Consider the following 109,482-nt stretch of genomic DNA (forward strand, 5'->3'; position numbering starts at 1 on the left):
TGGTGGTGGGGCGGGGGGAGGACTAAAAAGGCGAATCGAAGGATTAATCACTTCTCCCCATTACATCAGCAGCCCCCGCCCTTTCCTCCGAGCACCTCCTCTCCTAGAATCGTCGCTACGCACTAGCGCTCTCTTCGCCCCCCCCCCCCCCGCTCTATTATATGCCCTGATACCTCCCCATTATCACCCGCCCCACCACACTCCCCTTCCCTCCTTCCCCCTCCTAGGCGAGGCAGGGAGGAAACCCGAGAGAGGAAACAGGGCGTTGAAGGAAGGGACTTCGCCATAAGACCAGAGGCCCCATTGGCCCGAAGGTTGTATGGGCGCCCCCCATTGGCTGCTCTGCCGAAATCCCCACCCCTCGGCTTCCCCGCCCATTCACCCCTCCCCCCGCCGCCCCGCGGCCCTCCCCCGCGCCCCTGGCCAGCCCCGCGGCGGGGAGGGACCCACTGGGCGAGTGGAGGCTCCGGCGGTGTCAATGGCTCCTCCTGCCACGGAGCAGCAGCAGAAGCAGAGGCTACGGGGTTGAGGAGGAGGAGGAGGAGGAAAGGTTCCTTTAAGGAGGAGGAACGACGACGCCTCTTTTTCCCTCTATCTCCTCCCTTCACACTCATTTCCCCTTCGCCGAGGAGAGAAGGGGGGGAGGAGAGAGAAGAGGCCGAAGAAAGAGAGAAAAAATTCCTCACAGAAATCTCTTTCAGGGGGTGTGGGGGGAGGAAGAGGAAAAAAAAGAGCTGGGCGCCCCCTGCTCCCTCCCTCCCTTCTCTCCCTCTCTTCTCCTCCTTCTCCCTTCCTCGCCCGCCCGCCCACTCCCCCCGCCGCCTGAGACGCCGCTCGGGAGTCGGCGGGACCGGAGTCTGTCTCCTCACCCGCCGACGCCGCGCTTCGCCTCGGGATCCCCAGGCGGGCGGACGCCCTTTCTTTCTTTCTCTCTCTCGCTCTGCCCGTCTTTCTGTCTCCGTCCCTCGCGGCCGCCCCGCCCGGCGGCCTCGGCCTTCCCCGTGCGTCAGGCCCTCCCGCCCGGCCTCGCTCGGTCTCTGTCTGTCTCCGCCGGCCTTTCTCTTGAATCGGGGTCTCGTTCACCCCCTCCGCCCTTCCCATCTCCCCTTCCCCTCGCCCCCTTTCCTTCCTCCCCCTCCCCACCCCCTTCTCCTGCCCCGCAGCCCGTAGTGCGTGTGTGTGTGTGTCCCTCCGCCAACGCCGCCACCTCAGCCCGGCAAATGAACTCCGTCCGAGCCGCCAACCGGAGACCCAGGCGAGTGTCGCGGCCGCGCCCGGTGCAGCAACAGCAGCAGCAGCCCCCGCAGCAGCCGCCGCCGCAGCCGCCCCAGCAGCAGCCGCAGCAGCAGCCTCCGCCGCCGCCGCAGCAGCAGCAGCCTCCGCCGCCGCCACCGCCGCCTCCGCCGCTGCCCCAGGAGCGGAACAACGCCGGCGAGCGGGGTAAGGCCGCGCTCCTTCCCCGCCGCCCTCCGGCTCGGGCGCCGGCCGGCCGGGACCCGCGGGGAGGAAGGCCGGGGCGGGCGGGGGAGGCCTGTGCGCCCCCGGGGTGGGAGACGGAGGCTGAGCGGAGGCGGGTCCCCCGGTGCCGCAGTGTCAGCCCGGCCCGGGCCCCGGACGGCAGGAAAAACCGCGGCTTCCCCACTCGCCCGGGCTCTCGCTCAGGCCGCGCTTTGTTTGGTTGCGGGGGCTCGGCACCCTCTACCCCCACCCATCCTTTGGCTCCTTCGCTGGCTCACGGACCCCGCAGGAGTCTGTTGGTGGCTGGGGTGGGGGGAGGCAAAATGTGGGATTTCCCCCTTTTCTGCTGCCTTCCACGGTTTAGCCTCCCCCTTCCTAACAGAAGGTGGGGGGGGGACAACTGGGAGTGATCGGGCGGTGGGGCTGGCTGGGGAACTTGTTTTCCCCCTTTTCTGTGTTAGCCTCCCCCTTCCTGTGGAGGAGGGGGAAGGGGGGGAATCCGAGTGGTCTGTGGTGTTGGCCGGGGAACTTGTTTCCCCCACCCCCCTCCCTAGTCACGGGGTAGGGGGAGCAGCGACTACTCTCCCAACCCCATAATGTTTGCTGCGCAGTTTGGCTTTAGTTACAGAACCCCTGGGAAGGACCCGTTAAATCAAGACCTTTAAATAAATAAATATAGAATCCATCGGCCATTTCCAGTCCCCTCCCTCGCGTCAGTGCAGTTACCCTTCGGTTCTATCGACCACCCCTCTCGCCTGTCCTCCCCTAGCAAACCCCTACGCCTCCGTGCTACCCTCCGTCTCCTAGTGGGGTTTGAACGCCCCTTCCTTGGAACTGGCCCCTTGGGAGAGTGTGAGTGTGTGTGCTGTGTCCAAGGCCTAGTGAAATGTGTCATTTGGACCCAACTGTGCAGCTCTGTCTGGTAACCACCATTGTCTAAGGGCTGAAGCTCCCGGGGGTTGGATTCTTGCTTTAGCAAAAATAATGTTCAGTTCTACTTTGATGATGTGGTTATTTTGGGAGATATATGAGGTAGGATGTGGCACCTTGGTCTCCAAACGTAACTATTCTCTTTATTAATTAGCTGCTCTCAGTGGGAGTGGAGGTCAGTACCATATTTATGTGTACGGTTGTTGTTTTAAGGAGGAGGGGAATTGTTAGGAGACATTTTGCGTGTTTTCGTTGGCGGATTAAGGTTAATTTTACATGCGTTGGTTGTCACACCTCCTTTGATTAAGCGAATTGAGATTAAATGCCTTTTAAAAATTATACATTCCTTCCTTAAAAACTGTTTCAATGTTGTACTTAGCTAAAATACTTAAAAAGAGAGATGAGAATCTTTTGAAAAATAGTTCAAAGGGTTTTCACTAGTCTCTGTTACAGATGGTCCTTGAGAAAGCAGTTTGCTATATGTTGCTTGAAAGAATGTGATGTTTCAAGCCAGTTAGAGGTGTTGTGCAACAGTATTGGTAAATATGTTTTGATGATTCTCGGATACATTTACCATGTTTTTGTAAATTAAAAATATTTGTAGTTTCATCATTTCCTTTCACATTTGCATAGCAGGGTTTTCCTGTGTTCCATTCAAATAATAGTCAAGTCCCCTTCCACCATATACTGTAGAGTTCACAGTCCTTTTTGAGAAAACAATGATACTAGATTGAAATCCTAGCATAGTAAGGATTTAATTGCTGGAAGTGTTTTTAAGATGTATTGATTTGTTCATACCATTAGGGCTGAATCAAATCTGTTTGGCCAAACTTAATTTAGTCCCGTTGTGTATTTTAAAATATTTATTCTGAATCTCCTTTTCATGATGTGTGTAATTTCAAACTTAGTTGAGGTACTTTTATCTTGGGTACTTTTCTTAACGTTTGTTTGAATTATTAGCCACTAAAGTCTATTTCCTTTTGAAGTAAAATTACTTGGTTGTTGGCATTAGCATACTAGAGTGTCAGTTTCCTTTTCATTCATGTCCATAAGCTGACTAACAAAAAGATGTTCAAGAAATCAAAATTTCAGTATACACCTAACCAAATAGTAAATCAAATGCACTGTAGAATTGTTGCTTTGCTGCAGCTAGTAGAAACTGTTCTGGTAATTCCATGTTGACACAGAGGGGAAAAGAACTTGCTGATTAGCCTTCAGGGAAAATTCTGTGGGTCTTTTAGAGGGCAGATAAATGGCTTTAAAATGAATAAAACATTAAGATAACTTAAAAGAGTAAAATAGTAAAGATTTTGCCAGTTTTAAGTAAAATATGTCTTTCTACAAAAATTGGCGATTTGATTACTTTTTAAAAACGTACAGTTCACACGATGAGAAGTTAGTCAAAGGAATAACCTCTCTTTTAAAAGTTTTATGGAGCATGGGAAGTGTCACTATTTTTGGTCTGGATAGGAGAGGTTTTGTTGTTTAAGAATATAGTGGGTATCATAATTTTGACAAGGTAATTAAGGAACTACAGCCAACATGTATGTGTGTGTTGTACTTGTTACTAACTCTTAATGGGTATGTAGCTCTTGCATTAGAGTTTGGATAGAGTTACATAATAGTGGATCAGACAGCTTTCCAGGTCAGAAATTAAAGTCAGACTCACTGTTTTTAAGACAAGTTATTCATTCAGTATAAAAAATTACTTACTTATTTCACATAAAAGGATGGACTTTGGCTTTTTAGTGGTAATAGTATAGTTACAATGTAGTTTTTATTTTTTTTCAAGCAAAAATTTTGTCAGGGTTGGATTTTTGTTGCTCCTTTACCCACAAGATAATTGGTCTAAAAACTTCCTTGATACATCCTTACACACACACACACACACTTTCTCTTATATGCCATGGCCAGTGTTTGAAGAGGAAAAAAACAGTCTAATACAGTGAATTCTTATGAGGACTTTTCAAAACCTTCCATTGGGGACAATTACTTATACCCACATTGGGAAATATTTGGCCTGAGTGTTTCATGGAATGCTGTCTTCACTCATGTTATCTGTAATGGCTTACTGTCTTAACATGGAATACTAATCATTAGCTGGTTTTGGTCTTTTAGTTTAAGTTCCAGAGTTTAAGATTTCACATGATACTTTAAATTAGTAGAAAATAATTGGTGTTCCACATAGGGACACTTTGATGATATAGTCCAGATTCAGTGAATCTGGAAGTGTGGGGTAGATTTTTTTATATTTATTTTCTTTTGAAATCCTGAAAGGATTTAGCTTTTGCAGCTTGTTGTGATTTATGTTAATATCTTTTTGATAGTCTTTTTCTAAAAGTATGAGGTAAGGTTACAAGTCTGCAGAAGTGCTATGTATTCTGAGCATTTTTAGTTTGTAGTTAAAATTGGTTACTTAAAATAAGTAATAAATACAAATGATTTAAAATTCAGAAGTTTCTTGTCTACACCTGCCTTCAGCGACCAAATTCTCCTGCTTGGAATCAATCACTATTATTAGTTTCTCATTTATTGTGTTTTAATAAAAACATAAAAAATGAAACTTGACAACTGAAAGTCTTGATATCAAAGTTTTTGAAAATAGGTGTAATTTTTTCTGGTTGGAGAATTCATAAGATTCTTTTGAAGTGCTGAAATTTTAATTTATAATCATTGATAGTTCAAGAGATTTAATACAATATATTAATGGTATTGCTATTAATTTCTAGTCTGAAGTAATTGTAGAGAGTAAAAACATAGTCTTTTTAGTTTCATATTTGTGGGATAAAAATCTCACCAATGACCCTGGAATTAGAGTTTTGTTTTAACTAAACATGTTGAAATAATGCAGTACATACAGTATATGTGAAATATTCCTAATGGAGCTACATATTATATGCAGCAGCCAGGAAACTCCTTAGTGTTCTAGTCATGCATGCTAATCATACCTTCTGTGGGCTTGTTCTAGCTCATGATATTTTACCTTCAGGTTCTTCAGAATAAGGAACTTACAGAATGCAGGAATAAGGAACTTCTGCAACCTTTTTTGACAGAAGAGTTCTGGGCAAAGGACATGATTTTTCCAGTCTTAGGAATTAAGTACTGTGGGCCACTACTCTCCCATCTGGTGGCCAAACCTTCAAAATATTTACATCCATGAAAGGAGAAATGCCACCCGGTTTTTTGTGGGAGTAGGGTGGGGTGGAAAAGAGCCTGTTTTCTCAAAGCTTAACAAGTTATTTGAGGGATAGAAATGAGATAGTGGGGTGCCTGGGTGGCTCAGTCAGTTAAGGTATGACTCTCGATTTCTGTTCAGGTCATGATCTCACAGTTCATGAGATTGAGCCCTGCATCAGGCTCTGTGCTGACAGCATGGAGCCTGTTTAGGATTCTCCCTCTCCTTCTCTTTCTCCTCATCCTCCACTCTTGCTCTCTTGCTGTCTCTCTCAAAATAGATAAACATACATTTTCAGAGAAAACATGAGATAGTGTGACAATGCTGATGTGAAAGTTCTGCTGATTAGGCCTATGGGTTGTCCCTATACTGCTTTTCTCTTTCTTTACTGGAAATTCTGGCAAACCCAAGGACAGGCCAACCAGCTTGGAAACCTACCAGGTAAGGCAAGAACTACCTGTAGATCCTGACCTGTTTAGGACCCCTGGACTTAGATTTGGGAGAATTCAAGGCTAGTGAGTATTTCCAAGTTTGTTTGGTTTTTTTCCCTATGTGTTTTAATTTTGAAGCTAAACAATCTGTAATAAAGAGTTATTTCAACTTGAGGTTCCTTATAGTCCCCATATTTATTACAAACTAATAAGTTAACTCTTGTGTTTTTCTTGTCCCACTAGTCTCTGAAGAGTTATTGTTTTAGACCTTCCATTTTATTAATTTAATCAGCCCTTTGAATTAATTACATTCTCAACTTCCAGAGAATTCCAGTTGTATGTGAGGTTACTAGCAAAGTACCCCCAAATTGCAGTTGTTAACCCTCTGAAAATAAAATGATAAGCAAAATATGCCAGTTGAGACAGTTGGGCAGTATGATAGGGAGAGCTCAGGGGTGCCTGGGTGGCTCAGTTGGTTAAGTGTCCTACTTCGGCTCAGGTCATGATCTCACAGTTCTTGGGTTCAAGCCCCACGTCGGGCATTGTGCTGACAGCTCAGAGCCTGGACCCTGCTTTGAATTCTGTGTCTCCCTCTCGCTCTGCTCCTCCCCCACTCACACTCTGTCTCTTTCTTTCAAAAATAAATAAACATTTTAAAAAAATTTTTCTAAAAAAGAGCTCAGAGTTACAGCTAGCTAGTTCTAATCCTGGTTACACCATCAACAAGCTGTTTGACATGGCGAAAGCAATATAAACTCTTGGAGCCTTACATGATTATCTTTAAAATGAAGATGGTAATACTTGTCTTATGGAATAATTAATGATGAGAGATTTAAGTATCTAGGACTTGACAGATGCTCAATAAATGGCAGCTTTTTAAAATAGTAATAGGTGCACCTGGGTGGCTCAGTTGGTTAAGTGTCAGGATCTCATGGCTCCAGAGTTTGAGCCCGCACCAGGCTCTCTGCTGTTAGCACAGAGCCTGCTTCAGATCTTCTGTACCACCCCCATCTCTGCTCCTCCCCTGTGTGCGTTCTTCTCTCTCTCTCTCTCTCTCTCTCTCTCTCTCTCTCTCTCTCTCAAAAATAAACACTAAAAATAGGGGTGCATGGGTGGCTCATTCGGTTAAGCATCCGACTTTGGCTCAGGTCATGATCTCATGGTTTGTGAGTTCAAGCCCCACATTGGGCTCTGAGCTGACAGCTCAGAGCCTGGATCTGTTTCTGAGTCTGTGTCTCTCTCTCTCTGCCCCTCCCCTGCTCACGCTCTGTCTCTCTCTCTCTCTCAAAACTAAATAAAATTTAAAAATTTAAAAAAATAAAATATTAATAATAGTAAGCAATGGAATCAGTTATATATAAAACTAAACCCAAGAGATAAAATGTGCATGAGTCATTAGTTTCTGGCATACCCCAAAATGCAATCTAGGTGACTTGATAAAACCTTAGAGAGGGGCACCTGGATGGCTCAGTTGGTTAAGCCTCCAACTTAAGCTCAGATCATGATCTCACAGTTTAGGAGTTCAAGCCCCGTGTTGGGCTCTGTGCTGACAACTCAGAACCTGGAGCCTGCTTCAGGTTCTTTGTCTCCCTCTCTCTCTGCCCCTCCCCTGCTCACACTCTGTCTCTCTCTCAAAAAATAAAATTAAATAAACATAAAAACCCCAAAACCTTAGTCTGGTTTATAATTATAAATCATTTTATAGCCAGCAAATTGAAATATTCTTTGAAGAAAGAATAAGGAAACAGAAGAAATGAGTATTTGAAATACAATAATAAACATAGATCACTGTTTTTGCTTATGTACTAGAGTCTAATACACTCTCATTTAACCCTTTTAGCAATTCTGTAAGATGGACATTAGTCAGCAGTGAGTAGTCCTAGTAAATAGCAGAGATTTTCAAAATTGATTTATATCACTGAGTCTTCCCATAAACAAGAGGAGAGATAACAAAATACATTTGGCAGAATGTGTCCATCACATTCAGAGGAGGGAATAACCTAGCCCTTGAAGCACATCTGTCTCCTTTCATATCCCATTTATTTTATTGAAGACTGGTACAGTAGTCTGATGCTATATATTGTTAGACACCTGCTTTAACATTTTTTAAATAACCTTCTGATCATAACTTTACCTCTAATGTAGATTTGTCTCTGGAAGAGATTGCACTGATTGGCCAGCATGTTTTTCCAGCTTGTTGAGATCACTACTCATTGTGTAAAGAGGGGTAGATTTCTCTTGAATTACTCATAAGTTATGAATAAAAGGTGTTAAGTCATTTTAGCTCATGGTTATAGACTAGGCTATTTCAGGAAGGAAAAATGTGAGTTAAATTACACTTCAGTGGTAATTTTGACAGGTTTGTGGACTAAATATCCTTTTGTCACCATAGCTTGATGTCTTTGCATGTATAGCCTGGGGTTTTTATATGTTTGGTTAACACAGAAATATGCTTAAACTTAATCCTTAGAAAATAGAGAAATGAAACCAATTAACTTCCCTTGTATAATTTATTTTAGTTTAAGGAAATATCAAAAATATGTACTTTGAAAATGAATACATTGTGTATTTTTTGTTTTAAAACATCCAAATTAAGATAGTATATTAAAGCAAATGTAAGTTGCTTATTGTCCCCGATTTCTAAAGATCCAATTGTCAGTGTTTAGTCCTTCTAACAAATGAAAAATTGTGTGTGTTCAAAAGAGGAGAAAAAATTACTAAATGCTGTTCCCTCAACTGGTGAATAAACCTTAAAAAACATAATGGAATATTTCCACATCTCATGAAGGAAGAGGTACAAAGAGAGCCTACTTTTCTGTTTTCTCAAAGCTTTGAAATTGAGTGATAGAAATGGAATAATAACCTGTGCTTTAAAATTATTTTTCTGGTAACAGTGAAAATCTTTACTGATTTCTTCTAGTGTGCAGCATGCACTCATTTTCTAGATGTTCAGGTTGGGTTGTGTCAAAATCTTTGACTACTAAAAATTTTTCCTCAGAATGGAATTAACTGGCTCCTATAGGGGTTCAGTCTTTGACATTGATTTCTTTAGTACCATGTATTGATAACTGACTTGAATCAGTTTAGCCTCTGCTGGTTTGCTGCCTTTACTTGAGTTTAATGAGAATTCTTTTTTACACTGAAATATTGATTTTGTATCTTGCATCCATAGTCTATAACATAGTATGTATAAGACCGTGTGGCTTTATGAGAATCTGACACTTAAGAGGAAGCAGGTGGGGAAGAGAAAGAACATACAGCTCTTTTTTATTCACCTGTTATATTTTGAGTTGGACAGGGTTGGTATATATATGTCACTAGTAATTGTTTCTTCCCATATAATCATACATATTAAAAAAAAAACAGGCTTTAAGGGAAATTAGAAGTGAAATAGAATTTAACAAATGGAAAATAGAAATCATTCTGGGTTTGTATCATGGCAGAGAGAAAGGATCAAAGAAGACTTGTTTAAAAGAAATGGAGGTGGGTGAAGATCCTATATTTCGAAATTGAATTGTTGGCAAAGTGATTGTATGGTAAAAGAAATGGTGGAATCACTCATTTTTCTGTGTTAAAAGTAGCCACAGAACTAATTCACCGTTGTGTGTAAATGACTGATATCTTCATGATCCTTTGAAATGCATTTGCATTTTTAAGAAACTGATCCCTTAGTCAAATTTTGGTATTTTAGGCCCAGTAAAAGAGATAGAAATAAGTGATTTGGACAAAGGCTTTGGGTAGGAGTGCTTCCTCAGAGACAAAATAAGTATGTCAGGGGAAGGTGAGGGTGGAATAGTCTTGTAAGAATCACTTCCCTTACACATTTATTGTTTTTACTAATCTACTTCTGACCCTAAAATTTTCTTAAAAGTTTCACATTTTATTTTTTCAAAAGACTAATTTTGGGTTGAAGATTGGGATGGAGAGAAGAAAAAGAATTAGAGCAGGTAGGAGTGACAGTATGTGTGGGTCATTTTAAATTAGCAGTGGTCATTTAAATTAGAAAGTCTGTATGTAATTATACACACACACACACACATACACGCTATATATAACCATATATAATTATTTAAATTGTGAAAAATCTATTAGTTTTTTTTTAACTAAGCTTTTTTTAATGTTGATTTTTGAGAGAGAGCATGAGTGGGGGAGGGGCAGAGAGATAGAAGGAGACACAGTCTGAAACAGGCTTCAGGCTCTGAACTGTCAGCACGGAGCCCAACATGGGGCTTGAACTCAGGAACAGCAAGATCATGACCTAGGCTGAAGTCGGACGCTTAACCCACTGAGCCACCCAGGCACCCCCCCCTAAACTGACATTATAATAAAAATACGCAAGTGCACAAATCATTGGTGTATAGCTTGATGACTTTACACAACGTGAACACGTCTGTGTAGCCAGTAATACCTAGATCAAGAATTAAACGCTACCAGTATCCCAAAGGGGTGCCTGGGTGGCTTGGTCTGTTGAGCGTCCAACTTCGGCTCAGGTCATGATCTCACAGTTGGTGGGTTTGAGCCCCGTGTCGGGCTCTGTGCTGACAGCTCAGAGCCTGGAGCCTGCTTCAGATTCTGCCTCCATTTCTCTGCCTCTCCCCTGCTCATGCTCTGTCTCTCTGTCTCTTTCTCTCTCTCAAATATAAAATAAAAAACAAACAAAAAAACCACTACCAGTATCCCAGAAATCAGAATTCTGTGTGTTGTCCCAGCCCCTTGCCTTCCCAGTCACTATCCCCAACCCTATCTTTCTTACTGCTTGGATTGCTTAGATTAGTTTTGTCTGTTGTTTGTCTTAGGTACCAACTTTATATAACTGTAATCACTCAGTCTGTATTCCTATGTGTCTGGCTTCTTTCCCTCAGTATTTGTTTATTTCAACCATGTTGCTTATAGCAATAGTTTGTTTAGTCTTGTTGATCTGTAATACTACATTGTATGAGTATATGACAATTTATTCATTCTATGATTAAGAGACATAGAACTTTAATATTTAGCTGTAAGGAATAGTGCTGTGAGCATTTTATGTATATCTTTTGGTGAATACAGGTACCCATTCCTGGTAAGTCTTTTACCTCAACATTATACCATCAGTTTTCTTTTCTCAAAGACAGCTTCCATTTACTTGGGAGATAAAACAACTTTAAGACAGATGTGAATATGGGGCACCTTGGTGGCTCAGTCAGTTAAGCATCCAACTTCAGCTCAGGTCTTGATCTCACTGTTCCTGAGTTCAAGCCCCACATTGGGCTTTCTGCTGTTAGCACAGAGCCCACTTCAGATCCTCTGCCTCTTCTTTCTCTCTCTCTCAAAAATAAACGTTAAAAAAAAGACAGATGTGAATGTGTCCTCTCATAATTAACGCTGCCAAAACAATTGATTTTATTTCAAATATTAGTATTGTTCTTAAGTCTTTGGTATATATGCTCTAGCATCCTTTAACAGTGGTGTTAGGAAGTTTACCCGTCACCTTAATATACTTTAATTTTCCCCGTAGGTTGTAGGTTGGGTTATTTTGAGGAAGAGGGAAATCTTTTTTTATATTTAGGAATTTTCAAAATTACTGTGGAATTTAATGTGATTCTAAGCCTTCATTACAAAAATTATTTGTTTTTGCAACTGCCATAGTTTGTTTCTCCATTTCAGTGTGGAATCCTTTTTTTTTTTTTTTTTTTTTTTTTTACTACTTTTAAGCTTACCTTTTTAACGCCTGTGAAAATATTTTGCTTTTATTTGGTTAATTGTTTAATTTATTTTTTTCTGCATATCTTGATTATCCTTTATTAAATTATGCTTATTTTATTTTATTTTATTTTTTAATTTTTTTTTAAACATTTATTTTTGAGACAGAGAGAGACAGAGCATGAATGGGGGGAGGGCCAGAGAGAGAGGGAGACACAGAATCTGAAGCAGGCTCCAGGCTCTGAGCTGTCAGCACAGGGCCTGATGCGGGGCTCGAACTCACGGACCGTGAGATCGTGACCTGAGCGAAGTCCTACCGACTGAGCCACCCAGGCGCCCCATAAATTATGCTTATTTTAAAATTACAGAAGCTTCATAGAAAAATTGGGATGCATTTTGTTCTCAAGTTGTTTTTCTAGTCCTTGACCAGATCATCAGTTCCTGATGTATAAGAAGAAGGTGTAAAAGTACCTCTGCCAGTATCATTGATAAGTTTTTCCTCAGCTGAAAGCTTGTGCTGAAGTGTGCTAGTTAGTGTCTTATAAGCTTATGCTCCCCATGATATAAGTATCCCCTGAGAATGGCAGGCCATCAATGACTGAAATGGGGTTCTGTTGTTAAAGAACCACTTGCTTAAAACAGATAATATGGTAGCCTTAGATATCAAAAAGTAAGATCTTATTATTTCATGTCTGTTCTTTCAGCACTTACTAGTTCAGTGTTAGTGCTAACAGTTGTTCTTTCTTGTCCATGATAAGCAGTGTGGAGGAGACCGCTACCTTCCTGTCTTTTTTTTTTTTTTTTTTTTTTTTTTAAACACCTATCCAGGGGCGCCTGGGTGGCTCAGTCGGTTAAGCATCCGACTTCGGCTCAGGTCATGATCTCGCGGTCCGTGAGTTCGAGCCCCGCGTCGGGCTCTGGGCTGATGGCTCAGAGCCTGGAGCCTGCTTCCGATTCTGTGTCTCCCTCTCTCTCTGCCCCTCCCCCGTTCATGCTCTGTCTCTCTCTGTCTCAAAAATAAATAAATGTTAAACACCTATCCACATCAAGTAAATGTTAAATTTGGGGATAAGGAGCCTGAGCTTTTTCATCAAAGTGGCTTTTTTTTCCTTCCCTTCCTAGAATTAAATTTCTACATCAGGGGATTTTGAATAAGGTGACTTCTGAGTTGCTTTAAAACTCTTTCTGTATCATTTAAATTGCCAGTAGAAATCAGTGAGGTCTGAATTTGTTAGGTATTACTATACAGACATGGTTCTTGCCTTTATGGAACTTATAATTGAGTTAGAGACTAAATTTAAATAACATTTGAGACCAGAATGAATTGCAAATAAGGATGTTGATATTGTTTTCATTGTCTTCTGATACATATTTTTAAGGATACACACACATATACATGCATACATACATATACCACATTGGAGTTTCATTCATAACCTTATCTGTCCACTGTTTCCAAGTCCAGAGTCTGTTGGAGAGTTTTTTATGAAATGGTATGAAGATGAAGGTTTGTTTTGACTCCCCGTAGTCTGATATATATTCTGCCCTTTAATCATTTATTGAATTACCTCTGTGCCACACTTAGAAAGTTGTTGCAGCCCAAAGTTTAAGCTAAATTATAGCATGCTTGTGTGTAAGTTATTAAGAAAGAAAATGTGCCTAGTGAAAGAAATTACCTGCAGAGTTGGGGTCATTTATCTTGTTTTCCTGGTGTAGTCCTTCTTCATTGTATTCGTTATTTTGCTTATATATACAGAAACTGAAGGTAGACGGACAGGTTTAAATAAAATTATATGTTGCCAGAATCTAAGATCTTCAATTGCAGAGGTAAAACAACACTTCATAGCAGCTGTAATCCCACATATAAGTTAGTTGTAAAGGCATACTCTGAAGGTGCCTTAATGGATTTTTTCTGATGCTCTCTTAGTCTCTACTGCAACATCTCACAGGGAAACTTCCCTCTATTTCTGAGTCATTTGATTTGAGAACCTTTTAGCTGAAATCTTTAACTGAAAAACAGAGCTGAGACATCTGGGTGTAGTGAACTTGTCCAAGGTTTGTAAAGTTAAGTCTGGTTTTAGAGGGCTACAGAAATGTCACATACCAACATACATATGCATTGATAACACACACAACACTCTCTGAAACTGGGAATATGCACTCCTGATTTTGTGAAGTGTCTAAAAATTTTTGGTGAAATGTTAGCAGTAGTATCTTGGGATGGTGGAGGGAGGTGATTTTTGTTACTTCTTTTACATTTCTTTGTTTTTCAAATACCATATATGGAATCTGGAAGGAAGGAGGTTTGTATTTTTTTAAAAGATTTTAATGGTTGTGATTGATGATTGTGATTATTAGTAGTTGGTTTGATGACATGATCCTCAGATACGTCATTTTACATTTGAATACAAGCTTGAAACTTTACATTTCTCAGTTCTCTGTGTTTTGAGTGCTTATTAATTTATAGACATTTTTAGTTTTTGTATTCACAGCAACTTTAGGATAATAATTGCTTATATCATTTGCAGGAAATGAAGATGACTGATGATAAGAAAGTCAGAATTCGAATGAAAAACAAATTTGTTATTTGGGGTTTTTTTTGAGCCAGTGATACTGTCTTTCTAGGACAAGTTTGTGACTGTAGATTATTTACATGCAAATACATAGTTTTTTCATTATATACATGCCTGGTTGAATGATGGAAATTTAGCATACAAACTGGATATTTGAAAGAAAAGTGAAACTTCTTATTGGTCAGAACAAGTGGCTATTTCTTTTGTACTCTGGTGGTATGGACTCATGTCTATTTGATAATTTTATACAGAGGATTTTCTTCCCATAAAACTGGAGATAGCTCTGAAAAAAATAATGACTATTAAGTTGAAACAGATTGCTAAGAGATTGTTGTATCATTATCAGTAAAAAATCTTCCCATTCTAAGATACTGTATTCTTAGAAGTTTTGGATTATGGAACCTAATGTGTTTGAGAATAAATAAGAACCCACAGTGACTTTCAGAAGATACGGACCTTTGAAGCCTAAATTTATTAGATTTGGAATTAACTTATCTCACACTTGGCCAATCTTCTGATCATCTTATAGACTCCTTATAAACCTTAACCAAGAGAAAACATTTTCTTGTTGGAAAATACACTAAAAACCTTCATTGAAAGAGGTGAACTGTTTGTTTTGTTTTTAATGTAGGGGCTACTGTGTGGTTTAGGGAAAATCAGTCATTAAGTATAGATTCTAGATAGTAATTATCATAGTTTTATGAAGAGCTGATTACAGATGAATTTAAAGTATTTTCCTGAAACAGTGACTTTGGGTAGCTGAAGAAGGAACAAGAGTAACATAGGTGTATTTAAATACAGCTTTTATTCTTTTATGAAGTAGTCATATTGGTGTTGTGAGGTTGGGGGAAATTTTTTTAGGTTGAATTATATGGAAGCAACAACTAAAAAATAGCGCTAACCATTTACAAATAGACATTTACAAAAATTTAGTAAATGGTTGTTTCTGTTTCCCTTCTTTTTCCTTCTGTGGACTGAGGTTTGTTCATATTACTAATTTAGGTTACTATACATGTTAAGTTCATAGATTTAAAAAAGCAGGGGCAGGGGGATGCCTGGGTGGCTCAGTTAGTTAAGCGCCCAACTCTTGGTTTCAGCTCAGGTCATGATCTCATGGTTTGTGAGTTTGAGCCCTGCATCAGGCTCTATGCTGACTGCACAGAGCCTGCCTGGGATTCTCTCTCTCCATCTCTCTCTGCCCCTCCTCTGCTCTCTGTGTCTCTCAAAATAAATAAACTTAAAATTTTTTTTTCTCTCTTTTTTTAATATATGAAATTTATTGTCAAATTGGTTTCCATTACAACACCCAGTGCTCATCCCAACAGGTGCCCTCCTCAATACCCATCACCCACCCTCCCTTCCCTCCCACCCCCCATCAGCCCTCAGTTTGTTCTCAGTTTTTAAGAGTCTTCTGCTTTGGCTCTCTCCCACTCTAACCTCTAAAAATCTTTTTAAATAAAAAAATAAAAATAAATAATAAATGCGCTGAGGTTAAGTACCTCAAAAATCAAGAATAGAAGTTAAATTACTTTGAATGGTCTGTTAAACAAAAAAATGAACCTTCATCTTTATAGGAACAACAAAAAAATGAATAATCACTTAGAAATGTTGAGCCAGAACTAAGTATGGCAGAAAACAATATGGACTACAGGTGAATCAACCTAAAGTGTGTGTGTGTGTGTGTGTGTGTGTGTGTGTGTGTGTGTGTGTAAACACATGATAATGTATCAGAGTAATAAGACTTGTAAAATGTTGCAATGGTTGAGAAAATATGTCTATTAAAAAAATCAAGTGTTATTCTAAAGAGGGATAAGCTGACAGGTAACTAAACCTTTCACGTGATTGGAAGTATATGCTCAGAAGATAGCTAGGGAAAATGAATTTAAATTATTTGATGTTTAGAGTGATATAAAGAACATCTGGTAAACATCTTCAACAGGTCGATAAAGAAGATTATATACTTTGCTCTTTTGGTGTCAGCTATTATGATTAGATATTATAATTATCGTAGGGATGGTAAATTAGTTAGAAATTATAGAATGTTGGATGTAGAACCATAGTCCCAATTCTTGAGGTTTTTTACTTGTTCAAGGTGGTGGTTGGAATGAACCCAGATCTCCTGACTCCCAGACAGTGATGATGGTGTTATCTGTTCTTGCTTCAGAATTTTATTAACATTCTGTTCATTTTTTCAGTTCAGTGATTAGTTGAACCTATTGATCAGATAAAGTTTTCTGTAATTTTTTTTAGCTGAAATAAAAATTAATTTTGTTAGAATAATTATTAAGTTATTATTAAGTTATAGTTATTAAGTTATTGTGTTCAATAACTTAAAATATGCAAGTAAATTTTAATAGCTTTTTTTTATTAATTGACTTAATTTTTTGTTTTGTTTCAACCAGTTGTGACTGGTTGAAAAAAGGCAGTTATGTTATTCCAGCAGTTATATTATTTACTGTTCAATAAATGATACTGAGGCTATTGATTATTCATTTGGAAAAAGCATTCAGTTAATTTCCTACTTTGTACAATACCAAAAACTACATTTCGAACGATTAAAGAGCTTGACATTTTTTTCAATTGAAAAATGTTTTATTATACTAAAAACATTTAACATGAGATCTATCCTTTTAACAAAGTTCTAGGTGTATAATACAGTATTATTAATTGTAGGCAAGGTGTACATCAGATCCGAAGAACTTACTCATCTTGCATTACTGAAACTTTATACCCGCTGAATAGCAACTCCTTATTTCCCCTCTCCCCCCAGACCCTGGGAACCACCATTATATACTCTACCTTCATAAGTTTGACTATTTTAGACACTTCACGTAAGTGGAATCATGTAGTATTTGTCCTGCTGTAAGGGGCTTATTTCACTTAGCATAATGTCCTCCAAGTAAGAGCTCAGTATTTTTAGAAAATCATAGAAAACTTAGAAGAAAGTACTTTTTCCTCAGCAACACCAAAAAAAAAAATGAAAATCATTAAAGAAACATCAAGAAATTGACTATGTAATAAGTGGAAAGTTCTGCGCAATGAAGGTTGCTAATAAACAAAGTTAAAGCAAATGATAGACTGAAAGAAAATTTGCACCTCTCTAACATACGAATGATCAATATCATATGTGAGTTTTTATGAAAAAAATTATACATGAAATTAGCTAAATCTTTTTTTTTTTAATTTTTTTTTCAACGTTTTTTATTTATTTTTGGGACAGAGAGAGACAGAGCATGAACGGGGTAGGGGCAGAGAGAGAGGGAGACACAGAATCGGAAACAGGCTTCAGGCTCTGAGCCATCAGTCCAGAGCCCGACGCGGGGCTCGAACTCACGGACCGCGAGATCGTGACCTGGCTGAAGTCGGACGCTTAACCGACTGTGCCACCCAGGCGCCCCAGCTAAATCCTTTTTAAAAAGAACCTTTCATCCCATTCCCTTCCTCACTTTTACCCTCTCAAGAAGCAACAACTGTCATAAATTTGATATAAATCTCTTCATTCCATTTTTAAGTACTTTAACATATTTGTGTGAATCTGTAAACATTTAGTTGTATGGTGTTATGGTTGTTACTGTGGGAAAGTAAAAGCTTACCTTCAAGGTGTTTCAGTGCAGTAAGCAAGAACATAAAATATTCTTTCAAAAAACGTTTAATATGTAAGTGCCAAAGAAATAGATAAGTCATAAGCCTGGCACTCTAGAAATTTTTGAGTGATTGTTAAGTGAATTAATGAATATAGAAGGATATCACGTTTAAAGAAAAAGTCCTCTCTTCCCCTGACCTACCACTCCTTAGAGGTAACTCTTAACTGTGTGTGTTTACTATAGAATTTTTTAAATATATGTGTATGTAAACACATACTCTTTTTATTTAAAAAGAAACCATACTATATTAATTTGTAAATTAAGTGTTGTTTTTTACTTAAATATATCCTGGGCATTTTTCTGTATCAGTATAAGTATAAATAGCTCTTTTTTTTTTTTTTAACAGTTGCAGAATAGTTCATTATATGAATGGATTATGATTTATGTTAAATGTACCTCTATTAATATTCAGGTTCTTATTTTTTGCAATTATAGTAAACATCTTTGTACAAGTATCTTCACATGTTTATGTCACAGTTTCAGTTTCATAAAAGTTATTGAGTCAGAGATATTTGCATTTTAAAGTTTGATAAATGTCAAATTTGTTTTTTAAAACAATAATCCCACCGTTAATATATGAGATTAAATGTTATTGATTGAATGTATACATGAAATACTTAAGAGTGGAGGGGAAACTAGTCTGAGGCTGAAATGGTTTGAAAAGACTTGCCAGAGAAAGTGAATGCTTAAACTAGATCTTGAAGAATGAGTATGTCACAGATAGAAAAAAGGGAAAAAAAGGATATTCTTAGTAAGAGGAAATGGGCCAGAGAACATGGAAGAATTACCAGGACAGATTTTTAACTCTGTCATCATATTCTGTTCATCTTACAGTTCACTTTGTCTTGGTGTTTCTTTTCCAAAAAAGAAGTTAAAGTTGAGTTAGGCACTCTCCACTTCAGGTCTTCCCATGTGTAGAATAATCTAAATTCTTTAACCCAGATTCAAAATGCTCTATACTTTGCCCTTTTTTCTTTATTATGATTCTGTTTTGTCATTGACAGACTTACCTGTAAATTGTTTTTGAATGAACCCTGTATGTTGCTACTGTCATTTTTTTTTTTACACTGTCAGAAATTTTTGAACTCAGTGGTTGCTTGACTTCAGTGTTTAATCACTTGCTTTTCTGTCTCCATGCTTTTTTGGTAGCTACCCATATCTCAGCCTCAAGTGCTTGCTGTCATTTACATTTATGTAGTAAATAAATATATGTAAGCATAAAGGTCATTTATGTTTAATGTTTGGAGGATTATCAGTAAATATTTGATAATATTTTCTATAGTAAGCTCATCTTGTTCGATGTCCTGAATGTTTTTATTTATAATACTATTTGGCAATGAAGTTTCTGAAAACTTACCAGAAGCTATGGGAATTCCCTATTAATAGATATCTGATATGAGTGTAGGGACTTTCAATACACAGTGGAAATGATGTATTATATATTGCATATATAATATCAGTGTATATATTAAGCATAATAAGAAAATACTTTTGAAAGCACTTAAGTAGTAATTAGCTATTTTTATATCCATGACAAAACACAAGGAATTTTGGTAATTCCTGCCCAGTAGTTGTGATATTAATAGACATCATTTATTGATCACTCTATTGTTGGTAGACAGTAATTGCATGTTTTATTTTTGTAACAGCCCCCATCATGTAGGTAATATACCCCTTTTATATATGAGGACTTTGAATTGAAGTAAAACTTAAGTTTCCATATTAAAATTGTACATTACTGAACGGTTGTGTAGCGGGTTAAAAGCAAAAAACGTCTGCTTTTAAATCCTTGGTAGTGGGGCGCCTGGGTGGCTCAGTTGGTTAAGCGTCCGACTTTGGCTCAGGTCATGATCTCATGATCCGTGAGTTCAAGCCCCGCATCGGGCTCTGTGCTGACAGCTCAGAGCCTGGAGCCTGATTCGGATTCTGTGTCTCCCTCTCTATCTGACCCTCCCCTGTTCATGCTCTGTCTCTCTCTGTCTCAAAAATAAATAAACGTTAAAAAAAAAATTAAAAAAAAAAAATGCTTGGTAGTGAAATTATAGAACATAATAAGTTCTTTCTTCTTTCTTTCTTTCTTTCTTTCCTTCCTTCCTTCCTTCCTTCCTTCCTTCCTTCCTTCCTTCCTTCCTTCCTTCTTAGAGAAAGAGCACATGCACGTGAGCTGGGGAGAGGGGCAGAGGGAGAGAGAGAATCTTAAAGCCAGTCTCAGATCAATGCACAGCTCGATCCCACAGTGCTGGGATCGTGACCTGAGCCAAAGTCAAGAGTTGGCTGCTCAACTGACTGAGCCACCTACGTACCCCAAGAGTTCTTTAAGATAGTGAAAAAAAGAGTGCCTACCCCAAAATATGAGCTATAATGACAGTATATTTACCAGGACAATAATTTCCAGAAGATAGTGGAATACTCTTTCCTTAAAATATAGAGGTAATATAACTTTAGTTTGAATTCTATACCCATTTAAACTATCAATTATCAGCAAAAATGAGGCCCAAAGTCAGGCTATACACAAAATTAAGAGTTCATCACCTATACAAACTTGATGCAAGGGGCGACTGGGTATTTACTTTTTTATGTGAATTTTTTTAATGTGTATTTATTTTGAGAGCATGTGTGCAAGAGAGTGCACGGGAAGGGCAGAGGGAGACAGAGAATCCCAAACTGGCTCTGAGCTGTCAGTGTAGAGCCTTACAGGGGGCTTGATCCCACCACCATGAGATCACAACCTGAGCCGAAATCAAGAGTCGGTTGCTTAATCCACTGAGCCACCCGTGCACCCCAAAGTAAAAAAAGGGCGCCTGGGTGGCTCAATTAAGTGTCCCAACTCTTGATTCCAGCTCAGGTCATGATCTCACAGTTCGTAGTTTGAGCTCCGCATTGGGCTCTTTGCTGTCAGCACAGAGCCCACTTAAGATCTTCTGTCCCCCTCTCTCTCTGCCCCTCCCCCACTTGTTCGTTTTCCCTCTCTCTATGTCTCAAATAAAAACTAAAAAAGAGGGGCGCCTGGGTGGCTCAGTCGGTTAGGCGTCCGACTTCGGCTCAGGTCACGATCTCGCGGTCCGTGGGTTCGAGCCCCGCGTCGGGCTCTGGGCTGATGGCTCAGAGCCTGGAGCCTGCTTCAGATTCTGTGTCTCCCTCTCTCTGCCCCTCCCCCATTCATGCTCTGTGTCTCTCTGTCTCAAAAAAATAAATAAATAAATAAACGTTAAAAAAAACTAAAAAAGAAAAAAGAATACATCATGAGTGAAGAATTAGTAAAATATGTTAATAAATTGAGTAGACTTGATTGTAAATATGTATAATATTTTTAAAGGTAGAGCCAAAATACTAGGCAATAACAAGAAAATTGGAAGAAAGGGGATTATAGCATGTCAAGAGTGCTACGGGGTGCCTGGCTGGCTCAGTTGGTAGAGCATGCGACGCTTGATCTCAGGGTTGTGAGTTTGAACCCCATGTTAGATGTAGAGATTACTTTAAAAATAAAATCTTTGAGAAAGAAAAAGAGTGCTATAATTCTTTTTTCACTGAGAACTCTAGGTCATCTTGTAAAAATAGCTATTTCTGTGGCTCTGCAGCCAGACTCTCTGGACGAAATCCTAGCTTATGCCTTACTAGCTGTGTGACATTAAGGTTACTATACCTTCCTGTGCCTAAAATTTCTTATCTACAAATAGGAAGGCAATAACCCTCAAAGTGTTATAGGGAGGATTAAGTACAATACATGTAAAGCCATTAGAACACTACTCAGTACATGTAAACACTCAATACATGTTTGCTGCTGCTGCTTTCATTTCTCTTTTACCTTAAGGGTAACCCTGAAAAGAACAGAAATAAAATCTATGGCTTATGAACCAGTAAAACTAAAATAAGAGAATGAAGAAAGCTTAACCCTTAGTGTACTGTCAAGAGCAGTTGCACTAATTTTAGTTTTTTATTTTCTGAGCACTTCTAACACTTAAAAAGCTTTGGTATTTTATTACTTTTATTCTTCTTACAGATCTTCCAAAAAGCAGAAAAATTTTTACTTAAAAAAATCAATCTATGTTGCAGTTATATGAATCCATCAGATGCTTTTTGTAAACCTAAGGTACATTATGGAATCTTAGCGATCTGTATTTTGAAATATTTTGCAATTTCTAGGAATTTTATCATTGCCACCAATTATTTCCTGCTGTGTTAAAAAAAAAAAAAGATTTGATAAAGCAAGAATGGTGGAATCCACTGGAAAGAAGGTATAGTGAAATAGTCATTTTTTAGGTTTTTTAAATTAATTTTATGTTTTTATTTATTTTGAGAGCACACTGGAGAGGGGCAGAGAGAGGAGAGAGAGAATCCCAAGCTGGCTCCACCCTGTCAGCACAGAGCCCCATGTGGAGCTCAGACTCACAAACCATGAGATCATGACCTGAGCTGAAATCAAGAGTTGGACGCTTAACCTGCTGAGCCACCCAGGCACCCCTTTTTTCAGTTTTGTTTTGGTTTTTAAAAATGTTTAATTTAATTTTTTTTTTTACTAGCTGTATTGCATCCTTCAAAAAAGGTGTAAAAGAGGATGAGAGACATACAGATAAGATAAATACAAGGAGAGAACTAGTATTCTAGACCTGGGCTGTCTAGTATGGTAGCCACTTGCCACATACAACTACTTATATTTAAATTAATTAAAATCCATAGAATTTAAAATTCACTTCCTTGGTCACATTAACCATGAAGTAGTTATATAGAGGGAATATAGCTCTCTATTAGCTTCATTTCACTATGGCTACCATATTGAAATGCAACTATAGAACATTTTTATCATTGCAGAAAATTCTGTTGGATATCACTGCTGTAGATGCTAAGTATGATAGTGAAATTGATCATATAAGTGATAGTAATATGGATCATATCCATGAAATTTCAGATTTTGAGACTTGAGATGTTCTGTACCTTCCAGGGATGGTATTAAAGAGTGCAATTTGGGAAAACTAACTTGTCTAAAACCATAGACTTAACCAGTACTGACACTGAAACTTCCTATGTCCCAACTTTCTTACTCTGAAGAGCTTTTTAAAATGTGGGTTATAGCTGTTTACTATATCATAAAGCATATTCTCTTACAATAATAATATACTCTCATAAGTAATAGCTTTTTAAAAACAAAAATAATGGAGTAGCATTGTTTTACATTTTTGCAAATCTGGTGTCTACCTTAAGAAAAAAATCAGCTGGATTTTAATATCTACCTCAGCATTTGGTCAGTTGTGATACCTATATGTAGCTTCTGAAAAACACTGTATACTTGTGAGAAAATGAGAGTGAAAAGGCATATGATGTCTTACTATTAATAATGAAAATAGTTTGGACCTTAGTACCCATTGAAAGTCATCCTTTGATGACTCCCAAGGGTTCCCATACCACACTTTGAGAATACCTTCTCTACCCTAAAGCCTGCCAGTCATAGCCCCATACAGAATTTAGAAACCACATTTAATACCTTACTCTAGTATATAAATGGACAGCTGATGATTATCAGACACTTGAGAAAAACCTATGAAGTGAAAGATGGAAGCCAAAGCAGAAAGGTAGAAACAAGTGATTGAGAAGAAGTATAAATGGTACTGGGGAGAAGAAAACTTGTAAGAAAGTAATAACCTCAGAACACTAAGAGGTTATTATATGTGTGAAACCAGAATCAGATGTTAAAAATAAGGACCGTCATAGAGCAAAAGGAGCTCCAAATTAAAAAATCAGAGCAGAGGGGCGCTTGGGTAGATTAGTTGGTTGATTTTGGCTTAGGTCATGATCCATGGAGCCCCACATCAGGCTCTGCACTGGGCGTGAAGCCTGCTTAAGATTCTCTCCCTCTGCTCTTCCTCATGTGCGCACATGCGCATTCTCACAAAATCAGAGTAGATATGAAGTATGAAAAGTATAATTAAAAATTATAATAGAAATGTTGACAGTTTATGTTTGTAATGTAAGGGTAGTGAAGGACTTTGTATACAAAACTTCAAAAGCACATGGCATGAGTCAAAAAATGAAATGAATTTGTTTACATCAGAGTTAAGGCATTCTGTGGATTGAAGGGACATCATGGTAGAATGGGAGAAGATATTTGTAAAATATAAAAACTAACAAGGGATTTAACATCAAGAAAATGGAAGAAACTCCTAAAAATGCAAAGGGAAAAGACAGCCATACCAAAATAAAAATACATAGAAAATATGTAGAGATTCTAAAGAGGCATTTATAGAAGGAGAAACCCCAAAGCTAATAAGTCTGTGTAGATACACTCAAAATCGTTAGTTAACAGAAAATTTTAAATTAAAACAATAAGATATCACATTTACCCATTAGTTTGGATAAAACAATGTATTAGTTATCTATTTCGTCATAACAGATTACTCCCCAAATTTAGCATCTTAAAACGTGTATTATGTCACATCTGTGAAGGACAGAGAATCTGGTATCAGCTTAGCTGGATGGTTTTAGCTCAAGGTCTCTCATGAGGTTGTAGTCCCACTGTGAGCCAGGGCTGTAGTCATTTGAAGGTTTGAGTGGGACTGGAATATCTGCTTCCAGGATAGCTCACTCAAAGCTGTTGGCAGGAGGACTCAGTTCTTTGCTGGTTGTTGGCAGAAGATCTTAGTTCTCCACTGCATGAGCCTCACCACAGGGCTGCCTGAGTGGATTCTGAAGGCTGCTTCTAATAACATGGTGTTACAGATTGAATGTCATGTTTCCTTTCTCCCCCAAAGTTTGTTTAAAGTTTCTATGTTGAAATATAACCCCCAGTGTGATTGTATGTGGAGGTAGGGCCTTTGGAAGCTGACTAGGTCACAAGAATGGAGCTCTCATGAATGGTATTAGTGCCCTTATAAGAAGAGGCCGGAGAGTTAGCTCACTTTCCCCCACCATGTTAGAATACTAGAAGAAGTCAACTGTCTGTAGCTTGGAAAAGGGCCTTCACTGGAACCTAACCATGCTGACATTATGATCTGGACTTCTGGCCTGTAGAAGTGGGCAAAATAAATTTCGGATGTTGATAAGTCACTCAGTTTATAGTATTTTATTATAGCAGCCTGAGTGAAGACACATGGCATCTGGCTTCCCCCAGAGCAAGTGATCCAAGAGTAACCAAACAGGAAGCCATTGGTGCCTTTTATGACCTCTTCTTTGAGTGAAATTTCTATTCATTAGAGGCGAGTCACTAAGTCTAGCCAGTACTTAAGGGGAGGAGAATTAAGGCCTCACTCATGAAGGGAGAAGTAACAAAGGATTTGTGGACTTTCTAAAACTACACTGTATAATGCCAAATGTTAACAGAAGTATGGACTCTGCAGCCTTTCCAGAGCTCAACCTAGCAGTACTTAAGAATATGAACACCCTGTGGCCCAGTAATTTCCTTTCTGGATATGTATCTCAAGAGTTTCATAGGGGTTATGTATATGGGTGTTCACTGCAGTAGTATTTGTAGCATCAGAAGTTAGAGTCAACCAGGATGTCTCATATACTGGTTGGAGTGTAGATGGGTAAAATTTGTGAATGCACATTGTATTAGTTTCCTAGAGCTGCCATAACCAAGTATCACAAACTGTGTGGCTTAAACAACAGAAATTTATTCTCTTACAGTTGTGGAGGCTAGAAATCCAAAACCATTGTGTGAGCAGGGCCATGTTCCCTCCGAGACTTTGGATAGAATCATTCCTTGCCTATTCCTAGATCATGGTGGTGGCTATTAATCCTTGGATTGCAGCTATATCACTTCAATCTTTGGCGCAGTTGTCACATGGCATTCTCCCTGTGTCTCTTCTCATAGCGTTTTCTTCTTATAAGGGCATCAGTCATATTGGATTAAAGCCCACCCTAATGATCTCCTCTTAACTCGATTACATCTACAAAGATTATTTCCAAATAAGGTCACACAGGTAACAGTGGTTAGGACTTCAGCATATCCTTAAGGGATATAATTCAATCCATATACATGTGGACTATTACTCAGAAATTAGGAGCAACTAATTAGATGTACACCTGCACATAGTATATAGCAGGAAATACAAGAAATAGAATGACAGAGTAGTAAAAATAACATTTTTGTTTTATTTTAAGTTTATTTATTTTGAGAGAGCAAGCACATGTGCAAGCAGTGGAGGGGCAGAGGGAGAGAGAGAATCCCAAGCAGACTCTCTTCTACCACCACAGAGCCCGATGTGGGGCTGGATCCTATGACCATGAGATCATGACCTGAGCTAAAAGTGAGAGTTGGATGTTTAACAGACTGAGCCACCCGGGCACCCCAATAATAACATTCATATAAATGAAAAATCAATGTGTAGGAGAGTTCTCCAGAGAAACAAAACCAATAGGATGGAGATAATCTATCTGTATTTATATCTGTATATAATTAGGTTGAGAGATACTGAGAAAAAGGAACTGTCTCACATGATCATAGAGGCTGGGAAGTAAAAATCTGCAGTGTGGGCTGATAGGGTGTAGAGACCCAGGAAAGCTGATGGTGCAGATGAAGTCCAAAGACTGTGCTAGTGAATTTCTTCTTGCTTGGGGAAGCTTGCTTTCTTCTAATTAAACCTTCACCTGATTGAATGAGGCCCACCCGCGTTATGGAGGGCATTCTGCTTACTCAGGAGTTTACCAGTTTAATGTTAATCTTGTCCAAAACACCCTCCAAGTTGACACATAAAATCAAATATCACAAGTCCACTCCATGTCAAACTGACACCCATAGACCTCTTCCTTAAACCATATTTAGAATACAAATAAAGACAATAACAAGGTCATACTTCTACCTAACATACAAATATCCTGTGTATAGCCAAAAACACCCTAAGCCTTTTCCCAGAGGAGGATGCAAAATCCTGATGTTTAACTCTTCTCTTTGATATCCCGTAACTTAAATATTATGTTGTTTTTATGTGTGTTTTGTATATTATGATATAAATTCAGTATACCTTAAATGATGAGATAAGAAAGGGAAGAAAAACAAAAATATTTGTATATACAAACACACAGGCACACAAACATATTCATAATAAAATAAATACATGACAGTTACAGTCCTCTTTTCTGTAACATCACATGGTCATAGGTGGTATTCATAACTACTTTTGCCTACTACCTATTTTATATTACTTTTTCCTTCAGCAGTTAACTCAGCTGGTCATAGTTCTTTACTTGGTACAGTGACCCAAATCTTCCTTCCTGAAAGGTCTGAGCCGTTAGTAGTCTTGCCTGAATTGGGTTATAGTTTTCCATTGATTTTAATAACAGCATGATAACACGGAGAGATGTCCTTGGGGATTTCCTATATGCCAGATATACTCTCTTACCTCCATTGCAGAGTAGCAGTCCCATTTCCCCTTAGTCTCAACCATTCAAACAGCACAGTGACTTCCTGCTTTGACTGTTTATTCAGGGGCATGAGGTATCTAGAATGTCCAGGTGGCAGTTTTAACTTCCAGTTCAGTGAGATCATTGTTATGTCTCCTGATGGAAGCATTCCTTTCTTTGGAATTAAGACCTATACACCACTAGGAGAGCATAAGGTCATGGAGAGAAGAAACCAAAATTTTGCAGGTGGATCACTAGGAATAAATAGTGGTGCCACTTCTATTTCTACCCCTTGATTCCTGGATCTATGAATCCTGACTATGGGGGAAACATCACCATATATTGAATACTGATACACAGCCTCCTGGAGAGTCTTTCCCCATTCCTGCAAGGTGTTGCCAAAATGACAAAAAATCATTTCATTATTCTATCAAGCCAGTTGCTTCAGAATGCTAGGGCACATGATAAGAACATTGGATTCTGTGAGCATGGGTCCACTGCTGTAACTTGCATGAAGTTACTTCCCTTGATCAAAAGTGGCATCATATGCAATACCATGAACACGAGTAAGGCATTTGGTCAGTCTACAGTAGTTTTGGCAGAAGGTTTGCATTCAGGGAAGGCAAATCCATATCCAGGATAAGTTTCTATTACAGTAAGAACAAATGCTGCCCCTTTCATGATGAAAGCAGGTCCAATGTAATCAACCTGCTATCAGGCTGATCACACCAGGGAATGGTGCCCTTTAGGAGATTCCGTGTTGGTCTCTGCTGCTGGCAGATGGGCCACTTAGCAATGGCTGTAGCCAAGCTTGCCTTGGTGAGTTGAAGTCCATGTTGCTGAACCCATGCATAACCTTCCTCCTCCACCCCAGCCACTTTGTTCATGAGCCCATTGGAGGGAACAGAGATGGCTGAGAAGAGAGGCTGACTGGTATCCACAGAACAGGTCATCCTATCCACTTGATTATTCAGGTCCTCCTTGGTTGAGGTCACTCCTCCAGGGGCCTTGACATGAGACACATGATGTTTTCACCCATGCGGAAAGGTCTGTCCACATACTTCTTTCCCAGACTTCCCTGTCACCAGTTTTCCAGTTGTGTTCCTTCCAAGTCATCCCGTCTAGCCAAACCATCGACCACAGCCTGTGAATTGATATTTAATCACACGTCTGGCCATTTTTCCTTCCAAGCAAAAGGAACAACCTGGTGAACCGCTCAAAGGTCTGCCCACAAGGAGGATTCCCCTTACCTCCGTCTTTCAGGGATGCTCAGAAAGGAGCTGTAGTGCCGCAGCTGTCTGCTTTCAGGTGGTGCCTGCACGTCATGCTGAACCATCTGAGCTAAGCTTGAGTTCTTTCTCCGTCGTCTGATTGGAGGGAGCTCCCCGTGAAGCTGTAGGTGCCGGCTGGGAGAGAGCCGATACTGTTGCAGGGGTAGCGACTGTGGGCATTTGAGCTGCCTCTTCATGGAACTTACTTGCGCCTTCAGGATGTGTTCGGGTCCCGTGTCATAATACCACCTCCATTTGATGATGGAATGCTGCAGTGTATGCCCATCTTTATGGCGTGGTGGGTCAGGTAACACCCAGGTCATGACCAGGAGCTCAGATCACATGGGAACTTGATTTCACCCATGGTTAAGTGTTAAGTCTCAGCGAGGGCCCAGTAGCAGGCCAAAAGCTGTTTCTTAAAAGGAGAGTAGTTATCTGCAGAGGATGACAGGGCTTCGCTCCAGATGCCTAAAGGCCTGTGCTGCGCTTGTCCTAAAGGAGCTTGCCAAAGTTTCCAAACGGCATCCTCGTCTGCCCTCGACACTTTGTGCACCATTAGATCTTTTGGATCACAAAGCCCGTGTCAGAGCAGCTTACACAGCAGCTTGGACCTATTGCAGAGCCCTCTTCTGTTCTGAGCCCCACTCAAAATTAGCACCTTTTCGGATCACTGAGTAAATAGGCCAGAGTCACAGACCCAAATGATGAATAATGCAACAACTTATCATTCACCTTAGGAAGGATATCTCAACATGCCTCATACCACTGGACCCTTAGAAATTTCAAAGAAGTTAAAGGTTCCTGAATTTTTGTCAGATTTATTTCACATCTCCTGCCGTGTAAACTGCACTAGTAGGTCCAATCAAGGTGGTGATACCACTGTGGTATCTTGTGAAAGGGAAAGGTGATCATGATCCCTCATCACACCATGTATATAAACTAACAGTTTATATACTGTTATAATAAAGATTAACATTAGATATTTTAGAATAGTTGTTTTTGTATAAACAAGAGAATGAAAATGGAAAATGAAAGAACAAATTCAACAAGAATTTAAAATATGCAAATGGAATTGTTAAGTCTCCCAGAAAACTAGGATCAGAAGACCAAAAATACGGCATATGGGTAAGAAAAAGAGAAATAGTAGAAAAGAAAAGTAGAATGTTAGTCTGGGAGACCCAACTCTGAAATCGGAGGGGTTCCAGAAAAAGAAAATAGAGAGGAAGTAATTCAAACACATATTTCACGAAATTTTCTTCAAAATAAAAGGACATGAATTTTTAAATTAGAAGGGCCCATAACACATTCATGAGAATGAATGACAAAAGGCCCTCATTGTGGTAGTACATGATGAAATTTCAGGACATCAGGGGATAAAGAGAAAAGCCTCAAAGCTTCTGGGAGAAAGAGGAGTCACATACCAGTGATCTGGAGTCAGAATATCCATGAACTTCTCAAAAACAAACCTGAAAGACACTTTAGCAATGTTTTCACATTCGTGAGGAAAAACTTAGTTCTGCCTTTAGAATTCATTACTTTTAAGCACACTGTCAATCAGGTGTATAGAAGAAGGTATAATAGTCTTAAAATCTGAGGAAATTATAAAGCCAAAAGTACAGACAAATGGACAAGTCTGACTACATAGTCACATTTCACACACTTAATAAAGATACAGAAAATTAGCCAATACAGTTGACAAGCTTGATTTTAAAAGATGTAGAACCCTGTATGCACACAAGCATATACATAAGTAGAACATATACACAATTTTCAAGTATACAAAATTTAAGTTAACAAAAGTTAATTTGTGTTGTCACAGGGGAAATTTTATCAGTTTTCAATCAGTGCCATTTAGAACATATTCTTGGACCTCAACTTAAATGAGAAATCAAGAATAATGAGTTTAAAAAAAACAACGAGTTTAAAAATTATATCTAAACAACTTTGGAGAACTAAGTATAGTACTTGAGATAAGAGAAAATATAGTAGACATTACAAAATACTAGAACTCTGACATAGACACTACATGTCAGAAGTTGGAGGTTGCAACTAATGTGAACAGACATTTGTGGTTTAAAAATACTGGTTTTTGGGGCGCCTGGGTGGCACAGTTGGTTAAGCGTCCAACTTCAGCCAGGTCACGATCTCGCGGTCCGTGAGTTTGAGCCCCGCATCAGGCTCTGGGCTGATGGCTCGGAGCCTGGAGCCTGTTTCCGATTCTGTGTCTCCCTCTCTCTCTGCCCCTCCCCCGTTCATGCTCTGTCTCTCTCTGTCCCAAAAATAAATAAAAACATTGAAAAAAAAAATTAAAAAAAAAAAAATACTGGTTTTTAAAAAGATTGAATATAAAGTAATTAAGTCTTCAACTCTTGGAATAGAAAGATAACAGAAGAATAAAACCAGAGACAAAAGGATAAAAATAAGTATAAAGGAGAAATTAATGAAATAAAAGACAAATAATTGGATCAATGTAAAGGCCAGTAGACAAACTACTATTAGGAGAAAAGATACAAATAAGTAATGCTAAGACAGAAAGAAATATAACCACAGATAGAACAAGAATTTTAAGAATCTTAAGGTAACTCCATGAATTCTTTGTCAATAACTTTGAATCATAGATGATACAAACAATTTTTTGGAAAAATGTAATTTGCCAAAATTAACCTTAGAAATAGATAACACTGATAAGTTAATCACCAGTAAATACTCAGAAAATAAAAGACAAATTTACACATACCAGCTTCCCAAAGGTACATCAAACCTCAAAATTTTATAGTTACAGAGAAGAGAAAAAGAAGAGTTCTCCATTGTACCAGACTAATCATTCAACAAGTATTTCTAGAGTGTTTAAACTATGTGCATTAGTGAAATAATACAAAAATATTTGATACCTAAAGTAGGCAAACAGTGCAAGAAGATATAATGTAATCTTATGAACAGGTATACAGAAATCTTAAAATATTAGCAAATTAAACCCAGCTTATATTAATGAAGGAAAACATCACAATCAAGTGGGGTTAATCCCAGAAATGCAAAGTTGTTTTAATACTAGAAAACCTCTTAATGTAATCTGTCACTTCCAACAAGTTAAAGGAGAAAAAAGTAGTCCCTGTACTCATTGAGCAGATATTTAGTATCCATCATAAACCAGGAGGTAGGCATTAATAGTTTAGCAGTGTACAAACCAGAGTCCTGTTTGCATGGAGCTTACAGTCTAGTGTAAGAAAAATTATAATGTTAGGTAATCTGATAAGTGCTATGAAGAAACATAAATCAAGTAAAGGGAACAGAGTGATAAGTATTATTAATAAACATTTACATATTAAATATAAACCCTCAGTCTCCTGTTTTTTCCATCTCTGTTCTTTGTCAGCTTGCCATTTATGTTTCCCTGAACACTGTAAAATAATAAGATAATTAAATACTCCTATCCAGAAAATAAGATGACAACCACTAAAATTGGCCAGCAAGGTCTGTCTTGAAATAACTCGGTCATTATCAGTTGAAGTTTAAAAATTTGAGTCTAGGGGTAATAATACATATGTATGAAATATAAACATTTATAATATATAGCATACTTATATAATCTGTGTATGTATATAATTATATAATTGATAATAAAATGTATGGAATAAATATATATGGAAGTTGTGTTTCTTAGTAAAAACTTGAAATTCAGAGACTGCTCATATATAATTTTTTTTCTACATAGAATTTTTGATTTTCATAGAAGGAATAAAGGAAAAAACTGTTTTCCTAAGGTTATTAAGTATGGTAGCACAGTATCTTTAGCATAACACTAGAGATATGAAGAGCTGGGAGTTAAGTTTAATTTGAACACTGTGCTAAATGAAGCAAAAGTCATATAAATTGGGGCTCCTGGGTGTGTTAGTCGGTTGAGCGTCCGACTTCTACTCAGGTCATGATCTTGTGGTTTGTGAGTTCAATCCCCACATCAGGCTCGCTGCTGTCAGGGAAGAGCGCACTTCAGATCCTCTGTCTTCCTCTCTCTGCCCCTCCCCAACTTGTGCTATCTCTCTGTCTTTCTCTCTCACTCAAAAATAAATATTAAAAAAAGGCATATAAATTAATTTCACATAGAAAGACCTGTTCCTAATCCTAGATAAACAGTCTCACAAATGCATCCCCATCAGTCATTATTAGGATGCACTGTGGAATATCTGTGGCTTTACAAAAAATGTTTATGTACTCCCAAAACAACCCAAAGTCATGGCTGTTTGTGTTCTATAGTAAGCACTGTATATGAAGGACAGTATTTATTTCAGAAAAATCTGAACTCTTTAATTGGATTTGGAAGATCTTCTTTGGATATAAGTTTGTTGGTTCTCTTTGTTTAATTCTTGCCAAAGAACTAAACTCTCAGGCCTTCACTTCATTAAAATAATACATTAGGAGCTTCTGCTAAAAGATGCTTATAGTAATTTTTATATTTGTGTATTTTAAGTAAGTTCAAAAGCAGAATTGTATAAGGTATTTTAGGTCTCTTGTCAGACTCTTAGTTTACTTCAAGATCCTTCCCTCTAGTAAAATAAGGGTTTATTTTTTCTAAGTTGCCTCTGAGACAACAGTCAGGAATTGGGCAGCTTCACAAAAGATGTGTGCACAAAAGGTCTTTGACTTTGCCTAGCCCAGAGGTTTCACATTTGCAGCCAGCAAACTGATCTGGCCAACAGAATGTTTTATTTGTTCTGCATAGTGCTCCTAAAAAATCAGTTGGTTTCCAACATTTTTAAATGTGAAATTTCACATAATCTCAATTCCTGAGTTCGTTTAACATTTCAGATCATCTGATACCACTGGCTTGAATTTCCACATGGCTACAGTTGACCAGGGTTTAGCACTGGGTGAGGATTGCATGAACCATAAACTGTCCATTTCTCTGTATTCCTACCATTTCTTAATGTTTCACTTCACTCATTTTCTTCACCTGTGACTTACATAGGTATTTAAGTATGTGACCCTTGCTAACTTACTGGTTCATGTGGACAGCCTTTTTAAAATTTTTGTTATGGGTTGGGGGGGGGCGCTGATGGCTCAGTTGGTTGGGCATCTGACTTTGGCTCAGGTCATGATCTCACAGTTCACGAGTTCGAGCCCTGTGTCAGGCTCTGTGCAGACACCTCAGAGCCTGGAGCCTGCTTCAGATTCTTTGTCTCCCTCTCTCTCTGCCCCTTCCCTGCTCATGCTTTCTCTCTCTCTCTCTGTCTCTCTCTCAGAAATAAACTTTAAAAGAAATTTTTTTTTGTTATGGGGCACCTGGGTGACTCAGTCAGTTATAAGCAACTGATTCTTCGACTCCTGTCATTATCTCAGGGATTGTGAGTTCAAGCCCATGTCAGTCTCTGTGCTAACGGCACAGACCCTGCTTGGGATTCTCTCTCTCCCTCTCTCTCTACCTCTCCCCCCTAATGTGTGCATTCTCTCTCAAATTAACTAAATAAACAAAAGAAAAATTGTTGCTTTTATTTATTATGGCATGGGAAACTAACACTGACTAGGATAAATTAAACGTTTTTAAAAGCCTGAATTTGGGCTAGCATTGCCATCTTTCTTTCCCTAAGTTGTAGTATGTCTTTAGGAGAATATACGGATATGCTTATCAATTCTTTATTCACTTACTCAAAGCATTTGATATGGATTCTCCTGGAGTCTGGTAGTTTCTGTAAGAAGAATGTTGTGACTTCATTGAGGTTTGTTAAGATCCTAATTTTGTTAAGTGATGATATGACTATTAGAAGTAATAATTTTTCAAATCTGTATCACTAAAAAACATTTATTTAACCTCTTTCTGTGTCATTAGGCTAGGCATTTAGTGTAGTTATTTATACTGCTTACTAAATATTTTTGGCTCTCCTCCATCTGGCATTTTCTGACCCCTCTGTCATTGGGCTATGTCAACAGTTCTGGCCAAAGAGTTGTGAATGGAAATGAGTGTGTAATTTCCAGGCCAGTCATTTAATTGCCAGTATGAGCTCTCTTTCCTTCTGCTGCTGCCACTAGCAGTGTTTCAGAGAGTGGCTGCTCCATAGTCTGAGTTCCAGAAGAGGATAATACGGAGCAGAGCTCTTCACCAACCAGTGATAGGTATAAAGTATGCAAGAAATAATTCTGTTATTTTAAGCTAGAAATTTTTGGAGTTGTTCATTACTGCAGTTTAACTTAGCATATCTGATGCTATATTGTAGCAGTGAAGAAAGAATTAACTTATTAATTAAAGCACTTAATTAAAGGTAGCTGTGCTAACCAAAATCTATAACCTGTAAGCTATTAGAAAATTGTTTTTAGTCTTTAGGGTAACTCTTTATTTATAAGTTGTGTCACCAAAGGCCTTAAGTCTTAGAAATTTCAACTTTGTTTGAGAGTACACATACAAGATACTAGTGATCGCTGTACATTTTGCAGAGTCAGCACTGTGTTATGTACGTAAAGTCTGAAGGTGATTAAGGCCTATCATGTTTAATCCTACTTGTTATCAAGGAGGTGTGTGTGTGTGTGTTTATTTTTTTTCTCAAGAATAGCATGGAGCTGAAAGTTTTTAAGCAAACTTTCAGGATAGATTATAGACTTTGTGAGCTGACATAATTTTGTGATGGAATTTTAGAGCTGGAAAAACGCTTAGGTATCATGTAATACAACATTCTTATTTTATAGATGTTGAATGCTATAAAAGACTAAATGAAGAACATGTTCCAGTTACTTACTTTTACATTATTTTTAGGTCTTAAAATACCTTTTGAGAAATTCCAGCTAATCCCTTTGCCAGCTAATATTTTTCTTAGCACTCTTTGTTGACATTTGTATTCTTTTTGCTTCCTCATTTTCCCTTCATTATATTTGATCCTCATAGTAATTCTAAGAGGTAGATAGTTTTCTGCCATTTACAGTTCTGGAGACTGAGACTTAATTGAAGTGAAGTAATCTGCCCAAGATCATATGGCTAAGTAGCAGAGCTGGGATTTGAACAGGTTCTGTTGATTCTAATAATCCATGTTGTTTCCACTAATGTCTTAAATGTATTTAAGATTCTTATACAAATGTAGAGAATATTTTACTTTGTGTGACTATTAAAATTAGATTTGTCAGAGTGACAGGAAACCCAAGACAACAGTTGTCTAAAAAGATAGAAGTTTATTCCCCTCTCTTGTGATTAAAGTCTGGAGGTAAGCATGTAAGGTTAGTATGAAGGCTCTCCACCATGACTTTATGGATCAATACTTACTTCCGTTTTGTTTACTCCACTATCCTTAAACACATGACTTCTGTTTTATGCTTCAAAATACCAGCTCGTGTTCCAGCATTCTATCTAGCAGGAAGCAGAAAGTGTAAAGAAGCACCCTTTTCCTTCCCTTTAGTACCTATTCCGGAAATTATATAGGACACTTCTGCTAATATTCCATTGGCCAATACCAAGTCATATGGCCAACTCGTTTGTAAGGGAGGCTGAGAAATGTGGGCTGTGTTCTAGATGGTCATCTGCTCAGCTAAAAATCTAGGGTTTGTGACAGACATAGTTGACTAGATTTGAAGTAATAGCAGTTTCCCTCACAATGATGTAATCCGGTTTTGTTTCAAATTGTTTATTCATAGGTATTTATTGAGTACTTATGTACCAAACACTGTCATAAATATATATGATGGTAAACTGCATTAGTTCTTATGTTTATTTTTACAGGTTAGGAAAATTTTTCTCTAAATAGGTTAAAATAGTACCCAGATGTTTTCTTTGCACATATATAAGGAAAAAAAAACATATCCAGCTTTAGCTTTATATTTATGATCCAATAAAACGTGCTATATGTTTTCAAAGTGAGCCAGTACTTTTGAAAATTTTGTGCCACAACCCCAAAATACTGTATCTAATGAACACTGTGAAACTTTTGAAATAAAATTATAACTTTCACTTAGGTACTTTATAAATTAAGATCTGTTTATAGACCCTTTATTTTGAACACTTTTCAAAAGTGAGACTCTTATGATCTGAATGTAGGTTTCACTTTTCTGTAACTAGATTGTTTCAGAGCCATGTGAATGAGCTATTTAAGAATACTTATGGAAATTAGAGTATATTCTCATTTAATTCTGTTCCCTATTAGCCTTACAGCAGAACACCTATAAAATCAGCTAGTGATTATTCTTGACAAAAACATATAAATAGAATTATCATTTAATAATTAGTTCATTAGCTTTTTTTTGTACCAACACATCTGCGGCATTTTAAACTTGAAACAGTATCATATTGAGCTAGTTTAATGAGAGTGTTTTGGTTTTATTTTCTATATTGAAGTAGATTTGAAGTCAAGGGGAACATTGCATTTGAAGCTAATTTAAGTCTTTGTACTAATTGTTTTAGATTTATTTTAGTTATTAAACAGTATTGGTATGCCTAGTGCTATGATAATCACTGTTGAAGGAGGATCCAAAGAAAGAATTGTGCATGTGTGCATGTTTTGAATTTGCAGTCACATTTTTATGGTTAAGAGTTTGCTCCCATAGATTAGGTTTGGATTCTTACTCTTCCCTTTTCTTCCCAGTTCTTGACATCACTCTGCTTTAATTGCTTCTGAATTTCTGATTATTACTTCTGTAGTCCTGTGGCTTTCAGCCCTGGTTGTATGTAATGAACAGTAGAGCTTTTTCAGAATTCAAAATGCTTTTGAATGTAGCTTAAATCTCACTCAAACTGGCTTAAACTGTAAGAAAATTTACCTCATATAGTAAGTTTTGTCTTAAGTTTTCCTCAAGGACCTAGGCTGGCTGCCTATCATAAAAAAATGCAACATCTATCCTTGTTTGTATCTACTAGGAAAAGAGAGAAGGACCTCTCCTATCCAGAAGCCAAAAAAGCAAACTACTTCTTGTGCCCCACTGGGCCAAATTGGCTTAGTCCTGTTCATCCTTGAAAAGTATGGAATTACCATAAATAGCCAGACTATGTATATGCAGTGGAATGGATATTATGAAGTAAAGCACAATGCCCATTTCATAGTAAGTGAATTGTGGATATATGTGTTTTTACAGGAGCTACAGCTGATTCAGTGTACCACTAATTTTTTTTTTTTAATTTTTTTTTTCAACGTTTTTTATTTATTTTTGGGACAGAGAGAGACAGAGCATGAACGGGGGAGGGGCAGAGAGAGAGGGAGACACAGAATCGGAAACAGGCTCCAGGCTCTGAGCCATCAGCCCAGAGCCTGACACGGGGCTCGAACTCACGGACCGCGAGATCGTGACCTGGCTGAAGTCGGACACTTAACCGACTGCGCCACCCAGGCGCCCCTGTGTACCACTGATTTTGAGCACTACTACACTTCCCAGTTCAAAAAAAAAAAAAAATAGGGAAGAAGAAAACGTAATTATTTTTCCTTTTTCCAATGGAACAAAGGATGGTTTTGGTTTAACTTATTTGATTTCTGATGAAGAGGCTAAGTTTGGGTAGCGTTGGTTAAGGCTTCAGGATAAAGTAATTGTTAATTAAGGATTGGATTGGAAGATCTATATTCATAATTGTCATTTACATTTATTAACCATGTGGAAATACAGCCAATTTCTAACGTGGTGGCTGTTGTTAGAGGTCCTTTGGCTGTGTACTATCTGGCAAATGAGTTTACCACTCAGAGTACAATGATAAAAAGTATTTTAACTATTTGGAATAAAGCTGCCCAGCAATCTCATTTACCTTAATGCTGAGGCTAAAGCAATAAAGACTTTGAGCAGCATGACATAGTTCTAATACTCATGGTCCTTTATTCTCAGAAAAGTTTCCTAAGCTCCTTTGTAGTGCCTGTTTACCCTAACTATTAATTAAGATATGTCCAGCAAGCTATTATTTTAGATTATCCAAGAAAAGAGAAGTTTATAGTTAGTCTAATGGACAGCTTGGAAGAAGCGACAGCTGACAGCATGACAGCAAGAAAGGGAGAAAAAAAAATCTGTAAACTGCAGGAGTAACACAAGAAACCCAGCAGTGTAGGACAATTTATTCTAGAATATAGCTTTATACTCATAAGTGGGTTCTCGGGGCGGGGGGGGGGGGGGGAGGGGAGGGCGGCGCCTGGATGGCTCAGTCAGTTAAGCGTTGACTTCAGCTCAGGTCATGATCTCAAAATTTGTGAGTTCGAGCCCTGTGTCGGGCTCTGTGCTGACAGCTCAGAGCCTGGTGCCTGCTTCGGATTCTGTGTCTCCTTCTCTCTCTGCCCCTCCCCCACTTGTGCTCTGTCTCTCAAAAAATAAATAAATAATAAAAATAATAAAACAGCATGAATCTCCCCTCTACAATTCTATAATCAAGTGTTGCATTATTTTAAGGGTATTCTTCTAAAAACAAAATAAGGTAGGGGCACCTGGGTGGCTAGGTTGGTTAAGAGTCCAGCTCTTGAGGGGTGCCTGAGTGGGTCAGTCGGTTGAGCGTCTGACTTCAGTGCAGGTCATGATCTCACAGTTCGTGGGTTCAAGCCCCGTGTTGGGCTCTGTGCTGACAGCTTGGAACCTGGAGCCTGCTTTGGATTCTGTGTCTCTCTTTCTCTCTCTGCCCCTCCCCTGCTTGCACTCTGTCTCTCTCTCAAAAATAAATAAAACATTAAAAAAAAAGAGTCCGGCTCTTGATTTCAGCTCAGATCATGATCTTGTGGTGTATGAGTTCGAGCACCGGATCGGGCTCTGCACTGGCACTGTGGAGCCTGCATGAGATTCTGTCTCTCTCCTCCTCTCTCTGCCCCTTGTGCACTCTCCCCCTCTCTAAATAAATAAATAAACTTAAAAAAAAAAAAAGATTAAGGTAATTTACTTGAGAAACACTTTCAATCAAGATTGATTAAAATTCTATTCTGAGGTGCCTAGATGGCTTAGTTGGTTAAGCATCTAACTTTGGCTCTGGTCATGATCTTACTGTTCACTAGTTCATTCGATCCCTGCATCGGGCTCTGTGCTGAACGCTTGGAGCCTGGAGCCTGCTTGAGATTCTGTGTCTCTCTCTCTGCCCCTCCCCTGCTCATGCTCTGTCTCTTTCTCTCTCTCAAAAATAAATAAAAACATTTTTTAAAAATTAAAAAAATATTTCCTGGTGTTTGAAGGGTGTAAAACCCTCAGGTATCCTGAAAAAGTAACTATGAAAACATTTTCTTTGAGGGCTACAGATAAGAAAGACATAGTAAAGCTTTAGCTATTTGTATACAAGAAATTGGACCAAAATCTTTCTTGAGATCTCATCCATTTGTGAATTTATGAAAATGTGCTGTTTTTCCTCTGTGTAAATCATCCAGAGGCTATTACTTTTGAATCTTGCCAAGCTTCCCCCCCCTTCCCCTAACCCCAATCAGTGCAAATTAGTTTAATCCTAAACTAACCCAGACATCATCAGAATGAATCATTGATGTTGACACGAGTTGTTCCCCAAATCTCCAATTATTTTTATATTTTAATCTTTGAGCTCTGGATGATTTTGAGATGAGTGGATATATTTTGTTGTAGTATTCCTCCTTATACATCTTAGAATCAAGAAGGGGGGGGCGCCTGGGTGGCTCAGTCGGTTGAGCGTCCAACTTCGGCTCAGGTCATGATCTCACGGTCCATGGGTTCGAGCCCTGCGTTGGGCTCTGTGCTGACAGCTCGGAGCCTGGAGCCTGTTTCACATTCTGTGTCTCCCTCTCTCTGACCCTTCCCCGTTCATGCTCTGTCTCAAAAATAAATAAATGTTAAAAAATAAATAAGGGAAATACATTTCTGTAAAGGGTACCTTTAAATAACCCATATTGCTAATAAATTCTGTTAGTGCCATTAATTGTTTACTCTGTAACTCCTTTGTAAGAAGTAAAACTTAGTAAAACCCAAAGTACTTCCAATTCAGGTTTTTGCATTAAGCAGTCTTGTGTTTTTCAAGAAGTATTCATGCTCTAGAACGTTGTTATTGACATCAGTCTGTGGGATACCACATGAAAATCTGGATAATTTATAAATTTTAAAAAATATTTTTCAGTTCTAATATGAAAAGTTTTTTTCCTTTTATTTAATGATTTACATGACTCAAAGCATTAGTGAAAAAAAATATTTTGGCGCCACCTGCTGTTTAATAGGATATTTCATCTACTCTGGTAAAACTTGAAGGTAGATTTGAGTATGTATATATTTTCTATTTATTCCTGTAAAGCAGAAAAATAATGGAGTTATTTTTTAATCTGCTTGCGCTGCCTTGTGATTCCTATATTTCTGATGCTCAGACTGTTTCCTTGGTAATTTTGGAAATAAGCTTACTGAAAAATATTTCTGTACTCTTACCTCTGCCACTTTTGTATATTCATTCAGTGCCTCTGGGTTCCTGAAGACTTTTTCCTCTACCTTCCTTTGTCTTCCCATGAAAGCTTTGAGTAAGACAGACTCACTGGGCTTCTTACTTAACTTTTGCTTTCTTATGTCCTTTTCTGAAGACCTAGTTTTTCATCCTTCGTAGTCTTCCTGCATCTTATCCTCAAGCCGCACCTCTGTCTATTCTGTGAAATCGTCCCCTGTGATTCTGAGCTACATTTATTTTTACTGCTTTTCTATAGTTTCTTTTATATAAATACAGAAGTAGCATCTTATTTTATATTCATAGTCTCTAATTGTCAGACATGACCTAGTACTCTGGTATATTAAGAGGGAGAGAGTGAGTTTGTTCATTAGTTGTCATGTATGTCTCTTCTCTCCAAACAAGAGTCCTGTTCTCTGTTGACTGGGGCAATTTATATACTGATTTTGTAGTCTTTAGATAACAAATGTTTATGCACTTTTGGGTATAAAAACTTGAAAATCTGATGCCTTGATTTAAAAAACTGTGCCAGGGGTACTTGGGTGGTTCAGTTGGGTAAGCATCCGACTTCAGCTCAGGTCATGATCTCGCTGTCCCTGAGTTTGAGCCCTGCATTTGGCTCTGCTGACAAGTCAGAGCCTGGAGCCTACTTCAGATCCTGTCTCCCTCTCTCTCTGCCCCCTCCACTGCTCACACTCTGTCTCTCTCCTCTCTCAAAAATAAATAAAACATTTAAAAAATTAATAAATAAAAAACTGTGTACATAGACTAAAGATAAATGAGTCCTAAGCAGTGAACTTTGAGTAAAGTTGATGAGTTTCTGTGCATAAGTAGCATGATATCTGTTTTGGCTGATCAAATCTTATTCTGTTTCTCCATCAAATTTAAACATTGTTGATTTCTGCTGTGTTGATTTACTTACAGCATTCCTACCACTCACCTCAACCCAATAAAACTTTGAAACATGTATTTAAAGCTTAATTTTACATTTCCTCAACTAAGAATAATATCTCTAGACTTCCTCTTTTGTAAGATGAGGATGGATACTCATAGTTCTTGCCTTTCACCACAAAGGTGGTTACAGCTGTACATTCTCATTATCAAGGTTAATAAATGTTTGCCATGTTGTTAGTGAAGTGTTTTTCAGTGATTTGTACGTAAAATGACTTGAGGTTGAAAAATGAGTGTTTACTATGAATATGGAGATATTTTTCTCTGTAGCGCCAAGTATGTGCTAGTTTCTCTTTCTCTACTCCCTAATAGGCCACTCAAAAGAGATCATTCCTAACTATTCTGATGGATTCTTTTTTTTACATTTCACCTGTTGCCTTTATCATGTTTTCAAGTTATTCCAAGCTTCTTACTATCTAACCTGTTAATTTCCCTATGAAATTTCTAGGAAATTTTCATTCCTGCAGCTCTTTGGAGTCCTCTTCTGATCTGTAGTTCCTTTGGGCCTGCTTCACAACCTTTATCTTGGAATTTCTTCCCTTTGTTGCTTTTCTGTGATAACTTGATTAATTTCTGGATCCCAGATCATCTTCTTTCTATATTTACTGCCTAGTTTTGTTGAACTATGTCATCAAGTAACTTCCTAAGGAAAGTTATATAGGAGACCAACTTTCTAAGTCTCAGCCTGTCTGGAAATTTCTTTATTCTCCCTTTATTCTTGTGTGGTGGTTTGATCAGACTTGACTTCCTTTTGTTGATCAACAGTGAATGTCATTCCTTTCAGATTCACATACCATGATTGTCCTTTACTGTAATTGCATTTTTCAGAGTTCAAAGCTCATCTGAGGTTTTGAAAGGATTTGACAGCTCCCTCTTCAGTTGTAGCCTCTAACATGCTTTAGTAGGCAGTAGCTTCTTCTGCTTTGCTTCTGCAGTCAACACTCATTTATTTTTGTGTCTTCTAGAAATCCATTGAAATCTTTTGTGTACTGATGGCTTTATCCTGTTCTCTCTTTTGTAGCGGTTTGTATCTTTTTATTTCCTTACTAATAATGTAAGGAGCCTTGGGGATAAAATGAGTCTATCAATCCTGCCATTTTCCCCCAGGTTTTTTTATTTTTAAAAGTTTAGGGGCACCTGGGTGGCTCAGTTGGTTGGTTGAGTGTCTGACTTCGGTTCAGGTCATGATCTTGCGGTTTGTGAGTTCGAGCCCCGCATCGGGCTCTGTGCTGACAGCTCAGAGCCTGGAGCCTGCTTTGGATTCTGTGTCTCCTCCTCTCTCTGCCCCTCCCCTGCTCATGCTCTGTCTCTCTGTCTCTCAGTAATAAACATTAAAAAAAAAAAAAAAAAAAGGTTAAAGTTGACCGGTACTAAGAAAGTAACTTGAACATTAGATCCCTATTGATATTATAGTGATTTTACTGTGGCAGAAAATTATTCCTGATTTCATGCTGTGTTTTCTAAATAATAGTAGTATGTATACATACAGCTTTCCATTGGATAATTGCAAAAACTTTATCAGAGAAGAGTGACTGAATCACAATTTGGGTTTGTTTTTTCCTCTTTTTTACTACCATCACCTTAATCCAGGGTTTTCTGGTTTATTTCCATTATTGAAGGAGTCTTTTTATTGTACCCTAGTTTCTTATATGCACATTGCTGCCTAAGCCACCTCTTAACAAAAGGTTTATTAAATGTTACAACTCTAATTGAAAATTTTCCTTTTTTTTTCTTACCACACCATTTACCTTGGCTTTCAAAGACTTTTTTTGTGTGTGGCCCCATTGATTCTCAAAAATGTGACTCCTGACCCAGCAGAGGCAGCATCCCTTGGAACTTGTTGGCAGTATAAATCCTTACTCCCATTCTTCCCTTTCTGATTCAGAAACACCGAGGGTGGAGCTCAGCATTGTGTTTTAACAAGATCTCCACATGATTCTCATCTGTACTGAAGTTTGAAGACTGCTGATCTAAGTCCATCCCTTTCAGTTTGCAGGCAAAGAATTGAGGTATAGAGAGGTTAATTGGTTTGCCCAAAGTGATACAACTAGGTAGTTTTCTTTCTAATACTCTACATTTGATTTGACTTTTTATAAATTGCAATTAGAAAGCAATACAAGAGGCACCTGGGTGGCTCCATTGGTTAAACATCTGACTTCAGCTCAGGTCTCAGTATCACTGTTCATGAGTTCGAGCCCCGCATCGGGCTCTGTGCTGACAGTTCAGCGCCTGGAGACTGCTTCGGATTCTGTGTCTTCCTCTCTCTCCGGCCCTCCCCGATCCTACTCTGTCTCTCTCTTCCTCAAAAGTAAATAAACATTAAAAAAAAAAAAATTAGAAAGCAATCCAAAAATGGAAAAGTTGGGAAAGGCTTTATAGATAGAGAACATGGGACTTGACAGAACACGAAACTATATAACCTTATGTAAGTAGAGAGAAAAGAGACGGATATTGTAAGCAGAAAGAACACAGTGAATAAAGGCACATAGATGTAAGTACATATGTAAACATATCCTAGGAACAGAATAGTCTAAGTTGCACTAATACTAGCTCTGCTTCACAGGAGATGGAGATAATATATGTAAAATAATGATCACACTACCTGGCACATTGATAAAATGTTAACTGCACGTTATTAGTGCTGGTGGCTGGGTAGTGTCAATTATGTTGTTGATGTTGTTGTTTGGGAGGTGGTATGGAACAGAAGACTGTGTCTGAACCAAATCCCAGCCTTGCTGCTTACTAGCTGTTTGACTGGAAAGTTAATCTCTCTAAACCAACTATTTTTCAGCTTATATCTGTTATTATTAATAAGTTATCTTATTTGACACTGAATGACATAAAGCTAATGTCAAAAATCCTATCTTTCCTGAAAGGGCGAATTTTTGTCTTGAATTGAAAAAACTAACAAAAATGGCCAAGGAAAAATGGAAACTTTAATAAGAGCAGAGTAGTTAAATAAATTTAACAAGAGACTGTTGGAATAAATCATGGAACATTTATATTCTGTAGCCATTGATAGCCATGTTTCAGAAAAAATTTCATGACCTATAAACATTCTTCATGTTCATGGTACAGTGAAAATTAAAAAGCAAGATATACAAAGCAGTATGTACAGTATTTCAATTATATCATTTGATAGGGAAAAAAACTGGAATATTCTAAAGCATTAATGGGAATAAAATTCTGAGTGATGGGATTTTTCAGTAACTTTTTTCCCTTTTGTGTTTTTCTTTACATTTCCTAAGTGAACATATTTTTATAATAAAAAAAAATGAGTGTAACAAATACTTCAATTGTGGCAGGATTGTTGGAATAATTTTATAGCCTCCCAGAATGATATTTTAAAGGGGATAATACTCATTTTTTTCTGTGGTCAGCCCATGGCATTTGTGGATTTCACATTATATTGTGCTATTTAAGAACTACTCTGAACACCCATCATAGGTAGTTTATACTAGTAATTATTATTTCTACTTCAGCTTTTTTTTTTTTGAAGACTGAATTGGATAATATTAAAAAGGCTTCTAACTGGAATATTTTGAGTGGACCTGGCTAATTTTCAGCATCCCATCTCATTTATGGATGTCTCTGCCAGGTACTGTGTTAAGTATTAATGTTTACAACATTTTATGAGGTAGGCACCATTATTTCCATTTTATGGATGCACTGAAAATCAGACAGAGTAAGGAATTTGTCCATGATTGTAGAGCTGGCGACTAAGCCAAGATTCTAAGCCAAATAAGTACCGTTTTCCCAGTCTGTATTTTTAATCACTGTACTATACTGTATCCAAGTATTATTGATATTTATAATACAGAAAGATCTAAAGAGGTGCCCATTATGAAAATAAACGGTCTGACGTATATGTTTTGGTGTTTTTGTATAAAATGTTAACTTACTAACACTTAATAAAGACCTGAAATAGTATGATTTTTTTAAATCCTGTAAACAGGGGCGCCTGGGTGGCGCAGTCGGTTGAGCGTCCGACTTCAGCCAGGTCACGATCTCGCGGTCCGTGAGTTCGAGCCCCGCGTCAGGCTCTGGGCTGATGGCTCAGAGCCTGGAGCCTGTTTCCGATTCTGTGTCTCCCTCTCTCTCTGCCCCTCCCCCGTTCATGCTCTGTCTCTCTCTGTCCCAAAAATAAATAAACGTTGAAAAAAAAAATTTTTTTTTTAAATAAATAAATAAATAAATAAATCCTGTAAACATTTCCAAAAGAATGTTTTATTTCATGATACTCTTCTGTATGATAAATACTCCTAGTAATAAGTATATCCAGTAATATTTATCAAGATTAACTTGTATGTATATATGTATTTTTACTTTTTTTAATGTTTTTATTTTCTTTTAGGAGAGAGAGAGAGACAGAGTGTGAGCAGGGGAGGGGCAGAGAGAGGGAGACACAGAATCTGACGCCAGCTCCTGGCTCTGAACTGTCAGCACAGAGCCTGATGCAGGGCTCGAACTCACAAACCGTGAGATCATGACCTGAGCCGAAGTCGGAATCTTGACCGAGTGAGCCACCCAGGTGCCCCAAGACTAATTTGTATTTAGATAGTACAGTGGTTAAGAGTATGGGGCTCTGGAGCTAGTCTGAGTTCAGATTCTGCCTCTGCTACTTAATATTGCATAACCTTGGGCAAAATGCTTAACCTTTCCTTGACTGGTTTCCTTCTCTGTAAACTAGGAATAAAATAATATGTTCCTCATAAGGGAGCCTAGGTGGCTCAGATGTTTAAGCGTCCAACTCTTGATTTCAGCTCAGGTCATGATCTCATGGTTCTGGGATCAAGCCTCCTGTCACGCTCTATGCTAAGAGCATGCGATCCCTGCTTGGGATTCACCTTCTTCTCTTTCTCTGCCCCTCCTCCCCCATCTTGCTCGTGTGTGTGTGTGTGTGTGTGTGTGTGTGTGTGCGCGCGCGCGCGCGCACTCTCTTTCTCTCTCAAAATAAACATTTAAAAAAGTAATATATGGGGTGTGTGAGTGGTTCAATTGATTGAACGTTTGACCCTTGATCTTGGTCAGGTCATGATCTCCTGGTTCGTGGGGTTGAGCCCCATGTTGGGGCTACTTGGGATAGCACAAGAGCCTCCTTGGGATTCTCTCTTTCCTTCTCTCTCTGCCTCTCCCCCATATGTACTCTCTATCTCTCTCTCAAAGTAAATAAATAAACTTAAATAATAATATGTTCCTCATAGAGTTGATACAGTGATTTAGTGACTTAGAACAGGGATACTGTGTTGTTGTTTTTTTTTTTTTTAATTTTTTTAACGTTTCATTTATTTTTGAGACAGGGAGAGACAGAGCGTGAACAGGGGAGGGTCAGAGAGAGGGAGACACAGAATCTGAAACAGGCTCCAGGCTCTGAGCTGTCAGCACAGAGCCTGACGCAGGGCTCGAACTCACGGACTGCGAGATCATGACCTGAGCCGAAGTTGGCCCCCCAACCCACTGAGCCACCCAGGTGCCCCAGGGATACTGTGTTTTACTGCACATCACTTTATATTACAGATACTGCATTTTTTACAAATTGAAGGTTTGTGGCAACCCTGCATCAAGCAAGTCTATCAGTGCTATTTTTCTAACAGCATTTCGCTCTTTTTGTGTGTATGTGTCATGTTCTGATAATTCTTGCAGTATTTTGAACTTATTCATTATTTTGTGGTGGTCTGTGATCAGTGATTATGACTTCCTGAAAGCTCAGTTAATGGTTAGCTTTTTTTAGCAATAAAACATTTTTTAACTTAAGTATGTATGTTGTTTTTTTAGACATAATGCTATTGCACAACTAACAGACTACAGTATAGTATAAACATAGCTGTTATATGCACTGTGAAACTAGAAATTTATTTGACTTGCTTTATTGTGGTAGTCACTTTATTGCAGTGGTCTGGAACCAAACCTGCAAATCTCTTGAGATATGCCTATATATGTATAAAATATCTGAAACAGTAGTGTTTGCCACATGTAAGTATTCAGTATTAGGTACACTAATAGTGGTAGTACTAGTAGCAGTAGTGGTACTGCTGTTACTACTATTAGTCCAATTACTATCATTATTCATATTATAAAATAAACTTTTGAGACATTCAAATTACATATATACATACATGCATACATATGCACATACATACATACATACATACATAAGATTGTACTTAGAGTCCATTGAGCTGAAACTTACTTTGCTTCCACTTACTAACTTTCTAACCTTCAGCATTTCCCTGAACTTTAATGTCAGTAAAACAGGCTGATAATATTCTTTCCTGTCAGGTAATCTCTTGATCTGTAAAACATTACTAGAAATCATATAGTTCTAGAAATTATGGTCTAACTTTAAAACTATGAAAGAAAGAGAACTGATGATGCTCTGCCTCCCCTCCCTTCCATGAGGTCCATTTTCTTTCTTTCAGAAAAATGGTTTCTCAAGTGAGTTGACAACAAAGGTTAAGCATTTAATGCTTGTTAGATTATAATAGTCTTACTCTTATTTCGATTTTCATACTTAACTCTCCTGGTCTTGGTATTCCTTCTCTATAAAACTAAAGTAATAAAAGGTATTTCTAAAAATTTCTAAATTTAATGTGAAAATAAAATTAGGGACAAGCTAAATTGTTTTCTTTTAAGCTGTGTGTATATGGTGATTAACGTACTCTACCTCATATTTTCCTAACACCTTGTGTATGCCTTTAATATGGTGGTTATTATAGTGATTCAGTTGTTTGTATGTCTAGCTTCCTACTGAATAAAGCGGATCTTTATATTCATTGTGACTAACAAATAGTTGGAAATTAACAGGTTTTTAAAATTTGCTGACTTACATGAATCCTAGATTAGCCCATAATTAATGAGGTTTGTCTTAATTGCTGACTTGGTGCCATTGTCATTCTGATCTTAAATTAATGATTCACTTGATTCCCTGGTCATATCAGCTTCTACTTTAGATGTAATGTTGCTTTTGAATAATATCATTGTCTAAATCCACTTAAAGCTACTTAAAATTTATGAAAGTTGCTAACTTTAAAAAGATTCTTTTATTTTTCATCAAGCTAGCTAGAATTATGAACTCTTGTCAATTCTGGGACCCACAGATATTTTTTATATGTGGTATTGATAATTTTGACCTCAATATATAACAATCCATTGTACATTATATAGCTTTTTCTCAAGGATTGGATAGCACATTAGTATCAAGTATCTATATTATATCATAGTATGTAAATAAGGATAGCTAAATCTATGCTTTGTAACTCTCTGCTCCTACTATAGTATATTTGCAAAGTGATAAAATTCTCTCTTCAAATCACTCATTGAAACTTGTTTTGTTGAGAATCTCCACTTGTATGTCCCACAGTACCTCAAAACTCAAAACCCAAACCTGAACTCATCTTTTCCTCCCCATTCCATCCCTAGCTTGCCCACAAAGATCCCTGCCCTAGTACATGGCACCATCCATTGGATTGCCCAAATCAGTATTACTCCTGGCTGCATCCTCTTTTTTTTTTTTTTTTTTTTTTAATTTTTTTTAACGTTTATTTACTTTTGAGACAGAGAGAGAGCATGAATGGGGGGAGGGTCAGAGAGAGAGGGAGACACAGAATCAGAAGCAGGCTCCAGGCTCCAAGCTGTCAGCACAGAGCCCAATGCGGGGCTCGAACTCGTGAACCACGAGATCATGACCTGAGCCGAAGTCGGACACTTAACCGACTGAGCCACCCAGGTGCCCCTGCATCCTCTTCTCTACCCGCCCCTCATATCCATTCACTCATTAAGTTTTATGAATTTACCTTGTGCATGTATCTCAAATCTATTCACTTCTTCCTTTTTTATTAACCATAGTTCAAGCCATGTTTATCTCTTCTCATTTGTATTTCTGCCATAGCATCCTAAACTGGTCTCCCACCACCATTACCATCCATTTCCAGTTGTTTTTACACTGTTTAAGTAATCTTCCTAAAATACAAATCAGAGCATGTTGCTTGCTGCTCTATTTAAAACCATTCAGTGGTGGGGCTCCTGGATGGCTCAGTGGGTTAAGCATCTGACTGGCTCAGGTCATGATCTCATGGTTCATGAGTTTGAGCCTTGCCATCAAGCTTTGTGTTGACAGTGTGGAGCCTGCTTAGGTCGGTCTGTCTCTCTCTCAAAATAAATAAATAAACTTAAAAAAATATTCAGTAACAATCCTTGACCTTCAAGATAACATCTAAATTCTTTAAAGTGTTTATAGCACCCTTCATAATCCAGCCCCTACTACATGATACAGCCATATGGAGCAACTTGTAGTTCCTGGAGACCTGTGCTGGAGGTGAGCACCTTCAGGTCTTGACAAACACTATTCTTCCTGCTTGACTAATTCCCAATTGTCATCAGTCTCATTTTGGAATTTTTTCAAGAAACCTTCACTGATACCCCAGTATCCTACTCCAACATCATCTAATATTGGATTAGATATTCTTGTATATTTCCATAGAACTTTCTGCTTATCCCTGTTAACAGCATGTGACATACTGTATTGTCATCGCCTATTTAGTTGTCTGCGTCTCTCCTGAATTCCTGGAGGGCAGGTACAATATTGTTTTGGTTGCTGTGTTTCATTTCATTCTTTCTTTTTTTTTTTTCCTTTTATGGTTTGCCAACAATGTTGGAGCTACTTTCTTCAGATGTATCTCTCTCTCTCTCTCTCTCTCTCTCTCTCTCAATTAAAATTTCATTTATTTATAATTTGACTTATTTAGCCTGGAGACAAAAAGTTTATTTCTCCCACCATCCACCCTCTACCTCTAGCAACTGTCATTCTGTTGTCTGTATTTATGAACTTGGTGTTCAGGGCAGGGGGTTGGTTTTGTGTTTGGAGTTTTTTATTTTCTTTTAGATTCCACATGTAAGAGAGATCATATGGTAGTTGTCTTTTCTTCATCTGACTTACATCACTTAGCGTAATGCCTTTGGGATCCATCTGTGTTTCCACAAATGGCAAGATTTCATCCTTTTTTATGACTGAATAATATTCTATTGTGTATATATACAATTTTTTCATCGATTCATCAATCAGTGGACACAGGTTGTTTCTGTATATTGGCCGTTGTAAATAATGCTGCAGTGAATATGGGGTGGGAGGTGTATACATCTTTTCAAGTTAGTGTTTTTGTTTTCTTCAGGTAAATACCCAGAAGTGGATACCAAATGGATCATATGGTAGTTCTACTTTTAACTTTTTAAGGAAACGCTATACTTTTTTCTATAGTGGTTGTACCAGTTTACATTCCCACCAGAAGTGCACAAGAGATCCTTCTGGGTTTTTTTTTTTTAAGTTTATTTATTTATTTTGAGAGAGTAAGCAAGTGTGAATGGGTGGGGAAGAGGCAGAGAGAGAATCCCAAGCAGGTTCTGCGCTGACAGTGGTGCTTGAAGTCATGAACCCTTGACCTCATGACCTGAGCTGAAGTCAAGAGTCAGACGCTTAACCTCACTTGCTTAACCGACTGACACACCCAGGCACCCCAGAGATCCTTTTCTCTACATCGCCAACACTTGTTATTCTAGTCTTTTTGATAATAGCCATTCTAACACGTGTGAGGTGATATCCCTTTTGATTTGCATCCCCAATGATTATAAATGTTGACATCTTTTCATGTATCTGTTGGCCTTCTGTAGGTCTTTGGGAGAATGTCTATTCTAATTTACTGCCCATTTTTTAAATTATATTGTTAGGGTTTCATTTTTGTTTTGCTGTTGTAGGAATTCTCTATATATTTTGTATATTAGTTTATCAGATACATGATTTACAGATATTTTATTCCATTCAATAGGTTGTCTTTTCATTTTGTTCCCTTTGCTGTGCAGAAGCTTTTTAGTTTTGAAGTAGTCCCATTTGTTTATTTTTGCTTTTGTTGGTTTGCCTTGGGTGTCAAATTCAAAAAATCATTGCCAGGACCTGTGTCAAGGAGTTTATTGCCTATGTTATCTTCTAGGAATTTTACGGTTTGAAGTTTTTAATCCACTTTGAGTTTATTTTTGTGTGTAGTGTAAGCTAGTAGTTCAGTTTCATTCTTTTGTATTTGGCTGTCCAGTGTTTCCAACATTGTTTATTGTGTCCTATCTGCATTGTGTATTCTTGGCTCCTTTGTTGTAAATTAATTGACCTTATATGTGTGGGTGTATTTCTGGGCCCTCTATTCTGTTCCATTGATCTATGTGTCTTTTTATGCCAATGTAATACTGTTTTAATTACTATGTCTTTGTAAGATATTTTGAAATCTGGGAGTGTGATGCCTCCAGCTTAGTTCTCCTCTTTCAAGATTGCTCTGGCTATTCAGGGTCTTTTATGGTTCCATACAAATTTTAGAATTGTTTGTTCTGTTTCTATGAAAAATACCATTGGGATTATGAAAGGGATTGTGTTGAATTGTATATTGCTTTGAGTTAGTATGGGCATTTTAACAGTACTAATTTTTCCAATGCATGAGTACAGAATATCTTTCCATTTATTTGTTTCTTCAATTTCTTTCATTAATGTCTTCTAGTTTTTAGTATATAGGTCTTTTACCTCCTTAATTAAATTTATTCCTGGGTATTTTTTTGTTTTTGTGCATTTGTAAATGGGTTTTCTTTTTAATTTTTAATAGTTAATTCTTCATGTATGCAACAAATTTTTGTGTATTGACTTTGTATCCTGCAACTTTATTGAATTTATTCTAACAATTTCTTGATGTTTTTAGGGTCTTGTATATATACTATGTCACCTGTAAATAGTGACAGTTTTACTTCCTCCTTTCCAATTTGGATGCCTTTATTTGTCTTACCTGATTACTCTGGCTAGGATTTCCAATACTGTGTTGAATAAAGTGGCAAGAGTGAGCATATTGGTCTTGTTGTTCCTGGTTTTTAGAGGAAAAGCATTTAGCTTTTCACCATTGAGTATGTTAGCTGTGGGTTTATCTTATATGGCGTTTACTGAGGTATGTTCCCTATACCCACTTGGCTGAGAGTTTTTATCGTAAATGGTTGTTGAATTTTGTCAGATGCCCTTTCTGCATCTATTGAGATGATCATATGATTTTTTTCTTTTATTTTGTTAACGTGGTGTATCACATTAACTGATGTGTAGCTGTTAGGCCTTCTTGCATCCCTGGAATAAATCCCACTTGATCATGGTGTCTGCTTCTTTTAATGTATTGTCGAATTCAGTTTGCTGATATTTCATTGAGGATTTTTATATTTATGTTCATCAGGGATATTGGCCAATAATTTTCTTGTGGCATCCTTATCTGGTTTTGCTATCAAGATAATGTCTGCCTTGACTTTGGAAGAGTTTTGTCCTCTTCTATTTTTGAAAGAGGTTAGAAAAGTTGATGTTAAATCTTTGAATGCTTGGTAGAACATAACAAGAACCCATCATAAAAGGAAGAAGACCCATCATATGCTGCCTTACAAGAGACTCATTTTCCAGAATAGATTATATGTTAGGCCACAAAAAAGTCTTAATAAATTTAAGAGAATTGAAATCATATCAGGCATCTTTTCCAACCATAATGGTATGAAACTAGAAAATTAATTATATAAAGAAAACCAGAGAATTCACAAATTTGTGGAGATTAAATAGTATGCTACCGAACAACCAGTGGGTCAAAGAAGAAATCAAAAGAGAAATCAAAAAATACCTTGAGACAAAAAAAATGGAACTGTGACAGACAGATACGTGGCATGCAGCAAGAGCAGTTCAGAAGGAAAGTTTGTGGCAATAAATGTCTATCTCAAGAAACAAGAAAGTCTGAGACAACTTTATATTTCAAGGAACTAGGAAGAGACAAAAAGCCCAAATTTAATACAAGGAAGAGAATAACAAAGATTAGAACAGAAATTAATAAAATAGAGAGTCAAAAGACAATAGAGAAGATTAAGGAAACTAAGAATTGGTTCTTTGAAAAGATAACAAAATTGACAAACCTTTAGCTACACTCACCAAGACAAAAGGAAATAGGACACAAAATAAAAAATGAAAGAGGAAATATTACAACTGAGAGCACAGAAATACAAAAGATTGGGAGAGGTTTTTTTTGTTTGTTTTAGCATTGGAAGATTAGAATGAAGTTGTATGCCAACAAATTGGACAACCTAGAAGAAATGGATAAATTCCTAGAAATATACAACCTACCAAGACTGAATCATGATGAAGTAGGAAATTTGAACAGATGAATTACTAGTAGGGAGATTGACTCAGTAATCAAAAACCTCCCAGCAAACAAAAGCCCAGGACCAGACTGCTCCACTGGTAAATTCTACCAGACATTGAAAGAATTAATGGTTGCTCTGTCTCACCAGTAACTCATACGGTGCATGGCACATTCGTTCGTTCATTCTACATTTATTCAGCAAATATTTGTTGAACACACTTTATGTTCGGCAGTTTAGAATGAGTTGGTCTAAATTTTTTCTGTTGAAATGAAGCCTTGTTTGAGTTTTCAGTAAGTGTTGATAATATCAAAGAAGTGGCTTCTAAAGATTATTATTCAGTGGTCAAAGTGTAAATATTTTTTCTTTTACCAGTCTTAGATAATCCCTATAGTTCATGTTGTTTTGGAAATTCAGAAGTGTGTGTATATGTGTGTAATTAATAACTGAATATGTGAATGGAATATGTAATAATATATTGAATAATTACATATTATGACTTTATTTCTGGACTCTACCTTAAAATATTTAAGAAAAATTTTTAAGTAAAATGCTTAAGTTTTAAGTAAAATATTTAAAAACATTTTAAATGAATTTTATCTTGATTTCAGTTTATTCAGTGGATTTTTTTAGTAGTTGGAAAAAGCTGTGGTAGTTCGCAACTGTGTTAGAAACAGTTGTCAAGTGTGGTTCTTTACAATGTGAGACTGGGAGCTGTTTCTAAACACACAGTTACTAGCACAGATTTGCTTAAGTTTCCAATCCGATCTGTGGCTATGGGTAAGTAACGTGGAATATGTATAATATTTGTGGGGGGTTGGAAACCACTGTAAATTAATTTCCATAAACTCTAACTTTAGGTTGGTGTATAACCTAGTGTATAGATTTTGAACCCCATCCAAGCAGTAATACAGTTTTTTTGTAAACCTTTAAGATAGTTAAGTATGTAAAAATTAAGGTATTCTTCTAGTTTCAGAATGTATGGACTTAAGTCTCTTCTTTTGTTGGAATAAATCCTAATATAAATTTTCAATGTATTTAATATCAAAGATTTCAAAGATTATTTTTTAGCTAAAGAAAGAAATGTGCTTATTTTCCAGAAGGCTTTGCTTAAACCTTGGTTCCTATTCATAGTGAAGACTCTGGTTTATTAATGTAGGGTTTACAGTAAAATCTAAAAATTATAAAATTAAATCTGTGTGTGTGTGTAAGCATCCCTTTAAATTGCACACTATTATCTTTTTGAGCACTGATAAGGTCTTAATAAAATGTGTGGGTGTGTACACTATCCAATTTGGGTAGTCACTAGTCACATGTGACCGTTGAGCACTTGATATAAGGCATGTCTGAAAATAAATGTGGTAAAAATAAGTACTGATTTTCAAAGATTTGGTATGAAAAAAGAATGTAAAATATCTCAATTTTGTATTGGTTAAATGTTGAAATACATTTTAGATATCTGGTTAAATTATATTAGAATTAACTTCAATTTTTTTTCAAATACAGCTACTAGAATATGAAAAATTACATGTGTGGGGGTGCTTGGTTGGCTCAGTCAGAAGAGCACGTGACTCTTGATCTCAGGGTTATGAGTTTGAGCCCCATGTTGGGTAAAGAGATTACTAAAAAAATAAACTTTAAAAAAATTTACATATATGAATCACATTCTGTTTCTATTAGACCTCTCTGGTTGAGAACATTTCCTAACTGAAAATTATGTTTTCTGTAAATTATGGTTGAAATTGAGCATTTTTTGTATTGAGATTTTTTTTTTAGTTTTAGATTACAGCTTGGCATTTAAATATGGACATTCTAATACTAGGTGTAAAAGTGAAACTATAAAGTTAAAATTTTTTCAACAAAATATTATTTTGAGGGCTTGCTTTTAGACTTCGTTGTTGGAACAAAGCCATAAATAATATTTTATGATTTCTTGATTCTTGGATTGGAGCTAGTATGGCAGTTACCATTGATCGTTCACTTTATTCATTGTTTCATTTATTTATTTAACAAAATTTTTGTTTATTTGCTTCATATGTGCCAAATCTATCTTGGGAATACTTCATAATTTTAGGAGGGAACAAAAAATCATACATGTGCATGTATATAAGTTCATTGGAGTTGAAGGTAGAAAGACCTGAAGCAGTTCCTGTCCAGATTTTTATTTTCTGTAAAGTAGTATCTAAGGTCATCATAGTTCACCACTAGGGATGGTTTTTGGGGAAAACTCCTTGAATTGAAGAGGTTCTCCATAGATGTGAATCAACATTTTTTTGAGTACCTACTGGACAACAAAGTAGATACTGAGAAAGAATATAAATGAGAGACCTGGCCATCAAAGCTTATATTTTTGTCAAGAAAATATGGAATATACCAAAAAAGTAAATAATAACATAAAGTAGCTATGATATTGCAAAGAATATATGGTACTTACACACTACTGCAGATAATTATACAGTACTACAGGAATTCAAAAAATGAATAGAATACTAATGACTAGAGTTGTTTTGTTTTTTAATCTTTCTCCTTTGCTTCATATTGCAATAGTGGCCAAGTGATCTTTTCAGAATGACCCCTTTTTAAATACCTTTTAGAACAGTCAGTGGTAATTTATTATGAGAACTATATAGAAATTTAGCACAGATTCTTTACCTCAGCACAAATAAGAATCAATAACAGTTCTTTTAGAACTGAGCTTTGAGTGCTTTAGAACAAGACAGTGTTTACAGATAGGAAGTTGAGGTTACTATGGCATTACACAATTCAAATTATGTAGCTTTGTGTATCTGTTTGGTGTGAACTTCTGGGTGCAGCTGAGTTAACCAACACCTTTTCTTTCTGTTAGTACCTCTGAATTCCTTACTTTTTAGTCTTTAATATTTGCTGTGTTGATGGTGAGAAGGAAAGGATTCCAGGGCAGGATGGGTGAGTGAGTTAGGTATCTGTAATAATAAGATCTATAGATTTGAGGGGTTTTGTTTGTTTTTAGAGAGAAGGCACGAGTGGGAAAGAGGGGCAGAGGCGGGGAGAGAGGGAACCTCAAGCAGGCTCCACGCTTAGCCTGGAGCCCAATTCAGGGCTCAGTTCCCATGATCTTGGGATCATGACCTGAGCTGAAATCAGGAGTTGGACACTCAACCATCTGAACCACCCAGGTGCCCCAAGATCTATCGATTTTAAACAGGAATAGGAGTGGGGTGAGAGAGAAGAAGGTTGTATAGGATGAAAAGTTTTGAGAATGTACTTTTTTGAGTGTTGTAGAAACTGATTGCTAGCAGCATTATAACCAGGGTGATAGAGATATTATCCCCACATGCATACCTACCACAAACATACAGAAATGTAACACAAAACAAGGACAGAAATGTAAATGCGTAGTTAAGCTCTAAAGAAGGAAAGAAGAAGCCAGAAATGAGAGAAGTCAAATCAAAGCAGTAAGTAGGAGTAGGTGCTATTGTATAAAATAGCACAGGGACTTTTTGGTTCTGGACTATATGTCCTAAGGGATCTGGGTTGGAGTTTTAGTGCATATATGGGTATGGGAGATATGTGGTTTTAGGCATTTTCAAAATAGAGCTAGCACTAAAACCTAGGCATATGGCTTAGAACCTGAAACAACTTCCGTAATTGTACAAAAATCTAATTTTTTTTAATGTTTGTTTATCTTAGCTTGAGCGGGGGAGGAGTAGAGAGACAGGGAAACAGAGGATCTGAAGCAGGCTTCACACTGTCAGCAGTGAGCCCAGTGTGGGGCTCAAACCCATGAACCGTGAGATCATGATCTGAACCGAAGTCGGACACTCAACTGACTGAGCCACCCAGGAGCCCTGTCCTTGCTTTGTATTTTGTAGTGACCGCATAATAGTCTATTGTATAGCTGTACCAAAGTTTATTTAACAGTTATTGATGAACATTTTGATTGTTATCCCGCAGTATTATAAACAACTGCAGTGAATATCTTGGTACATACTACTTTGCCCTTATGTGTGAATATAGTTGCAGAATCAATTCGCAGAAATGGAATTCCTTATTAATAATAGCAATTGCCAAACTGCTCTCCTTAAAGCAATTAGGAATCTTTTTTCCCTCATGCTATCCTTTAATGATACTAGTATTTGATCACACTTTTTGATATTTGATAACTTGCCACGTAAAAAATCTCATTGTCAGGGCACCTGGGTGGCTCAATGGGTTAAGCATCCAGCTCTTGATTTCAGCTCATGTCATGATTTCATGGTTTGTGAGATGGAGCCCCATGATTCTTGGGATTCTCTCTCTCCCCCTCTCTCTGGCCATCCCCCTTGTGCGCTTGCACACGCTCTCTCTCTCTCTCTCTCTCTCTCTCTCTCTCTCTCGTGCATGCTCTCTCTTTCAAAATATATAAACTTTTTTTTTAATCTCATTGTCATTTTTATTAGCATTTAAACTTAATTCTGTCTTGTCTATTCATGTCCTTGGCCTGATTTTCTATTGAATTGTTTCTTTTCCATATTGATTTGTAGGCATGCAGATAAAATAAGGAAATTACCCTTCTGTGACATGTATTGTAAAAATTTTTTTCCTAATAGGTTGCTTCTTGATTATGTTTGTGGTGTTAATTTTTCAAGCAGAATTTTAAAACTTTTTATATATTACTCAAATTGATTAGCTTTAAAAAAAATCAATATGTTTATTTGGGGGGAGGTGGGGAGAGAGAGAGAAAGAAAGAACAAGAACAAGTTGGGGAGGGGCAGAAAGAGAGAAGGAGACATAGAATCTGAAGCAGGCTCCAGGCTCTGAACTGGCAAGCAGTGAGCCTAATACAGAGCTTGAACTCATGAAGGGTGAGGTCATGACCTGAGCTAAAGTTGGACGTTCAACTGATTGAGCCACTCAGGTGCCTCTATTAGCCTCTTTTTTTTTTTTTAAACAATTTGTACTTAAAAGTATAATACAAGGAAGGTTTTTTCCTTCTGAACCCCCATAAAAGTAAGTTGCCAGCCTGTTATCCTGCTACCTCCTAATACGTTAGGGTGTATGTTTCCTACAAACAAGGATATTCTCCTAAATCACTGTACTACAGCTATTAAAATCTGAAAGTTAACATTGACCCACTACTACCTTCTAATCTTTTAACTCCCATTCAAGTTTCACTAATTGTCATAATGGCAAATTTTTAGCAAAAGGATCCAGTTCAGAACCATGTTAGTTGCCATATCTCTTCCATATTCTTCAACCTGGAACAGTTCCTTAGACTTTGCTTGACTTTCATGACTTTTACAATTTTGAAGATTATTCAAAACAAATTAGAACAAATTGAGCTTGTTTGAGGTTTCCTCAAATTAAATTTAGGATATATATCTTTATCATAGCAGTTGTGATCCTGTTGTATGCTATCAGGTGGCACACAGTTTCAGTTTGTCCTACTGATGATAGTCATGTTGATCACTTGATTAAGGCAGTGTCTGATGGGCATCTCTGCTATCGAGTTACTATTTTTCCCTTTCTACTTAATAAGTATTTGAGGGGAGGTACTCAAACGTGCCATTCCATATCAAACTTTAAAGTTAATTATTTATCTCTAGCAATATGAATTTATGGGTTGCTTTCTATTCATTGGATTATAATACTTTCACTGTCATTATGAATTTTGATGTTCCAACATAATTTTGCTAGTGAGTGATCATTTAAGCTGACCTCTGTGTCTTTTTGACACATCTTCATCATTCTTTGAGCATTTTCTTTTCTCTGCCACAAGATATTCCAGGCTTGTTTTATAATTTCCAACGACCTAAAATCAGCCATTTCTCCAAGGAGCCCTTATCCTTTTTATAAAAAATGTTATCAGAAGCCAAGATCCAAATGTTAGTCATACTCATTGGTACTGGAGTGTCAACTGCTTTCTAGGTTCTGTCAGTGGACAGAGCTAGGAAATATACGCAGGTACATTTATCCACATCCAAACATTTACATATGTATTTATGTATTAGAAAACCATGAGTTCACATTGATAACCTCCAATTCCAGTCTTAACACCCAAGTTCTTATTCTAGTTTTCTTTTTATAATTTAACTCTCTTCTCTGGCAGAAACCTGGCTTCCATTATTGTTTAATTATTTGATGAATCCCTCTGTTGTATGCAGCCAATCTTCCACTTCCACCATCCCTTTTCCTGTATGCCCTTCTCTCCTTGCTCTTGCTCTGACTCTCCATTTCAGGCCACCCCTTCTCCCACACAAGCTTCCTTACCCTGTTGAGCTCTAGCACCCTATGCCAGACCACCGTCTGCAAAATGTTGTTTTCATCCTACTTGATATGTGATACCCACCCTCCACTTAGCTGTCCCTCTGCATGGACACCCTCCTCATCCCACTTTGATTCTGACATCTCTTGCCAGGCTACTCTTCTCACCCTACTTGGGCTATAATCATGTATTAGTAAGTCTTCCCATTCCTCATCAAGTGAACATGCTCCTCACCTTTTTTTTAAATGCCTTCCAGATTTTGTGTTCTACTTCTTCTCCGCTTTAACATTACAAAAAATAATTACCTTTGGTTTCTTTTAGTGATAGATTTTTTTGTACTTGAATACATGCTCTATTTTGGAATTTGTTTTGAAGTAAGAAATGAAGTAGAAGTCTAGCATTTCTTTCAGATGTTTGTCCAGTTGGCTGGAATTTTATATAAAAGTTGTACCTACCCCTTCTCCCCCTATCAAATTTATGAAGCTTCTTAAAAGTATACTGCATCCATAGAGCTTTTTTTAAAAAATGGGTGTCATTTTTCATATTGCTTTTTTTTATAACAGATGATGATGTACCTGCAGATATGGTTGCTGAAGAATCAGGTCCTGGTGCACAAAATAGTCCATACCAACTTCGTAGAAAAACTCTGTTGCCAAAAAGAACAGCGTGTCCTACAAAGAGCAGTATGGAGGTAAATAAATGTAACTCCTTTTCTTTTTGTAATGAAGGAATTGTTAAGAAACAAAACGGGAAATGTCACCATTTAAAAGAAATTTTTTTAATGTGTATTTATTTTTGAGAGAGAGACAGCATGAGTGGGGGAGGGACAGAGAGAGAGAGAGAGAGAGAGAGAGAGAGAGAGAGACAGAACCTGAAGGAGGCTGTAGGCTCCGAGCTGTCGGCACACAGCCTGACATGGGGCTCAAACTAAAACTGCGAGATCATGACCTGAGCCGAAGTCGGACGCTTAACCGACTGAGCCCCCCAGGTGCCCCTGAAATGTCACCGTTTTTTAGAAATAATGATTACGTATGGTAAAAATATTTGCTTAATTAGTTTTCCTTTTGTTTTTCAAGGGTGCCTCAACTTCAACTACAGAAAACTTTGGTCATCGTGCAAAACGTGCAAGAGTATCTGGAAAATCACAAGATCTATCTGGTATTTCCTTTGGGAAAACTAAGGGATAGAGTTAAATACTCTTTTTAATTTTGTTTGATAGCAAAAATTAAAATTTTATTAAATATAGATTAATGGCACATTTTGAATTGAAAAGGTGATACTATAGAATAAACATGAGAACCTGATCTCTTTTGACTGTAATTGTTGTATAAAAATACATTTTATGTGTTTAACCAGTTTCTGAAGTGGTACATAACAGCTAAAAGAAAGAATACTTAAGTTAGGACAAAAGAAGGTAAATGTGTATATTATCTGTGAAAGTAAAATGCTTATAAAATGATTGTCATCAAACAATAAAAACTATTCATTAGATAAAATGAAAATAATGCTCTTTACATAATGAGAAAGTTGTCACTGCCGCAATAAATAGTTTAAATTCTGTTTGTTAACCTCTTTATAGCAGCACCTGCTGAACAGTATCTTCAGGAGAAACTGCCAGATGAAGTGGTTCTAAAAATCTTCTCTTACTTGCTGGAACAGGATCTTTGTAGAGCAGCTTGTGTGTGTAAACGCTTCAGTGAGCTTGCTAATGATCCAATTTTGTGGTAAGTGAAAATTTATTTCTTATTATCTTGAGATATATTATTTGCTGCCCTAAATGCTAAAGATGGTAGGGAAGTTGAAGTGTGAGGTGGTAGTTAAAATTAAACAGTTGGAACAACATTAGAATGCTTATAAATTCCATGTTACCTGTTTATCACAAATGTAGGTTGTTGGTCTAAGCGGTATTTATAAAACAAAAAATGAAGTACTTTCTGTGCTATTTATCAGTTAATAGCAACTGAGTGATTGTGGGAAATGTTCATTTAAATTTAAGCTTTTTAGAAATAGAACTGTGTCTAATTTCAAATAGGTAATTTTTTAAGAAAAAGGAAACAGGTAATTCAATCTGATAGTTTAATGAGAGTGTAGATTTTGTTACATCACTTTTGGAAAACTGTTAACATCACTGAGTTTGACAGTTGTATTTATGAGCCTTAAAGTATGCAAGCCCTTTGACCAACGTAATTCATTTCTGGAAATTTTTTTTCCTTATGTACAAATTTTTCATAATGGCACAGTTAGTAATAGGGAAAATTAGAAATCTAAATGTCTAGCAAGAAGAAATGGACTAATAATGTAACATCTACTTGGAGGATGATGATACAGGCAATTAATAGTGATTTTTACGGGGCGCCTGGGTGGCGCAGTCGGTTAAGCGTCCCACTTCAGCCAGGTCACGATCTCGCGGTCCGTGAGTTCGAGCCCCGCGTCAAGCTCTGGGCTGATGGCTCAGAGCCTGGAGCCTGTTTCCGATTCTGTGTCTCCCTCTCTCTCTGCCCCTCCCCCGTTCATGCTCTGTCTCTCTCTGTCCCAAAAATAAATAAACGTTGAAAAAAAAATTAAAAAAAAAAAAAAAAAAATAGTGATTTTTACAAGAGTTGCTACTAACATGGTAAAATGCTATGTTCTAAAAAATTTTTTTAAAGAGCAGAATACAGAATTTTATATGCTATATAATCATAACTGTAATAAATGAAACTATCTGTAGATAAAAAGACTGCAAGAAAATACCAATTTTTACAGGAAGTGATTAAATAGTTACTATCAGTACATTTCTGAGATTTGTTGGCTCTTGATAATAACATGTAAAGATATACAAAGAGTTAATTAGGTTCAGAGTATTTCACTGAAAGCCATCCTTTAATTATTTTTTTCAAAGTTTATTTATTTATTTTGAGAGAGCATGCACATGTGTGAGTGGAGGAGGGGCAGAGAGAGAGGGAGAGAGAGAATCCCAAGCAGGCCACGCACTGTCAGCGTGGAGCCCAGTGCCCGGCTTTATCTCACAAATGATGAGATCATGACCTGAGCCGAAACCAAGACTTGGGTGCTTAACTGACTAAGCCACCCAGGCAACCTAAAAGCCATCCTTTTAAATAATAACCGTATGAGCCTTATACAGTAAGGGTAGCCTTCTTTCCCCTAAGCAAATTTTGAAGAATTGACACTTCTTATTTTGGGAGGTGTACTGTTTTTTATATGTAGTTACATATTGTTTTTTAATGTTTGTATGTTTGTTTGTTTATTTATTTATTTATTTTCTAAATTTTATTTATTTTTGAGACAGGAAGAGACAGAGTATGAACAGGGGAGGGTCAGAGAGAGGGAGACACAGAATCTGAAACAGGCTCCAGGCTCTGAGCTGTCAGCACAGAGCCTGACGCGGGGCTCGAACTCACGGACGGCGAGATCATGACCTGAGCCGAAGTCGGCTGCTCAAGGCTGCTCAACCGACTGAGCCACCCAGGCGCCCCTGTTTATTTATTTTTGAGAGAGAGTGAGTGGGGAGGGAGCAGAGAGAGAGGGAGACACAGAATCCTTAGCAGGCTCCAGGTTTCTAAGCTGTCAGCACAGAGCCAGATGTGGGGCTCAAACTTGTGAACTGTGAAATCATGACCTGAGCTGAAGTCAGATGTTCAGCCAACTGAGCCACCCAGGTGTCCCTATATGTAGTTATATTATTTTAGCCAAAAACCATTTTACATTTAAAATTTTGGTTTTTTATATTCTTATATGTTTTAAAGCATCAGATAATTTTTCTAGTTGTTTTATTTTTATTTTTTTTTAATGTTTTTTTATTTATTTTTGAGACAGAGACAGAGCATGATTAGGGGAGGGGCAGAGAGAGAGGGAGACACAGAATCCGAAGCCGGCTCCAGGCTCTGAGCTGTCAGCACAGAGCCCGACGTGGGGCTCGAACTCACAGACTGTGAGATCATGACCTAAGCCGAAGTCGGTTGCTTAACCGACTGAGCCACCCAGGCGCCCCTTTCTAGTTGTTTTAAAGGACATTTTATGAAGAAATCTTTCATTCCTTTTCTCCTTCAGGAAACGATTATACATGGAAGTTTTCGAATATACTCGCCCTATGATGCATCCTGAACCTGGCAAATTCTACCAGATTAATCCAGAAGAATATGAACATCCAAATCCTTGGAAAGAGAGTTTCCAGCAGTTGGTATGAAGTATAAATGGAAAATACTGATTTATATTTGTAACTGAAAGTTTCTTTTTAAAAAATTTATTTAAACTTAAGAATAGGTTTTAAGGCAATGAATATTTATCAGTCAACAAAATATTCAACAACTTTTTTAACTGCTGATGTATTTATTAATAATTTAAACAGTGGCAGTAAGCATCAGTAGCCCAAGAGCAGTTATACTTTATATGGATCTCTTTGAACTTTTTCTTAAATTATTAGTGTTCAGTAGTTGTTTTAAAGTTTCACATTTACCTTAATTTTCCTATGGTCTTTTATGAGTGGTTCTCAGGTGGGGATGGTTTTGCTCCACAGGAGACATTTGGCAATGTCTGGAGACCTTTTTGGTTGTCACACTGGAGAAGAGGATTCTACTGGTATCTAGTGGGTAGAGGCCAGGGATGCTGCTAAATATTTTAACAGTGATGCACAGGACAACCCCACAACAAAGAATTATCTGTCCCAAAATATCAGTAGTGCTGAGATTAGCAAATTTTGTCCTTTCTTACTGGATATTACTGAGTCATAAGCTGTTTCAGAATTTACATTGCACTATGCAACAGAAAATTAGAATAATTAAAACCTTTTTTATATTTAATAAAAAATATATAATACAAAATTAATTTAGAATATAATGTTTATATTAGTAGTTAATGTTTCTGGTTTTTTTGTTTGGTTTGTTTTTTGACATTTTAGTATAAAGGTGCACATGTAAAGCCAGGATTTGCTGAACATTTCTACAGTAATCCTGCAAGATATAAAGGAAGAGAAAATATGTTGGTATGTTTGATTTGTATTTTTACAAGACTTAAGATGGTAATCTTTCAGTTCTGTACTGATGCTTTTGATTTTTTTTGTAGTATTATGATACAATTGAAGATGCCCTTGGTGGGGTACAAGAAGCTCATTTTGATGGACTTATCTTTGTTCATTCTGGAATATACACTGATGAATGGATATATATTGAATCTCCCATCACCATGATTGGTGCAGGTATTTTGAGATGCATTGTCATTAAAAATTTAATATATTATTTACGTGATTTTTTTTTTTTTTTTAACACTAGTGACTTAAAATCCAGGGGAACCTTGGTAATACCTTAATGGTAAGAAAGAACAGGAATATTGCATATCACAGAAATGAAAACATGATAGTTCAGACATTATTGATGAATTTTTTTTTTAAGATGTATATATTTCTTGATGTCTGTACTTTGTCCAACTGTCTTATTCATTAAAGAAAGAAAGATACTTGTTTTATCTTTTATTTGAAAATCAGGATGGTTAATGTTTTTATTGCTGTGTTTTTAATGAAACAGATATCCTTTGTAAATTTTTTTTGTGCTATTGGTCAGGTTTCTAAGAATTAATGTAACAGTTGTTGAGCACTGATCAGTCATTTCAGGATTTCTTCTGCCTTTTTTAAGGACACTGTACCTGGACCATTTTAAGATAGCTAGCATTTATTACTTGTAACTGAAATTTTTATTTACTGCCCCTTGTGCTTCCCTGCTCCATTTCCACGATAGAGAATAGGGGGGGAAGATATAATAAATTTTGCCTAGTGACTTGCAGTACTTTCCAAATCAAGGCCAGTTTGGAAATAAGTTTAAATTGGGAGGTTTCTCTCCTTCTCTACCTACTTATCATCCCCCTTCTTCTTTCCCCTCCTTAAGCTTCTTTTTCTGGTGCTGCCAGAGGTGATTTTATTTTCACAAGAAACCATTTTTTAATCTGTCATTGTATTTGATACTAAATACTATTAGTAGTTAAAGTTAGGAGTATTGTTAGGAGTATTGTTATATATGAATGAGTACTCAAATTAATAGTACTCAAATAATATCCACATTAAATATGATGGCCTGTAGAAAAGGCCAGTGAAACATAGTTACCTGATAAAATGAATATTCTTATATATTCAATACTAATGTTTTTTTAAAACTTCCCCCTCATATTATGCTAAGTGAAATAAATTAGACAAAGACAAATACCAAGTGATGTCACTTATATATGGAATCTAAAAAACAAAACAAATAACAGTACAAAGGAAATAGACTCATAAATACAGAGAACATATAGGTTGTTTATAGAGGGGAGGTAAGTGGACAGATAGATGAAAAAGGGGAAGGAGATTAAGAGGTACAAACTTCCCGTTATAAAATAAATGTCACAGGTTGAAAAGTATAGTATAGGAAACATAATCAGTAATATTATAATAATTTTGTGATGGTGACAGAGTAATTACACTTCCATAGTGAGCATTTTGTAATGTATATAATTATCAAGTCACTGTATTGTACACCTGAAACTAGTATGTTAACTATACTTCAATTAAATTTTTTTATTAAAATTTTTCTTAAAAAATGAAAAAAAAATTCCTCCTCCAAAAAAAGTACCCAACTTAAAACAATAAAAAGGATTTTTTTATTATTAGTTTTATGGCAGAATATTTTTACTGATTAAAAAAATTTTTATTTCAATTTCATCTGATAAATCATGTGCTTTAAAAAAATAAAGGTAATGTGTTTTAAAATATCTTCTCCACAGCACCTGGAAAAGTAGCAGACAAAGTTATAATTGAAAACACTAGAGATTCAACCTTCGTCTTTATGGAAGGTTCTGAGGATGCTTATGTTGGATATATGACAATAAGGGTAAGGAATTTAAGATTTAGAATATGTATGTTGAAATCGTTTAAGGCAGTGGTTGTCTGTTTCAAGCAGAATTTCTCCTTTTCAGTTTAACCCTGATGACAAATCTGCTCAACACCATAATGCACACCACTGCTTAGAGATTACAGTAAATTGTAGCCCTATTATTGATCACTGTATCATCCGAAGTACATGTACAGGTTAGTGTTTCCATTATGTTTTATTATGAAATGAGTTATTGGGGTGCCAGGGTGGCTCAGTCAGTTGAGTGTCCCGACTCTTGATTTCGGCTCAAGTCATGATCCCAGGGCTGTGGGATCCAGCATTGGGCTCTTCACTGAGCATAGAGCCTGCCTTGGATATATATTCTCTCTCCCTCTCTCTCTCTCTCCCCCTCCCTCCCTCCCTTTTCCCCTCTCCCCTGCTCTTCCTCTATCTCTCTCCCTCTGTCTCTTAAAAAAAAAAGTCACTGTATTGTTGTCCAGTAGATTTTTAAATAAGTTTTTCTTCTTACAGTTGGCTCAGCAGTATGTGTTAGTGGTCAAGGAGCATGTCCCACTATCAAGCACTGTAACATCAGTGACTGTGAAAATGTTGGACTTTATATAACAGATCATGCACAGGTATTTTTTTAATTTTGTGGGGTTTTTTTCTTTTTTAAATTTTTTTTAAAGTTCTGCTAATGTCTATTTCTGATTAATTGTTGCAGGGAATATATGAGGATAATGAAATTTCCAATAATGCTTTAGCTGGGATTTGGGTTAAAAATCATGGAAACCCAATTATTAGACGGAATCATATCCATCATGGACGTGATGTTGGTGTATTCACATTTGATCATGGCATGGTAAGAACATTTATTCTTAATAAAAAAAAACCTGACTTCTTATCAGTTAAGCTATTTTTTTAAAGATTTTTATTTTAGGGACACCTGTGGGGGCTCAGTCAGTTGAGTGTCTTGACTCTTGAGTTCAGTGAAAGTCATGATCTTATAAGTCATGGGATCAAGCCCCACATCAGGCTCTATACTGACAGCATGGAGCCTGCTTGAGATTCTCTTCCTCTGTCTCTGCCCCTCCCTTGCTTGTACACACACACACACACACATACACACACACACATTCTCTCTCTCAAAATTTTAAAAACAAATTTCAGCATCATATTTTAAAATCAGTGTGCAGTAATCTGTAAATTCATGAATCTAATACTATGTGCATGTAGAGAAGATGGTGTCCTTAGGGAATTGATGAATCTTTGAGGGGAGTAAGATCTAATATAGTAGTTCTCAAATGTAAGTGTGCATAAAAATCACCCAGATATAATAAATAATATAAATGGGGATTAGGATATGCATTTTTAATAAGCACTATAAGTGGGTTGAATGCAGGTTGTTTTTAGACTACACTTGGAGAATTAATGGTTTCATCATTCCATTTTAGTGCTTTAAAATTTTTTTTAACTGGCAGAATTTTAATAAGAGATACAGTGATAATAAAATATCAGTTCTAAAACTGATGCAGCAGTTAATTAGTGTCTTGATGGATAATGTTATATTTTAAATACTATTATGTCATTTTACACAGATTTTTAGAGGCACAACTTTTTGAGCTCTCTTAGACCACTATTTTAAAATAATGGTCTTTGGTGTCTATTCAGGTATGCTTTTCATTTAATGTCTAATTTTCATTGAGGCAATTTTTAAGTCCTAGTACAACACTGGCAACATTTTTTGTTAAGGAGTCTGAGATGGGAGAAGAGGTGATGATATGGTGGGCAAATCGGGTTACAGCGAAGTTGTATTGCTGTTGTATAGCATGAATCAAGCAACAGAGGAATGTTGGATTCACATATACAAATCATCAATTAGTGAAGGAAATTTTTTATTTTTATTGTTTGTTCCAAAGCCCTAATGTAGAACTGTTTTAAAACTGATCTAGACCAGGAGGGAGCACTCTTTTATGAAATTCTGATTAGATTTAAATGGTTTCAGACCATCCAGTGCATCATATTCCTGGGGTAACTGTAACCTGAGAAGAATAGTTCACTTAAAATGTAGGCTATAACTTGGGCCTTTAAATAAGAAAGCAGAGTGGGGGAAATAAAATAAATAAACAAGCAAACAAATAATAAAGAGTGGAGATGACCACTTGCCCCTCTCCAGCTGGAATAAAGAAATTGACATTTCACTGTAAATTGTACCTCTGTTTTCCAAAGAATAGGGAAATAGGAAGCATGGGAACTGGGGAGTCTGGGCAAAGGTATGGAGGATATCAAAACATAAGAATCTTGAAAATCTCCCCTTCTCCCCTGGCCTATATTGCCTATAGTTCCTAAATGGAACTCTCATTTTGTAATGGCACCGCTATGCTAGTATTTTTCTGCTCGCGTTGCCTTTACACTTTGCCCCAGAGTTAACGTACAATTCTAGTATCACGTTTTTGCATTCCTCTGGTCTCATTGACAAAGGAGATTTGAGGTGCCAAGATAATTTTAATCTGAGTAAACTTCCTCATTTTTAAAAGACCTGTGGTGATGGTCACTTAACTAAAGTTCATCATAATAATTTAGTCCTCATTGTACACCTATATTTGGGCTTACAAATTTTTTAACTTGTTTTTAAACAATTCTAGGCGATGCTACAGATAGATATTTTCATTAAGGATTGATGAAGAGATTTGTAACATATTACACATTTGTAAGGGAAGGATGGAAATTAAAGCATAACATCTTTTGGTAGGATGTTCTTCCATTTCAGGTATTCTTTTGGCTTGTCTTCTTCATCGTCTTTGTGTTGACAGCCCATGATCGGTAGGATAACATCACTGTGAATAATCTTTCTAAAATTTGACTTTGTTATCTATAGAACTTCAAAGAACATTAGAATAAACATTTAAAACTAGTTTTTATACTGTCCACTTTCTTTAAATTTTTTTTTTTCAACGTTTATTTATTTTTGGGACAGAGAGAGACAGAGCATGAACGGGGGAGGGGCAGAGAGAGAGGGAGACACAGAATCGGAAACAGGCTCCAGGCTCCGAGCCATCAGCCCAGAGCCCGACGCGGGGCTCGAACTCACAGACCGCGAGATCGTGACCTGGCTGAAGTCGGACGCTTAACCGACTGCGCCACCCAGGCGCCCCCACTTTCTTTAAATAGACATGTATTCTCTGAATTTTTTTCCTTTACTTGCCTGCTGACATACTTAGACTTTAAATTCCTATACTCATAAGAATTAATCATAAAAGATTTTATACTCTTTTTATTTTAGAGAGTTGTTTTTGTAAAGATACTACATGCACTAGTATAAAGGACACCTCTAGGATTAAGTATGAACTCGTACAAAAAATGAGGGAATGAACACCTTATATTTCAACCTGTCACCATTCCGTCATTTATATTCTTATTTTTCTCTTGTAAAGATTTGTAACATTTGCATTCCTATAGTTATTGGTGTGTATTTATTCTATATTTGTTTACCTTTAGTCCTTTTATAACAGGTTGTCCATTGCTGAATTTTTTTGATTCATCCTTTGTATGGCTGGACTTTGTCATTTAGCCATTCATTATTTGTTTTTTGGGTTTTTTTTTTAAGTTTATTTACTTATTTTTGAGAGAGAGAGACAGACACAGAATCCCAAGCAGGCTCCACACTGCCAGTGCAGAGCCCAGTGCCGGGCTTGAACTCACAAATTGTGAGATCACTACCTGAGCCAAATCAAGAGTCAGATGCTTAACCAACTGAGCCACCCGCCACCCCTTTTATTTATTTTTAAAAGAGGGGTTTACAAGTATTGTAGCCTGAATTCTTACCACTTGAGAACACCTACCCCATTACCTTTTAACTTGGCTAACTATACACAGTTTTGAGTGCACTTTTTTCCCCTCTGAATTTTATAGTCATTTTTATATTTCTAGCATCCAGTGTAGCTGGCAAGTCTGAGATCATTCTGGGTTTTTTTTGTTGTGTTTTTTTTTTTCTTTTTCTACTTCGGTATCCTTATGTAGGTTTTTGTTGATGTTGTGTTTTACTGTTTTTTTTTTTTTTTATTCCATGTGTTCCTTTCTTTAGAAACTTGGCTCTCTGTGTCCCTTACTGTGTTTCTATAGTTCTTTTTTTCCTGTTTTGTTTCCAGTAGGGTTTTTAGCTCTAATTTTTAATGCATTTTGTTTTATGGAATTTTTCTAACGTACATAAAAGTAGAACAGTATAGTGAATGAATCTCCACGTACCTGCTTTCCACTTCAACAGCTATCTCAATTCATGGCCAATTTTGTTTCATCTGTACTTAATCACTTTACTCTCTAGATTATTTTGAAGCAAATCTTGGACATCATCATGTCATCTGTATACATTTCAGCATGTATCTTCAAAAAATGAGGATTCTTTATTTTTCTTTCTTTCATATAACCACAGTACCAGTCTCATTCCTAAAAACAATTTTTCTGTCATTGTTCACAGTTCCCCAATTATCTTTTTTTAATATTAAATCCATTCCAGAGTATTGTTTTGTATAAAATGTAATTAGAATACCACAGCAATACCAAACTGCTATAAAATTTTTTGAGACATTTATTCTTAATTTATGAATTTGACACGACAGGTGACAGAAATTTTGAAATTGCCCTCTCTCATTTTCCTTTACTTTGGATAATCTCCCTTAGATAGGAAGCATAATTTCATGCTTAGTGTGTTTCTTACTCACATTTACTTCTTGTGCCTGGGATATTTCTATGAAAATGATACGGAAATATCTCTTTCTTATGTTCCGTTCATGCCATTAGATCTCATCACTGTAGTATTGGCTAGGCTCATTGGAACCTTCAGCTATTTGGGGAAAACTACCTTGCTAAAGGTAGAAGATAGCATTTGTTAGGTTTCAGCACCTACTCTTCCTTATCCAGATTTTGCAGTATTTGGCAAGTGTTCTGTAAATAGTAGTTTGCATTGCAGACATTTATTTCAATGAAGATAGCATGCTTTTTTTCCTCTATTTTTCATTCTTGTTTTCTTTGGAGAGTTTTAAGAGAAATTCTTGAATGCCTTTTACTTTGTCATATTTAATAAAGACTGTTGTATTTCCAAAAAATTTTAAATGAAAAAGTCCTTCGCCTTTTATTTTTATATCAGTGTTAAGTTTTTAACTTTATAGAAAGTTAATTTTCAAAAATTTATATTAATGTGTATGTCAAGGATTTAGAAACACTTGTGGTATCAAGTTAACAAGCCCTTATTTTATATATGGAAGAAGCTTGGGGTCCCTGGGCAGCTCAAGTCAGTTAAGCGTCCAGCTCTTGATTTCAGCTTGGGTCATGATTTCATGGTTCACATGTTCAAGCCTCGCATTGGGCTCTGCATTGACAGCATGGAGCCTGCTTGGAATTCTCTCTTCTCTCTCTGCCCCTACCCCCCTTTGTGCCGTCTCTCTCAAAATAAATAAACTTAAAAATGTATATATGGAAGAAGCTCTTAACAATCTGGTATCTTTGAAATGATTTTTTGGGATTGTCCAACAAAACACCCTTGCTTTTGGAGTTTTGTACATATATGTTGGAGTTTTTGTGGTTTGCATCTTACAAGGCAAAGTAGAATTCTGTCTATATCCAACTTAACATTTCTGTATTATTAGGCTATTTTACACTAAAGGCGTCTCTTAAAACATGCATTCCATTAAAATGTATTTTAAAGCAGAATTACATTAACTGAACCCTTTAAGCCCATAAGATAGATTTCTTTGTAAAATTATTAAACTACAAGTCAGTCAATCATTGTTCTGTAATGAATGTAATCAAATGACAGTTGTAGCAATAGAGAGGCTTCTGGTTTTCAAAGCATGTAGTGGGGGGGCGGCTCCTGGAGCATGTGACTCTTGAGTGTAGGGTCGTGAGTTCAAGCCCCACATTAGGAGTAGAGTTTACTTAAAAAAAAAAAAAGTATGAAAGAAAATAATGTTTTTTGCTGCTTTCTGTTCTTGAAAGCTATCCTCAAACAAAAAATACAGGTTACAAACACCGTCTTTGATAAAACCTAGGAGACATTTTAACCTTTAAATTGCAATGTTGTAAATGACTGCATGCCTATGACCAGGGCAGCCAGTCCAGTTTAGAGCAGATTATAAAACCTTATGTTCAGGAAGATAAATTGATAAATCTGATGTGAATATAAATATATTCAAGTGTTTAAAGAACTGATCACAGGTTTAGGATAGAATTATCACTAGAGACCTAAGCAAAGGAGAACAAGATAATTACTAACTTCAATAAAAAGTTGTATGGCAAAGAATACATAGTTGTACTTTATGGCTCAGCTCTGAGTAGCACAGTAATCTTAACCAAAATTGTGATATAACTACATTGGAATGATACAGTGTGAATGTGTGTGATGGGAGATAGAAATAGAAAGAGCTAAATTGTTACCTTCTATAATAGGAAGTCAGTGGATAATCCCTAAAACTGCAAGCTGAAGATACAATACAAGTTGTTTTTTGGTTTTTTTTTTTTAATGTTTATTTTGAGACAGCGAGCGAGCACAAGTGGAAGGGGGCAGAGAGAAAGGGAGAGACAGAATCCCAAACATCTGTGCTGGTGGCGCGAAGCCTGCTTAGGATTCTGTCTCTCCCTCTCTCTCTGCCCCTCCCCTGCTTGTGTGCCCACTTACTCGCTCACTGTCTCTCTCTCTCAATATAAATAAACTTTAAAAAAATAGAGAGATAGGGGCGCCTGGGTGGCGCAGTCGGTTAAGCGTCCGACTTCAGCCAGGTCACGATCTCGCGGTCCGTGAGTTCGAGCCCCGCGTCAGGCTCTGGGCTGATGGCTCGGAGCCTGGAGCCTGCTTCCGATTCTGTGTCTCCCTCTCTCTCTGCCCCTCCCCCGTTCATGCTCTGTCTCTCTCTGTCCCAAAAATAAAATAAAAAACGTTGAAAAAAAAAAATTTAAAAAAAAAAAAAATAGAGAGATAAAAAGAAACAGCTAACGAATGGAAATGGGGGCCATTAGATCAGGGAAAATGAGGAGAGGAGGCTGCTGTTTGCCTTAATAAACTTGTGGATCTAGTTCACTATCTTAGGGGTGCCTGGGTGGCTTAGTGGGTTAAGTGTCCAACTCTTGGTTTCAGCTCAGGTCATGATCTCACAGTTTGTGAGTTCAGGCCCTACATCAGGCTCTGTGCTGATGGTGTGGAGCCCACTTGGGATTCTCTCTCTCTCTCCCTCTCCTTTCTGTCCCTCTCCAACTCGTATGTGCTCGCACTCTCTCAAAGTAAAAAAATAAACTTAACAAAATAACAACAACAACAACTAAATTGCTTTAGTTGACTATCTTAACTATACAGAATCAAAACCTAAAGAAAACAGAAAGAACATCCCTGCATTTGAATCATGTTTAGTCAATACATAGCAAAATATACTTGCAGTACTGTATGTTTAGTATAGTCAGTAGATGACAGTGGGCTGTTACTGAAATCTTTATGGAAGCCCAATAAGCAGCACATTTCCTTGCCACATTCTGAACAAATTAAGAAATAAAGCCATGAGGTAGCAGGAGGGGGCTGAAATAGCATTTTATTAACCCTTAAAGAGCTAAGTTGGAGAATACAACCTAGAACAAGAACCACATGGATCTGGTTGTAATTGCACCCCAAAATTAAATAGGCTTACCCACTTAGTCCTAAGATTTGTTTGTGGAATAGTAGAAGGCATGCTCCCTCAGGGCAGCTCACTTCTGTGAGGAAAAGAGTGAAGCTGAATGAGCATACCCAGTTTATTCTTCCCCAAGTTTACCAATCAGAGAAGTCATTCAACTCCCAGCAGAAATAAACTAGGAGCCTAATTGAACTCCTTTCTCAATAATGAAAACATCAGAAATGTGGATTCATTCCAACCTAACATTAAGTCCATTTGGTCTGAACTCTTTAGATTTCTTGGTTTTTTCTTTGATGCTCAGTTTTGCCATAATAGTCTGTATATATATCCATTATACATCCATTTTTATTTGGTGTAAAATCAAAGAAGCTTTTCATATTTAAAGAAGTTATTTTTCAAAGTTACAGATAATTTGTACTTGTAGAAAATGAATCCAGAAACTACTTCTGAATGTTATTTTCAGAGGTGTGTCTTCTTAAAGAGTTAAATATATAGTAAACTATTCAGATTTACATCCTGTTTTTAGCCTCTACTAGATTTTGCAAAAAGTTAATTAGTTCTTACTTGAGTGTCTAGTGTGTGTGAAGTCCTGTATAGCTGCACCAGAAATTAGTATATTCATTTCTATATAGGAGCTTATGATCAGTTAGAAATGGATATGACCAATATGGAAGTAGTACAAAGCAGTACTTAGAGGTAGCATAAGAAAGTACTTAGTATTAAAGAGAATTTAAAGAATGGAGAACACCTTCAGTTTTTGAAGGGAGATAGACCAGGAGGTAAAGTGCCATCTTAGGAATGTCTTATTTTTTTCTCTTAATTATTTACTCTTGATTGGATCTTAGAATTTAGGATATCAGTATTACAGTAACTTTGACTCTCATTACAAGTAAGTGAAGCATGTCCAAAAAATAAAAAAAATAAGCATGTCTGTTACAGAAGATTTAAGAAATTAAGAGAAGTGTAAAGGATACAAAAAGTCATCCATAATACTTCTCAGATAATCATGCCCTCATATTTTTGTTTTATTCTTCAAGTTTTTCTTGAAATAGAATTGAGATCATATTTAATGTATACTATCTTAGATAGCATGTAGAGCATAAACATAAGTCTTCAGAAGGGTTTTATTGTCTCTGATTATGTCCTTAAGTCAACTTTTTAGAATTTGATTTCTTGGGGCATTTTTAACAAGGATTTATTTTATTTAATACGTAATAAGTCTTTGTTAAAGGATCTATATATTTATTGGGTAATGGTGTTTATTTGCATTTATTGAATAAATCTTTCCCTATTTTTCGTTCCTGGCTTTGAGTATACGCAGACTAATTAGAGAATTTATAGTTCTGTTTTACTAAAATACTTAAATCTCTTCGTTTATCATTTGAAATTTAGTGTATATCTGTGTTTTATTCTTACTCAACATTTCTGATACTTAATTTAGAGGTATACATTAAAAACGTCAATTTTTTTAATGTCATTTCTTTTTGGAAGGTAGCCTTACCTACAGTTTAATTTCTGTGTTTTTCAGGGTTACTTTGAAAGTTGCAACATACACAGAAACAGAATAGCAGGCTTTGAAGTAAAAGCCTATGCTAACCCCACGGTGGTTCGATGTGAAATTCATCATGGGCAGACTGGAGGAATATATGTGCATGAGAAAGGAAGAGGACAATTCATAGAGAATAAAATCTATGCAAACAACTTTGCAGGTGTATGGATTACCTCAAATAGTGACCCAACAATAAGGTATTTATATGTAATTATGGATGGAAATTACTTTGTCACATTGTTTTGTGTTATAAGAAAAGTCAGGATACTTAGCTTTAACTCTCCTAGACACCTGACTGCTGTAAAATAGATTTTCCTAGTAAATGTCTATGCATCTGAATGAGCATAACAATTGCTTTTATTTTAGGGTGTTCGTTTTTTAGTGATCTAAGCCATGCATTAATAATATTTTATGAACAATTGCAAATGCTGAGATTTTTATTTTAAATTTATCAAACTGCATTATAAATGGGTACATAGAGCCATGAACTTTCTCTTGGAACCTGAATGATCTTGTCTTCTCTTTTTGTCTGAGAGCAGGTAGCATAAATCAGGAAAGTAGCTATCTCAAAGATTCTTGGACAGAGTCCAAGAATAACAAAAAGTCAAAACTTTCCTTTAATAGTTCCTACCACTCCCTCTGGCCACAGTAAAGAAACAAACAGATACATTCTGAAAGGCATTGACTAAGACTGTAGAACAGAACTATTATAATTTGATCAATGATAATTTATTTTTAACTGCCAAGTTTTATTTTCCACTGGCTTTATGAAAGTAGATTATGGGATTTCCATCTTGTTAATATTCAGCAAATGTTTCCAGATCAGCTAAAAAACAGTTCTTCTCATTGTGTTAGCTATTTTGAGGGGTGATTTTTAAGAATGTTATTTTGGGGGTGCCTGGGTGGCTTGGTCAGTTAATAAGCGTCCAACTTTTGATTTCGTCTCAGGTCATGATCTCAGGGTTCATGGGATCAAACCCCGCATCAGCTCTGCACTGACAGAGCAGAGCCTGCTTGGGATTCTCTCCCTACACCCCCCCTTTCTCTCCCACCTCCCCACCCCCCCAACCCCTGCTCGTGTGTACCCATGCTCTCTCAAAATAAATATTTTGGGGAAAGAAAGAATGTTATTTTGTCTCAAATACCAGGAGGCTCTTCTAAGCTTTAGGTCTTAGAAAGAACTGCAAGGGAATTAGAAATCATCTAATCTGAGTCCCTCATTTTACAGATTAGGAAACTGAGGCCCTTAGAAGATAAATAATTTTTTAAGGTCACATGATTATGAGTGGCCTTACAATTTATTGTGTAAAACAAGTAAGCTTGTAGATGTTTGAATAGATGTTTATTTTTTATTATTTATTAATTATAGGGGAAATTCTATATTTAATGGAAATCAAGGGGGAGTTTACATCTTTGGTGATGGACGAGGCCTTATTGAAGGAAATGACATTTATGGTAAGCATGTGGTTTTGCTGTATATAGTCTTGGAGCTTGGCCTTTCTTGACATTATCACAGTGGACCACTTTGAAACCATCCAAATAGGATAATTGATCCAGTTTCTTTAAACTCTTAATAAAGATTATTTCTGATATCTATTTACTTAATAGTCATTATTCACTTAACATTTACTGAGTACCCATTGTGTACCAATCACTATGCCAGATTATCAGTGATGAAAATATAAATATGACCTTAGTCTCAGAAGTATCTACAGTTTCCTTAGATTCACTTCATTAACTTTGGTACTAACTATAAAAGGAAAATACTCTTCATTAAAACTTTTTGAGATATTAATTCAGCAAACCATTATTAGGTGTCTGTATGCCAGACACTGATATGTTCCTGGGCTTTGTCTTTTGCTAATACTTAACATAAAGCTTACTTAGTTTCAGGCATTATTCTGAACACCTTACCTGAATTAAGTCATATAATATTCACATCAACCCTGTGAAGTAGACACTATTAAATATCCCCACTTACTGATCAGGAAACAAAGGTATGATGAGGTTAAGTATCTTACAGTCACACAGGAAGGTAGAATTCCTGGGATTCAAAATTTGGCAGCCTGACTTCTGAGTCTCTACTCTTAACCATTATACCCATACTGCCTACGGTTTTTCTTTTTATACTCCTGGTTCCCTTAGTTTTTTTTAATGTTCATGGACCACAAATATCTTTCTGAATATGACATATTCACAGCCTAATGCTTTTCCTAAAATTGTAAAAATGTTTAACTACTGTGTAATGCAAAACTCTTACTGTGTTGCACTAGGCTCCTTATGTTGACATTGTAACTTTTATTTTTAAATAGGCAATGCACTAGCAGGAATTCAGATTAGGACAAACAGTTGTCCAATTGTTCGACATAACAAAATTCATGATGGCCAGCATGGTGGGATTTATGTGGTAAGTTAATGAATATAGTTCTAGAATGCCATGCATTAAAACCAAGAGAGAAGGGGTAGGCCACATTCAACTTGTAGAGTATGAATTTATGACTCTCTTTAATATTTATACAATAAGACTCTTGTTCTTTCTGCCAGTATATATGAATAACTTACTTTTATAGTGTGGGTAGTGTTCTGTAAAATTCAGTCAACTGACTGAATTTAGGCATAGAAGTATCTTCTTACTAATTTTTTAAAGTTTTATCTATTTAAGAAATCTCTGCCCCCCAGCGTGAGGTTCATGACCCTAAAAAAATCAAGAGTCGCACGCTCTTCTGAGCGAGCCAGTCAGGTGCCCCTAGACTTGAATCTTTTTGAATATTTTTTGAAAAGCCATTTTCTCATTTGAATTTATGTTGAAACATAATTGAGCATCTTACAAAATTGTAAAAACATCTATTAGTCCTATGTTTTCTGTTACCATGGTGTCTGAAACTGTTACAACTGATTCAAGTGAGAAAATGCAGGAAGTTTTAGAAAGGTCCTTGTGTAATGCTAGGTGTGACTCTAATTTTTATTTTCAGTTCTAGAAATGTCCATATCTTAAATCTTCTCAAAAATTTTAGTAACCTAAGACCTTTTTTTGAATTATTTCATCAGTAATAAATTTGAAATAACTATTAACTTACTAAATGAAAGATAAGCTTTTTTGCTGAAGAAAATTGAATGCTACTACTCTTTCTATAATAGATTTAAAAGTACAAAGCCGCATAACAGTATATAAACTTCTGGAGCTTAAATTCGTGTAGAGACTACATAAAAACAATGTAATCATTACCTCTTTAACCAGATTAAAAAATAAAAATTGAGATTTTTTTATGATAACTGTTTTTAAAGGGGGAATATAAACTATTTCTAGAAGATATATATGTATATATATATTGTAATGTTTCTAAAAGATATGTATTGTAATTTATTGTAATAAATTTCATTTAGCATGAGAAAGGACAAGGAGTAATAGAAGAGAATGAAGTTTATAGTAATACTCTGGCTGGGGTCTGGGTGACAACTGGCAGCACTCCAGTACTGAGAAGAAACAGGATACATAGTGGGAAGCAGGTAAAATTATTTTGGACTCTTATTTGGGAAACACATTGTTTGGTAAACACTTTCTTGTCATTTGAAAAATAATTTTTTTAAATTTTAGGTTGGCGTTTATTTTTATGACAATGGACATGGAGTGCTAGAGGACAATGATATCTATAATCATATGTATTCAGGGGTTCAGATAAGGTAAACGTTTTCACATTTTGCTTTCGGGAAAAAGTTGGGTGGGAGTATGTGGGGCATGTAGAACTTTCCTTGTTATTTAATGCTCAATCTTTATTCCTCCATATATATATTCACTCTCTTATCACATGCTCAGCTTTGTCAGAATATAACTTCTCTTGAACGACCTGAAGATGGTAGCCAGTGGCACATATGCCTGCCATAAGTGCACATTTCCTCTGTTCTCCAGTGTAACGGTTGTAGTTGCCAGTGTACTCCATCATACTTGGAAAAGTGGAAGGCTGTATAAAAACACTTATGAGCTATCCCTGGCATGTTGTAGGCACTCGGTAGATGGGAGCTTCTTTTTTTACACTATTTCTGTAAAATTAATAGTTTTTTAAATCCCTCTTTCCTGTATTTTAACAGTTTTAAAAACTGTAATAGTACTTAAATTCAGCCCTTCATTTTATATATGAGGGGAGCATGCAGTAATAGTCGTTTAATCTAACTTCCCTCAGTTTAGTTTGTATATTATTAGGAGACTGTATAGTAGTAATATAATCTATAATTAAGTGTATTCTATAGTAAATAGAATTAAGCAAAATTAAATCAGTGTCTTTACCAATAAATTTTCTCAGAGCATTTTGGAAGGATGCCATTGTTATATTTATTCTTACTGTGATTAATATGAATTTTTCCACTGTTACCTCACATAACATGGATAAGAGAGTAAAGGCAATTTATTTTTTAACGTTTTTATTTATTTTTGAGACACGCGCACGCACACACACACACAATGTGAGTGGGGGAGGGGCAGAGAGAGGGGGACACACAGAATCCGAAGGAGGCTCCAGGCTCCAAGCTACCAGCACAGAGCCCAACACAAGGCTCAAACTCATGAACCACAAGATCAAGACCTGAGCCGAAGTCGAATGCTTTAACTGACTGAGCCACCCTGGTACCCTGGGAGTAGAAGCACTTTAAATGGCATTATTTTCTATTGTATCCATAGGACTGGAAGCAACCCCAAAATTAGACGTAACAAAATTTGGGGAGGACAGAATGGTGGAATTCTTGTTTATAATTCTGGTACGTTTAATCTTTCATCTTTTTCTCAATGCTAATTGCCTTTAAAATATACTTTTCCAAATAACATAACCTACATTTTTACACTTGTAGGTCTAGGCTGTATAGAAGACAATGAAATATTTGACAATGCAATGGCTGGAGTCTGGATTAAGACAGATAGTAATCCTACACTAAGAAGAAATAAAATCCATGATGGAAGAGATGGTGGCATCTGTATATTTAATGGGGGTCGAGGTATCGTTGTTAATTTTGCATTAGTAAAAAATCAAGTTTTTCATTATTCTTCTTCCATATCTTTAATGATTAGTGACATTACCAATTAATATGTTATAAATGAGTGAATCTCAAGTTTATTTATCAGGTCTTGAGATGGTTTAGGAGATTAGTGCCTACACGTAAAGAAGACAAATGTTAACGTAATTTTTCTTTTTTCTTTTGTAGCCAGCTTGACTATGCCAGTTGTTAGGCTTTTTTAAGGTAGAATTTGTTTACATCCTCTCTCTGGACTTAATATTTAGAATAGTTATAGGATTATAATAAACCTCAAAGTCCAGTTACATAACTAGATGAGAAATTAATTGGGTCTGTAAATAGATGAAAATGTCTGTAGTAAAGAAATATTGCTTTGTAACTGTTTACAACTGTGTTGGAGAATGGAATTAATGAAGCCCAGCGGGCATGCCTGGTTTTGTATACATAAAGGTCAGCTCATTTTGCATTGAGGCAAAAGTTCCACAGTCCCTGCCCCTTGCAAATGCATGTTGCTTATAGAGAGAGACTAGGGGAGAATGTCAAATGCAAATTTATCATCATTCCTGAAATGTCAGTAACCCAGCACTGTACATATCTTATACCGGATAGCTAGTTATTGCTACAACATACCAGTCAACAAAGTTTACTACTACAGCCAAGCAGTGATGATTCCATTAATGACAGAGACTCTGAAGGAGCTTAGAATTTAGTAATAAAGTAACATATCTGATAGGAGTATTTACAAGATATAATGAGGAAACACAATACAGTGGATGGTTTTATTTGTAAGGTGTTGAGAAAAGGTTCATGGAGTAAAATCACTCCTGAGCTGTGCCTTGAAAAATAAGTATTCACAGGTCAATGGGGTGGGGAGGTCATTCCAGGTGTAGAAAGCATACTTATTTCATTTTCATTTGTTCTGTACATATTAACTGAATACTCCTGTACTAACAACTGTGATACCGATGCTAAAGATACAATGCTAAATAAAAACAGTACTACATCCAGAAAGTTTATAGTCTAATGGCACATTAAAACAAAAGTCTCGAAGAAACAAAGTGGTTTAGTAAGGCAAAGAGGTACTGAAAGGTGAGCCTAGAAAAGAGGCAGAGCCCAAATCTTAAGAGACTTTGTACATGGAATTCAGACTGGATCTTAGCAAAAGCAAACTTACAGATAGGGACTTGAAGCAATTTAAGGTCAAGACTGAAATACCACAGATGGGTCAAATGTCTACAGAAATAAAAACCATGTTTCACGTCTTCAGGGAGCAGAGAAACACTAGTACACAACTAATAATTGTCTATACATAATTAGGTTTTATAGGAGTAATATAGCTTAATATTTTAGTGCTGTGTACTTTTACATATAGTAATTCATGTGATCCCCATTATAACCCTGTATGGTAGGTGCCATTATTCCCATTTTACAGATAAGGACATGGAGACAAAGAGTAGGTAAGTAATTTACCTACTCAGAGCTAGGAGGAGGTGAAATCAGTGTTTGAAGACCAAAAGTCTAATAATTCCTCCGCTCACTATCGATCATTATGTTATACTCCCAGAAGAGAGAATAATAAATTTGATGGAGAGAAACTAAAAATCTTCCAGAGGACGTGACATTAGGAAGAGAGTAGGACATTCCGGAATGAGGAAATAATACAAACCAAAGCATTAGAGATAAAAACGTATAGCATATTCAAAGCATAGGTAATGTAGGAAGACAGAATAGGTTGGGGAATATTTTGAAAGGCTTTAAATGGCAACTTAATTTTAAACTTTATTCTGAAAATACTTTTTAAGCAGAGAGGTATGTGATAAAGCTGTAGGTAACTGGGAAAAATAACAGCAAAAGAGACTGGAGTAAAAGAAATCGGTCAAATAATGATTATTATAGTAATGGCCAGAAATAATCAGGGCTTGAATGAAAACACTGAGGGTCCTGCAGAGGGGAAAGAAACATTTAAAAGGAATTAATTTTAATTCAGTATTTTTAGTGAGAAAAACTATGTGCCAGCCACTGGGGATGCAATGGTGAATGAACTGCACATGGTTCCTGCTACCATGGGATTTCCAGTTATTTGTTAGTATGGTTACATGGCAATTTTCAGTTAAGTCTTACATTCCTTTGAATTACTAATAAACTTTACTTTCAGCTGAAAAGTTAGTCCTGTGAATTTTATACAATGCAATAAGAAACTAAAAGAATACTTAAATACCACCAAAACACCTAGTAAACTTGTGTGCATTAGTCTTAATCTGAGGAAATATTTTATTATAGGTCTCCTTGAGGAAAATGACATTTTCAGGAATGCTCAAGCAGGTGTTCTCATCAGCACTAATAGTCATCCAGTCTTAAGGAAAAACAGAATATTTGATGGATTTGCTGCAGGTTTGTATTTTCTTTTGTTACCTGTAGCTTGTTTTCTATAAAGTGTTTGATTTTTAGTCTATTCTCTTTTGCTTAATAACTAAAGGTATAAATTGTATTACAAAAGTGGCTGAATGCCTATCAATTTATAATCGCTTATTAGAGTACCCAATCCAAGTTCTGGATTCTTCTACTCTAAGCCCAACTTTTAAGAAATGTCTCTCTTAATGTCCGGTAGTAATTATGAAACATTAATTGGGATAGAATGCAGGCTTGTACTACAGACAAATTCAAGCCCTCTGGCCTCCAAAGTATTACGCATATATTTCAACTTTTTGCCAATGAAGATGACAATTATTTTTATCCCAAATAACCATTCAGCTCCTTTTTTCTTCATGTGTATAACTAATGGCTACCTCACCATACTTCTGAGCGTTTATCCTCTTCTTAGTTTGCAAAGAGAGTAGTAAGTTATGAACCATCTGTAGCATTGCTCACTTTGGCAAGGAGAGTGGACTAGTAACAGTGGAAAATAAGTGTTATTCTCAAGGACTCTAACATTTCATCTTATTCTTTAGATATTAAGAGTTAATACACTTGTTAACTAGTTTTTATTTGCTGTAGTGCAGGTTTCTTTTAGGAAACTGTATAATGTGATGATGTATCTACTGTTTGTAAATTTTACTTCAGGTATTGAAATTACAAATCATGCGACTGCAACACTAGAAGGCAATCAGATTTTTAACAACCGGTTTGGAGGCTTATTTTTAGCATCTGGTGTTAATGTGACAATGAAAGGTATGTTGGAGTCTGCTCTGCCTATAAATATAGAAAATACGCCATGAAAAAATAATGGTATCAGAAGCCATTGGTATTTGACTGCTTTGTCAGTCTACCAAGGCCTATTTTGCTGTTTACCAAGACTGCATCACACCTATTTTCTAAGTTTCAGGTTGTTCTAAACAGTTGGAATCTCTTACACAAGGAAAATCCTTTAAGGTGTTTTACTCAATTGGCTAGCCTTCTTTAAAGATCTTAAAAAGTGACTCTTCTTTAAAATAATTCTATTTTTATCTTAAGTCTTCTATATTTTGTCTTTGTCCTCTAGAATTTTACTTATTTTTTTCTTTTATTACAGACAACAAAATAATGAACAATCAAGATGCCATAGAAAAGGCTGTTAGTAGAGGCCAATGTTTATATAAAATATCAAGTTATACCAGCTATCCCATGCATGATTTCTACAGGTATATTTCTAAATTACTTGAGTCTTGCAAAGGGGGAGTTCGTGATTTTTCTTTTTCTGTGTGTGTGTGTGTGTTTTCTAAACTGGCAATACCTAACATTTTTAGATCTCTCTCTTAAGGCAGAGGAAATGGGGTATTTGCCAGTGGAAAGAAAATATAACTGTGAACTTTATATTTGTCCACATTGAGTTCTGTGGTCAGTCTACTTGAGGATTGTGTGTTGGGGACCATAAATATGAAAATATAATACTGCAGTAACTATTCCTATCACTAGAAAGATGGAACACAATGCTTATATTATTTGCCTAGGAGTTTCAAAGTAAAGCTGTCATTAAGTGTTCCATATACCCTAGTCACTGAGTGGTTTTTGACTCCCTTCTCCCCCAAGTTGATTCAATACAGACTTTGATAGGTTAAATTGCAAATCAGTGGCTTTTCTCAGAAGACACAGGAGATTCACTTATTACATTTAAGTCCTTTTGCAGAATTAATGTGGCATGGGGCCACAAAATGGTTTTGGTCCTCTTTTCTTGTAAACCAAAGGTCATAGGGTGAAATACCATGTTTTGAGGAAATCTCATGTTCAAGAAAAATAATGTAAGCTTTTGCTTTTTAGATGTCACACTTGTAACACCACAGATCGAAATGCCATATGTGTGAACTGCATTAAGAAGTGCCATCAGGGACATGATGTAGAATTTATTAGACATGATAGGTATGTAGCACACTTACTTGCTCTATTACCCACTTATTTTCCCCCTCACTTTCCTAATTTTTGGGTTTTCATTTTGCTTTAGGTTTTTCTGTGACTGTGGTGCTGGAACACTGTCTAATCCTTGTACATTAGCTGGTGAGCCTACACATGATACAGATACACTATATGACTCTGCTCCACCTATAGAATCTAATACATTGCAGCACAACTGAATTCCTTCCCTAAAGAAAAAGTCCTGCCATTCTAACATCATAACTTAAAACATTTTTTTTGGAAGAAGATTTAAAATATTTGCCCATGCTACAGGAAGAGACTGTATTAAAAATGGATACACGAGGTCAGTTGACACTATGAAGCTCAAGCTACCAAAAAGAAAGTGGCAATATATTGACTCAGGATCTCAAAGCTGGGTGTTTTAGCATTACTGTGTAAAGACTTTTGAAGGGACAGAAGTGAAGAAATAAGCTGCAATTTTGTACAGATACCAACTTCTGAAAAAAAGCTGGTGTTTTTACAACTAGCATTGAATGCAGTCCAATTTGCAGTAGTACTCTTCAATAGACAAGCAGCTTTGTTGCTGCCTTTATGGACATGGGTACCAATTGCTTTTGTAATATGGTAAAAATGTGAGCTAGCACTTCTGCGTTTCTTTTGATTTTTTTTAACATGTATTCAGATTGAGAAATATGATTTTAATGCTTTAATCTCATGTAGTTTGTTTTTAATTTCAAGCAAATCTTCTTGTACTTGAATGTGCCCTGTTTTGTTAGCACACCTAGACTTGCTGTAACTGTACTCATGTCCCAGTATGTACGTTCTTTCTATGAAAGAGAAAACACTAATCTTAAATTATATCCAGCAATGTTTCTGGTATCCTTTAAGAAAAGTTAAGACTATTATTTCCTTCCCTTCCCTGTGCAGCATTCAAAAATCACCCCTAGAAAAAGTGAGTGTTTTAATGAGACTTCCTAGGAAGGGATGCACTGTAAAACAAAAGTATTCTTGTAACTCAGTTTTGTGAAAGGTAAAAACTACTATGTTTTAAAGTACACTTTAGAAAGTCTCTTCAAAACAGTCCTGTATTTGAACTCTGTTCATAGTTTTTTTTTGAACAGTTTAGACAAACTGCTGGAAATTAAAAACAATTTCCTGCATTAAGCTGAGACAAGTATATATACAGCCCTATACAGTTTCATAGCTCCCCCTCCCCCATTTATGTGTATTGGTGACAGTGGGTATAAACAGCCTGAAAGTGTATGCATGTACCATAACATCTAGACTTAATATATTGTGGAGTATTCAATAACCATTATGTAGAAGGTAGATAAGAATTAAAAGGGTTTAATTTCCTAGAAAGAAAATGGAAAAATGGTCATTTTTAAAAAATAAAGTTTATTAGATCATAATGTTGTCTGAATTTACCACCTTTGTCAAAAAGTCAACTCAGAGCTTCCAATGTAGTCTATAATTCCTTAATCAAAGTCAGCAACTTAGGGACAGCTTCAGCATCTATAGTCGACCTTTCACTAGCCAGGCAAACTTCCCTTAAAATTAAAAAAAAAAAAAAATTGAGTTCACATCAACCATCCCCCTTTATGGTTTTAATAAGGTTGGCTGCATGGCAAAATTATATCCAAGTATAATTACCGAAATAATCGCAGTGATTGGGTCATCTTCTCAAATTCTCTTGCTTTTCTATGTCCCTTTTGAATAATCTCCTCTGGAAGATTAGCAAGCTTTGCTGCATTAAAGCCATAGCTTTTAGGACAAGCTCCCTTAATGAATTTATATAGGAAGGTAATAGTCTCCTGGCTGGGATCCTCACATTCATTTTCTACCATGCATGCCTAAAAAAGAAAAATATTTTATTACGTTATATTCATGTGCTAGTAATGGAAGTACCTGACTTGATTCCCTCAAAAATCTAACCTTTTGCATAAGCAATTTACACATACCATGTGTCCCAGGCGCACTGCAACGTTTTGAGAATAATCTTCCACTAATGAATGGTAATGGGTAGAAAACAATGTACGACACTTTATGTTCTCAGCAAGTTCTTTAACAACTGCATTTGCTATTGCTGTTCCATCAAATGTTGCAGTACCTCTTCCTATGAAAGTAAAATATGCATAAATTACATATCTGCCTAATACCCAAAAGGATCTACCTTACAATAGAAAAAAAGAAAAAAACCAAGATAGAACAGTAACATCAATTAGTGCATCCAAATAATAGGCCCTGTTTAGCTAAATAGGTCTGGTCTCATTTAGCAGCCCTTGGAGTGGCGTGCATTTCTTTAAAGCATACTGTTCAGGTACCAGTCATCTTCAGAAATGTCCCTTGAGATCTCTTAATACTGAGAACTTTTTCACATTATCTCTTCAATCTCTTCAACTATGGTCTATGGCGCAAAGGTGAGTGCATTCTTTTAGAGAACTGTCAACCATCTTCAAGAAAAGTAATTCTTTGTACTCAAGTTTTAAAAACAGCCTTCAAATGGAAATTGTAATGTCTTACCTAATTCATCCACAAGCACCAGAGAATGTGCTGTTGCGTGTGTAAGGATACTGGCAGTTTCACTCAGTTCAACAAAAAATGTACTTTCACCTAAAACACACACGTATGTGAAGGAGAGCTTTAGAATCCTAAAACAGTACATTCATCTTTAAGGTTCATATTCTTTGAATCCATGAGCTACCCAGGTTAAATCTTTTTACACAGATTACACATGCAATTCTTAAAACAATAGAATGATTTCAAATGTCTGAAAGCATTCCAGAAGAAAAACATCAAATTTAAATGACTCATATGCATGCAGATGTATTTATCTGATATATCTGAAGGCAGATATATTTATCATTTAAAACATGGAAATGAATTGTCAAATTCATCAGATGTCTGATATATCTGAAGGCAGATATGTTTATCACTTAAAACACAGAATGAATTGTCAAATAATAAAGCCTTAGGTGGAAAAGAAAACTCACCTGACATTATTCTGTCTGAGGCACCAAGTCTAGTGAATACTCTATCAATAGGTGTGAGCCTGCATACTTCAGCAGGTATGTAACAACCCGTCTGGGCCATTACAGCTAACAGGCCGGCCTGTAAATGGAGGAAAAGGTCATTTCTAATTGGCATTAAAAACATAGATACATAGACAGATACAGATCTATATATATCCAGAAGACAGCAACGCCAAGCTAATAAACATTATCTTTCATAAGAACAATTATGGTAGCAGTCAGGCACTCCTAAAAGGCAAAGCGAAGCCTAGAGAAGGCAAAAGGCTTAGGGCCTAACTGGCTTGAAAACCTCAGCCTGTGAGGTCTGAACCCACTACATCAGTGATTTTTAACCCTGGCTAGCTAGCTACACAGTAGAATCACCTGGGAGCTCTTTAAAATTGCTGATGCCTAGAAGCAATTCCAGACCTAATCAATCTGGGAGGATGGAACCCTCCTGCACTTTGTCAAGCTCACCCCATTTTCATTTTTTAAGATCACCTGGAGAGCTTGACAGAAATACAAAAAAATCAAAACCGATCAATTAGAACCGTACTGTCCCTTGCTAGTTAGGAAATTTGATGACCATAATTATAATCTTATAATTATACAGGAGAGCAGGGGGTCAGCAAACATTTTCAGTTGAAGGGCCGGGCCCAATGTCTCAGTCACATTTTTTTTTCCTTTTTATAACCCTTTAAAAAATATAAATCATGGTTTAGCTCAGTGGCTGGCCAACCCCTTATGTATTTATTGTCTTCCCTAAAAGCAGTTTCCAACAGTTACTCGAGGTCATAAATTTTATTTGCTTTCCTATCTGAACAAGTCGGTCATGGTTTTTTATAAGGATTCCCACAAATGAATCAAATTAAAGGACAAACCTGCAACATTTTCATTCATTATGAATACACCTACCTTCAGAGGAAATGAATCCAGTCAAGTCAAAGTTTATAAAGACATTAACTTGAAATCTCCCTTGCCTTTTTATTTTTCTAGCCTTTTTAAATATAGGCTTCCTGTACATCAGACAGACATTTGATGAAGTGAATACAATTCTGTTTTATAATACATTTTTCCTTTGTTTCCTAGTATTCTAGTGACTGAACTCTGTTATTCATGTGCTATTTGGAAAAGGGCCTAAATATGTAATATATTCCTAAAGCGTACAAGTAACTTTGTTGTAAAACCTTAAAGGTCACTTTACCTGTCTCATGAGTGTCGACTTGCCCCCCATATTAGGTCCAGTAACAAGCACACAATAAGCTTTGCCACTTTCCTCCTCCTCTTCCTCACAGCCTATTAGAATGTCATTAGGAATAAAATCATCTCCAAAAAAAGTCTTCGTAATGCAGGGATGACGTGATCCTCTAAGGTCCAAGAAGGGGGGTGTGTCTTCTTCTGGAAACAGAATTACTGGACGACACATAGGGCCATCACCCCCTCGACTGTAGTTAGCCAGGCACAGTAAGACATCTGTTAAGGTAAAAGTGAGGCTTGATTTTTGAGGTCTGATAAACACAAAGACCCAACTAATTAATATAAAAAGCCTGCTGGGGATTCTGTGTCTCCCTCTCTGTCCCTTCCTCAGCTCACACCCTGTCTTGTGTCTCTCAAAAGAATAAACGTTAAAAAAAAAATTGTTTTTAAACAAAACACTTTCTCAGTGGAGGGTGGTGGTATGTTCTACTTGCTTTTTAGACATAGTGTTTTTTCTTTTCTTTAAAAGGCACTCCAGAATACATAAAATGCTTTGTTAATGCATTCAATAACCTAAAATCAGTCATCAGCCTAAATGTTTTAGGGGTCTTCTATTATAGCATTTGTAATGAAAAGAGAACTCTCATTTTTGGCCCCAAATCCCACTTCTCACCCAATCTCAAAAAGACTTAGTCCCCTAACATCCAGACCAGAGGAATGCCAGGGGAAGCTAAGAGATACAACTGGGAAATGCTATACTGACCTATTTTACTTGATCTAATCCTGGCGCTAACACTTCTTAGAAGCAGAATGTTTTCACAATAGGCACAATGATATAAAACAATCTTTTTTTTTTTTTTTAAAGTTCTTTTAAATGTTTATTTTTGAGAGAGAGAGACAGAGGACAAGTGGGGTAGGGGCAGAAAAACAGAGGAAGACACAGTTTCTAAAGCAGGCTCCAGGCTCTGAGCCATCAGCAGAGCCTGACACAGTGATCAAACCCATGAACCTAAGATCATGACCTAAGCCGAAGTCGATACTTAACCAACTGAGCCACCCAGGTGCCCCTAATATAAAACAACCAAGAATAAATTCACAATTTTGAACACCTGTGCTGAGGGAATTTTTTTTTTTTTAATTACCCACTGAACTATTCAAAGCTGTATTGGTTTAAGGAATAAATGTGGCACAGGGGCGCCTGGGTGGCTCAGTTGGTTGAGCATCCGGCTCTTGATTTTGGCTCAGGTCGTGATCCCAGGATCGTGGGATCCAGTCCCTGAACGTGATGGGGCCTGCTTGGGATTCTGTCTCTCCATTGCCCCTCTCTACTGCTAGCATGCACTCTCTCTGTAAAATTAAAAAAATAAAAAATGTGGCACAAAAAGGATGCCAATTCTGGACAGCCGTGTTCAGGTCAAAATAGTTCTGTTACAAATTTGGTTACTGTGTTTTTAAACCACAGGGAAAAAACCTAAACTGAAACACCAAGGGCTCCAAATAAGTTGGCCATGAAATTTATAGAAAAAGGATATTAAGCTTTTGAAAAGGTTACCAAATTACAAATCTATAAATCAGGGGCTCTGAGAAATCAACTGCAGGAAAGAAAGTGTGATAATTTGGGCTAAAAGAAAAAAGATCAAAATCTTGAAATATGCATGTAAAGAAAAGAGATGCACTGAAAATACAGAAAGGATGCAAAAGTTAAAATTAAGAAGTAATGGGCCAAGATTTTTTAAGCTTCTATTTTTTGTTAGACTAAATTAAAACAGTATCAAATACTAAAAAACTCCACTGTAAAGGAAATTTGATCTAAAACACATTGCCTCATTAAAAGTACTAAAAATATTTTATCTTTTGTTCAATTATTCAAGACTGAGAAGGCCAAAAAGTGAACAACTTAAATTGCTATGGACAAACTAGTCATTTTGTCTAGTGAGGAGGCAAGCATACACACATCAAGACGTATATACCTTGTTATCTATGTTCAGAGATACACCTCAGTGGCAACTCTCCAATGGATGTAAATCTTAATGTACAACTAGGACATAACGCATCACTAACCAAAGCTTTAGGAATAAACTTGTTCAAAGTCTTACCCAATACTGCGATGCACTCAACAGCAGACTGCCAGTCCTTGTAATTTTTATCAAAGTTATAGAAGAGTCGCCGCATGCAGTCTTTCAATGATACGTCTCTCCGCTCTTCAGCGTTTATCAGATTAGCCAACTTCTTCTCAATAGTTTTGGTCCAGTATCGTTTACAGCCCTTCTTGGTGGATTTCAACTCATATTCTTCTGGCAAATTACGAGTGATGAAATTCTCTGGAATTTCCAACTGGTAACGGTTCCTGCCAATCCCCCAGTAGACAATGGTCCTACAGCCAATTCGACTGCGCTGTTTCTCCAAGTATTCCAGGAGGCTCTGTTCATTTTCTCTTATGTCAGCAAGAGCTTGGTCATAATCAGGGTCAAATCCTGCTTTGGGAGTAATTAGTCCAGTCCTTCGAGCCTTTTCATGGTCAAAGGCTGTATCCCATCGGTTCAGTTCTATAGTCAAATCAGGAAAACGGCCCTCAGGATTTTTTGTCTGCAAAGTAATGACTTGCTTAAGGATTTTAGACTTAAAGTTGTCAGCAACTTCTTCCATAATCTCTATAATTTTACATATTACTTTGAATCCTTCTAGAGCAGAAAGAAAATCAATAATCTTTTTTTTGCTGTATGTAGTTTCTTCATACATTATAGCCCTGCTATCTGGGTGGTTCTGGCTCTTCAGGGGAGACCCAACATTATGAATTTTACTCAGCAGCCTCTCAAGGTCTGGAATCTTCTTTAGAAGGTCTGCAACATCAGAGATTTTGTCAGGCACAGCCATGAGGTCTTCTATAGCATCTAAACGATCATTGATAGCATAAGGGCTACAGAGTGGGGCACAAAGCCACTGCTTTAGGAGCCGCTTACCAAAGGGAGTATGGCAAGTATCAATCTTTTCTAGCAGGGTCCCTTCAGTAGAACCATTTGTTCCATTCAGGAAAATCTCCAAGTTGCTTAATGTCACAGCATCTAGCACCATTCGTTGATTGGCTTTTGCAAAAACAGCACCAGGTCTTGTAGCACTAACCCTGTCAGAATCCAAGGGAATGTATTCTTCAAAATTAGCCATTGATAAAAGCTCTTGATCAATAAGGCATTTTTTGAGGTAGAAGACACAACCACCTAGAGCAGAGAGGGCCAATTCACTCTTCTCTCCTGGTGTTAACCCAAGAGAATCAGACTCTGAGGTCATACCTTTAAGCACCTGGGGTAACATCACCCCACTGTCCTCATTTAACTTTTCCTTAAAATATGCTTCTTCAAGGAGAGTTCTCAAAGTTTTGGCTGCATCCCAAAACTGGGAGCCTGGTATCAGACCTTCCTGAAGAGAGGAGGATAATGAACCCTTCAGAATCATCTTAGTTTCTGTTGAGAGATTTCCTTTCTCAAACAAGACTTGTACTGGAGGGTAGTGTGCCACTAGAGTCCTAAATCTAGAACAGTGGCGATCATCTGGAAACTGACCTATGAAAAACTTTCCCAGTGAGGTATCAACAAAGCATACTCCATACACTCGAGTGTGGCCAGAGGAATCCTCCTCTTTTTCTTTGAGGCTAAGAAGATACTTACTGTAGTTCTCAGAGGGGTCACCTTCCAGTACACTGTAGGTCTGTGTACCCTTGGTAATGACTCTACAGATCTCCCTCCTCACCACTCTGTCATACTTAGATATATGTGCCATCTTCCGGCATCGTGCCTCCATCATTTCCGGGGTCTCAGTCTGTTCCACTCGTGCTACTTTATAGCCCTTCTGAACCAGAGAATCAGAGTATCGGCCAAATGCAATTTCAGGGAAACCAGAATGAGCCCAGTTGCCTTTCATGAATACCAGCCCGAGTTCATTGACTCCAATAAGAGCATCCATGTGGTACAACTCATAAAACTTCCCCACCTTATAAAAAATAACAAGATCAAAGTTCTGAGACTTAATCTGCCACCACTTCCTCATCCCAGGAGTACAGGAATTAAGGAAATCCTCAGGCACATAGAGTGTGGATGCATCAAAATCGGGGTGATCAGGTCGCCTCCTGTGGAGATCTCGTCTCTTTTCCTCCTTAAGCCACTCTAAAGTTTCATGATACCAGAAAGTGGGGCGACTACTATCCTCACATCCTCCACCAGTGTGGGCTTGAGATTCAGAATTCTGAGGGGCAGAGAAAGCACTCAGAGTGCTCTTGGTTTCTGATGAAATGCCAGTTGATCGTTTGGTGGCCAAGGGCATTTCCTTCCTTGAACTTTTCCTTTTGAGAGCGCCATTTCCAGACACCATTTTCTTCCGTTTTGAAGCAACTTTGACAGGGCTGTCCAAGCCTTCACTGTCACTGTCCCCCACTCCACTGCTTATTTCATCACTGCTCCCTTCCTCCTTAGCATCTGGCTTGAATTCCACATCAGAGCCACCAACATCACTCTCAGAGTCTGATATGACCCTTCGTTTTTTTATCTGCCGGCTACTTCGCCTAGATCCTTGCACCTTAGGTGGCACTTCTTCTTCACTTTCAATTTCCTTATCTTCTTCACTCTTATCTGATGAGTAAGTTGCACCTACCTGGCAAGCAAGGAAAGAGTTTTTTAAATACAAAACAATCTGGAAAACTACAGTACTGCTGTGAAGTATTTCTCAATACTTTCTATGTCAAGAGAAGAACCCATCTCCAAAAATGAGAAACTATTTTTTTCCTCAAAGAATATCAGTTTCAATAGTATCACATTACAGGATTAAGTGATTCTATCATGACAGTTCTATCTTATATAATAGTGATGCAGCCCATTAGCATGACCATACATCACAAATGGCCGTAAAGTGATGCCCCCAGGAACAGTCAGCTGTGGAAATAAACAACTTTAAATAACTCCATTATCTTTCTTCCAGGGTCACCTCTCCTCTTACAGATGGACATATTACGAAATTTGCCACTTTATAAATTCTTAAGTGTTAAGAAAGCAGTAAGCAATCTCTCCTGGTTCTAGTCCTTGCCCTTCCACAAACCAGCTGTATCTTCTTGGGCACGGCACATTCACTTATCGTGGATCTCCCACATACGTGAAGTCACAGGAGGCTAAATGATTTCTGTATTACCATCCAGTTCTAAACCTTTGATGAATGTTATGATCCCTGCTCTCAACCTCAAACATAAGATTAAAAACACTTTTCCTCTCATTTCTCTTAAAATACCCATTAGATTAACTTGTTTATTCCCTATCTGTAATAGAATAAAACATAGAATCTCTTCAGCACACTGCTCACTAATTTCTTAAATTAGAGAATAATGACCATGTTTATTTTAAATGAACCAATTATTTCTTCCTTAACAGAATTTAATTCAGTCAAATAGTGACCACTAACATTTGAAACCCAGGTTGTATGTCAAGGTTATTTAACCTTTATTCTCATCCATACAAAATACAACAACAACAAAAAGGAATGAACTCATAAAACCAGGCAATTAATTACCAGGGCTTGACCACACCCTCCTATAGAGGCTTACTACCAGATACCATGACCAATTTTGTCACCATGTCCTTACTGTCCTGAGCTCATTACTTGTTACCAAAAATGGTTCTACCTCTTACATGATGTGTCCTCCACCAGGCTTGAAGCTGTAAAACTTAAGCAAAATGACTGCTGAGATTCTAATCTAATTTAACCTACAGTCCTGAGGAAATACAGACGTATGTGTACAAATATTAAAGTGTATATATATGCAAACAACATATAAATAAGAGAACATCACTTTGCACATCCACCCCCTCCTTCCATCACTCTCCCAACAGAAGTAACAACTGACTGTTTAACAATGTCCCACCTCCATCTCTTCTTCTTCCTCTGGTTCTGAGGGCTCATCACACACTGCCAATTCAAGCCTCTCGATCTTGTCTTTATTCAAGGCTTCATCTGCACGTTGCATTGCTCTGAGTATTTCAGGCTTTGAACTATAAAAATGACCTCCTTTTTGTGCTTCTTTCGATTTTGAACCTAAAAAATTTACATTTAGATTTAATTTATATTTCTTAAGCAAATCTTATTCTTATAAATAGGACCTGTTGGTGGGGTAGTGGACTCAACCTACAACACCTGTCCTAATGAACAAGAATGATGAGAATCTAGTTTTTAATTTAATGACCCATTACTTCTGATTGATAATAGACCAGGAAAGCCTACAAGGAAGGAATTCTCAGGGAAAAAAATTACCAGTGAAACTTAAATTACCTATTTTACCTCCTTGAAGTTGCCTTAACTGTTGGGTCATCCAGGACCACTTCATCTCTTTTCTAATTTCTTGGGAAGTGGCCCTAAATAGATAAAGCCCACCTCCTCTTCAGGTGAGGCATGACATGTAAAAGGTGTTTGTGTTGAGACCCTTTTTTTATTACTTCAGGAAGGCCAAAACTACACCGTCAGTTAAATGGAGTTATGATACTAAGTTTATCCCTAAGTTAAATAGGATATATTAAAAACAAACCAAAAAACAAAACAAAACAAAAAACCCTCTACTGGTAAGGATACTAATATTTTGGAAGGGTACCCCAGTTCAGACTTTGAATGTTTTTTGTTTTAAAGTTAAACTGTCTTGTTTTCAAGCAAAACTCTTTCTTTACTCCTTGCATTTAAAGAGCTGTAATTTGGGGCGCCTGGGTGGCGCAGTCGGTTAAGTGTCCGACTTCAGCCAGGTCACGATCTCGCGGTCCGTGAGTTCGAGCCCCGCGTCGGGCTCTGGGCTGATGGCTCAGAGCCTGGAGCCTGTTTCCGATTCTGTGTCTCCCTCTCTCTCTGCCCCTCCCCCGTTCATGCTCTGTCTCTCTCTGTCCCAAAAATAAATAAACATTGAAAAAAAAAAATTAAAAAAAAAAAAAAATAAAGAGCTGTAATTTTAAATGACACTATCCACTGAGCAAAAGATTAGATGCAGAAGATCACAAATCTAATGGCACAAACTAGGAATGTCTGTTTTCTTCTAACCAAATATAATTAGAAAACAAACCTGCATTTGTCTACATTTGAAAGCTCCAAACATGGCGTTATTTCCTTCTTTCTACTGAATACTAAAACTAATGGTACATGCTAAAGTGTCATGGAATTTGCAACTTTAATGAGCTGCCTAAATAAAGGTACAATTTTTCATTTTTCTATAGAGCTGCACCAACACTACGAAGTTAGGATAATCAAAATCCATTGGAGGGTGGCTCCTAACTTCCTCCAGTGCCTTGTTTGCAGCTGCAGTCACCCCCCAGCTTATCTAATGACATCATTCCCCGAAAAACCCTGATGCAAACTACTTTACAATCCTAAGACCAAAAAGAAAAAAGAAAAAAGAAAATTAAAAACCTACTTTTCCTCATCCACGCTATTGCAATGATTTAGAAATTTAAAGGGTCAAATGCAGTATGCAGAGGGTGCCTTTACAAAGTAATGACAACGTAAATGCAAAATTTTTTGGTATTTTTAAAGTCATACTGCCAAAGCTTTGTTTAGAATCTCCAAATCAGTCCTAGGAAAAGATCTTATTTGTCATCTAGTTCAACTCTCTCACTTTATATATGAGTGAATAGTATCTGAGTTGCTTTGTTGGCCAAGATTATACAGCAAATTAGTGCAGGAGACCGCACCAAATTTCCAGATTCTCTTTCTGTCCTGCAGGTCAGATTTCTGTGCAGGCTGAACTTTCTTCAGTATGCTCTCCTTGCCCTGCAGGATGAGTGGTGCTAGGACCAAAAGGCATGATTCCCAGAGATTCCTGGGAAACTGACCCTTATTCTGACTCCAAAACACTTCAGTTCAACAACATCCTAGCCTGGAGAGTCTGGGGATAATAGATAAGGACTTATTCATCATCAAGTGTATGTACAAGCACTGAATCCTGCGAACATCATGTGCATGCACTATATAATTCAAGAAACTGAGAAGGTGCACCTGGCCCAAGTGAGGCCCCACAGGCGGGACTGCTGATGGATGTCTAGGACCATAAAAAAGCTGGGCCTGGAAAAAGAAAGTTATGGTTCCAGAAATCTGATGTAAAACTCACCTCAGACGTAATCATAGGTGAGGATTTTGAAGGCCAGGTAAGCATGCATCTCCATCTGTCCTAGAGAATGATGCTGATTTATATGCTACATATCCTGACTGCATTGCCTTTCTCTTGAACCCTTGAAGATGAGGACACTGTCAATTTACCTTTTTCATATCTGAATTTGGTATTTTGGTCCAAATGAGATCTAATCATGAAAACATTTTTCCTTTAAAGGCATGATATTGCCATAAGTCAACTGAAAAGACAGAAAAATTCCACTCCATGCAACAAACCTGGTGAAGACCAGCTACAGCATCTTATATTTTCCCCATCTATCTTATCCTTTTCCCATGCTGGAAGCATTTCCTGCCACTCCTGAAATTTATTGGCATAAAATACACTTAATTTCACTGTATAGGAGACGGAGACACTTGTGCTCACGTGCATGCGTGCTTGCTCTCTTGCACACTCACTCTCACAAACATTCTGCAGAGTGGACTCCCTTACCTGTATATGGCTTTAATAGCCTTCTGCTAACCCAGCCCCTTGTTGGGCTGTCATCAAAAAACTGTACATGAACTCGGACAGACTTCCCTTTCTCGCGGATGAATGTTCCATCAAAAGGGTGGTTATAAACCAGGCAAGGCCACCAGGGGTAACCCTCCATCTTGGCCCAAACCAAATCACCTGGTGAGAAGTCACAAGAACTGTTGCCAAAAGGAAATATATAACTTGGTTAATATTTGGTTAAGTTGCATTCAAGGCAATTACCTACAAATAAAAGCAATTCCAAGGAAGGTATCATTAACACTCCTATGAATTCTGGCATTAATATTCAAGCATAAAAATCCTAGAATTAATGATTTTTAAAAACCAGATGTTCAAGTCATTTTAAAAACATAAGCAAATATCACAATGCTTATTATTTAACTATTAAGACAAACACAAATATAATGAATTCTGGTATTAAGGTGAGAAACTACTTCTCAGAATCATTCACAGTTTAAAAACTATAGCAGAATTCTGGTAGAATAACAATGTTAACAACAAGACTCATTGTACATGCTCTCCAAGTTATAATGCATCACATCAATGCCTGCATACCACAATATAGTATATATCAGGAACAGGACCTGACCCACAGTATTAATAAAATACCAAGCATACTATGTAATTTGCTAATGATATTAAATATTACCTCATTAGACTTTGCTTGGAATCAGTCTCCAGTCAAGCTCCTATGTATTCCACACATTCCAAAAGCTACCTAGCACACTACTATCCTTCACTCCTAAAAATCTAGTTTTATGGAAAATGTCAGTAAAGTGCCTAACATCCCTGAAGTATTGAGTACATATGCCTTTAGACTCGAAAACAGAAATTCAATCTTAACAAAATGATTTGGTCCTGAAGGTTTCCTGAGAAAGGGAAAGGAGGAGAGGGTAGGGAGAGAAAAATCTAGCTTAAAAGACTACAGCAGATGTACACCTGAAACTAACATAACACTGTATGTTAACTAATTAAAATATAAAAATTAAAATTAAAAGACTACAGCACAGTCCCTCAGTGATGAGGAAGCCACAACAGCTGATAAATTCTGCTCAAGTACTATATACCAAGATTTTCTAAACTTGCTTTAAGATTTCACTGAATAACTGCAGAAGTAAAATAAGTATGACAAACAGGGAACATTTTAGAATAGCTTCCGTTAGTCACCTGGGGCCACTGTATTCAGACCCAATAACGAAATTATTCCTTTTCTTCAAAAATGTGGATATGGAAACCCCTAGGCTAGACAATTAGAAGAGAAAAACAACAGTATGATTCAGCTGGGACTTTTCTCAAGGGCCTTTACAGTATGTGCATTCTTAAATCTAGAGCAACCTACACAAGCAAAGATCTATAAATATTGCCATCAAGCTCACCACATAGGTCATCTTTAACAGGAAGCTGTGACTGTACAATTTCAAACAAACTTCTATTAAGTGCCTCCTGGCTACTAACATCCATTAACAGGAGACAAAGACCCTTACAGCTGTGCAGAATGGTTTGTTTACAAGCCTCCCTACTGTCAAGCAGTCTTTCCCTTGACTCCAGCCAGGTAGCCACTAACCACACAGCCTTTGTACCAAAGTACCTGGGACTACCCTAAAGCTGGACTTTTATTTCTGCTGCTAAAGGAAGGAAACATCTTTTGTCTTTGTAAAGACACTAACAGTTGTGAGTCTGAACCGTGGCAATAATTTTTACAAGATTGGCCAAAGAGCAAATACATGTTATTTCAATGAACATGTCTCCCCTCATGAAGCGTATTTCTGTATAGTCTTGAGACATCAGGCTTCAAATTGTGTTATCCAAGCAGATTTTTCTGAAAGGGGGACCAATCGGGATACCTACCTGTCAAGCCTGGCTGCCCTTCTCAAAGACACTTAAATCCCTTAAAAGATGGAGACTCAGGTGAGGTTTTGGTGTGTTTGTAGCTAAGCCTAAACCCCATCATTGGCTAGTTTGAGGCAGTTCCTCCCCAAGTATTGAAGTTATTCAGTATACATAGATGAGCCCTGAGCCTGACCATTATGGAGCGAGGTTTACAAAGTGTTCTTGGTTTGGAGTGCCTGGCTGGCTGTCGGTGGAACATGAAACTCTTGACCTCAAGGTTGTGAGTTCGAGCACCACACTGGGTATGGAGATTACTTAAAAAATAAAATCTTAAAAAAAAAAAAGCGTTCTTGATTTGTGAAATTAAAGACAACTATTCTTCTTGCCTGTGTGTACAGAGTTATGCAGGGTAAGGACTCAGGGCTGAACTGGACACCAGCTGTTTCATTACATCTGTATCTTATAAAAGTTACAAATTCTCGGGGCGCCTGGGTGGCTCAGTTGGTTACAACTGACTTCGGCTCAGGTCGTGATCTCACAGTTTGTGAGTTCGAGCCCCACGTCAGGCTCTATGCTGACAGCTCAGAGGCTGGAGCCTACTTCAGATTCTGTGTCTCCCCCTCTCTCTACCCTGCTCACGTTCTGTGTCTCTCAATAATAAATAAACGTTAAAAAAAAATTTATAAAAGTTACAAATTCTCAAGAATGGAGTTAGTGCATAACAGACTGACAAGAATGCACATCTTGGTAATACATTTTTTTAAGTTTATTTATTTTGTGACAGCACAAGCGGGGGGGGGGGGTGCAAAGGTGGGGGAGAGGGAGAGGGAGAGAATCCAGAGCAGGCTCCACACTGTTAGCACAGAGCCCAACGTGGGGCTCCATCCCACAAACCATGAGATCATGACCTGAGCCTAAATCAAGAGTTGGACACTTAACCAACTGAGCCACCCAAGGTGCCCCATCTTGGTAGTACATTTGAAGTTCAAGGGAACAGGATGCCTCAAATCCCGTGGAATTGTTTTGCCTGGTATGAGGCAACAGAGCACTTGCAGGAATCTCAGTTTTCTTATGGGATCCCAGAAAAACTGTCATGACTAGATCAAAATTCTTGAGCCAAAAATGACATGGCCACACCTGCCTCCTGAAAATTCCTTTCTATCCTCAAGTAAGAGTAACGCAAGTTTCTGAGACCCAAAGACATGAAAAAAATTTTAGTTTTATACCTAAACTTAAGATGTAATAAAATATTACTGTTTTAACATGAATAAGTTCATTAGTTTTATCCCAAAGGAAATAACTTGAGCTAAGTAAGTCTCAAGTTATTAACTGCCATTTATACAAATGTAGTGCAAATTGTAAAACAAACTGTACAGTGGTATTCAAAGGTCTCAAAAATAATTAGAAAAGATAAATTTCCAAAGCAACCAATTTAAAAATTCAATGTCTTGGGTACCTGGGTGGCTGAGTCAGTTAAGCATCCAACTCTTGATTTTGGCTCAGGTCATGATCTCACAGTTCGTAAGATTGAGCCCCATGTCAGGCTCTGTACTGATAGCAAGGAGCCTGCCTGGGATTCTCTCTCCCTCTGCCCCTCTCCTGCTCATCCACACTCTCTCAAAATAAATAAATTAACTTAAAAATTGTTAATATCTTTAAGTTTATCTTGAAAGGCAGATAGCCATACTTACTGGAGGAAAAAAAGCGTAAAAAGCTAGTTTTGAAATAAATTCCTTATTTGTAAAGTTAAAATTAACTGTTCAAATTGTTTTTCAACATCACCATACCCTAAATATAACCTTAAAGAATCTTACACACAATCTAACTTTTCTGCTGTTAGGAATTGGCAGTAAACTATAAAATGCTAAGGCTAAAATGTTTAGTAATATGCACTGTTCCTCTACTAATGCTAAAAATGACATTTTAAAAATTCCAGCCCAGGAAACAGTGGTTTCCAGCCAAAAAGAGAATTAAGTGGGTAATAAAATACACTGTTGTATACTGTGTAATAAAACTAGGTATTTTAAACATTTCAATTAAAAATTTTCTTCACTTAATGCTAACAGAGTTCTTATTAAATCTGTTAATTTTGTGGGTACACTCCAATTGTTTAAAGGTAATTTTAAAAATTTAATCTCAAAATAAGTAAATAAAAAATTTCTAGCAGTTGTGTAGTTTCCAAAGAATACCAAAATAAAAGGAACATATATTTTAATCCATGCAAATATTCAGGTTTTCCTACCAACACTAAATCCTGTCTTTTAAAATATGGAAATATAGGGATGCCTGGGTGGCTCAGTCAGCTAAGCATCCGACTTCGGCTCAGGTCACGATCTCAGTTTGTGAGTTCGAGTCCCACGCGTCACTAAGAGCCTGCTTCAGATTCTGTATCTCCCTCTCTCTCTCTCTGCCCCTCCCCCACTTGTGCTGTCTCTGTCTTTCAAAAATAAATAAATGTAAAAAAAAAAATGTGGAGGAGGGGCGCCTGGGTGGCTCAGTCGGTAAGCGTCTGACTTCAGCTCAGATCATGATCTCACAGTTCTTGAGTTCAGGCCCCGTGTCGGGCTCTGTGCTGACAGCTCAGAGCCTGGAGCCTGCTTCAGATTCTGTGTCTCCCTCTCTCTCTGCTCCAGCCCCACTCACACTCGGTCTCTTTCTCAAACATTATAAACAATTTTTTTCTTAAATTTTTTAAATATGGAAATACAATGCAATCTTGAAATATGCTATAATTCGAATACCTGCCAGTTTTTCATACACTGGTTTTTATAAAAGCCTGATAACCCTATGAAAATCACATCCACCTATTTCACTGGCTCTACTTAAAACTTTGCCCAACAGTCATGTATTAACTGTATTTTAATATTTGGCTATGTTTTCTGACAATCTTAACATTTTTCCCTTTTCATATAACTGTATTAACAAGAATCTTTAGCCCTATGCAAATCAAATGTGAAAATATCTGGGCCAAAAAGTCACCTCACATCTAAATATTTTATTACAGGGGAACCTGAGTGGCTCAGTCGTCGGCTCAGGTCATGATCTCACAGTCTGTGAGTTCAAGCCCTGCGTTGGGCTCTGTGCTGACAGCTCAGAGCCTGAAGCCTGTTTCAGATTCTGTGTCTCCCTCTCTCTCTGACCCTCCCCTGTTCATGCTCGCTCTCTCTCTGTCTCAAAAATAAATAAATGTTAAAAAAAATTTTAAACATTTTATTACAATGTAAAATACATTGGCTCTTCCTAAAGCCCAAGCTGAAATGCCAAAATAAATACTGGAATGATATCTTACAATATACTTATAAATAAGATCTAAATAGGGTGCATGGGTGGCTCAGTCGGTTGAGCTTCCGATTTCAGCTTAGGTCATGATCTCACAACTCATTAGTTCAAGCCCACTTGAGCTCTGTCTGTGCTGACAGCTCAGAGCCTGGAGCCTGCTTTACATTGTGTCTCCCTTTCTCTCTGCCCCTCCTCTGCTTGTGCTCTATCAAAAATAAACATTAAAAAAATTTCCTAATCCAATTATGACTTTATATGTTTTTAAAGTGTTAATATAAATGTTTTTAAATCTATTTAAGTAATCTCTACATCCAACATGGGACTCAAACTCACAACCCCAAGATCATGAGCTGCAGGCTCTTTCCACTAAGCCACCCAGGCACCCCAAAAATGTTAATATATCTTAAGTGTTTAATATTCTTGAGATTCTAAAGATAGTGTTAAAAAAAAAAAAAAAAAAAGGAAAAACCAGATAGCTCAGAAAAATAAATGTAAAAGCCTTCATACAACTAGGGTGCCAAGCTGTCTCAGTCTGTACAGCATGCAATTCTTGACCTCAGGGTCAGGAGTTGGAGCCCCATTTTGGGCATAGAGCTAATTATTAAAAAACAAAAAACAAAACTCATACAACTAAAACTGAGAAATGACTTAGTAAAGCTAAATATATATTGAACAGATCTTTAAAACTATGCTTTAAAAAAAAAATCACGTTTTTGCTTTCCTTTTGGTCCATAATTTTGTTGTCAATTACTGATTGTGCCCCCAAATTTATAATCAACTTTTTGAGCTATCTACTTAAAAAAAAATTCAGTAGGTACCAAAGCACTGCTAGAATCTGCTTCTATAAACAATAAAAGATGTCAAACAAAAATATGTGCATATAACACAAAAGCACTTTCAGACCAACTTCAGAAATCAGCTACCAGTGTTTGCACCTAACTCTCAAGGTGGACCATTAGAGCAGACTTCCTCTACCCTCAAATAACTAAATGCAGTACTGAGAAAAGAGAAGTAATCAGAGCAACTAATTCCAAGGCCCCTACAAGACCTACCCCACCAGTACACCTCTGCCCATATATACCCTCCTTTCCTTCTCCTTCAGCTTGGGTTAACTGTTACCCATCACTTACGCACTAAGGATCTAAGGTGACCATATAAACTGTCATCCAAACTGGTGTCTACTATTTTCTAAACAGGATCAGAAAAGAAACCTAAAGGAAGTTTAAAAAAAACAAAAACAGGTTCTTTGTGGAGCAGCTTAAATCCATGCCTTAGAGCAGGGAGGGAGAAGGGTCATCAGAATGAATGTCTTCAAAAGTCCTGAGGTAATGTTAAAAAGTTGTAAAAGTCAGCTCACAAGAGGCTCCCACAGACCAAATTATGACAAGCTGAGCATCTTTAAATAGCCGTTTTAATTATATCAATTAAAACAAGTTAGGTCTGTGAAACTGAGTCCACAGGATACTTTTTTTTTTTTTTTTTAATTTTTTTTTTTCAACGTTTATTTATTTTTGGGACAGAGAGAGACAGAGCATGAACAGGGGAGGGGCAGAGAGAGAGGGAGACACAGAATCAGAAACAGGCTCCAGGCTCTGAGCCATCAGCCCAGAGCCCGACGCGGGGCTCGAACTCACAGATGGTGAGATCGTGACCTGGCTGAAGTCGGACGCTTAACCGACTGCGCCACCCAGGCGCCCCACACAGGATACTTTTTAAAAGGGCTAGAATTCTTTCTCTTACAATAAGTAATATTATATTGATGTCATATTAGTTGGAAAAGTATACCGCTATCTACAAATACATTTAACTATGAAAATTCTTAGGAAAGGACTTACAACTAGTACAGACAAGGGTGCTTAAAGATTTGCCAGGTCTGACCACTCCTCCTCTGAATGCGGATGGGGCATACACTTCAAAGAGAGACAATTATCATTGAAATAAGATTGTAAAAAATAAACTAGCCAAGATTTGTAATAATAATTTTAAAAAGCCAGATTTAAAGTGCTCAAATTTTAAAAAGCCATATGTATTACAGCTCTCTCAATTATCTTAGTCAAAAATAAAAAGGGGGTTCATGACTGAACCCCTACACACTTCTCAAAGGCTCACTTCTCCTTTCCTTCAATCCACAATTTGCTGGACTTTCTTCCTGAACCAGCTTCCTAACACCCCCTTATTCCCACTATAGCCTAACTCCTGTCTGTCTGCTGGGTTTCACCCCGGAGAGATGAAAGCCTACCCTGTCATATATACTCTCTTCCCCTCACCAAAGCTCACAGAGCTCATACACTCTGCTCCTACTCTAAGAATTACTCTTTTGCTTGTTTTATATAAGGTTGTATCCTGGACCCATAATGCCTAATACTGTGCCTGGCAGGGCAGGTACATGGGCATTTGTTGAATGAAGGTCAAATCTATATACTGGAGTCTCTTTAGAAGCTTAGTATCAAATGCTGATCTTTCTTGAATACTCTGGGAACAGTCCCTTTAGCAGGTGGTCAAGTGTAAACAATGTCATGTTTTTACAAGTCTCCTGAATTCAGACCTCAAAAAAAAAAAAAAAAAAAAGGAGCATGTACTTTTCAATACATAAAACACAAACCACACAATAAATGCGTCCTTTTAGCATGGATGCAAGAATAGTCAACTCCTGTTCAAATAAACATTATAACACATCTTGCATTTCTTACAATGAATGATGAAAAATTTTATGAAAAACAATGTTATGGAAGATACACATGTTAGGAGAGGAAAAATGTTTTTCCTCTAGCCTTCTGAGTTCTTGGCTAAGACCCACAGTAATAAAAGATTAACGAAAGAAAACCAAACTGAGGTTTATTAACATGTACACCTCCTGCATACACTGGAGATACTGAGGGAAACAGTTAACTCCCAGAGATAGCTCCAAGTTACCACCTTAAATACCATCTGCAGCTAAAGACAAAAGAAAGATGGAGGAGGGGTGGGGAGAGGGACAGGTACCGAAGGGTACCAGGGAAAGAACACCCAACAAGGGTTGATTGTTATGCAGATTTAAGTCAGAACCATCTCCATTAGAAACGTTTTATCCACTTTTAGTTATCTTTCCTCTTCCTGGTTCAAAGCAGGAGACATCTTTACAAATGGAGGTTTCCCTTATAAATGTAAATTGATGAGTAAAGTACCCTTTTCAAGAACTGCTCTAGTGTCTGCTGTTTCTCAAAAAGAAAGCTCAAGGGGCGCCTGGGTGGCTCATCAGTTGGGCTCTTGACTTCGGCTCAGGTCGTGGTCGGGCTCAGCGCAGCTTAGGACTGACTCCCGCTGCCCCTTCCCCGCTCGAACACTCGCTCTTTCTCTCAATATAAATAAACTTAAAAAGAAAAAAGAACTTTGACAATAAATTTCATATATTGAAAAGAAAAAAGAGCCCCAAATAATCTCTAAGCCAGAGGCATACCCTACTACTCTTCACACAACTACATAAACTCACTGCCTGAAAGGGTCGCTTAAAGGAAGGTAACACTATAATTACACTTAGACTTCACAATCTGTAGGACACCTAAAACTAAAGACATTTGGATTACTCAGAACCACTAACACTTCAATCTTGAATGAGTTGGTTTTTTTTTTTTTTTCTTAACCTCTATTTCTTCATCCTTTCAAACGGCTAGCATTACATTTTGTGCCTAATACAATACCTGGGATACGAGCAAATACGAGCTTTTCAAAATGTCGCCGCTTCTCCGACAAAAGGCCAACCAAGCCGTGGAACAGGACCGAACTGCTCGGAGAGCTAGGACACCTCCCGGCCGGATTCCCCACAATCGTGGCGGTATATCCCTGTCCAGGGCCAGCTCAAGGCCTTTCCAATCTCACTCTCAACTGCGAAAAAATTACAGTGCCCCCTCCTCCCATGGAATCGTCAACAAAAGAGACACTGTATGATAACATCTTTTTCAACTCCACACGACACTTCCACGTGTGTCAAAATTAACACGGCTTCTAAATTCTTCATTTGTTGGTGCATGTTCGGCCTACCTATGGGATGACCCAGCCGGATCCCAGCACTTTCTGCTCCCCCCCCACCTGCCCCGCCCCACCCCGCCCTGCAATTCTCCTTCCGACCAATCGGACCCCTCGGTCTGCGACGTGATACACCCCCGACGCACACAGCTCGTGGCCCACCCCCACTCCCACCTCCCCAACAGCCCACACAAGCAGGCCGAGGGCCCATCGCCCCCACAGTCTAGGCGTCCAAGGCTCAAATCAAGCATCAAAGTGTGTTCCCCGAACGTCTAATGGCCCCCAGTTCACTATCCCAGCTCTGAAGGAGGAACCTCCTCCTCGAATCCCAGTCACTGCCGCGCCCCCACAGCCTCTGGGCTGCAAGCGTTCATCCTCCCCGCAGACCTTCCTCTTTCCCGCCACCCCTCCCCCGCCGCAGGCAAGCACCACCCCCTCCCCCGCCCTGGGTGCGCACCCCGCAAGGAGCGTGCAAAGCTCCCTTCTCTTCCCGCCCCACCCCCAACGCTCCCATTTCCCCTTTCTTCTCGCTACCCCAACCAGTTTGCACTCCATCTCTACCGCGGCCTCCCACCTGGCGGAACGCATCTCTTCCTCCGAAGTCTGCACGTCTCCTCCCCCCCACCCTTTCTTCCTGCAGCCAATTTCCTGCTGCCCTGTTTACAATCTACGCCCCCTAACGCCAAGGCTACGAACTCAACCCCTGCACTGTTTCAAGCCAAGTATACAGCCCCACCTCCTCCGAGCCCAAGACCTGGCTACGCACCCCGCAATCCTCCAAAGCAAGCCTCCCTTCCCCAGGCTCCCTGCGCCCCGCCGCTGTGCCCCCGCCCTCGGCACCCCCCCCCACACACACACACACCGCGCTACCTGGGGGGGACAGCGGGCGCGGCCGACTTCCGCAGCCCTCCATTGATGTTCCTCGCCTCGGGTGGCGACGCAGAGCCCGCTAGGGGCCCAGGCTCGGCCTCGCTCCAGGCCGCATCCCCGCCGGGAGAAGCGGAGGCCCGGGTAGCAGCGGCGGCACCACCGCCTTCACCTGAGGCCCTGACCGAGGCCTTGTTAGCATTATTCAGCGCTGGAGACTTGGGGAAGAAGCTGTACAGCGTGCTCTGTCGCGACATAGCGACGGCCGACAAGGCCCAACCGCTCGGTCGGACCCAGCGCCTAGAAGCTCGGAATTAACCGCGCGGCGACTGCTGGCGGGAAATCTGGGGGGAGGTGCGCTGCGCAGGAGGAACACTGGCCCCAGCGGCCAATCGACAGGCGCTGGGGCGGGCGCAAGAGGCGTAGCGGCCCGTGCGCGACCTGCCCCGCCCCCTCGGGGCGCCAGGCGACGTGAGGAGGGGAGGGGCTGGCAGGCCGCGCGGGGCCCCCGCACCCCCGGGCAAGAATGGCAACAGGCCTGCTGCGCTCCCTCCGTGGCTGGTCGAGGCAGGAACGCTCGGGCCGGTAGCCGGCGGCAGCCTCGGAGCCGCCGCTTCGGAAAAGCCAGCCCTCTGTGGAAGGGCGGTGGCGGGACCGTGAGCTGGGGGAGAGCACGCACCGCGTGGGCATTAGTGGCCGGGGTGCAGAGGGCTAACGCAAGGGCCGGGGAAAGCGGCCCTTGCGGAGAAACACCTTCCCGCGCCTGCCTGAAAAATTCCGTGGTTAGAGCGCTTCCGCCAGGAACTCGAGGGAAAAAAGAATTCAGTCTGCAGTGAATCAAGCCCCCTGTTTATCCTGAATTCTCAGAGTGTTGCAGTTAGTAGGCACTTGATACACTGCTAAGTGGCAGGCACTTTGTTTTTTTTTTATTTTGTTTAATGTTTGTTTATTTTTGAGACAGAGCATGAACAGGGGAGGGGCAGAGAGAGAGGGAGACACAGAATCTGAAGCAGGCTCCAGGCCCTGAGCTGTCAGCACAGAGCCCAACGCTGGGCTCGAACCCACTAACCGTGAAATCATGACCTGAGGTGAAGTTGGATGCTTAATGGACTGAGCCACCCAGGCGCCAGGGC

At 37.7% G+C, this 109,482-nt stretch overlaps 2 protein-coding genes across 2 annotated transcripts; one reads left to right on the top strand and one right to left on the bottom strand.

Moving 5' to 3' along the window:
- The first annotated feature begins 435 nt into the window (after positions 1-435).
- On the top strand, positions 436-86,925 carry FBXO11 (F-box protein 11). Its single transcript, XM_086701152.1, has 23 exons — positions 436-1,440; positions 60,713-60,840; positions 61,226-61,307; positions 61,729-61,873; positions 64,200-64,329; positions 65,047-65,130; positions 65,211-65,343; positions 66,897-67,003; positions 67,089-67,200; positions 67,517-67,623; positions 67,710-67,847; positions 76,166-76,383; positions 77,556-77,641; positions 78,499-78,593; positions 79,571-79,693; positions 79,782-79,867; positions 80,859-80,935; positions 81,026-81,169; positions 83,468-83,578; positions 84,248-84,355; positions 84,696-84,804; positions 85,421-85,519; positions 85,602-86,925. Exons 1-23 carry the CDS (start codon positions 1,221-1,223, stop codon positions 85,729-85,731), a joined length of 2,772 nt encoding a protein of 923 aa, XP_086557278.1. The 5' UTR covers positions 436-1,220; the 3' UTR covers positions 85,732-86,925.
- MSH6 (mutS homolog 6) lies at positions 86,892-108,708 on the bottom strand. Its single transcript, XM_025932262.2, has 10 exons — positions 108,353-108,708; positions 98,330-98,529; positions 95,621-95,790; positions 91,818-94,362; positions 89,729-89,997; positions 88,507-88,624; positions 88,037-88,126; positions 87,475-87,629; positions 87,167-87,366; positions 86,892-87,063 (listed from the first exon to the last, which is right to left on the bottom strand). The coding sequence occupies exons 1-10, from the start codon at positions 108,604-108,606 to the stop codon at positions 86,982-86,984; spliced, it is 4,083 nt and encodes a 1,360-aa protein (XP_025788047.1). The 5' UTR covers positions 108,607-108,708; the 3' UTR covers positions 86,892-86,981.
- Positions 108,709-109,482: the final 774 nt, after the last annotated feature.

The sequence above is a fragment of the Puma concolor genome, chromosome A3 (genome assembly GCF_028749965.1).
Source record: "Puma concolor isolate L17-30 chromosome A3, mPumCon1.1.hap2, whole genome shotgun sequence".
Taxonomy (NCBI): Eukaryota; Metazoa; Chordata; class Mammalia; order Carnivora; family Felidae; genus Puma; species Puma concolor.

Coding starts and splice junctions, on each gene's coding strand:
- FBXO11 (XM_086701152.1), top strand. CDS start 1,221: ATGAACTCCGTCCGAGCCGCCAACCGGAGACCCAGGCGAGTGTCGCGG. Junction 61,308..61,728: donor AAAATCACAAGATCTATCTG/GTATTTCCTTTG, acceptor ACCTCTTTATAG/CAGCACCTGCTGAACAGTAT. Junction 78,594..79,570: donor AGCATGGTGGGATTTATGTG/GTAAGTTAATGA, acceptor AATTTCATTTAG/CATGAGAAAGGACAAGGAGT.
- MSH6 (XM_025932262.2), bottom strand. CDS start 108,606: ATGTCGCGACAGAGCACGCTGTACAGCTTCTTCCCCAAGTCTCCAGCG. Junction 89,998..91,817: donor TGAGTGCATCGCAGTATTGG/GTAAGACTTTGA, acceptor TTACCTTAACAG/ATGTCTTACTGTGCCTGGCT. Junction 88,625..89,728: donor AGTCGACACTCATGAGACAG/GTAAAGTGACCT, acceptor CTCCATTTACAG/GCCGGCCTGTTAGCTGTAAT.